Here is a 116,931-nt window from a genome sequence, read left to right as displayed (position 1 = left end):
GCCTTACCTCCATAACTTGCTACATTTGCACACACTGTATATATATTTTCTGTTGTATTTCTGACTTTATGTTTTTTTTTACCCCATATGTAACTCTGTGTTGTTTTTGTTGCACTACTTTGCTTTATCTTGGCCAGGTCGCAGTTGTAAATGAGAACCTGTTCTCAACTGGCTTACCTGGTTAAATAAAGGTGAAATAAAAAAAATAAAAAATAAACAGTAGGCATGGTGTTCTTTGGATGCAACTCAGCATTCTTTGTCCTCCAAACACGAAAGTGTTCTATTTTGGTTTCATCTGACCATATGACATTCTCACAATCCTCTTCTGGATCATCCAAATGCACTCTAGCAATCTTCAGACGGGCCTGGACATGTACTGGCTTAAGCAGGGGGACACGTCTGGCACTGCAGGATTTGAGTCCCTGGCGGCGTAGTGTGTTACTGATGGTAGGCGTTGTTACTTTGGTCCCAGCTCTCTGCAGGTCATTCACTAGGTCCCCCCTTGTGGTTCTGGTATTTTTGCTCACCGTTCTTGTGATCATTTTGACCCCACGGGGTGAGATCTTGCGTGGAGCCCCAGATCGAGGGAGATTATCAGTGGTCTTGTATGTCTTCCATTTCCTAATAATTGCTCCCACAGTTGATTTCTTCAAACCAAGCTGCTTACCTATTGCAGATTCAGTCTTCCCAGCCTTGTGCAGGTCTACAATTTTGTTTCTGGTGTCCTTTGACAGCTCTTTGGTCTTGGCCATAGTGGAGTTTGGAGTGTGACTGTTTGAGGTTGTGGACAGGTGTCTTTTATACTGATAACAAGTTCAAACAGGTGCCATTAATACAGATAACGAGTGGAGGACAGAGGAGCCTCTTAAAGAAGAAGTTACAGGTCTGTGAGAGCCAGAAATCTTGCTTGTTTGTAGGTGACCAAATACTTATTTTCCACCATAATTTGCAAATAAATTCATAAAAAATCCTACATTGTGATTTTCTGGAATTTTTTTTCTCAATTTGTCTGTCATAGTTGACGTGTACCTATGATGAAAATTACAGGCCTCTCTCATCTTTTTAAGTGGGAGAACTTGCACAATTGGTGGCTAACTAAATACTTTTTCCCCCCACTGTATCTCACTGACATCCATCTGGTATAGCACAAATATTGTAGTCTAAACAAATGCACTAAAATAAATGGAATGTATGCTATAGTCTGTGTGTAAATCTCGCTTTTAAAAAACATACATTATAACAAAGATGTTAACATAAATGATGCAACTAACAATGCAAATAGTTGGTATGGAAATCTTGTTCTAAGAGCAGCCCAGGGTTGAGTGAGTAGACAGGTGCAAGGGCCATGTTCCAGCAGCAAAGCCCACTGGAACAGAAGATTACAATTAAACGGGAGTGGACTCCATGAACTATCTAACAGTGTGTCTAGTAGAGGATGTGTGAAGGCTACAGTATGTTAGTAGAGGGTGTGTGAAGGCTACAGTATGTTAGTAGATGATGTGTAAAGGCTACAGTATGTTAGTAGAGGATGTGTGAAGGCTACAATATGTCTAGTAGAGGATGTGTGAAGGCTACAGAATGTTAGTAGATGATGTGTGAAGGCTACAGTATGTTAGTAGAGGATGTGTGAAGGCTACAGTATGTTAGTAGAGGATGTGTGAAGGCTACAGTATGTTAGTAGAGGATGTGTGAAGGCTACAGTATGTTAGAGGATGTGTGAAGGCTACAGTATGTTAGTAGTGGATGTGTGAAGGCTACAGTATGTCTAGTAGAGGATGTGTGAAGGCTACAGTATGTTAGAGGATGTGTGAAGGCTACAGTATGTCTAGTAGAGGATGTGTGAAGGCTACAGTATGTTAGTAGAGGATGTGTGAAGGCTACAGTATGTTAGTAGAGGATGTGTGAAGGCTACAGTATGTTAGTAGAGGATGTGTGAAGTCTACAGTATGTCTAGTAGAGGATGTGTGAAGGCTACAGTATGTTAGAGGATGTGTGAAGGCTACAGTATGTCTAGTAGAGGATGTGTGAAGGCTACAGTATGTTAGTAGAGGATGTGTGAAGGCTACAGTATGTTAGTAGAGGATGTGTGAAGGCTACAGTATGTCTAGTACAGGATGTGTGAAGGCTACAGTATGTCTAGTAGAGGATGTGTGAAGGCTACAGTATGTTAGTAGATGATGTGTGAAGGCTACAGTATGTCTAGTAGAGGATGTGTGAAGGCTACAGTATGTTAGTAGAGGATGTGTGAAGGCTACAGTATGTTAGTAGATGATGTGTAAAGGCTATAGTATGTTAGTAGAGGATGTGTGAAGGCTACAATATGTCTAGTGGAGGATGTGTGAAGGCTACAGTATGTTAGTAGATGATGTGTAAAGGCTATAGTATGTTAGTAGAGGATGTGTGAAGGCTACAATATGTCTAGTGGAGGATGTGTGAAGGCTACAGTATGCTAGTAGAGGATGTGTGAAGGCTACAGTATGTTAGTAGAGGATGTGTGAAGGCTACAGTATGTTAGTAGAGGATATGTGAAGGCTACAGTATGTTAGTAGAGGATGTGTGAAGGCTACAGTATGTTAGTAGATGATGTGTGAAGGCTACAGTATGTTAGTAGAGGATGTGTGAAGGCTACATTATGTTAGTAGAGGATGTTTGAAGGCTACAGTATGTCTAGTAGAGGATGTGTGAAGGCTACAGTATGTTAGCGGATGTGTGAAGGCTACAGTATGTCTAGTAGAGGATGTGTGAAGGCTACAGTATGTTAGAGGATGTGTGAAGGCTACAGTATGTCTAGTAGAGGATGTGTGAAGGCTACAGTATGTTAGTAGAGGATGTGTGAAGGCTACAGTATGTCAGTAGAGGATGTGTGAAGGCTACAGTATGTTAGTAGAGGATGTGTGAAGGCTACAGTATGTCTAGTAGAGGATGTGTGAAGGCTACAGTATGTTAGAGGATGTGTGAAGGCTACAGTATGTCTAGTAGAGGATGTGTGAAGGCTACAGTATGTTAGTAGAGGATGTGTGAAGGCTACAGTATGTTAGTAGAGGATGTGTGAAGGCTACAGTATGTTAGAGGATGTGTGAAGGCTACAGTATGTCTAGTAGAGGATGTGTGAAGGCTACAGTATGTTAGTAGAGGATGTGTGAAGGCTACAGTATGTCTAGTAGAGGATGTGTGAAGGCTACAGTATGTTAGTAGAGGATGTGTGAAGGCTACAGTATGTTAGTAGAGGATGTGTGAAGGCTACAGTATGTCTAGTAGATGATGTGTGAAGGCTACAGTATGTTAGTAGAGGATGTGTGAAGGCTACAATATGTCTAGTAGAGGATGTGTGAATGCTACAGTATGTTAGTAGATGATGTGTGAAGGCTACAGTATGTTAGTAGAGGATGTGTGAAGGCTACAGTATGTTAGTAGAGGATGTGTGAAGGCTACAGTATGTTAGTAGAGGATGTGTGAAGGCTACAGTATGTTAGTAGAGGATGTATGAAGGCTACAGTATGTTAGTAGAGGATGTGTGAAGGCTACAGTATGTTAGTAGAGGATGTGTAAAGGCTACAGTATGTTAGTAGAGGATGTGTGAAGGCTACAGTATGTTAGTAGAGGATGTGTGAAGGCTACAGTATGTTAGTAGAGGATGTGTAAAGGCTACAGTATGTCTAGTGGAGGATGTGTGAAGGCTACAGTATGCTAGTAGAGGATGTGTGAAGGCTACAGTATGTTAGTAGAGGATGTGTGAAGGCTACAGTATGTTAGTAGAGGATGTGTGAAGGCTACAGTATGTTAGTATAGGATGTATGAAGGCTACAGTATGTTAGTAGATGATGTGTGAAGGCTACAGTATGTCTAGTAGAGGATGTGTGAAGGCTACAGTATGTTAGCGGATATGTGAAGGCTACAGTATGTCTAGTAGAGGATGTGTGAAGGCTACAGTATGTTAGAGGATGTGTGAAGGCTACAGTATGTCTAGTAGAGGATGTGTGAAGGCTACAGTATGTTAGTAGAGGATGTGTGAAGGCTACAGTATGTCTAGTAGAGGATGTGTGAAGGCTACAGTATGTTAGAGGATGTGTGAAGGCTACAGTATGTCTAGTAGAGGATGTGTGAAGGCTACAGTATGTTAGTAGAGGATGTGTGAAGGCTACAGTATGTTAGTAGAGGATGTGTGAAGGCTACAGTATGTCTAGTAGAGGATGTGTGAAGGCTACAGTATGTCTAGTAGAGGATGTGTGAAGGCTACAGTATGTTAGTAGATGATGTGTGAAGGCTACAGTATGTCTAGTAGAGGATGTGTGAAGGCTACAGTATGTTAGTAGAGGATGTGTGAAGGCTACAGTATGTTAGTAGAGGATGTGTGAAGGCTACAATATGTCTAGTAGAGGATGTGTGAAGGCTACAGTATGTTAGTAGATGATGTGTGAAGGCTACAGTATGTTAGTAGAGGATGTGTGAAGGCTACAGTATGTTAGTAGAGGATGTGTGAAGGCTACAGTATGTTAGTAGAGGATGTGTGAAGGCTACAGTATGTTAGTAGAGGATGTGTGAAGGGTACAGTATGTTAGTAGAGGATGTGTGAAGGCTACAGTATGTTAGTAGAGGATGTGTGAAGGCTACAGTATGTTAGTAGAGGATGTGTGAAGGCTACAGTATGTTAGTAGAGGATGTGTGAAGGCTACAGTATGTTAGTAGAGGATGTGTGAAGGCTACAGGATGTCTAGTAGAGGATGTGTAAAGGCTACAGTATGTTAGTAGAGGATGTGTGAAGGCTACAATGTGCCCAGTGTTTTTGAATAATAATATTCACTGGATGTACTTTTTATTCTCACCGTTAACTCAGTTCCTAGGTCTTATCTTAGAATAACCATCAGTCTTTATTTGACACCTGAAAACCTGAAGATGAATGATTCCATCTTCACTTATTTACTTAAGCTCCTTCAACAACAACAAAAAACACGATAGCCCAAAGACGAATCCCGTGATAACAACTTTATTTACATGAACAACTGACGACCAGACAGACCACCGGGACAAAGATGTGAATACAGAGGGGTACAAAAGAATCCCTGAAAAACAAGCAGCCAGACTCTAGTCATGTGTTAACAAATGACCCCATATCCATCTCTGGTGACCAGAGGCCATTCGGTTTCCTCTCCTCCACAATGCAACACAATTCTGCCAAAACAGGCTCACGTGGCGCACTATAAGGAGTATTAATTTCAGAACACCCAGCTGACATGAGCGATACCAACCACCATATAATCTGACTGAATACTAATCTGATTTAATACTGAATGAATGCATCATCGTCTCATGTATTTAAGATCTGTTGTTGTGTCCATAAATGTTAACTACCAGCAGTTTTTAAAGGAGTCTTTTGAGGACTTTTGAAGATTTAAAAACATCCCCAATATGGTGTTGTTATAATTCAGTAGCAGTAACATTGAAAAAAACACATCATTTGCAGTGGTAGCATAAAGGACTGTAACATAAAACTATAAAAACAATACATTCAATAGCTCCCTTTTTTAGAAAAAAATTATTCATTTTCAGAATAATATTTTTCATCATCCCTTATTAATGGACATGTCACTGTTCCTGTGTATGAGTTACAGTAAACGCAGGCAGCAGTATTCTTCTTCCATAGCTACCTCACTTCCTGTAGCTGTCAAAGCCCATTTCCTGAATGCCTGCAGCATTGCCATGGTGACACCCCTTCCTTTAAAATTGTGTAAAAGCCCTTACCCATGTGGTAAGCAGTCCTCTAAAACAAATCTCTTAGAAAGTGAGAAGATCATTCAGCTATAGAAAGTATGGTTAGAAAATTACAATTAGAAAAGTACAGGTTGTTCAAGAGTTCTCTTACATAAATATTTGCTCTGAGGGTAGGCTATAAAAAGGCTTATGTTTACAACCAAGGTCAGAATAATACAGTAAAATATGTCAGAATTTATGTAATGATGTAAATTCAGATTGTTTAAATTAAATGCACTTTATATAAGTGTCTCCATCTTAACCTCAGGTATTTGTTGCGCATCAATCACATTCTAGTAAAAGGTGACATCCCATCTACCTGACAGTCAAAGGTGTTGTACTTGGCACTAGAGTGCAGTAAGCCCTTACAGATAAAGTAGCAGTACATGTCATACTGTGAGTTCCAGTGAAGGTAACTGTAACAGAAAACCATCTGGACCTTTCATTTAACTCTAGTGTTAAATGTTGTGTTCAAACGGACTGTAGGTTGCCCCTTGACGACAGGTCTCACAAATCACTCTGGCATCAATACATATTTACATTTACATTTGAGTAATTTAGCAGACACATATGACAGGGTTGCATTCAAGTACCACAAAATAGGGGCAGTTATGAAACTGTTGCAAAGCCATTGGCTTGGGGTAGTGAACTTCTTTAGTGACATTACATTCAACGATGAATAAATAAAAGGTGTGTCTGTACAAACTGAAAGTTTTTCATTTTCTGTACAACAAAAGTGCTGCACGTCCAAGCATACCTGCAGGGTGACATTTAGACTAGTTAACCTTTGAACTTCCATGGCAATTCAGCCCATAGTTCCTGGTCGTCCGCTGTTATCCCCTCCTTCGCCTTTCCACTCAAAATGTCCGCTCTTTGGCTTCCCACGATATGTGCCTCACCTCACCCGTTCATCCTCGCATCATACCTAGAGAAAACAAAGCACTTTTAATATGGGAATAGTGTATCCTACAACATAAAAGTAAAATTGTAATAACTTCTAGGCTATATAGCTCTCGAGAACCTAGTCACTCACTCTCGGATGCTGTCGGGAATCTGCAGGCGTTCCATGGGGATGTACTCGGACAGCTCCTGCAGGTTGTGAATGAAGCGGATTTTCCGGCTGAACTTCTCACTGTGGTGGGCACAGAGGTTAGAGTGAACATCAGCACGGTCAAGGCACAGGCATATGCTGTAGCTAGATCTTCACAACAGATGGAGTGGGACTCGTTGAATCAGTGGTACTCGTTGAATCAGTGGGACTCGTTGAATCAGTGTGACTCGTTGAATCATCTTCTGAGGACTGACGTGCTTAAAATGAAATATGACTTGAATGGTTCTGCTCACCTGATGAAAGGCTTGACGACAGTGATGAGTGCTTTGATGTACCAGGCAGGGTGGACTACAAAGAGTCCCTTCAGATCCTTCCTCAACCTGCGAGGAGAACCATCACCATGACTCCACAGACATTACATTTACATGACTCATTTAGTCCGCATTATTCAGAGTGAGTTACAACGTGTCAAATCCGTAGGCTGAAACAACCACATGATATGAGTAACACCGTTGCTGAGGCAGATTCTCTGGATGGGACACAGTGAATGTCTGTGATTTCGTAAACAAACCCCTAGGGATGGGCAGAAACCTGACGTCAATGTCTATTTCTCTGAGTCACATGAACAAAATCATTCACTTAGACTCCTCAGTAAACACCAACCTTATTTTAGTTCAATACAAGAAGAATGTTCATCCTATCTGTAGTTCTCCTCTTAATGCCTTGGGAAGAGTGCCATGATATACAGCTTTGAGACCTGACTCTTGTGATATGATTCAAAAGCTCACGGTTGCATAGCAACAGCATTTTCCTTCCTCCAAATTGAGCACGTGAGGTAATGTCTGAGGGCTGGTTTTCTCAAAGACACCAGTGTCTGGAAATAGGTCTGGTTTTATCCAAGTTCTTAAAGAAGACATGCTACAGATGGAGGATCTAAATTGGATCACCCTGTTGCAGTATAACATTCCTGCAATGCAGGACATTTTTAACGTAGTGTATTTGAGGTATAAAAAGGCTTCTAAAGTTTGGAATTTCCACTTTAAAATACCGACTTGATTTTCCCTTACGAAAAATGTATCAACCCCTACACAAATGTCCATTAATTATAATCCACATAATAATTCAAATTTCCTGTTGCTTCAAGATTATTTTTCAATGTAGCAAACTGGCTCAAATTAAGATCCTACATCTGTACCTTTGGCACTATAATTCCCTAAAGCAGGGTTTCCCAAACTCAGTCCTGGAACCCCCCCGGGTGCAAGTTTAGTTTTTTGCCCTAGCACTACACAGCTGATTCAAATAATCAAAGCTTGATGATGAGTTGGTTATTTGAATCAGCTGTGTAGTGCTAGGGCAAAAAACAAAATGTGCACCCAAGTTTGGGAAACCCCGCCCTAACGTATACCAAGAACAAGATGATGGTCAACCTGAAGTTTTTCATGAATATTGTCTTCCATTGGGAGGCCACTGTGGTGTGCACAGTGGCTGTGGTGCTTTATGTATGGGAATGTTATGTTGTGGAGTGTGGCCACTGGCCAGGCATGCAGAGACTGAACACTGAGGTGCCTTTATATGGACTATGGAAACGTCTCAGTGATAAGGAGGACTACATCACAGTAGAACCAACAGAACAGATACAGTATGTGACAACTGGCAGAAACACCGACACTCTCTGATATACTTTTGTAAACGCACACATGTATTTGTATTATTGATATTGATTATTGTACTGCAATGTTGAGGGAGCCAGCAAACAAGCATTTCACTGCACCTTTTATACCTGCTGGAAACTGTGTACGTGAAGAATACAATTTGATTTTGATTTGGCACATGCACAACTGGCAGGGGTCAGAGGTTATCTGAGGAATGTCCGGAGGGGGCACTTCCCTGTGGTAGAGCTCCTCACAGCCCTGAATCATTACACTACCCTGTGGTAGAGCTCCTCACAGCCCTGAATCATTACACTACCCTGTGGTAGAGCTCCTCACAGCCCTGAATCATTACACTACCCTGTGGTAGAGCTCCTCACAGCCCTGAATCATTACACTACCCTGTGGTAGAGCTCCTCACAGCCCTGAATCATTACACTACCCTGTGGTAGAGCTCCTCACAGCCCTGAATCATTACACTACCCTGTGGTAGAGCTCCTCACAGCCCTGAATCATTACACTACCCTGTTGGAGAGCTCCTCACAGCCCTGAATCATTACACTACCCTGTGGTAGAGCTCCTCACAGCCCTGAATCATTACACTACCCTGTGGTAGAGCTCCTCACAGCCCTGAATCATTACACTACCCTGTTGGAGAGATCCTCACAGCCCTGAATCATTACACTACCCTGTTGGAGAGATCCTCACAGCCCTGAATCATTACACTACCCTGTTGGAGAGATCCTCACAGCCCTGAATCATTACACTACCCTGTTGGAGAGATCCTCACAGCCCTGAATCATTACACTACCCTGTTGGAGAGATCCTCACAGCCCTGAATCATTACACTACCCTGTTGGAGAGATCCTCACAGCCCTGAATCATTACACTACCCTGTTGGAGAGATCCTCACAGCCCTGAATCATTACACTACCCTGTTGGAGAGATCCTCACAGCCCTGAATCATTACACTACCCTGTTGGAGAGATCCTCACAGCCCTGAATCATTACACTACCCTGTTGGAGAGATCCTCACAGCCCTGAATCATTACACTACCCTGTTGTTTAATTAACCTTGTGGGGGGGACACAATTTATAACCATTCAAAATCCTATTTTCCTTAACCTCCTAACCCTAATTCTAACACTAATTCTACATTAACCCTAAACCCCCTAGAAATAGCATTTGGCCTTGTGGGGACTAACAGAATATCCCCAGTTGGTCAAATTTTTATTTGTTTACTATTCTTGTGGGGACTTCTGGTCCTCGAGTACGTATTGCGGTTTTGGGGTCACTGTTCGGTTTCGGTACAGCGGGAAAATTACATGCCATTCACAATGTTCCTGGCATTGTCTGTTGTGACAGGATTGTTATGTTAGGCCTCTCAAGTTTCCACTGATGCTGCGTTTGTAACCAGGTGGGAGATGGGAATTTACCATTAAAAGTTGGATGCATTGTGATTTGAACTCGTTGAGAAACGCTCATTGGCAAATGGCCAACAAGCTGTATCAACCATAAACTAAAAGTGCAGCTATCGTGCTTGTAAACAAATTAGTGTTCAAAAACATTAAACTGCTGAAAAATGCTGTTTATAGAGGCCATTTCCTTAGTAGGTGAGGTCAGAGGTCAGCATGTCGGAGAAGTGGGTGCTCAGGATGATAGACTAGTTTCCCTCTAGTAATTACCAGTTGGAGGGGCGGTGAAGTGGATTTATTCCAGTCGTATGTGGAAAATTCCCACTTCCCACTTGGTTGACTAGTGGTCCTCTGTAGCTCAGCTGGTAGAGCACGGCGCTTGTAACGCCAAGGTAGTGGGTTCGATCCCCGGGACCACCCATACACAAAAAAAATGTATGCACGCATGACTGTAAGTCGCTTTGGATAAAAGCGTCTGCTAAATGGCATATTATTATTATTATTATTTATTAGATCCTCACAGCCCTGAATCATTACACTACCCTGTTGGAGAGCTCCTCACAGCCCTGAATCATTACACTACCCTGTTGGAGAGATCCTCACAGCCCTGAATCATTACACTACCCTGTTGGAGAGATCCTCACAGCCTTGAGTCACTACAGCATTCCTGTGATATTTCATACGAGGGGCGGAGAAGCAGAGCTAGGACAGGAATAAGAGCCCTCCCATTCTGTCCAATAACTGGAACACAGCAGTGCTATACAGAGAACCATAGGGACACTTGGCCCCTCCTCTGGACTCTTTCAGTACAACAAGAGAGGGAACCTTGTGAGAGAAAGAGCAAGAGGAACGTACTGTACCTTCTGTCAATGGAGGTGTAACACTGTCGCAGCCATTTGATGGCGGGCATCTTATTCCTGGGTGCCATGCTGCACAGGTACACCATGACATAGCCTTCTGACACCATCAGGTCCAGCGTCCCCACTATGTACCTGCACCGTACACACACACACCCAAATAATAAACAATAAAGTACTTTGATTGTCATCTTTAATTGAGACCTCAACACCACGTGATGTTTGTCTGTCTACACTGACCTGAAGAGATTGTCCATGACGTACTCATAGTTCTCCACCGTGTTCTCTGGTAGGTAACAGGAGGAGAACATGATGATGGCATTCATAGCCTGCCCGTAGTAACCTAGGAAACACAGAGGCATACCTAATGAGATACAGCATATAGAATTACATAGTGAAGAATGACAAGTTCCAACTGTGGAAGTATAGACAGAGTACATGTTGAACATCCTTCCTAGTATAGTGTTAAGTACTGCTTTAGCAGTAGCTAATGGGGATCCTAATAAAATACTGAAATACGTAAGGCAAATGGATTTCTGTTTGAACTCTCTGTTGTTGCTTGACAGCATGATGAGGTAACTTGATTGGGCCCAGTAAAGCTATTCATAAAAGAGATACAATCTCATAGTCAAAGGAAGTCATCCTCATCAACCTAACATACAATTATTTTAGGGGTATATACAGTAATATATAGATGGATTCACACTGAGTATACCAAATGCGTTCCACAGGGATGCTGGCCCATGTTGACTCCAATGCTTCCCACAGTGGTATCAAGTTGGCTGGATGTCCTTTGTGTGGTGGACCATTCTTGATACACACAGGAAACTGTTGAGCATGAAAAACCCAACAGCGTTGCAGTTGTTGACACAAACCGGTGCGCCTGGCACTTAAATATTTTGTCTTGCCCATTCACCCTCTGAATGGCACACATACACAATCCATGTCTCAATTGTTCCAAGACTTCTTAAACCTGTCTCCTCTCCTTCATCTACACTGAGTTGAAGTGGATTTAACAAGTGACATCAATAAGGGATCATAGCTTTCACCTGGATTCACCTGGTCAGTCTATGTCATGGAAAGAGCAGGTCTTAATGTTTTCTATATCAGATAGAATTACATAGTGCAACTGAAAATCATTCCCTTTCACTGAGGCCTGTCATTTTCAGCAAATGCATATAGTGGGAGCTACACGACAGATGCTGTGCCATATGGACTCAGCTGGATTCAGTTATGGAAGCGTTGATTTTAAAGGCTGATCAAAGTAGCTACTTGACAGTCAGCTTCAGCTGTGTCTCACCTCCGTGGGACAGCACCTGGAGGTATGGCTCCAGGACACTCATGTTGACGTGGTACTCCTGTCCTGCGACGCAGAACCTTCTCCAGCGGCGCCCCCTGTTGTCCACCTGGTCTAGCTCCATGGAGCCCATCTCTGCCTGCTCCATCACCGTTGTGCCTAAAACACCATCCTCCCCCCGGCCCAGCCGCGGCAGGTCATCTGGGGGGGGTCATCAGAGGTCAGATGAAGGTCAAGAATAGCGGGATTAGATTGTGCAAGCATCATACCATTCCATTTCAGAATGGAATTCAGAATTATAAAATGGAATGGAAGAATACTATGTTCCAAATTGGAATTTCTCTCTCTTGCTCTCTCGCTCTCTCACACTCACTCTTTTTCTCTCTCTCTCTCTGTTTTCTGACCTCCCACTCCAGTTCATGCGACCCCCACACCGCTTCTGTCTCTCTCCCCACCCCCATACCGCCCCCTCTCGCTTTCACCCTCCCACTCCAGTTTGTGCATGCAGTCTCTCTCCCACACCTCTCTCCCCACTGTCCCCATCCCCTCTTCTCTCACCCTCCCACTTCAGTTTGTGTCCCCTCTTCTCTCACCCTCCCACTTCAGTTTGTGTCCCCTCTTCTCTCACCCTCCCACTTCAGTTTGTGTCCCCTCTTCTCTCACCCTCCCACTTCAGTTTGTGTCCCCTCTTCTCTCACCCTCCCACTTCAGTTTGTGTCCCCTCTTCTCTCACCCTCCCACTCCAGTTTGTGTCCCCTCTCTCACCCTCCCACTCCAGTTCGTGCATGCTGTCAGGGAAGTTGCAGGACTCGCTGTCCGAGGGCGTCTCCAGGGCCTCCAGGTTGATGTCCAGGTCCGTGTCGTCTTCGTCGGGTGAGAGAGCGGCGGCGGAGTACCCGGTGTCCCCTGACTTCACACTGCGGTCTGCTGAGTCGGTGCGGGACAGGGTCAGGCTGAGGGTGGGCGCCACCAGACGCTTCTTCCTTATGGGGTTTCCTGAAAGGGCCAGGCTGGTGGGTGGAGCTTGGGGAGTGGCACACACATAGGTATTGTGGGATATGGTACAGTACTTTAGGAATAAGGCCTTTGCAGACATATGGGTATTAGGGATTTACCTGGTCTCTCTGCATTTTCTCCTGGGGTCTCAGGACTATGGGCATCTTCAGGAAGCGGTCTAGGGGGAAAGTACAAAATACCTGAAAAAGCTTAGAACTGCTTTCTTACCCGGTCATAACCAAAAATCATTCTTTGCAGGGACCTAAAATATTGTTTAAGATTTTCATGGTGAACAGGCTGGGGTTTACAGGTCATGTGGTCAGGGGGGTAAGGTTAAAGGTCAGGGTTAGGTTTGTCTCTGACCTGGGGAACTCCTCATCCTGCCATTCCTCCCTCAGCTCCATGTCCTGGATGTAGGGAGCAGCCTTCGCCCCCTCTGGACTCCTAAACAACAGACAGCATATCACAGTACATTCAATAGTCTTCAAATGCTTTGCTGTACACTAAAATGTAAAATGTAAATGTATGTAATAATCAAAAGGTTCAACAACAGTCTATAGTCCTAAAGAGCTCAAATAAGACAAAGTCTGACACTGATGAAGGCCACTGCCCAAACGCCTGTAACGTGATGATGCCAAATTAATAAAGTCTTATTTGTAAAGTGTCTGTCAAACATTACGCACGAATCGCAAGGTCGAATCATTGAAATATGTTCATTGGTCACCAGGGGAGAACGACTGCCCCCTCTCATTGAAGCCACAGAAGTTCAAGGCGGACTGTGGTACTGCAGGCATTGTTAGCAGAAAACAGGATTATAGGAATGGGCATTTGACATTTTTTGACTGTTCTAGTACTCGCACAATTTTTTTTCAAGTACTTCAATGGAGAAATATATATATATTTTTAGAGCACAAGGCTCTCAGTGGAAAAAAATATGTGTGCATTTATCTATATGCCAACAGTGCGCAACAATACCTAATTTATCAAAACCATTAGTGCTATTTAAGATTAATTTATTGAAACCGTAATATCAACTGGTTATATAATATCGTGGAACACAATCTTCAAATAGGCAGTAACCTCAGCAGTGGTGCTTGCATAGAATGGCATAGCCTTGTTTAGTTAATTTAGCAGACAAGACACTCTTACTTCCCAAGACCTTATCATGGTCAAGACACACCTATTTTATAGTTTTTTTTAAAAACATGATGTAATATAACAGAATAAAATATAACAGAATATTTTTCCAAATGAAAAAAGCAGCCAATGCGAAGTGATGCGCATCTCGCGTCAGGTACAGTTATTCTCAAAGAGTGATCATTTGAAACGGGGCTCAATTTGGCGAGTTGAACTACTATTTTTTTCAGGGTTACAAACTAAAATCAGTCTTCTTTTCGATATACAGATGTTCGTTTTAGTTTATTCTGACTGTTCTTTGGAATTTTCCAAATGGATTAACAATTCCACATTGAACACTAAATGGTGATGATATTTTTGGTGAGTAGGCCTATGTTTAATGATTCTAATGAAAATACGCTCTTTGTCTTTATCAAACTAATGTTTTTGTATATTTTCAGTGTGGAACCTGTCTATGTTTAGGGGGGTTATGGCCTAGGCTAACCAATTCTAAATGGCACTAGCAGTTCACAAAGTAGCCTAAGCCGAAAATAGACGGAAGGCAATCATTCAAAAACTGCAGCTCATTGTTGGAACACATATTTTCGTACCTCAATCAACCAGTCCATTTTGAATTTGTGATAAAACTGTCGTCATTTGGCAAGGAATGTAGATTGTGTATAACATCAGTTAGATACGTTTTTATATGCATTTCTGTAGGTTTAACGGGAGCTTGTGTGGGCACTCAGCACGTGTGTGGAGGGAATGTTCGGAATGCAATTGAGTGAATGAGACACAGAGGGGAAAGGGAATTTAGGGAGAATAACTGTGTGATGCTTGGCTTGGTTTCTTTTTTGTCAAAGCACATTTTTCACTTGCCATTTCAGCTTCCACAAAGCACATTCCATATATTTTTTTAAATCTCTGGTTAAAGATCGAGTTTTGACATCCATTCGAGTACTTGAGTACTCAATTACTCATGCCCAAGCCCTACCCTATTATAGTGAATAGAACAATTGCAATCTTTGTGGTCAATCTTTGTGTAAAAAAGTATAATAATTGCTTCTAATAGGCTACACCAGATGTATGTCCTTAAACAGATGATTTTAAAATCACACACAGAAGAAGTTATCAGGATTATTATTATTATTATATTATCAGGATGATGTAGTTGCTAATGGCAGCCTGCAGTACCCCGGTCGGCCTTCAGCTTGAGTGACTCAATGAGAGGTGGCAGCACAGACATCAATGAGCTATCGAGTCTTCACATAGGAATGAATGGTGTCACGTAATCGATGGCTTTATCCATTCATATATACTGAAACTAAAGCCAATAGACAGACCCAGGGGATTTCTGCTGCGTGTGCAAACATGACCTAAATCTATTTGACACTAGACCCCATTCTCATACAGCTACATTGGTCCTCTAAGAGAAACAAGGGAGACATGCCAAGTTGACACAAAGACATATCCCAATCATGTTCAGCTTCAAAGAGCAGCTTCTTCAGCTGTTGGGACAGTGCACCTGTTGCATTGCTCTATGTCAGAGTCGCTGCCGCATACACTCCTGCAAGCTAGCAAGCTCTGCTGACCACTTCCCTATATTGCTTTTACGTTTCATTAGTGCTCACTTGTCATATGAATTATACTTTACAGACAGTAAAGGAACTTGGGCTTTAACGTAATGATGTTCATATAGAATCACACTGTAAAGACATACAGATAAAGAATAGAGACTCATTTGCAAACTGTCATAAAGGGGGATAGTCTTTGTTTAGAAGAACACCAGCTGTCACTTTAAAATTAAAACAGAGTGATAAGCAAATGCTGTAAGTCACTCTGGGTAAGAGCGTCTGCTAACTGACCAATTTATTTATTTATTTAATTTATCTAAATGCACCAATAAGTTGACAAAGATAAAATATTATAATATTTCCAATTGTAGGCCCAACATAGAAAGAAATTAAGAATCGTGAAACTACAGTAAGTTTATCCATATATCTTAAGTACTTTTAGTGTCATTACACAGTATTAACATGTAGTAAACTAACTTTGTGCACCTGTATTCAAGCCGTCAACTGGATTATACAGTGCTTTCACATCAGCTTCCCCGTCTCCAACAACCTAGTTCTACTGTAGTTACACAATGCCTTTGTAAATAAAGATAAATACACACAGATACACAAAGCCTCGGAGCATAGCCTACCTTTCGCCCTTTCCTTTGTATAAACGCGCACTCATGCACACATCATTATTAAAAGATGAGTAAAAAAAAACGCTCAAAAAATGTTGATAAAAAAGATAAGTAATTTAAAAGTCGTCAATTGTAAACACTCCGTCGTTCGCACAAGTGCGGTGTTCTGACGACCCACCCACACAGGAAACAATATATTAGCTTAGCCAATCAGAGGGCTTTGTACGTGCTCGGCTGGTGACACGGTCACCACACCTGAGTGAGTGAGGACTTTCTGATCTATAACTCAATACAACTTGTAAACATATCAAAATGAGCAGATCCATATGAGAGAAATATTACACGTAAATTGAGTATCTCAATGCAGCAAAGTGTCTCAAACTCTTACCACACTGAAAGGAGACACATTTGGGCAGCAATAACAGTTCCTGTTACTCAACTATCATCAAAAAATTGTATTGCCTTCTCGTGATTTTATTTTTTTTTTTAAGAGAATGACACATTACATTTTACATTTTAGTCATTTAGCAGACGCTCTTATCCAGAGCGACTTACAGGAGCAATTAGGGTTAAGTGCCTTGCTCAAGGGCACATCGACAGATTTTTCACCTAGTCGGCTCGGGGATTAGAACCAGTGACCTTTCGGTTACTGGCACTACGCTCTTAACCACTAAGCTACCTGCCGACATACAGGTTCTCTCAAGAACCTGTATGTCTATCAACCCAGCTGAACTCATGACAGTAAGGTTTAGCTGCGTTGGTTGGTGAGATGTGCTCTGAGTATAAACTCATTATCTATTTAATCCTTTAGAATATGGGCGTCCCATTATGACGTGCTCATTGTGGCACTGAAAACCTGAAAATCTTGTTTGGGTTCTAATAATAATAATAATAATAATATGCCATTTAGCAGACGCTTTTATCCAAAGCGACTTACAGTCATGCGTGCATACATTTTTTCTAATCTTCAAGGAGTATGTTGGCTACTGTCCTATATATTGAGCATGTGTGATGCATTTATAATCTATTGTAATACTTTCAAAGAAAATGTACTTTAATGCAAAATGATTCAAATGTATGATAAGAGGGGCTCGAATTAGACCACAGAGTTGAGTGATACATTTCATCACTTTGAAAATCCCTGACTTGGTTACACCCTGCATCCAATTCGACATCATGTTGTCCATGACATCTCAAAACCTTGGCCTATACCACAAGCATTACCATGTTAAGATCACATGCGGGCTATCTGAAAACGCAACAATAACATAACATTGACTTAACATATTACTTAGCATTTAAGCTTCTTTACCTTCTTTATGAGTTTGTCATCATAGACATTGACTGATGTGATTGGAGCATAGGGGGTTTAAAGGGTGTGTGTCTGTGTTGTAACCAACCAGTGAACAGATCTCAACCCATTTGAACACGAGGGAGATTGTGAGCGGCGCCTGAGACAGCTTTTTCCACCACCATCTACAAAACACCAACTTATGGAATTTGTCGTGGAAGAATGGTGTCGCATCCCTCCAATAGCGTTCCAGACACTTGTACAACTATGCTAAGGCGCGTTGAAGCTGTTCTGGCTGCTCGTGGTGGCCCAACGCACTATTAAGACACTTTTGGTGTTTCCTTTATTTTTGGCAGTTACCTGTAGATGCGTGTAACAAAGCTGAAAAGGGTGGGAAGGGAAGACACAACCTCTGTGTTTTTGCATTGTTCTCGTTGAAGCATGCCTAGGGTGTATACTCTATCTTCCATTGTCCTCTATGTTAAGGAAACCTGATCTTGTAATGGCCACGGCCTGTTGAGGCAGTTGTTGTTGCCTCTGCCTATAAGAAGACAGGAGTAGATAGTGGGGATTAACCTAACGCCAAGAAAGCTCTTATTCAAACTCCCATTCACCAGCTCTGCCAGCATTATAGTGTCAAAATATGTTCCTTGATCAGCAAATATGGAGTTTCGCTGAGCAACTATCTTTATTTACTCCCGTTACGGCCTGTATGTAGCCTACTTCCAAAAAAGGTATATAACTTTTTTTACAAGCAACGGAAGAAAATGCCTCTTCACCCCTGCCGGATAGACTGATGACAATATTCAGAAGAAGGGATACGGAAGGAATTCGGAAGGTGACATGTTGGAGGCGACTAATGATGACATCAGAGATACAGTGCCTGTATTTCTGTACTGCGCAGTACAAGTGTAAGACAGAGACTAAGATCAATATGTTTCATTCAAATTACCGGTATATTAATTATAGGCCTAAACCAAGGACTATCTAGTGGCATTATTACATCACCCCAGACACTGTTCGTGAATCTTGTCAACAGCTCACAAAATCCAGTGGTAGAGGTTTCCCTTTAGTCCATGTAAACCTTAGCTATAAGACAAACATAGGCAATTACTAAACCCATGCATGAATCAAGCTTTTGTCAGCTTTGCAACGCCAGTGATTCAGCACTGAGGAAGTCCCACTACTGGCCTGGTTAGTTACAGTCAGAGTGGATTGTGATTTCACATTTCTCCTTTTGGTAACCCCTGTCCATTGTCCAGAGAACAGGTCATATGACATGGAGTTTAGAGGGGGTTAAAGGAGATAGATACAACACTCACACTTCAATACTCCATCTTTCCCTCTAGCAATTGAAATTCAATACTACATCTTTCCACTTCCACTTCCTTTTTGTTTTAGGAAACCCACACCGCTATGAGCGCCACATCACATTTGATACACACACTGGTTGTGAAACCATGGTTTTCCACAGAATAAACTAGCAAAGTGGTAGATAAATACAGTTTAATCACTTTGTTTAATCACTTACCCATTTAGCATGTACTGGTCCCCCTGGTCTGTATAGGTCCCCATATCGTCCACCCTGTGAGTGAGATCAGATGACTATTACAGCACTGAATGGGCACCTCCAGGAACTAGTGTTTCTTGCAAAACAAGACAGCTGGCTCATCTGCCTTTCTCATGAGGAAGTCTGTTAATGTGGGTGGGTGTGTTTGTGTGTGTGTGTCTAGATATGTCAGTGAATTCACCCTCTTCATGTCCCTACAGGTTTTTCTGCATTTCACCAGGACCTGTTGTGGTTGCTTCCCTATTGCCTAAGGCTAAGCTCACCTGGGCAGCTATGGGACTTAGTCAGCAGATTGAAACATGTTCAGCAAGAGCCTCGCAGATAGAAATGCACTGCATAGAATAAACAGATACATTTCTACTCTGCATAATGGAGGCTTGTCCATTCTATTCATTACATTTCTATCTGCAGTGTTCTCAACATTGCATCCCATTGAATGTGCCTCAGTTCTCCCACAGTCAGGGAGGAGTTAAGGATAGGAGGGAGGTAGGCTTGGGCGATATTCCGTTTATACCGGGGTATTTCAAAAAATACCAACGGTATGAATTTCAATACCATTTTTGGGGTTGGGGGCACCCCTGCCTCGCAGGGGCTGCGGGGGTGCAACTATAAGTTAAGTATAACTATAAGAAATCAATTATATCCAGCTCAGGGCTCCAGCAATGCATTTGGTTTGCTAACTTGCTAGCCAAGTGGCTAGATGTCAAGATCAAGCTTCTTGGTTACAGTAGAGACATTCAAAGTCCTCCTGGATCAAGATCCCTGTTGCCTAATTTGTTTTGTGCACTTCCGGTAATACGTATACCCCGGTATGATATAGAAACAGTATGAACATCTGGATACGGCCTAACCCTAGAGGAAGGTAGACAGTAGATACCACACTGGAAGGAGCCTCCATGGTCCTAATATCCTCCACATCACAAATACAGAGTTGAAAATAACAGAGACGTAACAGGATGATAAGAAACTGTAGTCACAAGAAAATGTAAAAGTGTCTTCCAAAATACTTTAATACTATTTAACCCTTTTCAACATTTCAGGTGAAAACATTACATTTCTAACTGTAAAACTTTAGTCAGTTGGTTTCCAAATTATTAAAAAATATCAAACTGTGGTTTCCAAATGATTTAAAAGGTAAAACTGTGAAATGTTTCACTTGATTGTCTTCATAACATAACAGCTGCTAATGGTCTAAACTCAACTGAAATCTTTTCTACCTTTTGGTGTAGATTATAGCTGTATCTCAAAGAACACTGTTCTCATCAGTTTGGAGCATTTTATGAAATAAACAGTAATTTAATTAGACTACGTCAGGCCTGGATGTACCGTGAGTGGTTCTAGGGAGTCCTAGTTTCAGATAAAAGAGATCAAAGTATTATATTCAAATTAACATGGCATCAGCAATATCATTGGTACCAAGTGCTTTAACACAATCAAATGGAAGTTCCTTTATCTTCTTGCAATACAATTGCATATAAATCAGATAATATTCTCAGATTATATCTATTTTTTAAAAATGTTTACATACATTTGCAGTATATGTCATCTTTCATTTGGAGAAGATACAGTATTATAATGGTGTTTCGAATCAGAAAAACATTCAAAACTGATTTCTTATCATCAATAAAACAGTCAGTCAAGGAATTATGTCTAGCTATCTCTAGCAATAACTAATTCAACACAAACACTTCACTTCAACGTCAAACTGCTTATCAATTATGTAAAATCAACACTGCATATCATACAGGGTAACACTTAATTTGGACAGTCCATCTTTACATGCTCTACAGACTATCAGTTACATTTCAACTAACGCGAACCTTAACCTAAACTTAACTCTTACCCTAACCCAAACCCAAACTCTAACTATTAACCCTTACCCTAAGCTTAGTAAGCAGTTGCTTATCAACAGATAGTCATACTATTAACTGACTATCTGTAGACTATCCAAATAAAGTAGGACCATATTTTTTTAGACATCTATCACAAAAATGTTCCTATACACATTAGTATAGGGCACAGTGGCTAGATGTCAATATCAAGCTTCTTGGTTACAGCAGAGACATTCAACGCCCTCTTGGATGAAGATCCCTGTTGCCTTAGTAAGCAGACCACATATTGTTTAGGCATCCATCACAAAAACGTTCCTATACACACTCTTTGGGAGAAGAGAGAGAGTGGATCTATTTTCTCAAATCTACTGCAAAATGGCTTTCCCGGAAACATACCAACCGAGAGTATTCTTCCCTTAACAGAGTTCCCACTTAAATATCTTATTCCCATTCAAGGATGAAAGCATGGGTGTCACTCATATTTTCAATACATTTCCATAATCTCCAATAGGATTGCCAGTGGATTCTTTACTCCTCTGGATTGGGGACAGTGTGCCTCCCAGTCCTTGTCCCAGCTGATCAATGTTGTGCGTACCTTATCACCCTGCACATTCACAAACAATCTGTACTGACTGGTCTAAATCCTGTTGCGAGAACTCTCTGGCCATCCAGCTGTTATACAGGTTAGTGAGCTTGGGTGCTCAGGAGTGTGAGTGACATCAGTGTCCCCCTGCGTTCTCCTCTTGGCTGGCCATGTTGCTGAACTTCTCCGTCAGAGCTTCAGCGCTGATCTTGGGCAGCCCGTTGTCAAGGGGACAGCCCTCAACCAGACTGTTCATAGGGGTGGGGGGGAAGTGAGAGTCCTCCTCTATCCCAGCGTCCTCAGTGCATGCCCGTTGCCGTGGTGCCTCGTAGCTCTCCTCCAGGTTCCCACAATGCACCGCGCTACCCTCCCTGTCCCTCAGGAAGTCCTTGATGATGGGCAGCACCTTCTTCCTGGAGGCCAACGTGTTGCCTTGGAGATAAGCCTTGATGTCTGAGTAAGGGCTGCTCATTGGTCTCAGGCTCAGACTGGGGTTCCGGGCTTGCTCCAAGGCTTGGCTCATCTGCAGGACAAAAAATACCATTCAGTTGATCATATAAAATAGACATTGTAAAAATAAAAAAAACTGACAATCCAAAGCTTACTATCAACACTTCATAATTACTTACTTTAACTCTAGATAGTCACCTCTATGGGATCATGTCTGATTGGGATGGTGTAGTTCCTACCTCTTCCCTGTAGAGGGTGCTGGAACTGTAGACTGCCAGCTGCCTGAAGGGTTCCTTGTTATCCTTGAATGAGATCGTCATGGCCACCACCAGGTTGTAGCTGTGTTTGTGGCAGAACTCACAGAGCTCTTGCTGTAAGCTTTGTCTCTGTAGAAAAGCCTGAGGGACAACATTTATAGATAATACAGTTTGTTTGTGAATCTCAGTATAAACTCAAGTGCATAAACTCAAGTGCACCTGTTGAGTCCCTTTATAAGTTCACATGATCAGACAGACACAAACCCTGTGCCTTTTTACTTGTGGGTGGTTCCACCTGATTGGACATGTGGTATGAGTGATCTTCATGAACTAGGTGCAACATCCCACCTTCACGTTTTGAGTGTCTGAAGTGGCGTGGCAGTAACACAGGGAAGAGTCTGAAGGGTGTGTCTGGCAGTAACACAGGGAAGAGTCTGAAGGGTGTGTCTGGCAGTAACACAGGGAAGAGTCTGAAGGGTGTGTCTGGCAGTAACAAAGGGAAGAGTCTGAAGGGTGTGTCTGGCAGTAACAAAGGGAAGTGTCTGAAGGGTGTGTCTGGCAGTAACAAAGGGAAGTGTCTGAAGGGTGTGTCTGGCAGTAACACAGGGAAGAGTCTAAAGGTGTGTCTGGCAGTAACACAGGGAAGAGTCTAAAGGTGTGTCTGGCAGTAACACAGGGAAGAGTCTAAAGGTGTGTCTGGCAGTAACACAGGGAAGAGTCTAAAGGTGTGTCTGGCAGTAACACAGGGAAGAGTCTAAAGGGGGTGTCTGGTAGTAACACAGGGAAGAGTCTAAAGGTGTGTCTGGCAGTAACACAGGGAAGAGTCTGAAGGGGGTGTCTGGCAGTAACACAGGGAAGAGTCTGAAGGGGGTGTCTGGCAGTAACACGGGGAAGAGTCTGAAGGGGGTGTCTGGCAGTAACACGGGGAAGAGTCTGAAGGGGGTGTCTGGCAGTAACACAGGGAAGAGTCTAAAGGTGTGTCTGGCAGTAACACAGGGAAGAGTCTAAAGGTGTGTCTGGCAGTAACACAGGGAAGAGTCTGAAGGGTGTGTCTGGCAGTAACACAGGGAAAGGCTCTGATAACTTGAGGCCTGTGTTCAGTTTAGATCAGAAGTGAGATTCTGCAAAGAATTCATAGGTGAAATATGTGCATTGTGAGATGGCATACTGCAGCAGAACTGGGCTTTGTACAAGATAACAAGTATTTGAACCATGTTATTATCCACCAGTAGTAGATATAACCTTCTGTTGTATCACATATTCAATAGTTAAGACACACACCTCCAGTGTCATATATATCACACTGACTGCCAGTTTCAAATCTCTCTCTGATGCCACCTTCATGTCTTTCAGTAGCATCTGTTCTGTGGTGAGACCTGGGGACAAGGGAATACGAGCATTGCATTGATATCATGGGATGATTATCATTCCAATCTGCTAGGCAAAAATCACATTTACAAGGCTGAGCTTTAGGTATTAATCCTGGGGCGTTTACCTGACACGTCAAATTTAGCATTCTGCAAGGACTGGAAGAGGACGCCCCTTGGTGGCAGGTTGGGGAAGCGCGTCTCCAGGAGGACTGCGTACTGGCTGTCTTTAGGGGTGACTTTCCCTGCCTCTGGGGCCATGTTCACACAGTCTAACACTATGGTGCCTGCGATCACAAAGAACAGGATGTCTCAGTCTCTTCACACAGTGAGACAGTACAATACTAACAGACGTGATTTCCCACATACATCAGTTATAATTCTGGTTACCATATAAGAGCTGGGCCACCTGTTGGTCGAGGACTTCAGGGGCTTTCTGGATGATCCGTTCTGTCACCAGGGTGGTGCAGGAGCCCACCGTCTCCATGGTAACGGGACAGGAGGGAGAGGGCTTCCTCTCCAGGAGGTGATGGTCGATCACCTCCACCACTGCCTCCTCTAGATCACGGTCAGAGCTGCAACAGACAGGCACACAGTCAGTCAGGGACTTTAGTCAAGCTATTTCAATGAGTCTCTAGGTCAGTGTAGCTTTTGTAGAGATACAGGTGATGATCACATGGGGAAGTGTTTACGTCCTGGATGACTGTCAGTGGACAGGGGTTAAGGTGTCATGGTTGACACTGACCTGGGCAGCACGTTGTGGTCCACCAGTGTGAGGTCCAGCCGGCCGGCCCGGTGTAGACTCCCCAGGTCCACCTCATCCCGGAACACCAGGTCATCCTGGGAGAGGCCACTCTCTCTCAGCAGGAAGGCATTGTCCGTGCGCAACGGGAACTCTTGCCGGGGAATGTTCAGAACGGGAAGAGGAATTTTCCCAGAATCAAGTGTCTGGGAGGGGAGAGAGGTGTAATAACACCTGATGCTTGCTCTGTTGAACCATTTTCAACACATGGGTCGGGGCCCAAATGATGGGGTGGGTTACTCTCACCTTGGACAGGAAGTATGCGTAGGCCAGAGCCGACACCATGGAGTCCAGGTCGCAGGCCTCGTTCCCCAGGACCACATGGAACTCTGGGCTGCCCTCTGCATTCCCCTGAGGAGTGTAGAGTGGGATGGATACAGTCAGAAGAGTATCCAACTCCTATGAGGGGATTTACTATGAGAAAATACAGGGCAGTCTATCCATTACTCTTGTATTGGGCCTTCAAAGGCAATCAGATGTGTCTTACTGAGTGGACAGTGCTATGTGGACAGGGATCCTGGCTGTGTGTGTGTGTTGTAATGTCAATGCACGTCACAATGATGCTGATCACTGGAGATGAGGTACTCCTGGTTCTGCACAATGTCCCCCATCCTAGAGTAAAACCCTGGACCCTGTTTGAATAGCCTTCTTCTGAAGGGTCAATGGCAGATCCCAGCGTAGCCTAAAGTGGATGAGCTAAGGGCTGACTTCATTCCCCTGCCTGAAGGCTCTGGCTAGCTCCTTGTCAAATAGCCTTAGGCTAATTCCGTCAATGACCTCAGTAGAGCAGACTGTGATGTAATGGCTAAGCTACATGACGGCCTGCTAACTCCACTACATGTTTTTGTTGAATGTTTTACAAATGTGGAGCTGAAAAAACAAGTAGGGTGTTTCATTTTCCCAGAGCATGGCCATCTGTGACCATCTGTGACAGCGGCACAAGTCATGGGTGCCACAGCTAGGGGCTAACAGAGACAGCTTGTTGCCATAACAAAAGCCGGTCATGTGACAATTAGCTGGTCTACAGCCTGGAGCCTAGCAGCAGATAGCCTAGCGGTTAAGACCGTTGGGCCAGTAACCGAAAGGTCGCTGGTTCAAATCCCTGTGCAAGGCACTGAACCCTAATTGGTCCTATAAGTCGCTCTGGATAAGAGCGTCTGCTAAAATGTAAAATGTTCCCAGTCAGTGAGGGGATTATTAACATGCTGCTTCCTGTCCCCTCCGAGCACACAGTATGAAGGGATAGCGAAGGGATAATAGTTGGATGTCAGCCAACTGTTGCAGATCAAGAGTAAACAGAGCACTGCACGGAAGTAACTAGACAGGTGAAAGAACATTCTCAGGGAGCATCCATGACATAACCCAGTCTCATCTATCCACGATATAACCCAGTCTCATCTATCCACGATACATCTCATCTATCCATGACATAACCCAGTCTCATCTATCCACGATATATCTCATCTATCCACGATATATCTCATCTATCCACGATATATCTCATCTATCCATGACATAACCCAGTCTCATCTATCCACGATATATCTCATCTATCCATGACATAACCCAGTCTCATCTATCCACGATACATCTCATCTATCCATGACATAACCCAGTCTCATCTATCCACGATATATCTCATCTATCCACGATATATCTCATCTATCCACGATATATCTCATCTATCCATGATATAACCCAGTCTCATCTATCCATGATGTTTTCAGATTGATGCAGAAGGAGAGGAAGCCACTGTTAACTATTGAGATGCACCGTACCCGTCTTTCCCATCCCATCAGTCTTAGCTCTCAACCCACCCTACCCCATCCCCATGTAGACACACTGGATGGTACATCTGCACTAAAAGCCCTCTGTGTGTGCTGGTGCTGACAGCGTGTTTGTGTATTTCCACTCCAGACTTCTCTTCCCCCCTCACTGAACACTGAGTAAATAAGGTGTGATGCTCTGAGGCGCTATAAACACCACCTGATCTCACTAATCTTGATAGCACTGTTTGGGTTCAAAACAAGCCCTATTTTCCTTAAGGTTAAGAGCATGGTATCAAGACCCTGAACATTTTAGAAAATTGAGCCGTAATGTAAGTGAGTCAGACCTGCAGGACACGTAAAGCAAAAAATGCACGTGGGCATATTGACACCTGACAGGCACCTGACCCTACAGCCGCTACAACAAACGTACTTTCATGGTCCATTGCAATTGAACAATTCTATTTGTTTGAATATCACTGAAATATATTAATGCAATTTAATTTATAATCATGCAACAAAATGAAGCAGTGGATGAGTTACATCAGCCAATTATGTGATTACGTGACAACGCTAATTAGCTTGGCTAGCCAACTAGCTAGCTGTAATGACAGTTTATGTTCTGTACAGTTCAAATGTAGCTAGTGTACGGTGACAACTGTCTCAGTCTGAACTCATTTGAAACCAACAGCTAGTTACGCAGTACTAGCTAGCTATATCACTGACTGATCGTCACAATAACTGGCTGAGAATAACTTTTATGCTCATGCACGAGCCCACAACCAACACCGTGACCGTGCTGTCACATTGCCCTCGTCTAGCTAGTCGGAATTTCATGTCTTGCTGGCTTTCTCTGAAAACCCCACTAATTGAATTTGTCCATCAAATGTACACGTCGAAGGTGTTAACTACATAACTAGCTAGCTGTTAAGACAAACAAAACATTGAAAATGGATGAAGCGACCACCAGAAACAGTCGATGTTCCTACCTTCAGCACATTGCGACAGCTTTTTAAAAACATTTCCATGGTTGTCGGATGCACTACGTAAACGACAGTCTGAAATGACAGTTTGCTAGTTGTTGTTTTTGTTGCATATAGCTAGCTGTTTCTGCACGTCGCACTGTAAATGTTAAATGGTAATGTCCAAGGGTTAAGTGACTCGTCTTGGGCTGACGTGACTTTAAAAGACGTAACGTGGTATTATGGGTAGTGTAGTATCAAATATGGTTTAGAAACCGTGGTAGTAAAGAGAACAGTAGTAGCAAATATTTTTATAACTAAACCAAGATAGACCACAGGCTGTTGTTTCCAATGGGAACAAATGAGCCATAGTGGGCAGAACAAGCAAGAAGGGGGGCAGAGCCAAGCACAAGCTAGCGAGATCCTATTGGCGTGTTCTAGCATCATCTGCATATTTCCGTTAGGGAACGCCTACTCTGTGAAGTGTGCGTGTGCAATAACTTAATTTGCCTTTGCACTTCTTCTGAACAACGCGATTTTTGAAAACTTTTGCAAAGGGTAAAGTCTACAAACCTTAGTCCACTCTGTTCATAACAGATTCTAGTTTTGGGAACATAAAACTGTATTGAGATCAAATGTTTCATCGATGAGAAATTTGCAGAATGTCGGCCAAAATCCATCTCGTTCCATCTTCAGCCACTGCCCTCCAGTGGGCTTCCTCTCACTACCATATTTGATACTATTTGGTAGTGAGTGGAAACGCCAAGCTGATGCTTCACATTTAAACATCCAGTGAAATATCTGTCTCGTTGTTATATCTATGGTAGTAGGGTTAGTTATAAAAATATATGGTAATAGGGTCAAGAGTTTTGACTAGATGGAATGCCGCTAATGTCAGAAGTGACTTTTAGTACCAGGTTAGGAAAACTTACGCAGCAGGTTAGTAGAATTAACGTAGCAGTTTAGGATAATTAGGTTAAGGTTATGAAAAAGGTTAGGGTTAGCTATAATTCTCCTGATGCATCTCAATATACACATTTTGACATCACTTTGACATCAGTGGCATCCCTTCTAGACATGACCAGTGTCCATAGACTGTAAAAAGAGTGTCAGGAAAAACAACCCCTCAATATATGATGGTTTACATTCTTTAAAAATCTTTATTTCTTGTTCATTATGACTTTACACCTCAACTGTTGACAAACAATCAACTGTCTTTTTTGTTGTTGTTTTTTTGACAACTCTAGTCTATCTCTGGGTAATAACATGTACTGTAATAATAATAATAATAATAATAATAATATAATAATATGCCATTTAGCAGATGCTTTTAACCAAAGTGACTTACAGTCATGCGTGCATACATTTTTACGTATGGGTGGTCCTGGGGATCGAACCCACTACCCTGGCGTTACAAGCGCCATGCTCTACCAATTGAGCTACAGAGGACCACTGTAGCCTATTATAAAAAATGGGAAATGGTAGGCTCTGTTGAAGTCTGATTTGGTTCTCATCATCTTAGGTAGATATTTCACAATCCTATATCAGTGAAGATCGGTAAGGCTGGGTTTACACAGGCAGCCCAATTCTGATTATTCTTCCATTAATTGGTTTTTTGACCAATCAGATCAGCTCTTTTGCAAATAATTGGGCAAAAGATCAGAATTGGGCTGACTGTGTAAACCCAGCCTTACAAATTTTCACTGATATAGGATTGTGAAATATCTACCTAAGACGTTGTGAACCACATAAAATACACCAATAATATATATTTTACAATATATATCTTGTCTATAATCTTTTGGCCAATTACCCATTCTATCCCAACTCCACCTGAACTGAGATTATTATGGCCATTTGGTCCTATATATTAAACAAATGTGAAAGAGCAAATAAAACTAAGATTTATTTAAACACTCAAGAGGTAAATGTCTATAAAAAGATGCCGGATAAAACAATTAGTTCAGCCTTAAAAAAAGATATCCCCTTCTAAAACAATAGATAAAATCCATTGATAAAAGTTTGTAGTATTTGCACTTGAAACCATCTTTGGCAAAAATCATCACGTTCCCTTGTCTCTGATTCCAAAGAGAGATGGTATGGAGAAATGCTTTGATTATGTTTTTTTGTTTTGTCTCTGTAGTAATGCACTTGGTATGGCTGTAATTCAACTGTTGCCACCTGACACCTCGCTCTCCTTGGACATGTCCCTCATCGCTCCAGCCTAGATCTTCTTTACATAATTCCCAGGAAACATGCCTTCTCTCCCGCGAAGACGACCGAACCACCAGCCTGATGGATCTGGAGGGAGGACAGGTGAGAAAAACGGTCAATCTAGATTATACAGCCCTTTTCTATCCTTAGAGGGAATTACAGGTGAAGCACAGGAAGACGGCTTTCAACTGAAGTAGAAAATGTGGTTATAGTATGCCTTTAATAATACTATAATACTAGCAGTATATAATACTAGCAGTATATCATACGTAGCAGTACTTATAGTGTATGACTAATAGCAGTTTTATACTACTGTAATGAATATACTCAGTTTATTTAAATATTATATAAATTCAGAGATGATCTACTGTAAGGGTTTAGTACCTTCAGTGAGGATTTCAATGACATCCTCCGCGTTGAAGCTCAGCTCATCAGTGTCCTGGGCATCGTAAGCATACAGCGCTCGGCATTCTGGGGAGCGAGGCTTGGGCTTGGGGGCAGGCTTGGGGCGGCCCGCTCCTGGGGAAGGCTTGACCTCCTTCGAGAGTCTACGATGAAGACTGAGCGAAATTGGCATGAGAGAAAGAGAGTAGAAGAGAGATCTAGTAAAAGTGCCAGTCTTGATTTACAGTATCTAATACCATTTGAGTATTTGAAAAAAACACCAGCAACATGAGGAAGAATATACATTTTAACAACCTAACAAGTATTCAAACAGGGCCTGAGAACTCACCCAGCCACTCCCTGGTCAGGCACGTTCATGAAGGTGGTGTCTGCCTGGCTCTGGTTGTTGGAGCGGTTGTTGGTCTGCCGGGTCCCCTGTTGTCGAGGTAGTGTGGGCTGCTCCATACTGGACTGCCGGCGGAGCAGAGAGACTCTGGACGCCCTGGACGAGGGCGGCCCACCCCGCTGACCACCACCCCCACCTCGGCCTCTGCCCCTGGGGGCGCCTGAGACACATGGACATGAAGGAGATGTTGAGTCAGGTCAAAAGTCAAATGAGTGCCATCATTGGGGATGTTCAGCTATCTAGTTCTCTCACCTTGTGACTGCTGTCGCGAGCCTGGAGGCTGGTTGCCCATGTAGCGACTTTTCCTGTTGTCTCTGCGGGTCGGTCCTGGGGAACACATGAGAAAAAGGTGTGATGTGTCAAATGCTATGGGACGGTTGCACAGACCCAGATTAAGCCTACTAATAGAAGTCTCCATTCAAAGTGCATGGACTCACTGGAGTTCTTAGGGAGCCCGGGTCCGATGGTGACTATGAGGACCTTGCTGCTGGGCTTCACAACCACCTCGTCTCCTTGGCCCGGCTGGAACTGGATCTGCCTGGAGCCAGCCGCTGAGAACGGCCCCCAACCTCCCTTTTTCACCTTAAACTCCAGTCTAAACGAGGAACAGAGAGGGAGGGAGAGAGAGAGAAGAGCATTGGGTTAAAATATGGCTTAAAAGACTCAAACTTGATTACTTTTTTGCATTATGTATCTTTGAGATTATTAATGATCGTTTACGTAAAGCATGACACTGGTATGTTTTAAGGGGCAATCAGCAGTTGCTACATCAATTTCTGGACTTATAAATTAATTATATATACCCATTGATTCTTGAAGAATATAACAATTTAGAAATGCCTCATGAGTTTAGTTGAACTTTCACACCAAGTCCAGTGTTTCCCCTAGGATTTTTTCAGAAGCGGTGGCAAAGTTAGCGTGGGGGGGGGGGGGTTCTCCCACCGAAAATGTCAAAGGCCTTACTCTTGGCCGCAGGTTTTGCTGTTTTAAAGCCAATTTCCTGCCATTCTACACATTTCAACATGGGGCGGGAGAAATCTATAGTTTTAAAGCTAATTTCCTGCCATTCTACACATTTTGCCAGGGCTTATGCTGTGTTCTTATGCTTCCCAGTGACTCAAACATTAGAACTAAATCAATGGGGGCCCCATGCCATGACAGTTTTGGAATTTTAGATTCTCCCTGACTGTCTAGTTTTCATTTTGGTGGTTAGTTCTCAAAGATGATCTTATAAATATATACCTCCATTATGTTTTCTACATACTTTATATGTGGTTTTAGTCATTTAAGTTGCTGCTAAATGAATACACCGCAGTCAGATCCCCAAATATACGCTTGTTTTACTCCAATGTTTGTATACAAAGTAAATGTAAACAAACACTGCATAGCTTCAAAACATGGTTACAACTATCATTTTGATATCATGGATGGTCAGTCCTTGCATCCATAGCTCTGTCTATGAATTTGAGAGTGGTTTTATTTCTCCAGGCCCATCTCTCAGCTTTTTATAGAAACCACTTTGTTATGGTTTCAACTGCGGATTGGCCCTTTTAGTTTAACAGTAAAACCCCACTGATTGGTCTAAGACTAAGCTCAGAGTAAAGACTTTGACTGACAGGTTGTTGAACTTGAGCGGTAGCTTCCTCTGGGTCTTCTCATCATAACGTTTGTAGAGCAGGCTGAGGAACTCTGTCTTGAAGATGCACTGAAGGACACTGTCGTAATGCTCCTCATGGATGATGAAGAAGTCATCCTGCAGGGTGCTGAGGGAGGAGAGGATACATCCTTTCAACTAAAATCTCATTTCTACTACTGTGCATCATGATCATCAACTGGTAGAACATTTCCAGAATATCTTAACCTGCACCTGAGAGAGACTGACTGAATCTTCTCCACTTCTATCTGTCTCTTCAGAACCTCGTGGATCTGCCCCTTATCTGGTCCCTGCTTCACCTTCTCCCGACCAATCAGATACAAGAACTTAGGGGTCAGGATGAGGTCACGCTTCACAGTCTGCAACATGGAGAGAGGGATATTATATAACTTGTTGCTATTATAGACTTACTGACCAGTAGCCATCAGATATATGGGGTTCAATGAGCAGACAAGCATTGGCAAGGGATGCCTTTAGCAGTATCCACCAAACCACTGATGGAGTAGAAACACTGTCTCTTCTATCTAACATGAATAACAATAGCATTATACGTTCTGTGACAATGTCAATGTTGGTTTGTTCCTGTGGTCATACTTGACTCTTACCCTAAACCTGCGGTCATATTTGGCAACCACATCTGCAAAATCGATCTTCTCCCGGCGGCCCACGAACTGTCGGATCTCGGGGTGGTTGTCGGTGCCGATGTAGTCGCCCACAAAGTTCCTGTTGAGGCTGTTTCTCCTCCTCTCCTTCTTATTCAGTAAGATGTCTGAGGCTACAGGACACACCACACTGTGACGCAGTACTGAACTGACAGGACACACCACACTGTGACGCAGTACTGAACTGACAGGACACACCACACTGTGACGCAGTACTGAACTGACAGGACACACCACACTGTGATGCAGTACTGAACTGACAGGACACACCACACTGTGATGCAGTACTGAACTGACAGGACACAACGCACTGTGATGCAGTACTGAACTGACAGGACACACCACACTGTGATGCAGTACTGAACTGACAGGACACACCACACTGTGATGCAGTACTGAACTGACAGGACACAACGCACTGTGATGCAGTACTGAACTGACAGGACACAACGCACTGTGATGCAGGGCTTAACATATACAGTAGATAGAACCCTCTATTATGCAGTACTGAACGTACATGGCAAAAAGCTAATTCCCACAGAGAGAAACCAATGACTTACCTTCCTCTCTCATCTTGACGTACTTGCGGACGGCGATGTGTTTGCGCCAGGCCTTCTGGATGGCCCGAGCATATCCATTATACTTCCTTTCCCTCATCTCCTCCAGCAAGAACAACTACAGAAACACATTTCAAAATAGTTATTTCAATTATTGCCTTTATAGTAAGAAGAACCAGACAGTTCTGTGTCAGTATAGAGGTTTTCTAGGTAACAAGAGAAAGACGTACTGATTCTGGGGCCTTGATGAAGATCTTGGTCTTTCCCAGCTGGTACTGGTCCTGGTCCATGTTGACAGAGTGGAGGAGGTGGAGAACCCCCTTCCTCTCCTCCCCTGTCCACTGGGGCCACGTCTCCCTGGTCAGGATGGCGTACCTGGAGGACCACACACACACACAACCATTTTACTGGACTGGCAGAATGTCCTGAAGTCCCCATAATTTTTTTAATGAATAGAAACAAAACAGGAACAAAATACATTTATACTGATGTTTGAAATCTGTGAAGCCAGCATGGAAATCCATCTCTTGACTCCTGACCACCGTATGACCCCTGACCCATATGACCTTAGGGCTCACCTCTGCAGGAACTTGGCGAAGGCTCGGCGGAAGGCGTACCCGGCGCGGCGCACACGAATGTTCTCCCGCAGGCCCAGGTACTCCACCTGGTGTTTGGCCCGAGAGTCCTCCCAGTCCCGAGGCTTCTTGGTCTCGTTGGGTTTGATGCAGCGGATGTAGTGGGGGGTGCACTTCATCAGAGTCTGGACCAGGTTGTTGGCTTGTTTCTGAAGGACATGGAGGTTCAATCATCCATCTTTGTAGAACAGACCAGGTGCTCAGAGCAATAAAAACAACTGATAGAAGAAAATGTATCCCTGTACAATAACACATTCAGTGACCTGTGGATATTATGGAAGACAGCGGGGTGGAGGAGTCATTCATCTGAGTTTGGACTGGCATGTCTGTTTCCATAGCAACAATAATCTCTTGTGGACAGATCTACGTAAACATAACTGGTACCGTAGAATCTGTCGGGTAGGAATGGGATAAGGAGCAGCAGTAGTTACGGTGTTTGGGTTTTTCGTCACTGGTAATTTGGACAAATCACGATTTCGCAGGTGTTAGCATCTTTCGAATTTCGGGAGGGAGGGGACATTCGGCCCGTAGAGAGAGGGGGTGGAGCATCTGGTTCCACTCCTCGTTCTAGCATCTCGTCATCTCTTAACACGTATGGACCCAGAACTTAATCAAGCAGCTGACCAATTACGTGAGACTTTGTCCTGGGTTTACCGAGATTATAGTAGCACACAACCGTGTCAGATCCTTACCTTGATCTTGCTACTGGCGGTGGTAGGACGGCCCTTTTTCTCTGCCTCTAGGTTTTCTGGGAAAAGGGTTTTTATGAAGGCACTGCCCAAACACACAGACAGACAGACAGACAGACAGACAGACAGACAGACACAGACAGAGACAGACAGAGAGAGAGACAGAGAGAGACAGAGAGACAGAGAGACAGAGAGACAGAGAGAGACAGAGAGAGAGACAGAGAGAGAGAGAGAGAGAGACTGGTCAGTGGCGGTCTATGGAATTATCATATAGTATACCTATTATAACACTTCTAACTACACTTACAATTCACTGCTCTGCATCAGCTCAATGATGTCATTGAAGAGCACATCTCTGTTCCTCTCACAGAAGCCACTGACGTCATAGGACACCTGAGAGAGAGAGGACAAGCTCTGAGTCTTTAATTTCAGCATTTTCCCCTAACACATTCTGATATTTAGGAGATGTGGTCTCCATGTACTCCAAACCCCCACCAGGGGGCAATGTACCAAATTAAATCAAAGAGCTGTAATCTTTGGAATGTTGGACTGTTGGTCAATGTTGGTTCAGTGTGTAATGAGGATGTATTCTAAATGGATTCTAAAAGGCCCATAGTGTTTGTGCTATATGGTGTCCTTGCCTTGCCAGCGTAGTGGTGCACTATGAAGCCTTTATTCCAGCTGTTGAAGTGCTCATGGGAGCTGATTCCCCCTTGTAACTTCTGGATCAGAGTCTGGTCAGCGCCCTCCCCCTTAGCATGCATGGTGGCACACACATCGTCCAAGATACTCATGATGCCTGGGGGGTTCTGGGTAATAAGAACAAGGCATATCAATAACTGTACCACACACAACATCTACTGGTACTGTAGTTCACCTGAATTACACACAAAATGGCCGCCCCCAACTTCAGCACTACAGGAAATGGCCGAATATGATCCCTCACCAGTTTGGACTCAATGAGGTCACACACGATTTTGTTGTTAAAGTACTCGATTGGCGTCCACTTGATCCCTTCCTGCACATACTCCTCCTACAAGAAACAATGTAAGTATCTGGGAAAACAAGCCAAAGTAATGTAGACGTATCACAAGACGAAAGAGTGAAACAAGTAATGTAGAGTTATCACTTACCTGCTCAGCTTTTAACGTGAGCTCAATGAAAATCTGCTGCAGTTTCTCATTCACAAAGTTGATGCAGAACTGCTCAAAGCCGTTTTTCTATTAGTGTTAAATAGAGATGTGAAGGAAAATGTTATGTTTGTGCTTTTCTAATAACCAATTCGACTGGGTTCATGCAAGTGACTGATTGATCATGCCTGGGAGGAATCCTCACTATCAGTATAAGCAATTTGGCTGTACGCCCAGAACCTTGTTTAGAAAAAAGAAAGGGATATCTCAGTTTCAAGGTGGTCTCAGCTTGGAGAGAAGAAGCCTCGTGAGGTATTGGTAGGTCACATGAATGAACCAAAAGTTAATGATGAATGTATTATGAATTATGAATAAGCTAAATCATGCAAATATAACTTGTCTGTGTAAGCAGTATATAAGAGAACTAACGGGACTGTCCCGGCGAAACTCCTGACAGACGTGTTCTACTTGGTGCATTAAGTTTGTTGTAAACTCTCCAGCTTGCTGATAATAAAGAATGACTCATTTAAGATGAACTTCAGGTGTCCCTGGTGGTAATTTCCACAACAGAGAGAATACATAGTATTAATGATTTTGTATGAATAAAAAGCAGTAAACTTTCAACACATATACTTAACAGTAGGTAACTGGAGGTGGCAATTAGGTGTGCAGGCCATATGTGTGCAATCTTAAACAAAATGACATGTGGTCTAACAGTAGGCCTATAGGTGGAAATGATTATGTATGGTGATGTATGCAGTTTTTAAATAAATGAGGTCCAACAGTAGAAGTGGGACAACTCCTGTATGAGGCAGCACAGAAATATCCACCTGGAAGATTTCAAAGCCATAGATGTCCAGCACCCCAATGTTGAATTCCTCATGGTCTTTCTGTATGGCTTTGTTGATAGACTGGGGGAGAGGAGAGAGGAAAGAAAGACAGACAGATAGACAGAGACAGAGACAGAGAGAGACAGAGAGAGACAGAGACAGAGAGAGACAGGAATGAAGAAGTTTAAACGCTAAAGAGCAATGATACAGTACTATGATACAGTACTACAATAAAATGAAGTGTCATGGTTGTAGCAACAGTACTGCAGTAAACCTCTTGTGAGACAACAGGACAGAACATGTGTAAGCTGCACTGCCTCCCTACTGCTCCCATCTCTAGACACGTTCCATCATGACTGTAAGTCGCTTTGGATAAAAGCATCTGCTAAATGGCATATTATTATTATCTTGTGTGGCTCCCACACCAGCAGTCAAAAGACAAACAACTGCACAAGGATCCGGACAGCAAGTCCAATACATGTTCCGATAAGAGCTATGACTCTGTAGTAAGTGTGAACATGTTTGGCCATGCTTTGCTGTTAAATGTTCCTTCTACTAGTTAACTGGTCAACATATAGGTGAGCAAATTGATATGTGGATAAAAGGAACCTCACTGACAGGTTCCTTCTGAAATTAAATGGAGACTTACATCCACAAGAAAGTCAAACAGGCGTGAGTAGAGAGCTTTGGAGAGGGCGTCCCGTGTGAAGGAGGCCTGCTCTGTGTTCAGGGTGACAGCGATGCTCTCTGTCTTACCCCCCCACTTGCTGTCCATGATCCGGCTGGTCAGCTTGTTCTTCAGACCCTCCTGGGAGATTCCCAACAGGTAGGCCGGGAACGCCAGGACTGCCAGAACATGGAGGACAGGAAGTGAGATAGGACAAAGAGGGGGATCACAAGTGCAAAGAGGGTATAGGATAGGGGTTGATTTGGGATTGTGTGTGTGTGTGTGTGTGTGTGTGTGTGTGTGTGTGTGTGTGCGCGCGTGCGTGTGTGTGTAAGCGTAACTCACAGTCCTCACTCTCCACCACAGCATAGTTTCCCTCCTCTCTGAAGGCGATGTTGCCCAGATGCAGGATGCCTGCTACGATCTGCAGCACCATGTCCTGCTCGTCTACAGACAGGCCCACCACTGACATGGCCTCCTAAAACACATACACACAATGAAGACAAACTGCCTCTCTAGACATGTGAAAAAAAAGAGAGAGAGAGAGAGAGAGAGAGCTCACCATGGTGTCAGAGAATTCCTTCTTATCGTTGACATCCTCCACGGTGTAGGTGCCAGACTGGTTCAGGTAGAGGTAGTAGTCAGGTGTGGTGACACCAAGGTTCTCCCTCATCTCTTTAGTGGCACCCATCAGGAGCTAAGGGTCAAGGGTCAGAGGTTGTTTGGTCAAAGGTTAAATAAGTGATGTAATTCTCTCCGTAATTAGTTATTCTGTCCCACCTGGTAGTAGATGTGGAAGTTCCTCTCTCCCTGGTTCTGTGACACCACCCTGGACTTCTCCAACAGGAAGTTGGAGATCTTCCCTCCGTCTGGCTCTCCTCCACGGCTGAACTGGATCTCAAAGTACTTCCCCTGTGGTAACACAGAACACAGTGATTAAGGTTCCTTGTCCAGATAAGGCCTAAACCAGGAATGCAACAATAAAAGCTCCACCTAGATTTCTCCCTATTACTTTCACCTTTCTGGTCCCATCAGATCTGTCAATGGGAGTGAAGGGCAGAAGGCCACAACATTTTTGGAATGAAATGCACCCCTAATTCCTTATCCATTCTATCGGTATTCCCAGATTCCCTGTTCTACTCACAAAGCGACTGGAGTTATTGTTGCGCACGGTCTTGGCATTCCCAAAGGCCTCCAGGAGAGGGTTGGATTGGAGGATGATGTCTTTTACGTGCTGTGAAGAAGAAGAATAAAGGAGAACAGATGAACGCACTAATACGTGTCTGAGAAGATGAAATGAGAGAATGGAAGGGAGAATTAGATGAATGGATCCCCTATACCTGGACTTTGGAACCTCCGCCCGACACCTTGGAGATGTAGCCCATTATGTATTTTGCTGCTACAGTCTTTCCTGCTCCACTCTCCCCACTGCAAAGACAATGGAAAAGCTTTGTGAAACAGAGCAACACCCTAACTCATTGTGATGACATCCCATTGACAGAATGCATGGTTTATGTGAAAGTTCAGGTTACTACAAAGTATAAAGCTTGATCTCTGGGAGTGAGATGATTGGTCAGACCTGATGATGACACACTGGTTCTCACAGTCGATCATCATGTTGCGGTACATGTTGTCAGCCAGGGCGTAGATGTGAGGGGGGTTCTCATACTGGGCCTGACAAAGGAGGAGCAAGCATCATTCCAATGTCCACGGCAGGTAGCCTAGCGGTTAAGAGCGTTGGGCAGGTAACTGAAAGGTTGCTGGTTTGAATCACTAAGTCGGCTAGGTGAAAAATCTGTTGATGTGCCCTTCCTGGATAAGAGCGTCTGCTAAATGACTAAAATGTACAAACACATACATACATACATACATACATTCAGTTGAAGTCGGAAGTTTACATACACTTAGGTTGGAGTTATTAAAACTAGTTTTTCAACCACTCCACAAATTTCTTGTTTACAAACTATAGTTTTGGCAAGTCGGATAGGACATCTACTTTGTGCATGATACAAGTAATTTTTCCAACAATTGTTTACAGACAGATTATTTCACTTATAATTCACTGTATCACAATTCCAGTGGGTCAGAAGTTTACATACACTAAGTTGACTGTGCCTTTAAACAGCTTGGAAAATTCCAGAAAATGATGTCATGGCTTTAGAAGCTTCTGATAGGCTAATTGGCATCATTTGAGTCAATTGGAGGTGTACCTGTGGATGTATTTCAAGGCCTACCTTCAAACTCATTGCCTCTTTGCTTGACATCATGGGAAAATCAAACGAAATCAGCCAAGACCTCAGAAAAATAATTGTAGACCTCCACAAGTCTGGTTCATCCTTGGGAGCAATTTCCAAACGCCTGAAGGTACCACGTTCATCTGTACAAACAATAGTATGCAATAAAAAAAACTGACTACGGTTTGCAACTGCACATGGGGACAAAGATAGTACTTTTTGGAGAAATGTCCTCTGGTCTGATGAAATAAAAATAGAACTGTTTGGCCATAATGACCATCGTTAAGTTTGGAGGAAAAAGGGGGTCGCTTGCAAGCCGAAGAACACCATCCCAACCGTGAAGCACGGGGGTGGCAGCATCATGCTGTGGGGGTGCTTTGCTTCAGGAGGGACTGGTGCACTTCACAAAATAGATGGCATCATGAGGAAGGAAAATTATGTGGATATATTGAAGCAATATCTCAAGACATCAGTCAGGAAGTTAAAGCTTGGTCGCAAATGGGTCTTCCAAATGGACAATGACCCCAAGCATACTTCCAAAGTTGTGGCAAAATGGCTGAAGGACAACAAAGTCAAGGTATTGGAGTGGCCATCACAAAGCCCTGACCTCAATCCTATAGATTTTTTTTTGGCCAGAACTGAAAAAGCGTGTGCAAGCAAGGAAGCCTACAAACCTGACTCAGTTACACCAGCACTGTCAGGAGGAATGGGCCAAAATTCACCCAACTTATTGTGGGAAGCTTGTGGAAGGCTACCCGAAACGTTTGACCCAAGTTAAACATTTTAAAGGCAATGCTACCAAATTCTCATTGAGTGTATGTAAACGTCTGACCCACCGGGAATGTGATGAAATAAATAAAAGCTGAAATAAATCATTCTCTCTACTATTATTCTGACATTTCACATTCTTAAAATAAAGTGGTGATCCTAACTGACCTAAGACAGGGAATTGTTACTAGGATTAAATGTCAGGAATTGTGAAAAACTGAGTTTAAATGTATTTGGTGAAGGTGTATGTAAACTTCCGACTTCAACTGTACATACAGTACCAGTCAAAAGTCACACCTACTCATTCAAGGGCTTTTCTTTATTTTTTACTATTTTCTACATTGTAGAATAATAGTGAAGACATCAAAACTATGAAATAACACATATGGAATCATGTACAGTTGAAGTCAGAAATTTACATACACCTTAGCCAAATACATTTAAACTCAGTTTTTCACAATTCCTGACATTTAATCCTAGTAAAAATGCCCTGTCTTAGGTCAGTTAGGATCTCTACTTTTTTTAAGAATGTAAAATGTCAGAATAATAGTAGAGAGAATGATTTCTTTCAGCTTTTATTTCTTTCATCACATTCCCAGTGGGTCAGACGTTTACACTCAATTAGTATTTGGTAGCATTGCCTTTAAATTGTTTAACATCGGTAAGACGTTTCGGGTAGCCTTCCACAAGCTTTCCACAACAAGTTGGGTGAATTTTGGCCCATTCCTCCTGACAGAGCTGGTGTAACTGAGTCAGGTTTGTAGGCCTCCTTGCTCGCACACGCCTTTTCAGTTCTGCCCACAATTTTCTATAGGATTGAGGTCAGGGCTTTGTGATGTCCACAACTTTGGAAGTATGCTTGGGGTCGTTGTCCATTTGGAAGACCCATTTGCGACCAAGCTTTAACTTCCTGACTGATGTCTTGAGATGTTGCTTCAATATATCCACATAATTTTCCTTCCTCATGATGCCATCTATTTTGTGAAATGCACCAGTCCCTCCTACAGCAAAGCACCCCCACAGCATGACGCTACCACCCCGTGCTTCACGGTTGGGATGGTGTTCTTCGGCTTGCAAGCTCCCCCTTATTCATCCAAACATAACGATGGTCATTATGAACAAACAGTTCTATTTTTGTTTCATCAGACCAGAGGACATTTCTCCAAATAGTACGATCTTTGTCCCCATGTGCAGTTGCAAAACGTAGTCTGGCTTTTTTATGGCAGTTTTGGAGCAGTGGCTTCTTCCTTGCTGAGCGGCCTTTCAGGTTATGTCGATATAGGACTTGGTTTATTGTGGATATAAATACTTTTGTACCTGTTTCCTCCAGCATCTTCACAAGGTCCTTTGCTGTTGTTCTGGGATTGATTTGCACTTTTCGGAACCAAAGTACGTTCATCTCTAGGAGACAGAACGCGTCTCCTTCCTGAGCGGTATGACGGCTGCGTGGTCCCATGGTGTTTATACTTGCATACAATTGTTTTTACAGATTAACATGGTACCTTCAGGCGTTTGGAAATTGCTCCCAAGGATGAACCAGACTTGTGGAGGTCTACAGTTTTTTTTCTGAGGTCTTGGCTGATTTCTTTAGATTTTCTAAGCTTCTAATGCCATGACATCATTTTCTGGAATTTTCCAAGTTGTTTAAAAGGCACAGTCAACTTAGTGTATGTAAACTTCTGACCCACTGGAATTGTGATACAGTGAATTATAAGTGAAATAATCTGTCTGTAAACAATTGTTGGAAAAATTACTTGTGTCATGACAAAGTAGATGTCCTAACCGACTTGCCAAAACTATAGTTTGTTAACAAGAAATTTGTGGAGTGGTTGAAAAATGAGTTTTAATGACTCCAACCTAAGCGTATGTAAACTTCCGACTTCAACTGTAGTAACCCAAAAAGTGTTAAACAAATCAAAATATATTTTATATTTGAGATTCTTCAAAGTAGCCACCCTTTGTCTTGATAACAGCTTTGCACACTCTTGGCATTCTCTCAACCAGCTTCATGAGGAATGTTTTTCCAACAGTCTTGAAGGAGTTCCCACATATGCTGAGCACTTGTTGGCTGCTTTTCCTTCACCCTGTGGTCCAACTCATCCCAAACCATCTCAATTGGGTTGAGGTCGGGTGATTGTGGAGGCCAGATCATCTGATGCAGCACTCCATCACTCTCCTTGGTCAAATAGCTCTTACACAGCCTGGAGGTGTGTTGGGTCATTGTCCTGTTGAAAAACAAATGATAGTCCCACTAAGCCCAAACCAGATGGGATGGCGTATCGCTGCAGAATCCTGTGGTAGCCATGCTGGTTAAGTGTGCCTTGAATTCTAAATAAATCACTGCCAGTGTCACCAGAAAAGCACCCCCACACCATCACACCTCCTCCTCCATGCTGCACGGTGGGAACCACACATGCGGAGATCATCCGTTTACCTACTCTGCGTCTCACAAAGACACGGCGGTTGGAACCAAAAATCTAATTTGGACTCATCAGACCAAAGGACAGATTTACACTAGTCTAATGTCCATTGCTCGTGTTTCTTGGCCAAGCAAGTCTCTTCTTCTTATTGGTGTCCTTTAGTAGAGGTTTCTTTGCATCAATTCGACCATGAAGGCCTGATTCACGCAGTCTCCTCTGAACAGTTGATGTTGAGATGTGTCTGTTACTTTAACTCTGTGAAGCATTATTTGGGCTGCAATCTGAGGCGCAGTTAAGTCTAATGAACTTATCCTCTGCAGCAGAGGTAACTCTGGGTGTTCCTTTCCTTTGGCGGTCCTCATGAGAGACAGTTTCATCATAGCGCTTGATGGTTTTTGCGACTACACTTTCTTGAAATGTTACGAATTGACTGACCTTCATGTCTTAAAGTAATGATGGACTGTCGTTTCTCTTTGCTTATTTGCACTGTTCTTGCCATAATATGGACTTGGTCTTTCACCAAATAGGGCTATCTTCTGTATACCACCCCTACCTTGTCACAACACAACTGATTGGCTCAAACGCATTAAGAAGGAAAGAAATTCCACAAATTAACTTTTAACAAGGCACACTTGTTAATTGAAATGCATTCCAGGTGACTACCTCATGAAGCTGGTTGAGAGAATGCCAAGAGTGTGCAAAGCTGTCATCAAGGCAAAGGGTGGCTACTTTGAAGAATCTCAAAAACAAATCAAAATATATTTTATATAACACTTTTTCCATATGAAAATATGTGTTATTTCATAGTTTTGATGTCTTCACTATTATTCTACAATGTAGAAAATAGTAAAAATAAAGAAAAACCCTGGAATGAGTAGGTGTGTCCAAACATTTGACTGGTACTATATATATATATATATATATATATATATATATATATATATATATATATATATACACAATGAGGGAAAAAAGTATTTGATGCCCTGCTGATTTTGTACGTTTGCCCACTGACAAAGAAATGATCAGTCTATAATTTTAATGGTAGGTTTATTTGAACAGTGAGAGACAGAATAACAACAAAAAAATCCAGAAAAACGCATGTCAAAATGTTATAAATTGATTTGCATTTTAATGAGGGAAATAAGTATTTGCCAGTTCTTGCTGTGAGATGTTACCCCACTCTTCCGCCAAGGCACCTGCAAGTTCCCAGACATTTCTGGGGGGAATGGCCCTAGCCCTCACCCTCCGATCCAACAGGTCCCAGACGTGCTCAATGGGATTGAGATCCGGGCTCTTCGCTGGCCATGGCAGAACACTGACATTCTGTCTTGCAGGAAATCACGCACAGAACAAGCAGTATGGCTGGTGGCATTGTCATGCTGGAGGGTCAGGTCAGGATGAGCCTGCAGGAAGGGTACCACATGAGGGAGGAGGATATCTTCCCTGTAACGCACAGTGTTGAGATTGCCTGCGATGACAACAAGCTCAGTCCGATGATGCTGTGACACACCGCCCCAGACTATGACGGACCCTCCACCTCCAAATCGATCCCGCTCCAGAGTACAGGCCTCTGTCCTTCTACGATAAACGTGAATCCGACAATCACCCCTGGTGAGACAAAACCGTGACTCGTCAGTGAAGAGCACCTTTTGCCAGTCCTGTCTGGTCCAGCGATGGTGGGTTTGTGCCCATAGGCAACGTTGTTGCCGGTGATGTCTGGTGAGGACCTGCCTTACAACAGGCCTACAAGCCCTCAGTCCAGCCTCTCTCAGCCTATTGCGGACAGTCTGAGCACTGATGGAGGTATTGTGCATTCCTGGTGTAACTTGGGCAGTTGTTGTTGCCATCCTGTACCTGTCCCGCAGGTGTTATGTTCGGATGTACCGATCCTGTGCAGGTGTTGTTACACGTGGTCTGCCACTGCGAGGACGATCAGCTGTCCGTCCTGTCTCCCTGTAGCGCTGTCTTAGGCGTCTCACAGTACGGACGTTGCAATTTATTGCCCTGGCCACATCTGCAGTCCTCATGCCTCCTTGCAGCATGCCTAAGGCACGTTCACGCAGATGAGCAGGGACCCTGGGCATCTTTCTTTTGGTGTTCAGTAGAAAGGCCTCTTTAGTGTCCTAAGTTTTCATAACTGTGACCTTAATTGCCTGCCGTCTGTAAGCTGTTAGTGTCTTAAAGATCGTTCCACAGGTGCATGTTCATTAATTGTTTATGGTTCATTGAACAAGCATGGGAAACAGTGTTTAAACCCTTTACAATGAAGATCTGTGAAGTTATTTGGATTTTTACGAATTATCTTTGAAAGACAGGGTCCTGAAAAAGGGACGTTTCTTTTTTTGCTGAGTTTATATATGTTTTCTACAAGCCCTAGGTGGCTTGCTATCAATTATCCAGCACTTTATTTTCAACATATACTGTCTTGTTATTAGATGTGTTTTTGTCCAGCTTGGTAAACAGCATTCACAATAGATTAAGCTTCTTACTTACAGCACTTTAGATAAATAGTGATACAAAAAAATAATTTACAAAAACTTCAGCAGCAGCAGACATTCTCACATATTTGTAATAGAACTGGTTAATCGAGTGTCTACTGGTCCCTCAGACCAGAGTGAAACTAAGGACATTAACTGAGAGACAGGAAGCGTTGGGGTTATTCATTAACTCTGTCATTATGAGGTGAGGTAAACAATGGACAACATAATGGCATTGAACATATCATTTACATGATAGTGGGAATGTGGAAGGGCCTACTTTGCATCACATATTGATAAGCAGGACTATACAATCAGCCTTTTGTACACTACAGTTTCTCCGTCTAGATCGAGTGATGCAAACAAATCTTGAAACTGGTAGGTAGGTGCAGCCAGCCAGCCAGCCAGCCAGCCAGCCAGCCAGCCAGACAGCCAGACAGCAGAAAGCCCAGTGGGTTTAGTAGTGTATATTACTCACAGCTCCCTGGTAGAGCTCCACCTCTCTGTCAGTGAAGTAGGGCAGCTGTTTAAAGGGGTTGACAGAGATCAGCACCGACCCTATGTAGGTCTGAGGAAGACCTGTTAAGGAAAATTTGAATAACCATCTAGAATACAGCACCGGCAGGGGCCACAACGGCATTGATGTGTATAGTTGTAGCTGTGATCGCAGTGCTAGTCCCTAACGCTACATGTGGTGTACTGTAAATATGGTGGTTGAGACACAAACATATTACCCTTCCATGTTGTTCTACACTTTTTTTAAAGTATGTTATTAAGGCTAATCTCATAACAAGCTAATGTGGCTGAAGTGATCACAGGGTGTGTGTGTGTGTGTGTGTGTGTATGACAGAGAGACTACGGTGTATGTACATCTACAAAGCAGAGCAAAGCCTCAGTGTATTTGCCACATATAGCAGTGTGTGCCCTGGTTCTACTACAAGCTGAAAGATACAAAGATGTAGTCGTCCATGTATCTCTTCTTGAGGTTGTCAGTGATGGCATCCTCGTTGATCTTGGAGAGCAGGACCATGTCGTCCACCCCGCTGATCTTAACATTCTGGGTCTGCCAGTGGTAGCGCTCCTTACTCCCCTGAGACAGAGAAACAGAGACAGAGACAGAGAAAGACAGAGCGAAAGAGGGAGACAGAGAAAGAGGGAGGCAGAGAGAGAGGGAGGCAGAGAGAGAGGGAGACAGAGAAAGAAAGAGGGAGATAGACTGGTTGCAATAAGATTATCTGTGCAAATTCAACTCCTCTCCTTGCCCATTAATGAACACTCATATGTCCTCATTAACTCAGAACACTGACTGAGGAGTGGGATCAGTGATGTGCTGGTAGCAGGGGAAACTGAATATGCAGGAATCTGACATAACAACTACTTTACACAAAAGGCTGTGAGCTCTTCAAAATCGCATTGTGGAATTCTGTAATGTACAACGGTTTGTGTGGTGCAAATTGTAACGGCCGCACAATGTACACTGGTGGTCACCAACCTTGTACACAATACATGATATCAAAGTAGCAATCCAATACACTGTTTAGACTGTGCCTAACATGCATGACACAAATAAGCTTAATTGAAGTGTTATGACCAGAAAGTAAAGAAACACAGTCTTCATACTCACCGCACCACACAACCATAAAGATTTTCCCACCACATGTATTACACAATCACAGCAGCCTCTATTTCCAGAAGAGGATGAGAGCTATGGTCATACTCTAACAGCTAAAGAAGAAATGTCTCAACCGTTGACGTGAATCTACACACTCTTCCCGAAATAACCTTGAATATTGCCATATTGACCACAAGTTAGCGCTGTAGTAATATAATAATATAGCGGTGTGCCTGCCAGGATGAAACAGAACAGTATAATTTTATTTATTTAATCTTTATTTAACTAGGCAAGTCAATTTAGAACAAATTCTTAATTACAATAACGGCCTACCATGAGTCAATAAATGTTTATGATCGAAATACCCTGGACAATTCAGTGATGTAAAGTAATTGTCAAACACACATCACATTATACAAGGTGCTGAATGAAAAACTCTGCATATGAAAGAAACAGAAAGGTTAAGGAGCAATATAGTGTGCAGGCTGTGTAGTTTCTTGATACATTCAGTGATGGTCAGATGGGCATGCAGAGGCAATGCCACGAGGTAAAGACCTTGTGATTTATCAGTCATGAATCACCATGACAGACAGACGGTTTGGGTATTGCAACAGACAGTCCAGTTCTCGTGGAACAATCATGTGTCTGTAGAATTTATAACAAGGAACCAAACAGGTCACAGGGTGAATATCAACAGTGGTTTGTTCTCCTTTTCTCTTTAACTTGATCAGTATTGATCAAAATGAGGAGATCGGGAAAGTATGAATATTCTGTCACGTTGTCCTCCTGAATGTGTCCAACCAATACACAGACTCCCGATGTTGAGTCCCAAAGCTATGACCAGGCATAATTTTGTATGCATGACGTCACAGAGAGGGGTCTGTCCCCCGTGGACCTCAAATCTTCCTATCCTGAATTGTCTACATTCCATTTCCCTCCTAGGGCCTGTTCAGTGGGGATAATACTGCCCAGACACGTTGTTCCAGGTTGATTCATTTGAATCAGCTTCACATGCTGTTTGGCAGGGAAGACAGCAAAACAAACCATTTTGCTACCTGAGTGCAGTAACGTTTAGAGGCAAAACATTTACTATAGTAGCATAGCCACGGGAAGTAGTTTTTGATTTTTTTGTAGGCAGCAGAGAAAACAATGTTTTGCATGTTCTTATTGGTGCACTAATACAGTACTATTAAAGGCCCAGTGCACTACTTTGTGAGAAAAATAAACAAATAAACAATTAATATATTTTTTTATTCCGATTTTTCAGGGGGTGCTCCAGCACCCCAACTCTCCGTGGCTAAGTGTAGTAGACTGCAGGTATGCATAGGCTGTGATTTAGGTGTACATGCAATGGGACCACTGGAAAAAGTGGATGCCCAGGCTAGTAGTGAGTTTCCATCGGTGGTTAGGCCTAAGCTATGTGCCTATTCCAATGTTATTAGATACGATAGCTCCCTTTCCCTGTCACCTTTCCTATAGCCTAGCACCACTGATCATGACTTGACAGGTGGAAGCAACACTAAGGTGAAAACCTGTCCATACTTTTCAGTTATTGGAAAGGAGATCAAGAAGTACTGGGACATTTGAGGCAATAGCCTACTGATTGAATCAAATGTTCACAACAAGGAAGTCTGTGCAAAATAAATCTGCGCAGACTTACTGATATTTGCATCGTGTGGTTCCAACAGTGCCAGTTGTTTAAAGTTAGTGATTTTTGTATCAAAGAATGGACAGCGCCTTTTCGAGCTCCGATCATGCAGCCAAGGATATTTGTCTACAATCCTTGTCAGCCACCAGGTTTTTGTATCACAAGCACTAAGCAATCTGACTTGTGCTGGCTCAAATAATATTCTCCAGTCGGGAGAGAAGCACAAACTTCACATGAGTAGGCTACACTTTGATTTATGATGTTTAAATGAATTTCGGTGTGTAGTTGTGAATGAGAAAAACGCAGAGAAATTAAAGTATAGGTTACTTACCATTTTAACTTGATATTACTTCCTGATTCACTTCCCAGCCGTAAATTTTGAGAAATCCACTTACACGGAAAGCTTGAGGCGCTAAGCAAGGAATGTCCCGAGCTCAGGTGAAACTCAAACGTAATATCATACTTATAAATCTAAAGATGGTTAATTTAATTTTCGGTATTATATGCTGTTTTCTATAATTGTAAAAACTTTCACCCGGTGCTTCAAAGTTGATGGAGTAGCCTAGCCTGACTTCTTCTAAGGAGGTGTGGTCAGGTTGTAAGTAATTTAAACATTTGGTTAATAGCGGCAAGTGTGGACAGGTAAGGGAATACCTCTGCAGATGGCTCCCCATGATAGGTGAAGCAGTATTTTATTTAACTCCAGAATGTTTAAATAAATAAAAAATTCTAAGCCTATCACCCAAGTACTGAGGTGGCAAGTAGTAGTTGTAGTAGATAGTAAGGTATTGAATATTCGGGCAGGTAAAAATGTCATTTTCAACAGCCTGACTGAGACAACTTAATTTTATTATAAAGAAACATTTGCAAGTTAAGGGAGGTCACATGATCATAACAACTGGTCCATTAAATAACAGGTCATAAAGAAATAAAAGGATTGACAAAAACACTAAGGTAGTAGAAAAACGGTTGGGAGAAATAAAGTTAATTAGGATTCTAGCTTGTAATTAGTTTGCCCTTTCATATTCAGACTTCTGGAACAGGGGTGAAAATCCAGCTTCTATTGAGATGAATGTGGAGTAGTGGATGGAAATAAAACTGTCATGATGAAACAGAGAACAGGATAAGGTTTTGTATCTCTATCCCGCCCTAAAACACAGAAAATCAGCCATAGTCCATAGACCCTATCCTTATCAACCTCGATCCCAAAAGTATTCTGAATATGAAACGTTGAACACTTTTAAGCCAACCATTCGTGAATTGACTATTTTCCTTAATATTCAAAGCCTTTGCGAAATACTGGGTTCTTTTGAGGTACTTCAGCCACACTGGTGTCCTTGGTATGAAAATGTATGCACTCACTAAGTCGCTCTGGATAAGAGCGTCTGCTAAATGTCAATGTAAATGTGTATTCAGACCATTCCGAGTACCAGTCACTCAATACATAGACAGCAGTAGACTCTCATTCTTCTTCTTCCTCCAAAATGATACCAGGCATAAATACACGTCTTCACAGTTGAATGCGTCATGTCCCTTCATACAAAGTGATGAACAAAAGCTTCCAGAAGAAATTAGGTTGATAGAAGATACATTGGTAGCGTGGAGCTACCTCATTCCAACCCACTACTGTAGGATCATATTTTGAGGGAACTATGTGCATCTAGCAAACAATGTCACTCCTCAACAACCAAGAACAGTCGTGAGTATGGCGTTCCAATGACAGGGGAACAGAGCTGGTTCCTAAGCATTTCGGTAAGAGTGTTCATTCCATGACTGAGAAAGTGTAGAGAAAGCCACTATAATAGAGTTGGGAATGAGATGGTAAATATGGAGACTGAACAGCCTCACACACTGGGGTGAGACAGATTGAGTTAAAGGGCTTGTGAGTGTCATGAATATCTGGAGGCACAGGTCATTACTGTACCATTACATACTGAAGAGAGGGGGAGAAACAGAACAGATTCCTCTTTGAGAAAACAAAGCAAACTGAAAGATATAAAAAAAAGGATAAAACAGACAACACAAACAAAAAGGAAATATCAAAAGAGGAAAATCTTCACAGCTGAAACCTCTCCTGTCTTCAGTCTGAATCCTGTGAGCAAAGACATCAGTCCAAGGTTGAGGTTGTGTTAGAAAGAGAACTATAACCGAACGTATTCTGTCCGTAGAGGTATGGGGGTGAGTGGTCTTTGCCAGTGGTGTGGCCTCTCCAGTCCAGTCCATGTATGTCCACTGCACATTTAGAAACATACACACTCATGTATCCTTTCCACACACACACACACACGTCCTGTACACACACGTTCACATGATGCCGTTGGTGAGGTACTGGAAGCCGTCGTAGAGCTTGGTGGTGATGGAGCGCATGGATCCGTCCACCATCTGCTCCACCAGGACCTGCAGCTGCTCCTCCGTCAGGCTCATGTGGAAACGCTCCTTCAGGGTCCGGATGGTGCTGGAGCCGTGGAAGCAGGGCAGCTGGGAGCCTGGGAGGGAGAATAGAGGGGCACTGAGGATGTACAGTGTAGTACGGTTTGGTACTTATAATGACCAATTGTACTTATCGATAAAGAACTTTCCTCAAAGTTAAAGCTGCTTTTCATGACTAACTAAAGCTAAAGATAACATGACTAATATACAGATTAGGACAAGAGAGAAATGTCATGACTGACACATAGTTGTGTGTTAGGACAAGGTAAGAATTAAGAGTAATTACCTTGCTGCATGATCTCCACTATCTGGATGACTTTGTCCATGTGTTTACGTGCTGCTATCAGGCCCTGCAGCATGAGCATCTTATAGTAATTAAACATGTCTCCATCCAGACCTCCCATCACCTAGAGAGACAGAGCATCTTATAGTAATTAAACATGTCTCCATCCAGACCTCCCATCACCTAGAGAGACAGAGCATCTTATAGTAATTAAACATGTCTCCATCCAGACCTCCCATCACCTAGAGAGACAGAGCATCTTATAGTAATTAAACATGTCTCCATCCAGACCTCCCATCACCTAGAGAGACAGAGCATCTTATAGTAATTAAACATGTCTCCATCCAGACCTCCCATCACCTAGAGAGACAGAGCATCTTATAGTAATTAAACATGTCTCCATCCAGACCTCCCATCACCTAGAGAGACAGAGCATCTTATAGTAATTAAACATGTCTCCATCCAGACCTCCCATCACCTAGAGAGACAGAGCATCTTATAGTAATTAAACATGTCTCCATCCAGACCTCCCATCACCTAGAGAGACAGAGCATCTTATAGTAATTAAACATGTCTCCATCCAGACCTCCCATCACCTAGAGAGACAGAGCATCTTATAGTAATTAAACATGTCTCCATCCAGACCTCCCATCACCTAGAGAGACAGAGCATCTTATAGTAATTAAACATGTCTCCATCCAGACCTCCCATCACCTAGAGAGACAGAGCATCTTATAGTAATTAAACATGTCTCCATCCAGACCTCCCATCACCTAGAGAGACAGAGCATCTTATAGTAATTAAACATGTCTCCATCCAGACCTCCCATCACCTAGAGAGACAGAGCATCTTATAGTAATTAAACATGTCTCCATCCAGACCTCCCATCACCTAGAGAGACAGAGCATCTTATAGTAATTAAACATGTCTCCATCCAGACCTCCCATCACCTAGAGAGACAGAGCATCTTATAGTAATTAAACATGTCTCCATCCAGACCTCCCATCACCTAGAGAGACAGAGCATCTTATAGTAATTAAACATGTCTCCATCCAGACCTCCCATCACCTAGAGAGACAGAGCATCTTATAGTAATTAAACATGTCTCCATCCAGACCTCCCATCACCTAGAGAGACAGAGCATCTTATAGTAATTAAACATGTCTCCATCCAGACCTCCCATCACCTAGAGAGACAGAGCATCTTATAGTAATTAAACATGTCTCCATCCAGACCTCCCATCACCTAGAGAGACAGAGCATCTTATAGTAATTAAACATGTCTCCATCCAGACCTCCCATCACCTAGAGAGAGGCAGTCACAAGAACAACTGTTGTAATAATCCATTTGCTTTGTTCAAGATGGCAAAGTGTTTCAAACCTCTGCTTTACTCCTGGTTCAACAGAGTGCAAATCTGAATCAGAATGTCCAATTAGTGTTCCTGTCATTTAACTCACGTCTACAAACTCGCTGGTGAGCTTGAAAGCAGAGGTCTCGAAGCCCAGGTTGCGGGGCGAGCTGGACAGAATGAAGCCAAAGTCTATGTGGATGATGTGGCCCTCGGCGTCCAACAGGATGTTGCCATTGTGTCTGGAGAGAAATGACAGGAGGAGAGATGAGAGAACAGAAATGGTCAGAAAGAAAGAGGGGAACGAGATGAGAGAACAGAAATGGTCAGAAAGAAAGAGGGGAACGAGATGAGAGAACAGAAATGGTCAGAAAGAAAGAGGGGAACGAGATGAGAGAACAGAAATGGTCAGAAAGAAAGAGGGGAACGAGATGAGAGAACAGAAATGGTCAGAAAGAAAGAGGGGAACGAGATGAGAGAACAGAAATGGTCAGAAAGAAAGAGGGGAACGAGATGAGAGAACAGAAATGGTCAGAAAGAAAGAGGGGAACGAGATGAGAGAACAGAAATGGTCAGAAAGAAAGAGGGGAACGAGATGAGAGAACAGAAATGGTCAGAAAGAAAGAGGGGAACGAGATGAGAGAACAGAAATGGTCAGAAAGAAAGAGGGGAACGAGATGAGAGAACAGAAATGGTCAGAAAGAAAGAGGGGAACGAGATGAGAGAACAGAAATGGTCAGAAAGAAAGAGGGGAACGAGATGAGAGTGATCAGGATGTAAGCGATGAAAGAGGATAAAGGAGTGAATGAGAGGGCGTAGTGGGAGTGTCTGACCTGTCTTTGACCTGCAGAAGGTAGCAGATGAGACAGTAGCCTGCACAGCTCTGAACAAAGTTGCGCTGGGCCGTGAGGAAGGCCTCAGTGGTGTGGGTACCGTGTTCCTGCAGGAAGTAGTCCAGCAGAGGCATCTGGCTCTGTTTCTTCACCTGGCGGAGGGATAACAGATAACTTTAACATTTAAAGTCCCATTCCAGTCACCTTTTCACCTCCTTTAACCGCTGATTTACTTAACAATAGGCACATTTTAATAGGTGGTCCAGTCATGACATAGCACGGGGGGGCGGGGCGATGACATCACGGATTCCCATCAGACCAACTCCTTGAAGTTTACAGGACATATTTAATAATAATTTGGTGGGTGCTTATATATATATATATTTTTTTTTTTTGCATATCCCAACTCCCCCTCAGACACTCTCGGAGAGTGGGGTCACGGCCAGGGCATTATCAACAGTGATCCTGGAGAAATTAGGGTAAAGTGCCTTGCTCAAGGGCGCATCAACATATTTTTCACCTTGTCAGCTTGGGGATTCGAACTAGCGACCTTTCGGTTACTGGGCCAACGCTAACGCCCTAACCGCTAGGCTACCTGCCGCTAGAAGCCTAATATCTGGAAGAAAAGGTATTGATCTAGCTGGCTGAGGAGGGAAAGGTTTTGCGAGAGTAATGTTCTCAAATAGTAATGTTAAATACTACTAATAGCTAAGTTTGTTTTTGTGTGTGATTTTGTTGGAGCCTTTCTGAGCCCGCTCACCTGGTGGATGGACACTGCATTGACTATGGGTTCAATCATGCCGCTGTCAGAGGAGATCACCAGGATCTTGTAGGGTTTGATCCAGATAGGCACACGTTCCTGTTCCCAGATGATCTGGGAGAGGGAGAGAGGTACATGATTAGTACAGATAAAGTATATACATGCATACAGAAATGTATGCACGCATGACTGTAAGTTGCTTTGGATAAAAGCGTCTGCTAAATGGCATATTATTATATTATTACTGTAGTGTAAATACTGGGTGTGGATATGTGGAAAGAGAAGCTCATCTTTGCTGTGTATGTGGAGTTGGAGCTAGAGTGTCCATAATTACCTGGAGCTGCTGCAGCACTTGAGAGGCCAGGAGCTCTTGCCGAAGGTCGTCGCCACACTTGACGATGACTGACAATAACCGCCAGGTAGGGATGTGACCATAGGGGGAACCCTCCCTTATCCGCCTGTTCAAAAGAACACAAAAAGTACAGGAACATACAATTAGCAAAGCTCAAACCTTTCCTCTAGCCTTGAGGTTACAATCGAGGCATGCAACACCTCCATGGTCCACTGCAGGGATTGTGTACGCACTGAACCTTCTCCTGCCACGGCTCCTTGAGAGCCACTGCTGAAGGGTCCTCTGGGTCTCGCTTGAATGTGGTCGGTGTGTGAGCTAGCTGCTCTGAGAGCCGGCGCCTGTGTAGAGGGGGGAAGAAACACACTCTCACTGTTATACAAGAGGAACACTACTGAAGAAGCATCATATACATAACAGTTTGAAAGACTACAATATACCACCCAAAGCTATTCCTCTGTACCTGATGTCTCCAGCAGCGATGAAGATGGGCTCCTTGCTGTCTAGGCTGGTGATGCTGTCCACTGAGAACTGGGAGATGTTGTCACAGCTGTTGGTGTGGAACTCTGCGAGCTGGGAAAACAGAGAAGAGGGAAAGAACAGGGGAGAGAGTGAGTCTACAGCCCACAAGAGAGGTGTGAAAACACAAGGGTTTACAACACTCCTTCACTAACTGATAAGGGTGGGTACCACCTAAAATGTTTGGCTCCTGACCCCTACCTCCACCTGCAGATCCCCGATGTCGTCCACAGACCAGGCTTCGTTATCCTCATCGTAGTTGTGAACTGTTGAGAAGCCCCCGGCGCGCTGATCCGCCGTGATGCCGCAGTCTGGAAGGTTCTCCACTGAGCGCGTACTGCGGATCCTCGTCTCGGAGATCCGCAACGGAACGTTGGAGGTCTCAAAGTCCTCACACTCCAGAACCTCTACATAGATGAGGTATGGCGCCTGATGAGGTAGAGGTGATTGTTTACATGTTTGAATTGGTGCATCGTCTCATTCTACACTGTGTGTGTGTCTCCCCCCACCTTGTCTTTGGAGTTGAGCACCACAGCCTGTGTGTGAGGGACGCGCACTACGTGGTGGTCGAAGGCGGCGGTGGGCAGCCAGACGCGGGCGGGCAGCTTGTGGTTGAGCAGCGACAGCTCCGAGATGAGCCGGGACGTCTTCTGCTCCTTGGTGGGCAGCGTGGCCAGCCGCTTCCCAATGCCCATCAGGGACTTGATGAACTCTCTCTGGGGTGCCAGACGTACTGGCTACAGAGGAGGAGGAAGCACGGCAAGAGTAAATAAGATGTATGAACATAATGACCTTTTGGAGGAATAGTGTTTTGTAATAATAGTTCAGTGTTGTGTTGGAACCAAATACTCTCAACACAACACACCTTCTCATGTTGACCCCCAGAGAGTTGGGAAATCAGAGCACCACTCCCTTGTGAAATTACAATAGCAACTTAGATATACAGCCATGAGCCGCTGGTCCATTTGTGTCAAGTTTGTTAGAAATGATTCAGGAGTCAGGGCCCATTATTACAGCTGATTCAAGTGAGCAAATGTGTATAATCGCCTGTAGTCTCAAAATAGCCTTTTAAAAGCTGACACACTTCAGCAACCAACTTGACACAAATGTCAGAAGATAAGACTAGTTGAAACAAGAAAGACCAGAACTTGAAACCATTAGCAAATCATTCATTTGAGGCTAAATTATTTCAGCAGTGGTTTAGCAAAGTCAAAGTTTACACAAGCCCCAAAACGTCATACACACATATTTTATCCTAAAACAGGAAAAATAGAAAATTAAACCATTAGAGTGGAGGTTTATAAGCATGTATCACAATCTGCACCCATAACAATGATAGATACACAACTGACCAAAAAAGCGATGACGAACGGATCCCACTGCTGCCATCAATGACCCCTGAGGGCTTTTTAGCTCTGGAGCCCAAAGTTGCATATTGAGATACATGCTTACTTACGACTCCTCACTTCACATACAGAGAGTAGTCTACACCCCAGCTGCCAATGGAGACAGGCAGCCATCATCCCAGAATGCACCACATAAGTATGTGGTGATGGAGGCCGTTAACTTACTGCACCAGTCTTAGTCTAACAATCAAGACTTTCTGAGCTGGAGCTAAGATCCTGGGAAAGGTGACAGGTTAAAGTACAAAGTAAGGAAAGGAAAGGGGGTGGAGGGTAAAATAAGAACATTAACAATGTTTTATTTTTCTTAAAATCAGCAACAACAATCATAATTAGGTACTCTCCTTGATTAGTACTAACAGACTGTACGCCCCAGTGAATGGGAAGAGGCTGCATTGTGTGCCTGTGCATTCCAGGGTCTTGTCGTGAGGAGTGACAACACATAACTGCAGATCTTCCATGATCACTGTTGTCTGGGTGAACTACTACTAACACCGTCACATGACACTAAAGGTCACAGAGCAGGGGAACAGAAAATAGGAAAGTGAGAGAGAGATGAAAGCTCTCTATAGAGCTTGGAGAAGCAAGGACAAGGAAGACATTAAGAGAAAGAAAAGAGCAGTGAAAGTAAAAAAAGGAATAAAGAGAAAATCTTCCTTCATGAAAGTCTAGTGACGTCCGGTGTTTCTGAATGGTTACTCACAACAGACAATGTCTCACTACACATTAACCAGGGGGAGGAGGAGTGATGTTGGGAAGAGTCCAAACTCTTCTAGATACAGTGCCTGCAGAAAGTATTCACACCCCTTGACTTTATCCACATTTTGTTGTGTTACAGCCTGAATTTAAAATGGATTCAATTGAGATTTTGGGTCACTAGCTTACACACAATACCCCATAATGTCCAAGTGGAATTATATTTTTTGAAATGGGTACAAATGAATAAAAAATGAAGAGCTGAAATGACTTGAGTCAATAGGCCTAAGTCTTCAATCCCTTTGTTATGGCAAGCCTAAATCAATTCAGGAGTCAAAATGTGCTTAACAAGTCACATAATACATTGCATGGACTCACTCTGTGTGTAATAATAGTGTTTAACAAGATTTCTGAATGACTACCTCATCTCTGTACCCCACACATACAATTATCTGTAAGGTCACTCCGTCGAGCAGTGCATTTCAAACACAGATTCAACCACAAAGACCAGGGAGGTTTTCCAATGCCTCAAAATGAAAGATACCTATTGGTAGATAAAACAATTTTTAAAGCAGACATTGAATATTCCTTTGAGCATGGTGAAGTTATTAATTACACTTTGGATCAATACACCCAGTCACTACAAAGTTCCAGGCGTCTTTCCTAACTCAGTTTCCGGATAGGAAGGAAACCGCTCAGGGATTTCACCATGAGGCCAATGGTGACTTTAAAACAGTTACAGAGTTTAATGGCTATGATAGGAGAAAACTGAGAATGGATCAATAACATTATAGTTATTCCACAATACTAACCTAAATAACAGAGTGAAAAGAAGGACGCCTGTAAAGAATAAAACATATTCCAAAACATGCATCCTGTTTGCAATAAGGCACTAAAGTAAAACTACAAAAAAATGTGGCTAAGAAATTAACTTTAAGTCATGAATACAAAGCATTATGTTTGGGGCAAATCCAACACAACACATCACTGAGTACCACTCTATATATTTTCAAGCATGGTGGTGGCTGCACCATGTTATGGGTATGTTTGTCATCGGCAAGGACTAGGGAGTTTTTTAGGATAAAAAGAAATGGCTTAAAGCTAACACAGGCAAAATCATAGAGGAAATCCTGGTTCAGTATGCTATCCAACAGACACTGGGAGACAAATTCACCTTTCAGCAGGACAATAACCTAAAACACAAGGCCAAATATACACTGGAGTTGCTTACCAAGATGACATTGAATGTTCCTGAGTGGCCTAGCTACAGTTTTGACTTAAATCAGCTGGAAAATCTATGGCAAGACTTGAAAATGGCTGTCTAGCAATGATCAACAACCAACTTGACAGAACTTGAAGAATTTTAAAAGAATAATGTTCAAATGTTGTACAATCCAGGTGTGCAAAGCTCTTAGAGACTTACCCAGAAAGACTGACAGCTGTAATAGCTGTCAAAGGTGATTCTAACATGTATTGACTCAGGGGGTTGAATACTTATGTAATCAAGATATATTAGTGTTTTATTTTTCAGAATTTGTTTTACAAACTGGGGGAAAAGTCAAGGGGTGTGAATATTTTCTGAAGGCACTGTAAATAGATTCCACACTAGACACCTTGAACTTTACACCCAGCTTAACAACAGTGATGCGCGATAGCAGTCTTCCTTCACACTTTATTGTTCACCACCCTTTGCAGAAGGTCACATGTGAGACTGAGAAAGCATTTTCTGCTGCCCGATGACATGAAGTTGGCCCATCACTTAACAGAATATTTCAATTCCCTTCCTGAATTGATTCTGACCTGGCGCCATCGTATTATCCACTCCATGATGGGCCAACTGTAGCTTGGCCCATCATGGCCCAACTGTCCCCTGTAGCTCAGTTGGTAGAGCATGGCGCTTGCAACGCCAGGGTTGTGGGTTCGTTTCCCAACGGGGGGGGGGCAGTATGAAAATGTATGCACTCACTAACTGTAAGTGGCTCTGGATAAGAGCGTCTGCTAAATGACTAAGATGTAAAGGTAAATGATGGGGCAGTATGTCTCTATAGTAGTCTTAATAAGAGAGTGGGAAGATTGTGTTTTGGGTACCTCTATAAGAACAGGAAGGAAGTTGTGTCAATGACTCATTGATGACTAAAGGAACCGAACTGGTGTATCAGTGACTCATGAAGTGATTTGTACCCCAATGTTTAATTGTGTATCCAACAACTAACTAAACAACAACTTAAAGTGTTCAAATGTTATATAACAGACCCTTCTCATGCATGAGAAGACTGCATAGTCCTAGGTAATATCCCATATCAGAGCATATCTGGCTGAGGTCAGGAGAGGTTACTTCCTTTTACATAATGACAGCTCTGCAGTTTCAGGGACAGTCCTTGAGTGCCCAATACCCTGTAGTGGTGATGACTGAATCACTGAGTACGTTTATATGCACACTAATAATTAGATACTAAACTGATTCTGGCAGTAGGCTGAGTAAGGCATTAGTCATATAAACACCTCACTCTGCTTATTTTAAATCGACGTAAGGTCATAATCGAAGCAAGCATACGCCGATTAAAATACCTGGTTTTCTGAGCAATCTTTCAAATGATTTGTTATAGCAGTGTATTTGATCTGTGCATGTGCTAGCACGAGCAGCGCAAGCTTCCTTCTTTTGCGATTTTCGGCTTTATCAAAGTCCCATCAGGTAGCCTGATTTCAGATGTGTCCATGGAAACAGGATTATTAGGGAAATCATTATTTTTGCAAAGCATGTAAACGTTTTTAATTTATTATATTAATCTGATTATTCACAATAATCGTATTATTGTGTGCATGTAACCGTTAGCTACCCATCTTCCTTAAACGACGATGACAAGAAATACCGGTCTTATCATCATAGCTAAATTAACCATTACGACAAATTCTTTACGCTGGTGTTTTTGTATCCAATAGCTACCAGGTTAATAGCCGAGTACTGATGATGTCACCACATGGTCAGTCACCATAGTGAACTAGTATCATCAAGATAATACCAGACCTCAATAGAGAGCTTTGGGCATGGTGTTTATAGAGGCACTGTGACCCTACAGTAACAGTGTCTCCATGTTTGTATAACATTGTAAGGGTGTCATGATGCCAACGTAAACCGAAGAGGGAGCTAAGAGAGAAAGGAGGACGTGACTACAGGGAAATCACTGAGCTTGAAACTGAACTGCTGATTAAGTTTGGTGTGGTAGTCACGAACACGCATGCATGCACGGACACAGACACATATAGATAGAGCTTCATTGGTCAAAGGTCCTCTCTTCAACATTTTTGTCATTTTAGTCATTTAGCAGACGCTCTTATCCAGAGCAACTTACAGTAGTGAGTGCATATATTTTCATACTGGTCCCCCATGGGAATCGAACCCACAACCCTGGCCATGCTCTACCAACTGAGCTACACAGGACCACGTGTGAGTCTCTGTGGATATGTAGCCATGACACTTTCTATACAGAGACAGAAGAGGAAGTATTATTCTGTGCTCTGTCTGGAATATGTGCATTCCATTGACCCCTCACCTCAATATCATGTCATCTTTGGGCCTATTTGGTGATAACCGCTACAGCGTAAGGGTGCTGGACTGTGTGTCGCCCCCCCGCCCCGTTGGACCCCAAGCAGTTGCTTCCAAAGTTAGCTATCCCACTTTGAGAGATACCGGCCAAGATACAGAGAAACAAACTGACTTGGTGGAAAACAAAAACTTGTATATACTCCCAGTACACACCTCGTCCTGGTTGCTCTCCACCTTGGGGTTGCTCGCGGTCCTCTTCAGGTTGCTGCTCAGGCTGATGCTGACCGTGGCATCCGACTTGGAGCGCTGATGCGTGCGCTTGGTAGGCGACAGACCGTGCTCCCCACCCAAGCCGTGCCCATGCAGGGATTGCGCAACGGTCGGAAGTGGGCAGAAGGGGGTCAACGTCAGTGGCTGGCGGGCACGGACCGCGGCTGGTTTGAGTTCGTCGGAGAAGATGAGTTTGCGTAGCTTGGTACCGCGTGAGTGTCGCTGTGTGGAGATGTGCATGTCGGAGGAGTAGGCGCCCAGCAGCCAGGCACACTGCAGCGAGAAGGAGATACTCTGACGGCAGCGGTGCACCTATGGGGAAAATAAATCATTTGATGTGAAAGGGGCTTTAGAAAGGATACATTTCTAACTCTTATGACTAGCTAGCCACGGAGATGATTCAGGGCAGTAACATACGCACCACGTAGGGCTTGATGGCGTCTCCCACGTCCTCGTCCATGTGGATGTACATGTTGAGCAGCTGCGGCAGGTAGAAGTCCACCTCCTCGTGGCGGAAGCTGAACAGGCGGTTGCCAATGTAGGCCTGCACACCCGGCTCCTTGGAGTTGTGTAGGTAGGAGATGGCCATTGACACGTCGAAGAGTTTGGACTCAAACAGCCGCAGCAACCACGACTGCTTGGAGGGGTTGTGTCGCTGGCGCCGCCGCGCACTTTTCACCGAGCCTGGAGGCAGTGCCTCAGAGTCCTCCTCCCCAGGGATTTTTGGGGGCTTGATAGGCTCTGTATATACAGTCCCGTTGACCAGTGTGTGGTCCGTGCTATTGCCACCGTCAGACCCAGACCCTGACCCCTCACTTTTGCCTTTGAGGAACTTCACCTTCTGCAGCACCTCCTGGCAGGCCATCTTGGCCACCTCGGGGTCGATGACCAGGGTCAGCTCGCCCACGCCCTCTGAGATGACGTCCAGGGGTGGGCTGGAGGTGGCTGGACCATCGCTGTGAGTGGGGCTGGGACTGGGGGTCTGCTGGTGGTGGTAGTGTCCAGAGGAAGGGGAGGAGGGCAGAGAGCGGGAGGGAGAGGAGGAGATGGACAGAGAGGAGGAGGCTGTGGAGGAGCTCTGCGGTTCTAGTTCCTCTGGCTGTGCAGCAGACAGCCCCAGCTCCGTGTCACCCATCACGGCCGCTCACCGCACTCCCACTGGGGAGGATTATGAAGGGGGGGGGGGGTATAGTGAGTGAGAGAGAGGTTGGAAAGAGAGGATTGTGAAGGGGAGGGGGGGTAGGGTGAGTGAGAGAGAGGTTGGGAAGAGAGGATTATGAAGGGGGGGGCAGAGTGAGAGAGAAGTGGGGAGGAGAGGATTATGAAGGGGGGAGGGGGTAGAGTGAGAGAGAGAGGTGGGGAGGAGAGGATTATGAAGGGGAGGGGGTAGAGTGAGAGAGAGAGGTGGGGAGGAGAGGATTATGAAGGGGAGGGGGTAGAGTGAGAGAGAGGTGGGAAGGAGAGGATTATGAAGGGGAGGGGTTAGAGTGAGAGAGGTGGGGAGGAGAGGATTGTGAAGGGGGGAGGGGGTAGAGTGAGAGAGAGAGGTGGGGAGGAGAGGATTATGAAGGGGAGGGGGTAGAGTGAGAGAGGTGGGAAGGAGAGGATTATGAAGGGGAGGGGTTAGAGTGAGAGAGGTGGGGAGGAGAGGATTATGAAGGGGGGAGGGGGTAGAGTGAGAGAGGTGGGGAGGAGAGGATTATGAAGGGGGGAGGGGGTAGTGAGAGAGAGAGGTGGGGAGGAGAGGATTATGAAGGGGAGGGGGTTGAGTGAGAGAGAGGTGGGGAGGAGAGGATTATGAAGGGGAGGGTGTAGAGTGAGAGAGAGGTGGGGAGGAGAGGATTATGAAGGGGAGGGGGTAGAGTGAGAGAGAGAGGTGGAGAGGAGAGGATTATGAAGGGGGGAGGGGGTAGTGAGAGAGAGAGGTGGGGAGGAGAGGATTATGAAGGGGAGGGGGTAGTGTGAGAGAGAGGTGGGGAGGAGAGGATTATGAAGGGGAGGGGGTAGAGTGAGAGAGAGAGGTGGGGAGGAGAGGATTATGAAGGGGAGGGGGTAGAGTGAGAGAGAGAGGTGGAGAGGAGAGGATTATGAAGGGGGGAGGGGGTAGTGAGAGAGAGAGGTGGGGAGGAGAGGATTATGAAGGGGAGGGGGTAGAGTGAGAGAGAGGTGGGGAGGAGAGGATTATGAAGGGGAGGGGGTAGAGTGAGAGAGAGGTGGGGAGGAGAGGATTATGAAGGGGAGGGGGTAGAGTGAGAGAGAGAGGTGGGAAAGAGAGGATTGTGAAGGGGAGGGGGGGTAGGGTGAGTGAGAGAGAGGTTGGGAAGAGAGGATTATGAAGGGGGGGGCAGAGTGAGAGAGAAGTGGGGAGGAGAGGATTATGAAGGGGGGAGGGGGTAGAGTGAGAGAGAGAGGTGGGGAGGAGAGGATTATGAAGGGGAGGGGGTAGAGTGAGAGAGAGAGGTGGGGAGGAGAGGATTATGAAGGGGAGGGGGTAGAGTGAGAGAGAGGTGGGAAGGAGAGGATTATGAAGGGGAGGGGTTAGAGTGAGAGAGGTGGGGAGGAGAGGATTGTGAAGGGGGGAGGGGGTAGAGTGAGAGAGAGAGGTGGGGAGGAGAGGATTATGAAGGGGAGGGGGTAGAGTGAGAGAGAGAGGTGGGGAGGAGAGGATTATGAAGGGGAGGGGGTAGAGTGAGAGAGGTGGGAAGGAGAGGATTATGAAGGGGAGGGGTTAGAGTGAGAGAGGTGGGGAGGAGAGGATTATGAAGGGGGGAGGGGGTAGAGTGAGAGAGGTGGGGAGGAGAGGATTATGAAGGGGGGAGGGGGTAGTGAGAGAGAGAGGTGGGGAGGAGAGGATTATGAAGGGGAGGGGGTTGAGTGAGAGAGAGGTGGGGAGGAGAGGATTATGAAGGGGAGGGTGTAGAGTGAGAGAGAGGTGGGGAGGAGAGGATTATGAAGGGGAGGGGGTAGAGTGAGAGAGAGAGGTGGAGAGGAGAGGATTATGAAGGGGGGAGGGGGTAGTGAGAGAGAGAGGTGGGGAGGAGAGGATTATGTAGGGGAGGGGGTAGAGTGAGAGAGAGGTGGGGAGGAGAGGATTATGAAGGGGAGGGGGTAGAGTGAGAGAGAGGTGGGGAGGAGAGGATTATGAAGGGGAGGGGGTAGAGTGAGAGAGAGAGGTGGGGAGGAGAGGATTATGAAGGGGAGGGGGTAGAGTGAGAGAGAGAATAGGAAACAGAGTGGTTTCATCATTATTATTATTATTTTTGCACTCAACGTGTGACAGGCCTAAGGCTGTGGCGGTCATGACATTTTGTCAGCAGGTTATCTTCATGCAAAAGACTGCCGGTCTCACGGTAATTGACCGTTAATTAACAAACACGTTTCGCATATCCAGACCTCCATGCATACAAGCCGCATAAAAGCCCCTAATGCGCGCCTTTGGAATGTCTACATTTTTACAAAGTCTAATAGATCTATTTAATATACACAATCAAAATAAATCCATTATATATTTTAGGCAGGTCTTAAGAAACATGATATGAAGAAAATGTATTTCAGAAGAACAGAACACTATGTTATCTGGCGCCATGCCATAGGCTGTAGGCTTGTTCATTTAGCAGAAAATATATGCTTATAAATCCTGTGCCATTATTTTATATTATATGATTGGTTCGAGCCCTGAATGCTGATTGGCTGACAGCCGTGGTATATCAGACCGTATACCATGGGTATGACAAAACATGTATTTTTACTGCTCTAATTACATTGGTAACCAGTTTATAATAGCAATAAGGCACCTCAGGGGTTTGTGGTATATGGCCAATATACCACGGCTAAGGGTTGTGTCCAGGCACACCGCGATACGTCGTGGCTAAGAACAGCCCTTAGCCGTGGTATATTGGCCATATAACACACCCCCTTGTGCCTTATTGCTTAATTATAGTATGAAGAATATAATTGAATAAAATATAAATTATATTTTTCCCATTCCGGAGTGAGTGCGCATATGAAGTGGCTATGTTGAGCGTAAAAGTGATAATTTGAAACAGGTCCTATACGCTAGATTTAGAGTTATTTGGAAACTTTAGCTGTGAATGGTACAAACCTTAGAATGTCTTAGAAATCAAAACATATATGGGCTGCATGATGAGATTATAGGCTATTGATGATTTGAGAAAGTCGCAAAAAAAAAGCTACTTGGAGGCCGCTTTCCTGACAGTAAATTCTTCAATCATGCCGGGTAGGCTACTCCAGTTATTTCACTCCACACATCAACCACTATTTGAGGAGCATGTAGCTCATGGTAATCTGTCAGCCTATTCATTATTAAAATATATGTTTTAATGCCCTATTACTAGGCTATTTCAAAATCAAATAAAAATTCACTATAATTGTAGGCTAACTATGTAAGCCTCCCTGCACAATCAAGGAACCAACAGCATCGCCTAGGCCTATACGTTCTCTCCCAGACTCATGGATAGAAATATTGGAGCCTAGCATAAGGTAACCAGTCCATCCAGTATGCATAATAATTCAGCCCACACCAAAAGGCGATTACTAGAATTTGTTTGATTTTGGAGTATAGGCTAGACCAATTATGTACCAAAGACACCATAAATCAGTTTGTTTTACGTTTTTCTGCCATGTGTAATATGCGGTAGGTTATGTATTGTACAACGGCACAATCATTATTTTAATTCTGTTTTTGTTTTGGGATTGGGCTCATAATAGAAGCCTATGGATAAGCTCTAATATGCGTATGGTTGTTTTGAATTAACCATCACCTTAGAAAGCGCTGTCCATTTTGTTGTGTTAGGCTTTGAAACAACATCCACAACGACCATGTTTTCCACTCAGTTTCAACCTGTTGTTGAACTTCTTTCTTCAAATTGATCAATCACCAGTGAAGTCAGTTTTAAAAGCACTATACTGTTTTGATACTTTTTTTATGCGATTTTCGATTGCATTTGCATCGATGTCGTAGTGGTTAGAGGGACAGTAGTGCCCTGAATACCAGGCCATTAGCAACCTGATGGTCATTAGCGAGTTGGGTACTATCAACGCATGTCCAGAGAACATAAACAGAGATTACCATGACTCAACGGTCACATGGAATTTTACTGCAGTCATGACACGACTGCCAGTGTGGCGGTAATATGGTCACCGCAACAGCCCTTGACAGGCCACAAGTCTGCAAAACACAGCCCTTCGCTCCTTCATATAGCATTTACATTGAACAGGAATCAGGTTTGGACTAAGTGGAACAAAGTGCTCAGTGTGTAAAACGGATCTGACAATCTGTGTGGGTGTCCGTCCGCCCATCAGTCAGCTAGCATATAGCCTACTGTCTGTGAATGTAGGCCAATGGTCTTGTCTGTGTGTCACTGTTCATCTGTCTGTCCCATCTATGAACGTGTTCGTTTGACTGAGTGAGGTCACAGTGTCCCGGCAGGCCCTGCCATGTAACACACACGGCCAGACACATCTGCTAATTTTACTGAGCAGATTAGCACCACTACCTAGTGCCATGCACTACAGGCCCAAAGCAGGGAGAGAGAGGGTTGTCTCTCTGAGACCTGAAGGATAACAGAGGTTTTCTTCAACATGGTTAATAGCACCCCATCACAAGCCATCCATCATGGAACACAGAAAGTGAACATGGATCTACCAGAAACTTCACGACTACTAAAATGAAACCAATACATTTTTCACATTGTTGCATCAACAATGTGGGCTAAAGGCCTCGATCATTGAGATGAATGGGTGCAGTGTAACACTGGTCCTGCTGTATAATACTTGTGTGGGTGGCGGAGCAAAGTACTTCCTCACTGGGCTAGTATCCATCAGTCTTTTTCTTTGTTCAATATGCTGAAAAATGATATAGGACTAGCATCGCACAATGGAGAAAAAACCCTGAAAGGGCTGGTGGGTGTAGAACAGAAGTGTCAGGTATGTTTACAGTGTTCAGCAGATGGAATTTGAATGAACCATTTGCTAGCTGGCTGCAGCAAGTTGTTGTTGAATTAGCCGTTTCAAGAAGCATGGACAAGTACCGTTATCCTAGCAGTTCCTAACAGTCCCAACAGATTCATACAGGTGTCTAGCCAGCCAACACCGCCCAAGCAAGGGGTGTGTCATGGAGGTAGGTATACAAACATTTGGCACGTGTGGTTAACGTTATAAATATGCTGCAGATGCCAACTGTTGAAAGTAACTTTGCTAGCTAGTAGCTAACGTTGGCAAAACATTTACTAGAATGCTAACGTTAGATAGAGAGATGGCTAACTCGCTTCAGATGAGTAACGATAGCTAGTTAGTGTTTGATTTTCTACCTAACTAGCTAGCTTATTTGCTAGGTAGCTAACATTAGTAAACGTTCTTTTAGCTAGCTAGCTACAGCCGCCTCCCTTTCATTCTTGGTGGTCAGATGTAGCTAGCTAAACTAGCTAACGTTAGCCTCATATCTTCTTTAAACGATGATGACAATAAATAACGGTCTTATCATCGTAGCTAAATTAACCATTATGACAAATTCTTTACTCGGGTGTTTTTCTATCTAATAGCTAGCTACCAAGTTAATAGCTGACTAGCTAGCTAGTCACTGGCTGCTAACGTTAGTAGAGTAACCTAAACCTGAGGGATTAGCTAGTTTGCTTGCTATCACATAAGTAGCTACACTAGCTAGCTTAGTGGCTAACTTGCGTATCAAACTCCTCGTTGCCTTGAAACCTATGCCACTCATCGAGTGCTATAAACACGCAGAAACATAACTCATACCTTAAAATTGTGTTGGCTGGTTAGCTATTAAAGTTTATTTTTATCTCCAATGTTTCTGGTCCATTTAGAATGCGTTCAGTCCGGAGTTCTCTGATCAACTTCTTGGAGAAGTGACAGACAGGCTGCCTGTTATTCTTCTTCTTCTTCAATGGGGTTTATTGGCGGTTGGCATCCAACGTTATGGTGTATTACCGCCACCTTCTGAACTGGAGTGTGGGCCAGAGACAGGGAGAAACTAAATCCTACCTGCCAGCCCCGTTGCTCTTAAAAAAGATAACAAAATATTTGAGACTATATCTAATGACGTTCTACTCAATATACTATTTAAACTAATTTCCTGTATCCTCTTCTCCCTCATACTAGATCTCATCCTCTCCATTTTCCTCTGATACTGCCCACACTGTCTCAATACATGCTCCATGATCTCTGTTTCCTGACAATAATCACACTTTCTAGGGCTGCCTGTTTAGTGCCTGTATAAAATATATTTGTGCATTATGACAAACTACTCTACAATAACTGTTATTCATATTGTTGTAAAACATGGAAAATTGCTAAATGAAGAACAATTTTAGCTACATCCAAAATGAAGAACTTGTACAATTTTAGCTACATCCAAAAGTGAGTAATTGATGAAAAGAGTAGGGTCCACTCTACTGTATGCTACCAGTGTATTATACATATGCCACAGGAGGTTGGTGGCACCTTAATTGGGGAGGACGGGCACGGAGTAATGGCTGGAGCAGAATAAGTGGAAAGGTATCAACAACATCAGACACATGGTTTCCATGGTTTCCATGTGTTTGATACCATTCCATTCGCTCCATTCCAGGCATTATTATGAGCGTCCTCCCCTCAACAGCCTCCACTGACATAGGCCTATCCTTTACCAGAGTATTGATAATATACCTTTCATTATTATACACTTGTTTAATGTGTCATAGCGGATGGCTAAGTGCATTGCTGGAAGCTTCCAGAGATGTAGAAATGTGTCATAGCGGATGGCTAAGGTTTTGCTCACCTGAGGTAGAGTATCTTATGATAAGCTGTAGACCACACTATTTACCAAGAGAGTTTTCATATATATTTTTCATAGCTGTCTATTTACCACCACAAACCAATGCTGGCATTAAGATTGCACTGAATGAGCTGTATAAGGCCATAAATCAACAGGAAAACGCTCATCCAGATGCAGCGCTCCTAGTGGCCGGTGACTTTAATGCAGGGAAACCTAATTTCTACCAGCATGTTAAATGTGCAACCAGAGGAAAAAAAACTCTAGACCACCTTTACTCCACACACAGAGACGCATACAAAGCTCTCCCTCGCCCTCAATTTGGCAAATCTGACTATAACTCTATCCTCCTGATTCCTGCTTATAAGCAAAAACTACAGCAGGAAGCACCAGTGACTCGGTTAATAAAAAAGTGGTCAGATGACGCAGATGCTAAGCTACAGGACTGTTTTGCTAGCACAGACTGGAACATGTTCCGGGATTCTTCAGATAGCATTGAGGAGTACATCACATCAGTCACTGGCTTCATCAATAAGTGCATCGATGATGTTGTCCCCACAGTGACCGTACGTACATACCCCAACCAGAAGCCATGGATTACAGGAAACATCCGCACTGAGCTAAAGGGTAGAGCTGCCGCTTTCAAGGAGCGGGACTCTAACCCGGACGCTTATAAGAAATCCCGCTATGCCCTCCGACGAACCATCAAACAGGCAAAGAGTCAATACAGGACTAAGATTGAATCGTACTACACTGGCTCTGACGCTCGTCGGATGTGGCAGGGCTTGAAAACTATTACAGACTACAAAGGGAAGCACAGCCGCGAGCTGCCCAGTGACACAAGACTTCCAGACGAGCTAAACCACTTCTATGCTCGCTTCGAGGCAAGCAACACTGAAGCATGCATGAGAGCACCAGCTGTTCCGGATGACTATGTGATCACGCTCTCCATAGCCGATGTGAGTAAGACTTCTAAGCAGGTCCACATTCACAAGGCTGCAGGGCCAGACGGATTACCAGGACGTGTACTCCGAGCATGTGCTGACCAACTGGCAAGTGTCTTCACTGACATTTTCAACATGTCCCTGACTGAGTCTGTAATACCAACATGTTTCAAGCAGACCACCATAGTCCCCGTGCCCAAGGACTCTAAGATAACCTGCCTAAATGACTACCGACCCGTAGCACTGACGTCTGTAGCCATGAAGTGCTTTGAAAGGCTGGTCATGGCTCACATCAACAGCATTATCCCAGAAACCCTAGACCCACTACAATTTGCATACCGCCCCAACAGATCCACAGATGATGCAATCTCTATTGCACTCCACACTGCCCTTTCCCACCTGGACAAGAGGAACACCTACGTGAGAATGCTATTCATTGACTACAGCTCAGCATTCAACACCATAGTGCCCTCAAAGCTCATCACTAAGCTAAGGATCCTGGGACTAAACACCTCCCTCTGCAAATCCTGGACTTCCTGACGGGCCGCCCCCAGGTGGTAAGGGTAGGTAACAACACATCTGCCACACTGATCCTCAACACGGGGGCCCCTCAGGGGTGCGTGCTCAGTCCCCTCATATACTCCCTGTTCACCCATGACTGCATGGCCAGGCACGACTCCAACACCATCATTAAGTTTGCCGACGACACAACAGTGGTAGGCCTGATCACCGACAACGATGAGACAGCCTATAGGGAGGAGGTCAGAGACCTGGCCGTGTGGTGCCAGGATAACAACCTCTCCCTCAAGTGACCAAGACAAAGGAGATGATTGTGGACTACAGGAAAAAAAAGAGGACTGAGCACGCCCCCATTCTCATCGATGGGGCTGTAGTGGAACAGGTTGAGAGCTTCAAGTTCCTTGGTGTCCACATCACCAACGAACTATCATGGTCCAAACACACCAAGACAGTCGTGAAGAGGGCACGACAAAGCCTATTCCCCCTCAGGAGACTGAAAAGATTTGGCATGGGTCCTCAGATCCTCAAAATGTTCTACAGCTGCACCATCGAGAGCATCCTGACTGGTTGCATCACCGCCTGGTATGGCAACTGCTTGGCCTCCGACCGCAAGGCACTACAGAGGGTAGTGCGTACGGCCCAGTACATCACTGGGGCCAAGCTTCCTGCCATCCAGGACCTCTATACCAGGCGGTGTCAGAGGAAGGCCCTCAAAATTGTCAAAGACTCCAGCCACCCTAGTCATAGACTGTTCTCTCTGCTACCGCACGGCAAGCGGTACCGGAGTGCCAAGTCTAGGTCCAAAAGACTTCTCAACAGCTTCTACCCCCAAGCCATAAGACTCCTGAACAGCTAATCATGGCTACCCAGACTATTTGCACTGCCCCCCCACCCCATCCTTTCACGCTGCTGCTACTCTGTTAATTATTTATGCATAGTCACTTTAACTCTACCCACATGTACATATTACTTCAACTACCTCAACTAGCCGGTGCCCCCACACATTGACTCTGCACCGGTACCCCCCTGTATATATAGCCTCCCTACTGTTATTTTATTTTACTTCTGCTCTTTTTTTCTCAACACTTTTTTTGTTGTTGTTTTATTTTTACCTTTTTGTTAAAAATAAATGCACTGTTGGTTAAGGGCTGTAAGTAAGCATTTCACTGTAATGTCTGCACCTGTTGTATTCAGCGCATGTGGCCAATAAAATTTGATTTGATTTGATTTAAGTGAATCGCTGGAAGCTTCCAGAGATGTAGAAGCACTGTTGCCCCAGATACAGAAATGCCTTTTATGGGTCAATAGTATGCTTCTTCAGTATGTTGTGAGGGGTTTCCCACTTTGTCACAGTGCTTTGACTTGGATCACACAGTCGTGCTCTGCCTGGCTGCTGCGGTTGCAGGAGAAGAAGGAGGATGTCGAAGGGAAGCGGATGTAGCGGTGCATCATTACTGCTCTCCTGAGACCTAGAAGTACTGTTGCCCCAGACCTAGTAGTACTGTTGCCCCAGACCTAGTAGTACTGTTGCCCCAGACCTAGAAGTACTGTTGCCCCAGACCTAGAAGTACTGTTGCCCCAGACCTAGTAGTACTGTTGCCCCAGACCTAGAAGTACTGTTGCCCCAGACCTAGAAGTACTGTTGCCCCAGACCTAGTAGTACTGTTGCCCCAGACCTAGAAGTACTGTTGCCCCAGACCTAGAAGTACTGTTGCCCCAGACCTAGTAGTACTGTTGCCCCAGACCTAGAAGTACTGTTGCCCCAGACCTAGAAGTACTGTTGCCCCAGACCTAGTAGTACTGTTGCCCCAGACCTAGAAGTACTGTTGCCCCAGACCTAGAAGTACTGTTGCCCCAGACCTAGAAGTACTGTTGCCCCAGACCTAGTAGTACTGTTGCCCCAGACCTAGAAGTACTGTTGCCCCAGACCTAGAAGTACTGTTGCCTCAGACCATGGTGCTTCTTGGGTGTGTTCGTGTGGAGTGGAGGGTTGAGAGTTTGTCCACTCTGGAATTTCCACCGTCACACACATGTATGACCAAGCCTGGCATGAAAATAGTATTGCCGTGCTGATAGCAATTATATTTTTGCATTATCTGACAATATTATTTTCTTACTTCTGATGTTGATTAACCATGTCATTGGATCTGAAAGAAGTCTGGATTTATTATGTTTAGGATGTAGGAATGTAGCTGCCCAAATCATGCCTGGAGGTACATTGAGAAACGTTTTTATGATCTGTGCAGTAGCAGGCGCTGTTGAGCAAGTATAAATTATAAGGCTCACTAACCACTAACTCCTGCCAGCCAAGTATAAATTATAAGGCTCACTAACCACTAACTCCTGCCAGCCAAGTATAAATTATAAGGCTCACTAACCACTAACTCCTGCCAGCCAAGTATAAATTATAAGGCTCACTAACCACTAACTCCTGCCAGCCAAGTATAAATTATAAGGCTCACTAACCACTAACTCCTGCCAGCCAAGTATAAATTATAAGGCTCACTAACCACTAACTCCTGCCAGCCAAGTATAAATTATAAGGCTCACTAACCACTAACTCCTGCCAGCCAAGTATAAATTATAAGGCTCACTAACCACTAACTCCTGCCAGCCAAGTATAAATTATAAGGCTCACTAACCACTAACTCCTGCCAGCCAAGTATAAATTATAAGGCTCACTAACCACTAACTCCTGCCAGCCAAAATATTTTTGCTCCAGTTCACACAACTTGGCCACCATCAAAAGTTCATCTGAGTTATTTTCCAATGCAAACCAGTAATGCCAAAATGTTCAGTCCTTCAAAAATTCAAGGGTTTTTCTTTATTTTTTACTATTTTCTACATTGTAGAATAATAGTGAAGACATCAAAACTATGAAATAACACATATGGAATCATGTAGTAACCAAAAAAGTGCTAAACAAATCAAAATATATTTTATATTTGAGATTCTTCAAATAGCCACCCTTTGCCTTGATGACAGCTTTGCACACTCTTGGCATTCTCTGAAACAGCTTCACCTGGAATGCTTTTCCAACAGTCTTGAAGAAGTTTCCACATATGCTGAGCACTTGTTGGCTGCTTTTCCTTCACTCTGGGGTCCGACTCATCCTAAACCATCTCAATTTGGTTGAGGTCGGGGGATTGTGGAGGCCAGGTCATCTGATGCAGCACTCCATCACTCTCCTTCTTGGTAAAATAGCCCTTACACAGCCTGGAGATGAGTTGGGTCATTGTCCTGTTGAAAAACAAACAATAGTCCTACTAAGCCCAAACCAGATGGATGGCGTATCACTGCAGAATGCTGTGGTAGCCATGCTGGTTAAGTGTGCCTTGAATTCTAAATAAATCACAGACAGTGTCACCAGCTAAGCACCCCCACACCAAAACACCTCCTCCATGCTTTATGGTGGGAAATACACATGCGGAGATCATCCATTCACCCACACCGCGTCTCACAAAGACACGGCAGTTGGAACCAAGAATCTCCCAATTTGGACTCCAGACCAAAGGACACATTTCCACTGGTCTAATGTCCATTGCTTGTGTTTCTTGGCCCAAGCAAGTCTCTTCTTATTGGTGTCCTCTAGTAGTGGTTTATTTGCAGCAATTCGACCATGAAGGCCTGATATACAGTCTCCTCTGAACTGTTGATGTTGAGATGTGTCTGTTACTTGAACTCTGTGAAGCATTTATTTGGGCTGCAATTTTTGAGGCTGGTAACTCTAATGAACTTATCCTCTGCAGTAGAGGTAACTCTGGGTCTTCCATTCCTGTGGCGGTCCTCATGAGAGATAGTTTCATCATTGCACTTGATGGTTTTTGCGACTGCACTTAAAGAAACTTTAAAAGTTCTTGAAATGTTCCGTATTGACTGACCTTCATGTCTTAAAGTAATGACGGACTGTAATTTCTCTTTGCTTATTTGAGCTGTTCTTGCCATAATATGGACTCGGTCTTTACCAAATAGGGCTATCTTCTGTATACCACCCCTACCTTGTCACAACACAACTGATTGGCTCAAACGCATTAAGAAGGAAATCAATTCCACAAATTAACATTTAACAAGGCACACCTGTTAATTGAAATGCATTCCAGGTGGCTACCTCATGAAGCTGGTTGAGAGAATGCCAAGAGTGTGCAAAGCTGTCATCAAAGCAAAGGGTAGCTATTTGAAGAATCTGAAATCTAAAATATATTTTGATTTGTTTAACACTTTTTTGGTTACTACATGATTCCATATGTGTTATTTCATAGTTTTGATGTCTTCACTATTATTCTACAATGTAGAAAATAGTAAAAGTAAAGAAAAACCCTGGAATGAGTAGGTGTTCTAAAACTATTGACCGGTACTGTAGCTATGAGACTCAATGGTCAATTATTATCATTCAATGGCTATAAATCAGTATGAATATGCAGTATATTTATTAAACGCTGACATGTATTATTTAAAACCATCCATATCTTGCAAATGAACATCAATGTAGTGCAATTAGTATTTTCAATTAAATGAACTACATAATAATTATGCAAAGCATTATTAATGTAGGAAAATTGGTAGCCTAGTGGTTAGCGGTAGTTAGCCTAGCGGTTAGAGCGTTGGGCTGGTAACTGAAAGGTTGCTGGTTCCAATACCTGAGCTGATAAGGTGAAACATCTGTTGATGCGCATTTGAGCATGTCACTTAACCCTAATTTACTACAGGGACACTGTACTACTATGGCTAACCCTGTAAAACAACATGTTTCACTACACCTATCTGGTGTATGTGACAATAAAACATCTATTTTACTATTACATTAAGAGTAAAACAATAGTCCAGAAATAGTATATCAAAAAAGGTTTGGTATACCTCGACTCATTCAACCCTGCTGAACACACACACACACACACACACACACACACACACACTCGGGCCATTAAGGAATGTTGACACATTTGAATGTCTTCATATTCTTAAAAAAGTAGGCTATAAATCGCCATCAGATGTTCGTCTATGAATTCCATATGTTAACTTTTTTTAAACCTCAGTTTCACCATTGGCATTGAGAACAGAGAACAATAGATGACATTTGGTCCATATATGAGATAATGACAAAAGGCACAATAATGCATTTAATGCAAAGCAGCATGGAATGAATAGGCAGCATTATCGGCCATGAGAGTTTGCCTCCTTTCCCACCTGTTCCCAGCTAATATGAGTTGCATGAAGTTTATGTAAAGTATGTTGGGAATGAGAAGGGGAGAACTGTGGCCTCCTGCGTAACTCTACAGCCAGATGTCGGAGGTGCAGTCTCCCCCAGGGTATCGTAGCTCGTGGGCCAAGGCCGGGCCGTCGGGCTCTTTCCCAAAGTCGACCAGGAAGTTCTCGTTCACCTTGAGGCCACCATTGGCTGTGTCCACGTCAATCTGCATCATCACAGAACCCTCCCTAGGGCAAATTAGAAACAGAGTCAAGTATTCCATATGATCATGTTTCTAGCTATGGGTGTTCAAAAGTCAATCAAAATATCTTATTGAAGCAGCCCGTGATATTGAGTGAAAGCGTACAAATAACCGTTTTGATGCAACTGAAACCTGTTACTGACATTTTGTGTGTGCATTGACCACAAGTATGTGCGCTAAAAAAATCTAAGACTAAATAAAAACAGGTCCTCACTTGATCATTTCCGGGTAGAACTGCTTGTCCCAGCCACTGTAGAGAGAGGTGGTGACGTACAGTCTCTTTCCATCCAGACTGAGCTGCAACATCTGGGGGCTCCCTGGGATCCTCTTCCCCTGGTGTGGATCATATGTACACACAAGTCGGTGTCTGCACCTTACAAACGCAACCTAAACACCTACGTTTGTCCTAATGCAGACATTCTGCCAGTGTGTGTGTGAAGCTTGAGTTTGGGTATAGATTGTTATTCTTACACACCTTGATTGTGCGTGGGGGTGGTTGGCTCTGATTCTCTGGGTCCTCCAGTACTTTGACAGGGCCATCGTTTAGGATGCTCCCTCCCAAAAAGAGCTGAATACACAGTGAGACATAAACACAGTCAGTGCACAACTTCAATCATTTCAGGAGACTGTTTTACCTAGCTACCTTAAGTGGAATTAACTGCATGTAAGTCGTTCTGGATAAGAGCGTCTGCTAGATCAGTGGTTCCCAAACTGTGGGGCACACCCCCTAGAGGGGCGCAAGGGATCGGCAGGGGGGGAGCGGGGTATAATGCACAAGGTGCAATTGCGAAATTGGGTAATGCATCAGTTTTCCATTTGTCATGTTAGTCATTGCATACCTTAGAGAGCTATTTATACCTTGTCAGAAATGTCCAGATCAACTAGCCCATGTCAGCTAGCAGTTTTTTATTTAGGTTTTTTTAGCCCCTAGATAGTTGTAATTTTTTGTCACTCAAATATCACATAAATACACATTAGACATGGCAAAATGTTTAAAATGGCAAAATTGTCTTTGCACCCCATGACATAATGTGTAGAATTGCAGGAAATGCGCTTTAAACCTGCTAAATTCTCTCCACCAACAAGAGAGCTGTGAACAGTTTGTGTCATGAACCGTGCTTGTGCCCATAGAAATAGACGTGGTGCATGCACGCGTGGTGCAGGATGTTCCCGAATGCTGGAAGGGGGGCCCCGAGTGAAAACGTTTGGGAAGCCCTGGGCTAGATGACCAAAATGTAAATGTTAGAGGCCACTTGCTTGACCCTAACACAGGTATGCATCACATTGGCAGACTGATGAAGATGATTCATTTAAGTAAGTGTAACAGGGTTGGTTATGTTTCCACTTGCCTCTAAAGAAATGTGTATTTAATGTTCAAGCATTCTTATTGGTTGGTTCAACTCTGATGACAATAAGGCGTGTTGTGATTGGCCCCGCTTGCAGCTAGGGGGAGATCGTGAACGTCAGGTCTTCCCAGTATGAAAATGTGATGCAAGGGATTTTGCCATCGACAGCCATCAATATCGTTAAGCTCTGCACAACTAACGTGCTGTTTCCCATTTAACAACATAAATAAATGATGCTCAACTGGGACCACTGGCTGATGTGATTTATTAAGAAAAAACACAACGCAAGGAGAGTACGATATACATCTGTTACATAAGTACCTACATGAAAAATGTTTTGTGGGTTTAAGATAATAAAATCAGCCATGTTGTAAACTTGTGATCTCACCTGGCCAGCCAGACGTGGGTTCCTCCTGTCTGTGATGTCATACTGTCGTATGTCTCCGTGCAGCCAGTTACTGAAGTATAGGAAGCGGTCATCCAGGGAGATCAGAATATCTGTGATCAAACCTGAAATGAACAGATCACACAGCATCCGTCAAATTCAGGTATACATTTTACTATGGAATGGGTAGCTACACCCAAATATGCACTGGAAGTGTTAAATGTATCCCTAATCTGCGGTATTCTCCCATCAACATTTTCCACACCCACTCACTTGGCATCACTGGCAAAGCCCATCCCTCCACTTTCTTACTGGGGACCTGAATAACCTTCTCAGCAGCCCAGTCTCCTTTCTGCACAGAGAAAAATAACGTTTCAATGTTGAGACAGTACCTTTTTATAAGACACAATGCCAAACACAACAGCGAGGAAGCAAGAGAGTTCATAAATGTTATTCTATTCTCTCTACTTTTTCCTCACCGGTGTCCTGTAGAAACGGAAGACAGTTCCTTGGAGTGCACAGCCGACGTAGCCCTCCGTGGCGGCAGGATCATGGAGGAAGCGGATCTCCAGAGGAATGGCGCCCTCCTCCCCCAGGTCCAGGGACTGCAGCCGCTTGTGAGTGGTCCAGTCCCACACGTGGATCTTCGATCCATAGTGACCTGCAGACACAACAGCAGCATTGAAACCTTGTTCTGTCTACTGAACAAGTGTAACACAAACACACATGCATGCAAACACACGCATGCACACAAACACATGCACACACACATATCACCTCTATTTACACACCTTCTTTGACATGTTCCAGGTTGAAGCCGTCGGCGAGGGCTTTGGGCGCTCCCCATTCGGTGCTCATCATGACGTTGTGTCGGGGCTGGTACCAGAAGTCATAACCAAAGGGTGCCGCCTCACCAGGCAGCTCCCAGTTACCAACTACCTCAAACGTTGCACCATCCAGCAAGATAAAGCCACCTGAGAGAAACATATCCTGCATCAGTCATCTAATCCAAATCAATATTAACTTGTCTAAATGACACACTCCCTTGCCCCGCCCAGTATTCTTTATCATGGTGGATTGTAGAGCCTTCTTAGTCCCTTATTATAAACTGGGTGGTTCCAGCCCTGATTGGCTGAAAGCCGTGGTATATCAGACCATATACCACGGGTATGACAAAACGTTTATTTGTACTGTTCTAATTACGTTTGTAAGCAGTTTATAATAGCAATTTGGCACCTCGGGGGTTTGTGGTATATGGCCAATATACCACGGCTAAGGGCTGTATCCAGGCACTGTATCCAGGCACACATCCTTTTCTGTATGATACAAAGGAAAGTGTTTCTAGGTCGCCCACATTGTATGAGGCTTTTTCCCAGAACAAAGTCTGTCGCCCTACTGCAGCATGTTGTCTCCTCCTACCCTTGCCATTGCCAGATGGATCTCCCATGCTGCTGATCATAATCTGTCCGCTGCCCAGGCAATGTGTGGTGTGGGGGTTGGCAAGGCCCGTCTTCCAGAAGATATCTGTGGGCTCCACAATCTGTGAGGAAGCAATCATTTGGTTTAGATCAGATTACACTCTGCATGGGTAGGATACTTTCCTTTAAAAACAATGATGCATATTTGAGAAGATGGCTACGGGCTGTTGGTGAGAGATGGGTGAGAGGCTTGACCAAATCTGTATATTCAATTGTCTTTTTCTTGTTTTTGATTCATCATGTGCTGGAGATCCTTGTATGACATTGTGGTGTTGACTGTGTTAGCCGTGTCTGTTTTCGTTTTTTTTTTTGTGTGTGATAAAAATGATTGTATGGCAAAAAAAGAAAATCAATGACTCATGTCAAATAATGTATGAAATGTTATCGGACAGGGGGTAGAGAAATATTCAACATTCTCCAAGTTTTACAGTTATGCACAATAAGAAGAGTTGGGGGGCTTCCAATTTGGAGAAAAGTAATGTGATCAATGTTGTTATATGAACTGGGTGGTTTGAGCCCTGAATGCTGATTGGCTGACAGCCGTGGTATATGAGACGTTTACCACGGGTATTACAAAACATTTATTTTTACTGCTCTAATTAAGTTGGTAACCCGTTTATAAATAGCAATAAGGCACCTCGGGGTTTGTGGTATATGGCCAATATACCACGGCTAAGGGCTGTGTCCAGGCACACCACATTGCGTCGTGCATAAGAACAACCCTTAGCCATGGTATATTGGCCATATACCACACCCCCTCGTGCCTTATTGCTTAAATATAAGATAGTGAAATATTAAAAAGAAGTTGCATAACCTTAGCTGTGCAACATGGTCACCAAGTACTGTAGTATCACTGTAACCCATCACCCGCTGTAGAAGGGTGACCCTTTACCTTGTGCATCTGTGGTGCACGGGGGTCTGTTCCAGTGTCCACTACATAGACCCGGGAGGAGATGAGCGAGGGCAGGATAAGTCGGTTGCGCTTCTTGGATGAGTCACCAAAACAGCTGCTGCAGGCGTTCCAACCAGAGTGGTGTAGCTCGTCATTCATGTTGGGCATGGGCAGCCTGTGGATGACCTGTAGGCACAGACATTACCAGGTCACTCTTTAATCCACAACCTATGGTCAAAGGTCATCATGGATAATACCGTTGTCTCTTCAGTGTTTCAACTACCGACCACTCTGTCTAATGAAGACAGGTGTGAAAATCAAAAACAAGGCAGTGGTTGATTGATATAAATCAGAAGTACCTGAGAATAAGTGGGAGACTTGGGGTCCACATCGACAGTGGCAAGGTAGTCTGGTTTCTGGATGTCGGTGTTGCGATAAATGCAGGGCAGATACACAATCTCCTCACGTGGACCTTCAAAAACAAGATCCCCGTTTCAGGAGGCACTACTGTCATTCACTCCTCCCTGACCACAAGGGCAAGAACCATGACATCCGCAAACCCCAAAGAGGGATTGATATTAAGGGTTGCACTATTTCCCAGTCAACTGACCAGTCGGGTAAGTTGAGCCTGCTCTGTGGTTTCCCCATTAGGGGAGGTGATTTTTTTATACTGAATACAACCAAAACACAAAGCGCAGTGAATCAAACCACAAATAATTCCAGTAGCCTAAAACGGGTATGTCTGGTTCCTCCCAATGTTGAAGTAAAAGACAGACAAATTATGGAATTTGTGCGTGTAAACAACATTTTCATGCAACTGACAAACTCTCAGGCAACCAAAAAATTATCCCGACTTGTCCGATGGGCAAGTGCCATTTAGATCTTAATGTCAATCCCCCCTAAAACACATGGGTTGAGCTAAGCTTGTGTTTTCCAGAAAATGACACTCACCTTTCATGGCATCCAGAGGGCTTTTGTAGCCAGGTCCACAGCCTGTGCATTTAGTTGCTGGAAAAACACAAACAAACAGCAAGTGCCCTTTTCATAGAGCGCTCAAAATAACTTTACTGCCACACACAGCAATCTCTGTGTTTACTATTACTGCTGGACATCTATGGCAGGTAATAACCACAGAAACTTTTCACACCTATAAGTCATACATGCATTCGTCATACAGATGTTAGGCATATGTTTAAAATGACCTAGAAGTTTCACCACAGGTAAGTCGTGTAGAGAGCCATTTTTCATACTTTTTTTAGTTGTAAAACTGTTGCAGAATGAGTGTGTGAAAGGGGACATTCACTTGTCCACTTTGTCTTCCTTTTCCAAGGTTGCTGTTACTGGCAGCCATCAGAATCATAGGTAAATGCGCACAACACACAAAATGTTTACTGTACTTATCTGTGATGTTATATATCTGTGATGTTATGTATAGTTCATTCAGAAAGTTCTCAGACCCCTTGACTTTTTCCACAGTTTGTTACGTTACAGCCTTATTCTAAAATGGATCATAAATACCCCATAATGACAAAGTGAAAACAGATGAGAACTTTCTGCAAATTAATTCAAATCAAAAGGTATTTCTGTTTTATTTACATAAGTATTCAGACCCTTTGCTATGAGACTCGAAATTGAGCTCAGGTGCATCCTGTTTCCATTGATCATCCTTGAGATGTTTCTACAACTTGATTGAAGTCCACCTGTGGTAAATTCAATTGATTGGACATGATTTGGAAAGGCACACACCGGTCTATATAAAGGTCCCACAGTTGACAGTGCATGTCAGAGCAAAAACCAAGCCATGAGGTCGAAGGAATTGTCCGTAGAGCTCCGAGACAGGATTGTGTCGAGGCACAGATCTGGGGAAGGGTACCAAAACAATTCTGCAGCATTGAAGGTCCCCAAGAACACAGTGGCCTCCATCATTCTTAAAATGGAAGAAGTTTGGAACCACCAAGACTCTTCCTAGAGCTGGCCGCCCGGCCAAACTGAGCAATCGGGGGAGAAGGACCTTGGTCAAGGAGGTGACCAAGAACCCGATGGTCACTCTCACTGAGCTCCAGAGTTCCTCTGTGGAGATGGGAGAACCTTCCAGAAGGACAACGATCTCTGCAGCACTCCACCAATCAGGCCTTTATGGTAAAGTGACCAGACGGAAGCCACTCCTCAGTAAAAGGCACATGACAGCCCGCTTGGAGTTTGCCAAAAGGCACCTAAAGACTCTCAGACCATGAGAAACAAGATTCTCTGGTCTGATTAAACCAAGATTGAACTCTTTGGCCTGAATGCCAAGCGTCACGTCTGGAGGAAACCTGGCACCATCCCTACGGTGAATCATGGTGGTGGCAGCATCTTGCTGTGGGGATGTTCTTCAGCAGCAGGGACTGGGAGACTAGTCAGGATGGAGGGAAAGATGAACGGAGCAAAGTACAGAGAGATCCTTGATGAAAACCTGCTCCAGAGCACTCAGGACCTTAGACTGGAACGATGGTTCACCTTCCAACAGGACAACGACCCTAAGCACACAGCCAAGACAACGCAGGAGTGGCTTCGGGACAAGTCTCTGAATGTCCTTGAGTGGCCCAACCAGAGCCCGGACTTGAACCCGATCGAACATCTTTGGAGACCTGAAAATAGCTGTGCAGCAACACTCCCCATCCAACCTGACAGAGCTTGACAGGATCTGCAGAGAAGAACGGGAGAAACTCCCCAAATACATGTGTGCCAAGCTTGTAGTGTCATACCCAAGAAGACTCAAGGCTGTAATTGCTGCCAAAGGTGCTTCATCAAAGTACTGAGTAAAGGGTCTGAATACTTATGTAAATGTAATATTTCAGTATTTTATTCTAAAAAACTGTTTTTGCTTTGTTATTATGGGGTATTGTGTGTAGATTGAGGGGGAAAAAACATTTAATCAATTTTAGAATAAGGCTGTAACCTAACAAAATGTGGAAAAAGTCAAGGGGTCTGAATACTTTCCGAAGGCACTGTATATCTGTGGACCTTAGTGAGAAGGACTCTGCTGATCCAGAGTGCTGGTTGTCTTTGGCATTGTACCAAATCCTCCCATAATTTAGTGCTGCCTTTACTTGGAATAAATGATTGATTTGGTCAAGGTCGAAGCTGTGCCTTTTTCCTTACACATGGCAAACAATGGTTTTGGCCTAAACCATTGTTGCAGCTCAAACAATAGTGAAAACATGTGGAAACCACAATAGATGTCAGATATCTAGCAATCTTCCAGGAAACTAGTCTCCAGTCCAACATTTCACAACACGATTCTTTCTAAGATATACAAGCCCTTCCACGAGTTCAGCTTCAGTTCATTTAATGGGTTTGACTGTTGCAGGTCCAAAGAAATGTGGATGAGTATCTTGCATCATTGTTGGATCTACCAAATTCTCTGTTATGAAAATAGGCTAGTCTAACTGTCAAAATGACTTTTCCATTTAATTGTATACATTTAAATTGAATAATGCATAGCAAATTGTTTGTCACTGGTTCTGCTGAGTCATCATGATAAAGTGGTGCATTTAAGATGAACAAGGCAACAAGCACTAGAACAATATAACTTGTACTAGAGCAAAATGTACTTGGTACAGTAACCGAAAAAGGTTGGGAACCACTGATTTAGACCACCAAACCTATGCAATTGTGTGACCAGGTGTGAACACCGTTTTTACTCAGGGTTATTCATTAATTCAAAATCTCAGGGTTATTCATTAATTCAAAATGGTGTGTGAAAGGCGAAGTATCCTATGGTAAAAACATAGCAAGCAGCTCAATCAGGGAAACATTACATGATTAAATCTCATTGAAATGTCGCTGTTACTTCTATTTCATCTATTCCTTCTGCATTTTGAAGCAATGCACGAGTGCCAATATAGCCTACACTAGCACAAATATACAGGTGTATACGTAATTGTTGGCAAAAAAATAATCACCATTCGCACGTACGTACGTGCACAATTACGCACACTTATTTTCGTTTTGGACATTCATTTTCATTGGTTGACTTACTCAAATATGCATGTATATAATTTAATATAACACATTCAGCTCTAGTTTGAATACGTTAATGAAAAGTTCACACTATGGGAGAGTGGTTTACATGATGTTCTAGTCCACGCCCAATCATTAACTTTGTAATTACCCATTTCAACGTTTTTTGACAGATTTCCTAAAAGTTATGAAAATGAGTGAAAAAGCAAGAAGATTGCACAAACCCATCTTGCAGACTTTATTCGTCCAAGGTGTCCACAGGGATCCGAGCTTTCTATGGGTTATTTCAGCTGGTATGAGAGTGAAGGAATGCCTGCCTGGGAAGGTTTTGTAGGGTAAATGGCCAGAGGGACGAAAGGGGAGTTTTTTTTGGCAAAATAACGTTGCACGTAGAAATAAGTATTGAGTGCGGTTGGTTTTGCATGACCCGGTGCCCAGGCGGAGGAGATTTCATTTTGCGACCAATGGATTGATCTAAAATATGTAAACCTCGCCCAACCGGGGCACAGGGCGATGCAAAACACACCTTTTCCATTAATATATGAACGAAGAGATACCCCAGTTCTATAGTCCTACCCTCTGTTATGGTTTAATAAGACCTTCTACCACCGGTTTCCTCAAGTGCGTGAAGTTAAATGTTGTTTCCTTCAAACATTATCGGACACGGTTCTGGCGCAAAGCAAGGTAACATGTTCTGCATTCAATACACTATAAAATAAAAACATTTAAAACGTAAGGAATATGCATTTTAGTTTAATTTATTTGACAGTTTATTTACTATGGTCCATACTGATTAGATATACGGTCTATTTAACTCGTTCTATTGATCCTACTTAAACTGTGTCAAAGGGTCATCTCTTGCGCAACTCAATATGGGGGAATGTGAGTTTAGATTAAAGCCACAATCTGGAGTTTTAACAATATCGTGTTTCAGTCCGCACGAAAAACAACATCTTTCAAATGAGACGCAGCTATGGATTTAAGGACGTAATCCATAAAATTGATTTAGCTTTTTTAATCATATTTTGAAGATATACATTAAAGACTCAAATGACAATAAAAACATAAACAATAGAGTATTACAACCATATATTTTGAATTAGGCCTATTGTACTAAGCCCATAAAACAGTAAATATCCCAGATTGTGCCTCTAACGCCTACACACTTGATTAGGAAATGTTTTTCTTCCAAGAGATTCAAAAACTTCAGGGCTGAAGTTGTCACCATTTCAATATCCCCCATGTGTCTGGAAGTTTTGAGAAGACCAAAGGCAAATCAGAAAAGGAAAGGATTAAATTAATGTAATATTTGTGTGTCTGCGACTGTGACAAATGAGGTACAGTTCAGATAATTGTTAAAGAACATATTGGACATCTGCAAAATGCATTAGATATTATGTAACTCCCTAAGGAACTCAACATTTCCGCCATTTCTCAAGCTTGCCAATCCTTCCTCAGTACTACAATCTATTGACTGAGACACAGATAAGAGAACGTGGTATTTGTCTTAATAAGTCCTTATTAAGAGAAATAGAATACTCTGTATAGCTGTGGGCCTAGTCATCACTAGCCTTCTAGCAATATGGCGGAGTCTCTCTCGCCCATAGATTAGGCTACTTTCAAGGTAAGCAAAGAACATATTTAAAGTCATTTGAGTGCAATAAGGGATAAGGAAGCAAAAGTTGGGGGAAAATGTGTAAACCAACACCAATCTGTCAAAGGCATTGAATTAAAAAAAAATACTAAACATGGCATAGTAAATATCATCAAACTGAATGAAAGAACAGTATAGCACCTTAAAATGTTTTGTGTTCAGTTGATGATCAGTTTAGACCTTGATTTCTACCACTACAACAACTTCCACCGCAAGAACATGCCTTATGGTTCATGGAGTTTGTTGTGCGTCTTATAGTGTTCATTAAAGCAAAACATAGAACCTGTCAAGTCTAACAAGGGATCCCCACTCAGTTTCCCCACACTGATTACATAAAAAAGGTTAAAAGGTTGACCGATTGTACTGTAACAGTATGCACTGTAATCTTCTGTGGCCATTTGCAGGGAAGACCCACAGGCTGTGTGGCCTAAGGCAACACGGCAGATGTTCTTGTGTAGGACCGAAGAGCAGTATTCTACTCAGAGTTTGTGAAAGGGAAGGACTAAGAGGGGGAGACCTCCTCATGGGACCCTCCAGTCTCCTGGCTCTCTGGCAGCGGCTCCATCTCTTCCTCTCCCTTTTCCAAGATGTTATCCTTTGTTGTGTCCATTTCTATAGCTGCCTTGTGATTCTCATCTACCTTTTCTTCTCCACTTTCCTGCTCTTCATCTACCTTCCCTTCTTTAACCTCTTGCTCCTCATCTACCCTCTCTTCTCCAGCCTCTTGCTCCTCATCTACCTTCCCTTCTTTAACCTCTTGCTCCTCATCTACCCTCTCTTCTCCAGCATCTTGCTCGTCATCTACCCTCTCTTCTCCAGCCTTTTGATCCTCATCTACCCTCTCTTCTCCAGCCTCCATGTCCTCTGTGCCCCTGCTGTCTTCCTGCTCAAGCTCTGCTGGTGACTCCGGCTCCAGAACCTCAGGACCTAGCAGGGCCTCTCTGAGAGTACTCATCAGCTCTGACTGGGTCTCTGCCAGAGTCTTGGTCATTTCCTGGTCCCGCTGCCCAGGGACCAAGTCAGTAAGGTGGAAGGACTGTCGCAGCAGATCAGGCTGTTCCTCTAAGTAGGACAAGGCCTCCACTAGCCAGGCAACTAGCAGTTGCACTAGGTCTTTGTGTGTGGCCCCTGCTGCCCCGCCCTCTGCAGCCAGCCGGGCCCAGCGGGCCAGCAGGAAACTCTGCAGCACGGGCCGCAGGCACATCTCCAGGGGCTGGAGGCGACAGGTGCAGCCGGCGGGGACCACGGCCGGAAGGGTGCCAGTGGCTCCAAGGGTGGTCAGGAAGTCCTTAGACAGGTGTCCGCGGTGACCGTCCAGGATCAGCATGCCTTTGGTACTCCTGCTCTGGTCCAGCATGTGTTGACGCCACACCAGAGACTCCCACAGCGCCAATTCCTCGTCCCTGGTAAATCCCTCCACCTTGGCCTCCAGCAGGACAGAGTTGGGCAGGCCTGTGCCCTGCATCTCGGGGAGCTGCCCCTTGATTAGGACCAGGGTGCGTAGCATGGTGCCATCGGCCAGCGCTGACAGATAGATGGTGACCAGAGGTTCCCTGGTTCCCACCAGCTGGAGAGCCCCTTCTTTGTCCACTTTGGCTGGATCCGCAAGCGCCTCAATGTCTACAAAGACAGACAGCTCGTCCATGGCAGCTATCCCTGTGTGGGGCAGATCGTGGGCCTGGATGTGCTTGCGGGTGAACTTGGTGAAGGAGTTAGCGTTGTCCTCCATGGAGCGTGGCAAGCGCCGGCTGACCGTGGCGGTCCGCCCAACAGCCTGCCAGCCAAGGCTATGCTGCAGCATGAAGCTCACAGCCCAGTCGTAAGAGATGCGGAAGGCGCTGCTGTGGCCGTCCTGGCTGTGGATCTCAGAAGCCCTCTGAAAAAGGTTCTTCTCATTGAGCGGCAGCTGCTGCTCTCGCTGGGCCATGACCCACTCCACCATGCGCTCCACCGCCTCTCCCTTGCCGGGTCCCCGGCCATCACGCTCCAGCTGCTTCTCCTTATCCTTCAGCCAGGCCCGGATGAGATTGGACTGGGTGGATAGCTGCTTGGCAGCTTGGCGTTCCCCGCAGCAGAGGGCGAACAGCACTATCCTCAGCAGACGCACAGAGAGGGTGTCCTCTCGTTCTTTTACCACCGGGCGTTCTGTCGGAGGGGTGACGGGAGGATCAGATGCGGCAGGCTGCTCTTTAGACTCCCCTTCATGAAAAACTTCATCAACGTCCTTGTCAAGACCTTCAACCTCCATTTCTTCATCGTCTGTGTCTGAGCCCATGTCCTCCACTGGGGCCATTGCCTCGTCCAGGTCACTCTCCGGCCCTAAGGGACCCCACTCGCTGCTGTCGTCAAAGCGGTCTGCTCCCGTGGTGTTTCTGCAGAAAGACAAAGCAGGAAAGAAAGATGAGTGGTATTTGAGGCATGACAGATAAAACATCTAAATTAAATCACAATATATTTTGTGGGAGTAAATCGTGTGAAACCAGGGTGAAACGGCTGGAGTGCGTCTCGTAAAGTACCTCATGTCCTCCATGATGAATCCAACATTAGGTGAGCCTGTAAAAAAAGAGGATAAGAGTTTAGATTTGAAGAGAAAGAGCATGCAGCTAAATGTGTTACAACATAAACATTTCTGTTTCAGGTTGAACTATGTTGACTTTGTTTTCCCTATCGTAATGTATTAGTAATATCATCCATCACCTTTACACTTTCACTGTCAAGCAGTCACGGACAATGTTTTTGACCCGTGTATACTCATGGAGATTAAGCTAGTCTTGGGATTGATTATATATGTGTTTTGGTATCATATTCTTGTGTGTGCATCTACAAAGCATCAAATAAATGATTGACCTAAGTGGTGGGGTGAGAAGCCATGATACTCCCAGAAGCAGCTGGGCTGCTTGCACAGGTTGGCTTTGCAAACGATGCATCCAAACACGCTCTCATGGCGCAGGTTCTTCAGATTGCAGTTCTTGCATCTCTTGGTCTTGGCGGTGAGTTTAACCAATCTGTGCCTTAGTTTATTTGGATTGCCTTGCAGTGCAACCTCTCGGACGCCCGCTGGTCCCTCCTTAGTCTCAGAGTGGATGCGTGCTTGTCTTTCTGCGCACTTGGCCAGCTGGTGCCCTAAGCGCTTGCGAAAGTTTGCCTGGGTAAAGAGCCCGCCCTGCACCCACGATGGAGGGTTCTCTTTGCGGCTCTCCCGCAGCACTATGAAGGCATTGACTATGCTCAGGTTGACCAGGAACCAGAAGAGACTGCGCCAGTGCTTGTCTAGTGGCAGCCCTCCTAGCGGGTTGCAGGCCAGCAGCTGTTTGCAGATGTCGACGCCTCGCATGTTCTCCTGCAGAAGTCGGAAGGCTAAGGGACGCTCGATGGGGCTGAGTTCTCCCACTTTAGTTTGAGACTTCCTCCACACTGTGTCTGGCTGCCCCGGCTCTGCATTGGTGGACAGGCAGCCCATCTCCTTGGTGTCTTTCCAGCGGGTGGCCAGAAGGGGGCCCAACTGCCTCTGCAGGAAGTCCCCAGGCTTCTCCAGCTGACCCTGCTCCCACAGCTCCCTGGGGAGGATGGGGCTTGGTGGAGGAAAGGAGCTGGAGGCGTAAATGCCCTGGTCCAAGAGCTTCTGCATGAGGGGGGCAGAGGCCAGTGAGCTACCCAGGAAGAGCTGGTGGTGTTTCTCCTGGAGTCCCTCCACTAAGGGGAGCACTACACTGAACCCCAGCTCCTTCTCCTTCTCCCTCCCCATGTGGATGAGCAGTCGGTGGCAGTAGCCCGACTTGGAGTCACACAGCAGCCACACCACTGGTTGGGCCTTGGGGTTCCCTTTGGCTTGGCCGGCCTCCGTTTCCAGGCTGGGCAGCAGGGCCCGGTCGATGGCCAGGCACCGGTTGGGTTTGTAGGCTTCCCACATGGAGTCGCCAAGGATGTTCAGCATAGGTCTGAAGAGACGCAGCCTGTCGCTGCCACTGCCCTCTCCCTCCTCCTCCATGGAGGTGAGTAGACTACCCATCCGGATGTTGGTGGAGATCTGCTGGAAGCGCTTGATGGACATGGCCCTGAAGAAGGTGTGGCAGTTGTCGTAGTGCTGCCAGGACCAGTAGTTGGCAGGCTCTGGGAGGCTCTGAAGGCCCATGAGTATACTGAGACCTATGAAGCCCTTGATCTCGTGAGCGGTGACAGGGACCCAGTCCGGGTCGCTCTGCCCAAGAAACTGGCAGGTCTTGGCCTTAGCGTTGGTCTCGCTGGCGATGAGCTCCATGAGCGAGTACGGGAAGAGCAGGTTGAAGTAGTCGACAGCGTCGCTGTTTTTGTTTAAGGACTGGCGAGGACCGCAGCTCTCTGTGAAGTCGAGGATGGTTGCGATGGGGCAGTCGGTGCCTCTCAGCAGAGGTTCTCTCCAGTTCTCCATTAATGCCCATTCAGACCTCACCACTTCTACATCCCCTCCTGATTTGTCCTCCTCTTGGCAGAACTCAATGTCAGACTCCAGAGACTCTGTGAGGGAGGGAGGGGAATCACAGGAACAACAGTTAGTCTTCTGCTCCACAGAGCCAAGTTGACACAACTTTTCTTTTATAACACCATGGGCCATTTCTTATGTCAGCGCTAGTCCACTTTTACGACACCATGTGGATAGAAAGAGAACAGGGGAAAATATAACCCCTTCTCAACTGGCCAGTAGTCTGAAGACAACATAAATGGCAGATGAAAACAGATTGGTATGCAGACTGGCTCCTTGGTAAGACATTCCTCCTCTGCACTTGGGTAATTTTTGGACTCCACACATTTTCCTATTTACTTTGGCACAAAACATGCTTTGGAGTGTGTCTTGATGTACAAAAATCTGTTTGCCAGTTCCTGTAGTACAGGGTTCCCCAACTGGCGACCCGCAGGCCGAATTTGGCCTGTATTCCCACACATTATAAAGAGATATGTGATCGTATAAAAATGCAAGCAAGGTTTGAAATGATTATGTTTTAGTCAAATATTATATCAGTTTGGGCTTCTTGAGGTCAATTTGCATTCTACAATTATTTGTAATTATGTTTCGGACCCCTGACCATCCCCTCAAGAAAAAATAAAATAGAATCGTCACGTGGTTGAATCTAGTTGATGATCCCTGCTATGTGTGAACTAGCAACATGGGATGCGGCCATGTAGCGTTATTTTATCTGGTGTGCACCAAAACATTTGGCATCGGGCCAAGTTAAACAACGAAGCAAACGGAAAAAGATAAGGACACCAACCCACCACAACTAGATATATTTTTAAAGATAAGGACACCAACCCACCACAACTAGATATATTTTTAAAGATAAGGACACCAACCCACCACAACTAGATATCTGTTTAAAGATAAGGACACCAACCCACCACAACTAGATATCTTTTTAACGATACCGACACCAACTCACCACAACTAGATATATTTTTAAAGATAAGGACACCAACCCACCACAACTAGATATATTTTTAAAGGACACCAACCCACCACAACTAGATATATTTTTTAAGATACCGACACCAACCCACCATAACTAGACATATTTTTAAAGATAAGGACACCAACCCACCACAACTAGATATATTTTTAAAGCTACCGACACCAACCCACCACAGCTAGATATTTTTTTTAAAGATAAGGACACCAACCCACCACAACTAGATATATTTTTAAAGGACACCAACCCACCACAACTAGATATATTTTTAATGATACAGACACCAACCCACCACAACTAGATATATTTTTTAAGATAACGACACCAACCCACCACAACTACATTTATTTTTAAAGACAAGGACACCAACCCACCACAACTAGATATATTTTTAAAGACAAGGACACCAACCCACCACAACTAGATATCTTTTTCAAATCATGGTGCTCTTTTGCTGGCACATTTTGCACAAATGTCACCATTAATAGATTTGTATTTTTTTTAGTGTAGCCATCCTGGTTACACGTTATAGTATGTTTAATGAATAAGATTAATGCTGTATAAATTATAAATGTTAATGTCTAAATGCTTATGCATTGTAGTTCTTATAAATACACTTTTGTAAATAGTATATACTTTATACAATTTTAATTAATATAGCAGTTTCAAAACGTTTTCTAGACTGCAAATATAAAGCATCTCCCCTCTTCCATGGTAAAACTGACATATTCATGCCAAGGCTATCTGTTTGGAGTTCTGTGGGGAGCTTGAAGACACCCACCGTTTGGTGTACAGGTGCTAGAGCCGTGACTTGGGTACTGGGCCAGGTGCTTGGCCATAAGGTCACCCGTCTGAGAGCTGAAGTCACAGACCTCACACAGCAGCTTCAAATAGCTGTGTGGGACAGAGGGAGAGAAGGTTGGCAAGTGTCCGTAGTAACTGGCAAGCAAAAAATATAAAAAACACAACACAGCGGGAAACAGTGTCCATTACCAAGGGGGTGGCCGCTTGTGCAGGGGTACGTGGTTGGTTTTCATACGTGGTGCATGATTTCTGCAACAAGAGAAATTAACCGCTATCAAACTTTCCAAGTCATCTATGATCAATGAATGAACTATTGTTTCTTTGGCTAATAAAACATGATCTATATCGATAATGAAGCTTGACTTACGTGATCATGTGGTCTGCGTAGGAGCGCGAGCAGCAGGTGCTGTAGGGGCACACGGCACAGTGGACGAAGGTGGGGTAGTGGTCGGGGAAGCTGGGTACGTCTGAGCTGCACTCCATGCACCGCTGCTTGACTAGCGACACACTGTAGAGGAGGTCACACAGAGGTCAGACACTTCAGCCACAATATATGCGTTTATATAATCACCCTGGCAGTGACCCCACTCTCCGAGGGTGTCTCAGAGAGAGTTGGGATATGCAAAAAAACGTATTTCCAATTCACACACGCGTATTAGTACACACTTGTACATGTGTGAAAAAGAACAAATATAAAACACCCACCAAATGATGATTATGTTTATACATGCTATCAGAGGGCAAGGTAGCCCTACTGTCATATAGCTCAATCAAAAACTAAGTCTGAGATTAAAGATAGAAGACAGAATGTCCTCCTGGGATTTGTGTAGCTCCATGGAGAAGAAATGCACAACAATATGACTATTATTCACCTCCGTTTCTGAAACTTGGTGAGCAGGTCCAACTGCTTGATGGATTTCCTCATGGTGGTTTTGGTTGTTTGTGGAGGTGGTTTGGACTGATGAGGTTTGTGTTGTATGTTGCTGTTAGTGTAGGTCTGGCCCGCCTGAGGAGTGGGGCCTGTCGTCTTATAGTCCACAGGTACATTCTTGGGCAACTGTCCCTTGTGGTGGACATATGCCCTGATGGTCACCTAAGTACACAGACAAGAATACAACACTGTGTTTAACCCCATTCTACCTATGAATATTATACCTACACTAATATAACCCCTTCTTGATCTAGGACATGCATTGCTTTTTGGTTAACCGTTGTTCTGTCCAACAAGTGAATTGCCTGAATCTCTACATTCTTAGAAAAAAGGGGTCCAAAAGGGTTCTTCGGCTGTCCCTATAGGAGAACCCTTCTTTTGGGTTCCATGTAGAACCCTCTGTAAGGGTTCTACATGGAACCCAAAAGGGTTCTACCCCAGAACCAAAAAGGGTTCTTCAAAGGGTTCTCCTATGGGAACAGCAGAATAACCCTTTTAGGTTCTAGATAGCACCTTTTCTACTAAGAGTGTGGCACAACTAAGAGAATGACTAATCAGTTAAATTAAGCTGTTCATCAACTCACTTTAGTCCCAGGTTGGAGCCCCTCCAGCTGCTTGGGCTTGCAGAAGGTCCTGTGGCTGTGGGTTTTGTGCTCCATCCTGTCCGTGGCGGAGAGGAACTGCAAACGGCACTTGTTGCAGTGACTCGCTCTACTGGCCTGAAAAATCAAGAGTTGGGTTCAGTGTTTCAGCGTTAAACATAAAATGCAGAAGAAACTGCTGATCTATTTTTTCCTTTGTACAAGAGTTTACAAAACAATTTTTCTTGCAACGCCTACTTTGCAGTACAACTGCCTTTATAAAACATACGGGACCGTTTCCCAGACCCAGATTTAACCTAGTCCTGGACTAAAAACACACTTACAATGAAGATTCTCTATTGAGATTGGTGTTTAATCCAAGAATAGGTTTAATATGAGCGCGGGAAACCAGGCCATAAATACTTTTTTGCACTTTAAGAAAATACCTTCCTTTAAGTAAATTATTTACAACAGTTTTAAATGGGAACAATACTAGTTTTTTTTGTGGTACTGTGTGGCTCAGTTGGTAGAGCATGGTGCTTGCAACGCCAGGGTTGTGGGTTCGATTCCCACGTGGGACCATTACGAGAAAATTTATGTACTCACTACTGTAAGTCGCTCTGGATAAGAGCGTCTGCTAAATGACGTAAATGTAAAATCTAATGCTCCTGGGTTGTTTCTCTACCTGGTGTCGTATGTAGTGCTGCTGGTAGGAGTTGGGGCTCTTGAACACCTTCAGGCAGTAAACACACAGCTGGTTGCATGTCTTTGCATGACTGGTACAGAAGTGGTTGTACACATCCGAAAAGAAAGAAGATCGGTACTGACACACCTTGAAAAGAAGGGATGGGATTTCAGGAAGGTGTGGTTCTGAGAGTAAATGGGAAGGTGGGCAGCATGTATTCTATCATGTTCAACTGGAGGTGAAAGGTCACCAACCTGGCAAATATAGGGCATCTCTCCTGGTTTGTGGGTGTTCTTCATGTGATGCAGGAACACAGGCTCACTCTCAAACGCCCACTCACAGATCTTGCAACAAGCTGCACGGTCAATAGAGAAAACATGATTTTCAAAAATGTCACAGGATGCATATTTAACAACAGATGAATATGTAAGTATTGTCATATGTGAGGGCGTACTGGAAGACTGAGTGGGCCCGTGGGCATTCTCCACATGGTGTTGGAGCTGGGCGCTGGTAGAGAACTGGCGGAAGCAGTGCTGGCAGGAGGTCAGTTGGTCCACCCATTTAGTCATCTCTGGGTGCTGCTTCATGTGGTCCATCAGCCTGCCGAGCACGCACACACACACACACACACACGCAAACACAGTTAACATCCTTCCATCAATTGAGATTTGCATTTGCATAGTTCTAACACTTGAATAAGTGGTCCAGATACCTTTGTGGCAATGTATCACATGCAAACATCTGATTGATACTTCTGCCCCCTAATGTTGTCATTTCAGGTCAGGCTGTATGTGTACATACTGTGTGTGTGTGTGTGTGTGTGTGTGTGTGTGTGTGTGTGTGTGTGTGTGTGTGTGTGTGGAGCAGCTGACCTCATTCTCACCTAATGTTGCTATTGGACCTCTTAGGGCAGATGACACATTTGAAGGAGTAGTTCAGCTTGGTGGGCTGGCTGTCGACCAGAGACTGTTGGCCCGCGAAGCGGCCATAGTAGAAATCATCCACTAGCATAACCACCTTAGGCGGAGGGTCTGGATTGGAGCTGGGGGCCCGTTCTGGCAGGGGGTTCTGAGTGCCACTGCTGCTGGAAGGCCCTGCAGTATTGACCAGGTCTGGACAGCAGAACTGTGAGGGAGGAATTCAATGCAGTTTAAATTGCCATCATGCTCATCATACCTGTGGTTCATGGTTTAATATCTGGGATGTTCTAAGGTGCATATGATAAAGCTTCTTACACACATATGTCCTTGAAGTGCTTCTTGCATTTTGAATTGGGCTCCACAACGGGGGCATATTTTCAGCGCCTGATCAACTGTAAAACAAACAGAACAGAGAAACATTTTATACTTAGAACCAGCGAGTGCATATGATAATGAGCAATAGTTCTGATATGGGTGTATTTACTGTACCTTTGGTGATGCCCTGTGTCAGGGGCGTGGCCACGGGTACATTGGCCTGGCTGTTGCTCTTGACGATCTGCAGTAGCTGCGATTGGAGAGCGACTGGGACTTGGTTCCATTTCACTATAGCACAAAGAAAAGCAGGGGAACATAAGTTGGTCATGATAAGTTCAACAGATTTAACAATATATACAAAAGCAGTACTTTATTGAATTTAGACTATTGAGATCCACCCATAAAATAAGAACTTACAAATCTGAGGCTGTGAGGAAGGGTTGAGTAGGGTGGGCCGGTTGCCCATGGTGCTAGCTGTGGTTGTGAGGGGGGCATGACTGGCCCCGCGGATGGTGAGGGTGGCAGGGATTTGCATAGTGGCAAAGGTGCCGGGCGCTGCCTGCCGTAAAACACCACTAGGGCCAGCAGTGGGCCTAATCTGTGCAGGCTGGCTCACAACCTGAGGCATCCCCATAGACGGAGCAAAGAACTGCCCTCCAGGTCCTACCATAGGAGAGAGGGGGCTGTTAACAAAATGGTGTTACTATACACTATGTTGTCCAAAATGGCTGCTGTCAATAACTTGCTTCCTGGAGACTTTTCAAAAATGAGTGTTTGGGACCCCAGTATGTTGCGGGACCTGTCTGTTGTAGATCTGTGAAAACAGCATTGACTAAAGAAGTAAGAGATACAATTACCAGAGAGTAGAGTGATGGGTCGAATCATCTGCCCTTGTTGTAAATTCAGAACTATCCCCATAGGGTTCTGCCCAGGCCTCACATTTCGGACCGGGAAACCCTGTGAGATGTAATAATGAGTTGAAGTTAAATACATTCTTAAATGCATTCCCCCTTGCTGAACTGAACCGAAGCAGGCCGGAGAAGATCCGTGACCACTGATGCAGTCCGTACCTGGGTGAAGTAGATCTGCTGGGCATTGGCAGGGCCGGCACCAGGGTTAACAGCTGTGGGCAGTAGCATGGTGCTCAGACCTGTAGGGGTTTGGATCTGGATCAGCTGTTGTCCCTGGACCATGCCCGATGGCACCAGAGAGGGCATACCAGGGACCCCCGTGGGGACCATAAATTGAGGTAACACCGATGACGACACAGGAGCTGAGGGACACAGAGGAAGGGGGACAACCTAGTGGTTAGTGTCACGGGTGGGATCTGAACCCTGTGTCTACCAAGGGAGAAACCAATGTCTTGACCGTTAGACCAAGAGGACATTCCCCCTTTGGTGAGGGTGACACTGATTTTGAAGTCGCAGGCAGGGGCTACCTCATCACGAGACCATGAGCCGGACTCATGTCTTCTACAACTGCTTTGAAGTGTAGGCCAACTGCATATTATAATCAGTGTTGCATTCTCTTTAGTTTCTGACTCCGAAGTGTATAACGCATTTATAAATACTCCTGTACAATCAAATAATCAAAATCCATTACTGAGCATTTCCTGTGTTTCTGAAAGTAACGACAGCTGTTTTAGCCTTTCGGCAGTGTGTGTTTGAGACGCCATCCTTCCCCCAAAACATAAACTCACGTGCTATAGTGGTGCGCTGCAAGACAGAGGAGGAGGACTGGCCTGTGTTGGAAACCGTTGCCGGGACACGCTGTGCAGCTGAGTGAGTGAGGGAGGGTATGCTGGGAACTGGAGTCTCTCGGGATGTCGTGGAGGAAAAGGAGGTTTCACAGACTGCAGGAAACACACAACGGCATAAACAGCAAGGTACAGTTGAACTACATGAGAATTAGCGTACATTCTCCTGTGTTTTTATTTTATCTGACCTGGTATTGATTCTGGCTCTTTTTTTCCATTTCTATTCTGGATTTTTTACTTCTTTACCTTTGATATTGAATATTCCATTGTTGAGGAAGAGCTTGCAAGTAAGCATTTCACTGTACTATTTAGGCCTGTTGTATCCTGTGCACAGAACAAATAAACTTTGATTTTATTTCACAGCATAGTCTTATGCCAGGGGTGTCAAACTCATTCCATGCAGGGCCTTGTGTCTGCTTGTTTTTGGTTTTTCCTTTCAGTGAAGACCTAGACAACCGGATGAGGGGAGTTCCTTACTAATTACTGACCTTAATTCATCAATCAAGTACAAGGGAGGAGAGAACCTGCAGACACTTGGCCCTCCGTGGAATGAGTTTGACACGTCTTATGCTAACAGCCTATATGACTGGGTCATTGACCATTCATACATGTTCAGACCATGACAAGGGCCGCAGTGGTCAGTCAGTCACCAAGATGACAGTCAAGAGGGTGTGCCAGTCTGTCTCCGTGGCAATAGTTGGCCAATGGGCATGCTCACCGTTGTCAATGTCGCCCTCTATGAATTCCAATTCCTCCTCCACGTCGTCATACATCTGTTGCCATGGCCCCAGCTCCTCCTCCTCACACTCCATGAATAAATCGCCGTCCATATTGCTGAACGGATCAAATATGTCTAATGAACAGCTAAGACACACTGAATAATTAAAATGTCTAGTAAGTGTACACTCATAAGTGTAGGTCTATCACTTGAGCACTATGAACAGTGTCAGAACACCATACAGTACATTAAAAAAGGCCATTGTCGCTTGAGTAAATATCTATGTGTTATAACTGTCACGTGTTTGTGTAACTTGTATGAAACTATAAAGTTAATTTATTTCACACATTTATTATATTGTAATCTACAGTATAAAAAATTTTTGCCTATTGATTGAATGATGACAATGTGACTCAGAGACTTGGGTTCAGCATTGTAGAAAATCTGTCCAGGCTTTAAATAATCTTATGAAATTTAATTTCTAAAGATATAAACAAAATATTAAAGTAAAGTATTGAATGAAAACATTGCTTCTCTGATAATTTATTTCTAAAACTAGCCGCCGAAATTGTCGCAACCCCTATTACTAGCCTGTTCAACCTCTCTTTCGTAACGTCTGAGATCCCCAGAGATTGGAAAGTTGCCGCGGTCATCCCCCTCTTCAAAGGGGGTGACACTCTAGATCCAAACTGTTACAGACCCATATCCATCCTGCCCTGCCTTTCAAAAGTTTTTGAAAGCCAAGTCAACAAACAGATCACCAACCATTTCGAATCCCACCGTACCTTCTCCGCTATGCAATCCGGTTTCCGAGCTGGTCATGGGTGCACTTCAGCCACGCTCAAGGTCCTAAATGATATTATAACCGCGATCGATAATAGACAGTACTGTGCAGCCGTTTTCATTGACCTGGCCAAGGCTTTCGACTCTGTCAACCACCGCATTCTTATTGGCAGACTAAATAGCCTTGGTTTCTCAAATGACTGCCTCGCCTGGTTCACCAACTACTTCTCAGATAGAGTTCAATGTGTCAAATCGGAGGGCCTGTTGTCTGGACCTATGGCAGTCTCTATGGGGGTGCCACAGGGTTCAATTCTTGGGCCAACTCTTTTCTCTGTGTATATCAATGACGTCGCTCTTGCTGCTGGTGACTCTCAGATCCACCTCTACGCAGACGACACCATTTTGTATACATCTGGCCCTTCATTGGACACTGTGTTAACAAACCTCCAAACGAGCTTCAATTCCATACAACACTCCTTCAGTAGCCTCCAACTGCTCTTAAACACTAGTAAAACAAAATGCATGCTCTTCAACCGAACGCTGCTTGCACCCGCCCACCCGACAAGAATCACTACTCTAGACGGGTCTGACCTAGAGTACGTGGACAACTACAAATATCTAGGTGTCTGGTTAGACTGTAAACTCTCCTTCCAGACTCACATTAAGAATCTCCAATCCAAAGTTAAATCTAGAATCGGTTTCCTATTTCGCAACAAAGCCTCCTTCACTCATGCTGCCAAACATGCCCTCGTAAAACTGACTATCCTACCGATCCTTGACTTCGGCGATGTCATTTACAAAATAGCCTCCAACACTCTACTCAGCAAATTGGATGTTGTCTATCACAGTGCCATCTGTTTTGTCTCCAAAGCCCCATATAATACCCACCACTGTGACCTGTACGCTCTTGTTGGCTGGTCCTCACTACATATTCGTCGCCAAACCCACTGGCTCCAGGCCATCTATAAATCACTGCTAGGCAAATCCCCGCCTTATCTTAGCTCATTGGTCACCATAGCAACACCCACCCGTAGTCTGCGCTCCAGCGGGTATATCTCACTGGTCATCCCCAAAGCCAACACCTCCTTTGGCCGCAATTCCTTCCAGTTCTCTGCTGCCAATGACTGGAACAAATTGCAAAAATCTCTGAAGCTGGAGACACTTATCTCCCTCACTAACTTTAAGCATCAGTTGTCAGAGCACCTTACCGATCACTGCACCTGTACACAGCCCATCTGAAATTAGCCCGCCCAACTACCTCATCCCTATATTGTTATTTATTTTGCTCATCTGTACCCCAGTATCTCTATTTGCACATCATCTCTTGCACATCATTCCAGTGTTAATACTAAATTGTAATTATTTTGCACTATAGCCTATTTTATTGCCTTACCTCCATAACTTGCTAAATTTGCACACTGTATATTAATTGTATTTCTGTTGTATTTTTTTTTGTTTTTTTTTTTATTTTTGTTTTGTTTTACCCCATATGTAACTCTGTGTTGTTGTTTTTATCGCACTGCTTTGCTTTATCTTGGCCAGGTCGCAGTTGTAAATGAGAACTTGTTCTCAACTGGTTTACCTGGTTAAATAAAGGTGAAATAAAAAAAATAAAAAAATAAAAATTAGGCAAAATAAATAATATATATATATATATATATATATATATATATATATATATATATATATATATATATATATATATTGAGTTCATCTATTATTCTTCTCTGGTTCATTGTGATAGAAATTCTCGCAAAATGTCCCTGGCAACCACTAGGAAATTTACGAAAGGGGCGGGGGAAAATAGTTCTCTGCATGCATGACAGATTTGAGGTGCATGTCTGCAATAAACAGCCATTCGTTCCTTGAGTCAAACAAGTTATACACATGTATTGAAGAAGACATGATCTCGTAATGGAATAGTCGCATTCCAAACAGATAAGAACCCCCCCCACACACACACACACACACACACACACACACACACACACACACACACACACACACACACATTTTGGGGGAAAGACATGTTACTACTGAGACTCGCTACGCTATTGATGCCTTTCCACTGCGACGTTTAGTGTGCATATTAGATATATTTACGGCAAAAAAAAAGGATTATTTGTGACACACTTAAACTAAAAGTAGACCATCAACTATTACAGGTAAATACTTACCCTTTCCAATACGAAGACAGAACGCTAATAAACAAGAATACACAAAAATTATTCGCGGGCTACATGTTCCCAATTGGAGGCATATTAATCCGCATGAAGGAGACAGACGTTTACCTCTTTCAGCAAATTACATTGGTCGAAACAAAGTTTTGCGTCATTTCCGCTTTAAAATCTGCACTGTGATTGGCTTCCATCAATGTACAGAAGAGAGGCGGAGCTAAGCGTTTCAGGAAATAGATTTGTCCTAAAACTGCGTTGTTTTCAGAAATTACATAAAAAACGTCAATAATTAAATTAAATTACCTTCTAACACGGTCATTAATACTCAAATACATCAAATAGTATTAATTTCAACCAAATGTGTGTCAATACTAATATCCATACACTCAATAAAGGCAAATTAATTGGAGCTGCAAGCAGCCATTTTGTTCTATCATGATGCAATTGATTATCCCTTATTCATGACTCCAATTACATTGCATTACATTGAGCCATTGGACATCCTCTTTAGCCTTGTGAGAAAAATGCCCAGACGCTCCGAAGCTGCCAAAATGCTCTGTCTAAACGCAAATACACCTCGCAAGCGATACTGTTTTTGAATCATTTGGAACTCAACTTTCATATTAGCAAGAAATAATTGCTCATATACAAAATATACATTTACTGTAAGCAGTTTAGGAAAGAACGCTGCCTCAAACCGAGACTACACTTCCTCCCCTCCAATTTCCAATAGAGCATGACTGGGGAGGAAGTTTCGTACCTAGGCTGGGGGCTGTGTTTTTTAAAAAATTCTGCAGGGTGCAACAAGGATGCAACTTTGCTAAACTGCATACAGTACGTGTATATTTTGTATTTGAAAGATTATTTCACCCTGATGTGAAAGTTAAGTTACAAAGGTTTCCAAAACCGTAGGCCTATCGCAAGTGAGGATTATTAACGTTTCTAAACTTTAAAACAGAGTGATAGCATTGTAGTTCATTGATCCAGCTGTGGTCCATACGTTCAATTGAGAACTGAAGGTCTGGGTTCTCGAGAACTAACTATTGATATGCTGATTAATGTTACATTCTCACACTGCAATTTTATGTTCTCACATTACAATTTTACAGAGTGAACTGTGTGTGTGTGTGTGTGTGTGTGTGAAAGAGAAAGGATAATCATCCAGGATAATTTATTCGCTTTTGGATTCATGTACATGACATAGGCCTACATGTAGCCCACTTAACAAAACAATGTTACACAAAGACTGCTTATAGGCTATAGGCCTAGACTGTCTTGGACAGGGTTGAGTAACAAATTACTCAGATTACAAAAAAACAAATGTCCAGGGTACTTCAATGTGTAGCCTAGTCAAATAACTGTTAACAGGCAAGTTCAGACTCCAATTCTTCATCAAAGATTTTGTTTACAGACCATCATGTCTTCTCTTTGACATTATTTACAACTGGGAAATGAAATATATGAGTAGCGTAGACTGGAAATGAACACAAAAAAAAACACATATAACAGAGACAAAAAGTGACCTTTACTTTAATATAGTGTCCATATCCTTCATCACAGGTTGAGGTTCTGAGGGTACATTAATAACTTTCTGTTTGATTGCCTGCTTAGTGTGTGGCCCATATTCAACATAATCTTATGCCTATATATTTCGAAATGTGTATTAAAAAAATACATATTTAATTCTCTTAGGTTATAGGTTTAGGCTATTGTAATGCTGACCAGTAATATTAATGTGGGGTAGCATCAGTGTAGCACAGTAGGCATGCCATCTCCCTCTGGTCCCTATACATTTGATAAAGGATATGTGTTATGCAATAGGTCTTACCTCTAATAGCCTAACCAAACAACTATCACAGCAGCCTATAAACATAAGGATATTAGCCTGTCATTGTGATGTCAACGTTTATCGTTGTAGGCAGCAGATTAGCCTAAATGGCATGACATGGATATAGCCTTTATGTCAGATCATGATCTAGGAATTGTATTCTAATAAAATGCACTGTTATACAATTCTATTCATTTGCATTGGTATGTAAACATTTGTTTGCAGCGTTTTCATTCGCTGGACGGGGCTCACTCAGTTCACACCTAGAGATGTAACATAACACTTTGTATTTCGACACCACTGCTGCTCTCGTATTGCCAATGATACAATAGAGAATACGAGTGTAATCGCTTCGTAATCTGAAGACAGACGCTAAATCCCTCTATTTAAATAGCTTTAAACCTATTAATAGCCTCGCTCTCAGATGAGAGCATCATAGCCGACAAACATCGTAATATTCCTGGATTAGAACGAAGTGACTCCCAAGGAGGACGGTATTCGGTCCGTCCACCTATGGTCTGGCAGGTCTTTGCCTAGGCTACGGATAAAATGTGGGATGAAGTTGATCCGTCTGCGCCGGTTAAGTATGGCGCTGTCATAGCGGTGACAGTGATCTGTAAGTCTTGGCCTTTGTTGTTCTTTGTACTATTTGAAGCGTGTTTGTTGCAATGAAATAACCAAGTCAAAAATATAGAATAGACTTTGAATGAAATGTGAATGCGGGGCAAGGAAATTACTCAGAATATCAAATCGATTTAACAGTTTTTAAAAAAGGCTCTAAAGATAATTTTCATTTTCTATTATAATTCAACTTGGTTTGTCTTTTTGTCTCTCTAGAGAGAGAGATAACTTTGCTGTTATTTTGAATATTAAACAGACAATAACAAAATTGGTGGTGTTAATTCTAATTTGTGAAGAACACTTTACTAAATTTGCCAGCATATATTTATGCTCTCTCTGCAGACATCTGTTATTAAGATGTTATCTTTATGTTATTCAATGTTTTTGAACAGTTCTTTACCACAACAATATCCCAGCTCTTAATATCAAATGCACAGTTCACTCGTGCTCATACATTCCAGGAGCATCTTAAAATACTCAGAGTTTCTGTCAGAAAACACAGAAACATTTGATTTTAAGAGTCCTACATTGCCTCCACCAAAACATCATCAGCTCAGACACCAGAGCTTCACAGTCAGAGTTCTAGTCCATATTCCTGGTCACCATAATATTTTGCACTCAAATCTACTCACTACACTCTTAGAAAAAAAGGTTCCAAAAGGGTTCTTCGGCTGTCCCCATAGGATAACTATTTTGGTTCCATGTAGAACCCTTTTATGTTTCAGGTAGAACACTTTTGGGTTCCATGTAGAACCCTCTGTGGAAAGGGTTCTAAATGGAACCCAAAGGGTTCTACCCGGAAGAAGAACCGAAGAACCCTTTTAGGTTCTAGATAGCACCTTTTTTTCTAAGAGAGTACAGCTTTCAAGTGATAATGTGGGAGGGAATTAATTGTTTTCATGTTGTTTGTTGCACCGCCAGGCATTGTTCTGCTGAGAAAATGGATTGCTGGGGGTGTGTGTCGATCTTCAGTCCAATTACGTGGCAAGACGGTGTTGGTCACCGGTGCCAACACCGGCATTGGCAAGGAAACGTGCCGTGACATGGCACGTAGAGGTATGGCACAATCACAAATGTAGTTATGTACACAATGTCACAAAGTGTGTGTGTATGTGGTATGTGTGTATCAGATATGGCCACATTTTGACCTACTTTAAGGCTGGGTGTTATACTGCTGCTTCGACCATTCCATCCCAGGAAATGGTTGGAATACTGGGAGCAGGGTACCCTCCTCTTTGGACAGAATGTACTCTGTGGGGGATGGTTTGTGTTGTGTGTTTGTGCCTTCTCTAACTGACTTTGGGGAGCTGCAGGGGCGCGGGTGGTGATGGCGTGCCGGGACCTGACACGGGCTGCGAGGGCGGCGGACGAGATTCGTCAGGCCACGGGGAACAACAACATCGTAGTGCGTCACCTGGACCTGGCCTCTATGTACTCTGTCAGAGAGTTGGCCAAAGAGTTCATTGCCAGTGAGGATCGCCTAGATATACTCATCAACAATGCCGGTGAGCATCAGCAACCACTGGGACAGCCATGTCTGGACGGGAAGCTGGCTCTATGGCATCAGCAACCACTGGAACAGCCATGTCTGGGCACAGATTCACAAAATGTCTCAGAGGGAAAAGTGCTGATCTAGGATAGTTTTTTTTCTCCTTTTAGATCATAACGAATAAGATTACATGGACCGGGGAGACCTGATCCTAGATCAGCACTCCTACACTGAGATGCTTTGTTAATACGGGCCCTGAATGGGAAGCTGGCTCTATGGCATTATGACTGATAAGGATGGTTGATTCCAGTTATATAGCGCTTCATCATGATGATTGTCTCCATCAGGTGTGATGATGTGCCCTAAGTGGCTAACAGAGGACGGCTTCGAGACACAACTGGCTGTCAATCACCTCGGACACTTCCTGCTGACCAATCTCCTTCTGGGGAAGCTCAAGAGCTCCGCCCCTAGCCGTGTGGTCAATGTGTCTAGCATTGCACACAAAGGGGGTAAACCGGACTATTGGACTTTTTTCTGCCTTTCCATAATATAGGTGCCATGCAATGTAAAAAAAACTATGTTTATTTTCCTACATCTAGGTAAGATCCAGTTTGATGATCTTTTCTTTGCCAAGAGGCCATACAACTCTCTGGTCAGTTACAGACAGAGCAAGCTGGCCAACGTGCTATTCTCCAGAGAGCTGGCCAGAAGGTTGAAAGGTAAACGGAAATACCCTTGGTTGTCTTTGGCTTTGTGCACATTTATTACAACCATTACAACAACGATATTGTCACCAATAACAGTTTTAATTCACTGGCAGATAGGACTTTTCCCAGACACTGTGTAGAGGTGTAACACACTGGGATCTGATCCCCTGGTAGGTACGGGGGTGACGTCTTACAGCCTGCATCCCGGGGTGATCAGGACAGAGCTGACCCGCCACGTGGAGACCTGGTTCCCCATGCTGAGGGCCATCCTGTCAGCCCCCTCCGTGCTCCTCATGAAGACCTCCACCCAGGGCGCACAGACCTCCATCTACTGTGCTGTCACCCCAGGATTGGAGCACAAGTCTGGCTGCTACTTCAGGTAAGCTCTGTTGTGAAAGTAGTGGTGGATAGGACATGGACATTAAGTCAAAGTTACTGTATTCTATTGTTTTTGAATTGTTGTCAAGGTTGTTTAGCTCTGGTTTGTAAAGTGTTATTGTGTGTGTGTGTCTCAGTGACTGTGTCGTGATGGAGACCGCCCCAGAGGGGAGGGATGATGCGGTGGCCAAGAGGCTTTGGAAGGAAAGTGCCCGTCTGGTGGGTTACATAGAGAAAGACTGAACAACCCCCTCCATCTGAAAACTATAGAGAAATACTGAACAACCCCCCCCCCCCCCCCCCCCCCCCCCCCCCCACCTTCAAACCATAGAGAAAGATTGAACAACCCCCTCCACCTTCAAACCATAGAGAAAGACTGAACAACCCCCTCCATCTGAAAACCGGGAACTCATGAACTTAGGACAGCCCTAACCCTCTCTGACAAACAGCTTCAACAGATTGGACGACTCGTACCAAGGAATCCTCAAGCCTTCTCAGGCCTCTCAATATAAAAAAAAACTGTAAGGAGTCTTCAAAAAGACATGCATGGGTGATGTATAGTTAACAGGTTGGGGCGTCCATGCTTACCTTGGAGATTGCAGACTGAAAGACTAACAGACCTGTAGGAACTCAACTCAGGACATAAAGTCCTTTCATCTCACTATGCTGGAGATCAGATATCTGAGAAATCATTTGGAGCATCCATCGCTAGTCATTCTTGTAAAATTCTGGCCCCTGTTAACAGGGGCGTCTTGTACCCCAAAAATCTAAGGGGGCACAAAGTACGTGAGGATGTCTGGGGAGTTGGTGAATTTAGCATTTTTCAAACACCTGAAACAGCTTTTTCCTGCAATCTAGAGCCATGATTATTATGGCTAATTCTGTGTGAAAAATATGTATATTTTTCTGTATATCTAAACATACTTTTTGAGATGTCTGTATCCTCCTGACTGGTGGTTCATTTTTTAAAGAAACAAAATATTATTCTCTGCTAAAATATGGGTAAAAGATTGAAAGGAATGTGAGTCTTATTCAGTACATTTAGGAATTGTTTGCTTTTCTAAAGTCTACCAACCTTGCCAGCAGGCATGCTAGCTAAGATAGTTAGACAAGCTAGCTACTCTAACTTGTTTGATAGCCTGAAATGGTTTCTTTATAGCTAGTTATGAGGTTGGGAGATTGGGAACCTATCTGGGCTAGCTAAAGCCAACTTCATAAAATTGTTAGGAGGCTTTTTATTTTTTATTTTTTTAAACAGGACAAATCTGATGGGGCACGTGCCCCTGTGCCCCCTATGGGCATGATGCCTCTGCCTGATAATATGAATGTCAGTTGAGAGTGTTGTACTTGATAGCTTAGTACATTGGGATTAATATTACACTGGTGATCATGCATTTACTGCAGTTGAACACTTTAGAGTGTCGTGTTTATGAAATAAGCAGGTAAATAGTATATTTGTACTAAAATGACAATTTGATCATTAGAGATTGCAGGTAATTATTGCCAAGTATTCACCTGTTTATTTCCTGAGGGCACTGTAAAAGCATGTTTATCCTAAATGTTTTGGTGATACACTATAAAGAGTAGTTGTCTTTTGGAATTCACTCCTGAAATGGGAAACTACTGATGGTCATTCTGTTTTTCAAGGAAGGATCCTCTTCAAGGTAATTTTGCAACATAGCAACAAGGACTATCTCAAATGAAATTGTAGCTTTGTTTCTGTTGTTTACATTCATTTGAATAAAAAAACGTGTTTTGCATCAAACTGTATCAATTTGATTATCTTATTCCATCTGTGAAGATTTTCTAACATGCAGTGAGCAGGAGTAACCAGCAGAGGGAAATGTGTCCATTATCATTGAGCCACTAGAGAGCAGCGTAGTCCACTTACAACGCAGTAAGCACCCTGCAGCCTCTTTCCAGGATTGCTGGTACTGAGTCGTAACTGAATTGTTTTAAACATACTACTCAGGTGTCCTTTCATGTTCCCAATTAATCATATTTTTTACATTTAGTCTTATTCCTGTCGACTTGCAGCAAGTGCTTTGAAATAAAGAAGCTGAGACAAACACAATATCACCATATGTATAGTAACCTTCATAGGGCCTAATAGACTACACTACAAGGGTTTAGAATAATGTTAGGAGTCAGTGGTTGTAGGCCTAATGGTTCAGTAGACATGCTGTGGTTGTAGGCCTAATGGTTCAGTAGACATGCTGTCCTTATAGGCCTAATGGTTCAGTAGACATGCTGTCCTTATAGGCCTAATGGTTCAGTAGACATGCTGTCCTTATAGGCCTAATGGTTCAGTAGACATGCTGTCCTTATAGGCCTAATTGTTCAGTAGACATGCTGTGGTTGTAGACCTAATGGTTCAGTAGACATGCTGTCCTTATAGGCCTAACGGTTCAGTAGACATGCTGTGGTTGTAGGCCTAATGGTTCAGTAGACATGCTGTCCTTATAGGCCTAATGGTTCAGTAGACATGCTGTGGTTGTAGGCCTAATGGTTCAGTAGACATGATGACTCTAATCTGGTGGTCCCTGCGCGCACGACCCACGTGGAGTTCCAGGTCTCCGGCAGCCTCTGGAACTGCCGTTCTGCGGCCAACAAGGCAGAGTTCATCTCAGCCTATGCTGCCCTCCAGTCCCTTGACTTCTTGGCGCTGACGGAAACATGGATTACTGCTACTCCTACTGCTCTTTCCTCGTCTGATCATGTGTTCTCGCATACCCCGAGAGCATCTGGTCAGCGCGGCGGTGGCACAGGAATCCTCATCTCTCCCAAGTGGACATTCTCTCTTTTCCCCCTGACCCATCTGTCTATCTCCTCATTTGAATTCCATGCTGTCACAGTCACTAGCCCATTCAAGCTTAACATCCTTATCATTTATCGCCCTCCAGGTTCCCTTGGAGAGTTCATCAATGAGCTTGATGCCTTGATAAGTTCCTTTCCTGAGGATGGCTCACCCCTCACAGTTCTGGGTGACTTTAACCTCCCTACGTCTGCCTTTGACTCATTTCTCTCTGCCTCCTTCTTTCCACTCCTTTCCTCTTTTGACCTCACCCTCTCACCGTCCCCACCTACTCACAAGGCAGGCAATACGCTTGACCTCATCTTTACTAGATGCTGTTCTTCTACTAATCTTACTGCAACTCCCCTCCAAGTCTCCGACCACTACTTCGTATCCTTTTCTCTCTCACTCTCCTCCAACACTACCCACTCTGCCCCTACTCAGATGGTAATGTGCCGTCGCAACCTTCACTCTCTCTCTCCCACTACTCTCTCCTCTTCCATCCTATCATCTCTTCCCTCTGCTAAATCCTTCTCCCTCCGATCTCCTGATTCTGCCTCCTCAACCCTCCTCTCCTCCCTTTCTGCATCTTTTGACTCTCTATGTCCCCTATCCTCCCGGCCGGCTCGGTTCTCCCCTCCTGCTCCGTGGCTTGACGACTCATTGCGAGCTCACAGAACAGGGCTCCGGCAGCCGAGCGGAAATGGAGGAAAACTAGACTCCCTGCAGACCTGTCATCTTTTCACTCCCTCCTCTCTACATTTTCTTCCTCTGTTTCTGCTGCTAAAGACACTTTCTACCACTCTACATTTCAAGCCTCTGCCTCTAACCCTAAGAAGCTCTTTGCCACCTTCTCCTCTCTGCTGAAAGAAGGTTGACGACATCCGATCCTCATTTATTAAGTCAAATGACACCGCTGGTCCTGCTCACACTGCCCTACCCTATGCTTTGACTTCTTTCTCCCCTCTCTCTCCAGATGAAATCTTGCGACTTGTGACGGCCGGCCGCCCAACAACCTGCCTGCTTGACCCTATCCCTTCCTCTCTTCTCCAGACCATTTCCGTAGACCTACTCCCTTACCTCACCTCGCTCATCATCTCATCCTTCACCGCTGGCTATGTCCCTTCCGTCTTCAAGAGAGCGAGAGTTGCACACCTCCTCAAAAAACCTACACTCGATCCCTCCGATGTCAACAACTACAGACCAGCATCCCTTCTTTATTTTCTCTCCAAAACTCTTGAACGTGCCGTCTCTAGCCAACTCTCCTGCTATCTCTCTCAGAATGACCTTCTTGATCAAAACCAGTCAGGTTTCAAGACTGGTCATTCAACTGAGACTGCTCTTCTCTGTATCACGGAGGCTTTCCACACTGCTAAAGCTAACTCTCTCTCCTCTGCTCTTATCCTTCTAGACCTATCTGCTGCCTTTGATACTGTGAACCATCAGATCCTCCTCTCCACCCTCTCCGAGTTGGGCATCTCCGGCGCTGCTCACTCTTGGATTGCATCCTACCTGACAGGTCACTCCTACCAGGTGGTGTGGCGAGAATCTGTCTCCGCACCACGTGCTCTCACCACTGGTGTCCCCCAGGGCACAGTTCTAGGCCCTTTCCTATTCTCTCTATACACCAAATCACTTGGCTCTGTCATATCCTCACATGGTCTCTCCTATCATTGCTACGCAGACGACACACAATTAATTTTCTCCATTCCCCCTTCTGATAACCAGGTGGCGAATCGCATCTCTGCATGTCTGGCAGACATATCAGTGTGGATGTCGGATCACCACCTCAAGCTGAACCTCGGCAAGACGGAGCTGCTCTTCCTCCCGGGGAAGGACTGCCCGCTCCATGATCTCGCCATCACAGTTGACAACTCCATTGTGTCCTCCTCCCAGAGTGCAAAGAACCTTTGCGTGACCCTAGACAACATCCTGTCGTTCTCCACTAACATCAAAGCAGTGACCCGATCCTGCAGGTTCATGCTCTACAACATTCGCAGAGTACGACCCTACCTTACACAGAAAGCGGCACAGGTCCTAATCCAGGCACTTGTCATCTCCCGTCTGGGTTACTGCAACTCGCTGTTGGCTGGGCTCCCTGCCTGTGCCATTAAATCCCTACAACTTATCAAGAACGCTGCAGCCCGTCTGGTGTTCAACCTTCCCAGGTTCTCTCATGTCACCCCGCTCCTCTGCACACTCCACTGGCTTCCAGTTGAAGCTCGCATCTACTAGAAAACCATGGTGCTTGCCTACGGAGCTGTGAGGGGAACGGCACCTCCTTACCTTCAGGCTCTGATCAGACCCTACACCCAAACGAGGGCACTACGTTCATCCACCTCTGGCCTGCTAGCCCCCCAACCTCTACGGAAGCACAGTTCCCACTCAGCCCAGTCAAAGCTATTCGCTGCTCTGGCACCCCAATGGTGGAACAAGCTCCCCACGACGCCAGGACAGTCACTGACCACCTTCCGGAGACACTTGAAACCCTACCTCTTTAAGGAATACCTGGAATAGTATAACAGTAATCCTTCTACACCCACATGCTGTGGTTGTAGGCCTAATGGTTCAGTAGACATGCTGTGATTGTAGGCCTAATGGTTCAGTAGACATGCTGTGGTTGTAGGCCTAATGGTTCAGTAGACATGCTGTGGTTGTAGGCCTAATGGTTCAGTAGACATGCTGTGGTTGTAGGCCTAATGGTTCAGTAGACATGCTGTGGTTGTAGGCCTAATGGTTCAGTAGACATGCTGTGGTTGTAGGCCTAATGGTTCAGTAGACATGCTGTGGTTGTAGGCCTTATGGTTCAGTGGACATGCTGTGGTTGTAGGCCTAATGGTTCAGTAGACATGCTGTGGTTGTAGGCCTAATGGTTCAGTAGACATGCTGTCCTTATAGTTCTAATGGTGAAGTCCCTTGAACTGAGAGTCAGTAAGCAGATGACAGCTCTTCTTCCACTAAAGAGCTGATCTTATTAAGCTATTGCAGAGACTTTTGACAGCAACATGTGACCTGTCACGGGTGGTAAGTAAAAAGCAACTTAGAGAGGTCACATGTTACAGGATGTCACAGGTCAGTGGTAGGACAAACATCTCTATGATTACCATATAGACTGATCTTTTTACTAAAATGGATAAACATATTTTCTGTATGTATATACAAGTTCCCCTAAATGTTAGCTCAGAAAACACTAGCTATCTCTTTGACAATCTCTGTCCTGTAGAGTCTGCGAGCTATGCTCAGTTGAATATCGGCTCATCTGGACTGCCACTGGAGACACTGTAAAAGCTACCTACTTTTATATCCATTGGACATTACATTCCCAATGCCACTACACTCAGACATATCGAACAACCTCATTCAGGACCCTGACAGAAAGACCCACATACAGTAATGGCCTGGATCAATGACTGAGTGCCAGGGTGGAGTCTCTCAACACACACACACACACACACACACACACACACACACACACACACACACACACACACACACACACACACACACACACACACACACACACACACACACACACACGCACGCACTATACACACACACACACACACACACACACACACACACATACACGCACACACACACACACACAAACACTAAGGCCTGAAAAGCCTGGAATGTGATAATGCATCCTGTTGGTGTGGGAAGATTGATCAGGCCAGGCAGTCTGGGCATTAATGGGGGTAATGGGTACGGCACCAGCCTTCCTCTTTACTGGTTCACTTACCGGTCATTTTTATAAATGCCTGTCTCCCCCTATCTTACCCCTGTCTCCCCCCTATCTTACCCCTGTCTCCCCCCAAAGGAGATATAGGCTTGTTTCCCTATTGTCCTTTAAAGAAAATATAGTTGAGCACGTTCCACCCTCATCTACAATCACCTTTCCCTCAGGCTGTCTGTCTGTCTGTCTGTCTGTCCGTCAGTCTGTCTGACTATCTTCAGGCATCCCCTCAACAGTTCCATCTCTCCAGGGAGAGAAGCCAACAACATCAGGAGGACCCCAGAGCCCGGCTATAAAAGGCTTGTTAGTCTAATTAGCAGCACTAGCACAGCTGTGTTGAAGATGACAAAGGTTGACAGCATAGGGTGCCTCCTTTGGTAAAACCTGTGCCTATATTTTTGGTTTAATGGTTTAAATGGTTCTAATGGTTTAAAAGCATGTTATTCCCTTCATAACATTATAGCTACATCCACATGGAAATTACACATTATGTAATCAATTTGGCAAAAATAAAGCAATGTTTATGTACTTCACTGTTAATGCCTTTTTACACCAGTATGGGATACAAACGGCGAGAACTGTTGTCAAACATACTCTGTGGTTATGTTCCATGATCTGTGTGAAACATTTCAGGATACTTTTCAACTCTATTGTTGAGTGAATGGATGATAACCACAGGCATCAGTGTGGTACACTTTGTCAAGAGAGAAGACGAGGGGGCAAGGGTGACTACTAAACACAGTGACTGAGTGTTTCTCCAGAAAGGGTATGGACAGAGGAATGTGTGATTATGACTGAACAGGATGCTAATGATGGCTAGTGACGCACTTTACCCGGCACGGTGAAAGGAGCACTGGGCAACTCAGACAGGGGCTAGTGAATAGGACACGTCATTATGGCCAACCCCAGCCCTTGTTATGCTGACCCTGGGGTCCCTGTTGTTCCCCTCACACACACACACACACACACACACACACACACACACACACACACACACACACACACACACACACACGCACGCACGCACACATGCACACACGCACACACGCACGCACGCACACACATAAACAAACAAACACACACACACATTGATCCACACACATCAACAACCCCTTGGTAGGTTATAAGGCTCCTCCCAGGGAAGGGGTGTGTGTAGCACTTTGGGTAGGGCTAGTCTTCACTGGCCCTCAATGTTGGCCTGGCTGTGGGAGTCTTATTCAACCCCAGTCTTCACTGGCCCTCACTGTTGGCCTGGCTGTGGGAGTCTTATTCAACCCCAGTCTTCACTGGCCCTCACTGTTGGCATGGCTGTGGGAGTCTTATTCAACCCCAGTCTTCACTGGCCCTCAATGTTGGCATGGCAGTGGGAGTCTTATTCAACCCCAGTCTTCACTGGCCCTCACTGTTGGCCTGGCTGTGGGAGTCTTATTCAACCCCAGTCTTCATTGGCCCTCACTGTTGGCATGGCAGTGGGAGTCTTATTCAACCCCAGTCTTCACTGGCCCTCACTGTTGGCCTGGCTGTGGGAGTCTTATTCAACCCCAGTCTTCATTGGCCCTCACTGTTGGCATGGCTGTGGGAGTCTTATTCAACCCCAGTCTTCACTGGCCGTCACTGTTGGCCTGGCTGTGGGAGTCTTATTCAACCCCAGTCTTCACTGGCCCTCACTGTTGGCCTGGCTGTGGGAGTCTTATTCAACCCCAGTCTTCACTGGCCCTCACTGTTGGCCTGGCTGTGGGAGTCTTATTCAACCCCAGTCTTCACTGGCCCTCACTGTTGGCCTGGCTGTGGGAGTCTTATTCAACCCCAGTCTTCACTGGCCCTCACTGTTGGCCTGGCTGTGGGAGTCTTATTCAACCCCAGTCTTCACTGACCCTCACTGTTGGCCTGGCTGTGGGAGTCTTATTCAACCCCAGTCTTCACTGGCCCTCACTGTTGGCCTGGCTGTGGGAGTCTTATTCAACCCCAGTCTTCACTGACCCTCAGACGGTCCTGGGCTGTGTTAAATAGCCTGGCTATATGGACAACACTGACTCATGGCTGGAATGCTGGTATGTTCAACAATAGTGCTACATGGCGAAGGCTTTCATGTCTCTGATATAGCATGGCCTGGAAGCACCATGGTCTACATTATAGCTCACCCCCCAGGACAGGGGCTGGCTGATTTGCAGTCTCTACCCACTGAAGTGGTCATCTTTATGGTTAAGTAATTTACAAGCTCCCCTCTCATCCACCCCCTCTAACCTCCAAGTCATGCAAGAACAGAGGGGTTCCGGACTTAAAGAAGGTTTGTAAAACTAGCCAGGGGACAGAGAGACGGTAAGAGGAACAGTGTGTCTATGTATGTTTGGCTGCTTTGACAACACAAGTGCCCTTTTCATGCAAATAAAACAGTTTGAATTTGAAGCAGAGGGAAGGAGAAAGGAAGGGAGAGGAGGAAAGAAAGGAAGAAAGAAAGAACGAAAGAAATCAAAACAGGAGAGAGGGAGAGAAAAAGGAGTGGGGACTCCTGGGTAGAGGGGGAAATCCTTTCATCTCTGTGGAGAGAATCAGGACAGCCATGGGAGAGAACAACAGGGTCTGTGTTTGAAATGGTGTCCAGGGAGGTGTGATTTAGGTGACTGATCGATGTCGCAGCACTGCTATTCACTCCAGAGAGACTAGAGCAGGTCACCAGGTCAACCTCTTAAGGCGTCAGCATGCTTCAGTTCGGCTGGCGCCTAGCCGAAAGGAACGAGTGTGGTCGCATACTCCCTTAAAATACCTTTGCTTGAAAATCAAGAAATAAGCGGCAATAGTACTGTTTGCCCATTTTGAAACGCTGTAGCCAATATACACTTCCTCAAAATAGTCAGAATTAATCTAAGATAACTCAAGAAATCTGTCATTAATTTTAACGTTTTTGCAGAGGAGATCTTAGTCGCACAATTTTACATCTAACTAAGATGTTTGGTGCAGTATTGAAAACGAGTCGTCTCTCGTTGAATGACAACAAATATTTTATCGAAGAATCCCTACTGTTGACCAATCACCGACGAAGGGACATTTTTATGTGTGCCCGAACTGCCGAAAAACCCCAAAGTCCAAAAATAACAAAAACATCGCAAAATGTCATCATAATATATGCACAAACTCTTCCGAACTGTTTTGGCTGGGAAGCATGCGGATGCCTTTACTCTCTCACAGACCGTGGTGGAGTCTCTTATTTTTCCACTTTCCCCACTGTCTCCTTCTCCCTTTCTATTCCCCTGACCCACATAGACCTCTCTGGTTCCCCCACTGGCTCCTTCTCCCTTTCTATTCCCCCTGACCCACAGAGACCTCTGGTTCCCCCACTCCTCCTTCTCCCTTTCTATTCCCCTGACCCACGGAGACCTCTCTGGTTCCCCCACTGTCTCCTTCTCCCTTTCTATTCCCCTGACCCACAGAGACCTCTCTGGTTCCCCTACTGTCTCCTTCTCCCTTTCTATTCCCCCTGACCAACAGAAACCTCTCTGGTTCCCTCACTCTCTACTTCTCCCTTTCTATTCCCCTTGTCCCACAAAAATCTCTCTGGTTCCCCCACTGCCTCCTTCTCCCTTTCTATTCCCCCTGAGCCACAGAGACCTCTCTGGTTCCCCACTGTCTCCTTCTCCCTTTCTATTCCCCTGACCCACAGAGACCTCTCTGGTTCCCCCACTGCCTCCTTCTCCCTTTCTATTCCCCCTGACCCACAGAAACCTCTCTGGTTCCCCCACTGTCTCCTTCTCCCTTTCCATTCCCCCTGACCCACAGAGACCTCTCTGGTTCCCTCACTGTCTCCTTCTCCCTTTCTATTCCCCCTGACCCACAGAAACCTCTCTGGTTCCCCCCACTTTCTCCTTCTCCCTTTCTATTCCCCTGACCCACAGAGACCTCTCTGGTTCCCCCACTGGCTCCTTCTCCCATGCTATTCCCCTGACCCACAGAAACCTCTCTGGTTCCCCCATTCATCCCCTTCTCTCCTTCTTTCTCTTCCCCATCTGTCTGTCTCACTCACTTCACACTTCTCTCTCACACTCTCCCTTTTCTGTTCCTCAGATCAGTTCATTTAGACATCAGCCTGCTTCTCTTTCTCTAACTACTGCCTAACCCCTCCACTCCCCTCCATTCCCTATGTCTATCCCTCCTCTTCCCTCATCTCTCTATCCCTCCTCTTCCCTCATCTCTCTTTCCCTCCTCTTCCCTCATCTCTCTTTCCCTCCTCTTCCCTCATCTCTCTATCCCTCCTCTTCCCTCATCTCTCTATCCCTCCTCTTCCCTCATCTCTCTTTCCCTCATCTCTCTATCCCTCTCCATGGCTCTTAAATCCTTCTTTGCCCAGTAGTTGGACTTGGCAGCGTGATGGGCATCCCTCTTGGCAGTGCCAGTGGGCCTGATAGAAAGAGAGAAGGAGAGAGAGGGTGACAGATAGAATGTGAAAGATAAAGAGAGTGACAGAGAGAGAGTGACAGATATAATGTGAAAGATAAAGAAAGTGACAGAGAGAGAGAGTGACGGATAGAATGTAAAAGATAAAGAGAGTGACAGAGAGAGTGACAGATAGAATGTGAAAGATAAAGAGAGTGACAGAGAGAGAGAGAGTGACAGATAGAATGTGAAAGATAAAGAGAGTGACAGAGAGAGAGAGAGAGTGACGGATAGAATGTGAAAGATAAAGAGAGTGACAGAGAGAGGTTATGAGGGACAGCTGCAAGGACCCTCCATTCTGACCCTACTCTGACACTAGCTAGGACACTTACTGGGACACAGCTGTTCTCTCACACAGGCCTGCATGAAGGAACACACACTCAGGAATGCAGGAACACATATGTGTGTGCATGTAAACACACGCACACACTGTGACAAGCACACACACACACATACACACACACACATACACACACACACATACACACATGCACAAGCACATACACAGACACACACAGGCAGGGCTATAGGGAAAGTGAAAGTGTAGACCAGGTCACAGGGGCCACAGAGAAAAGAGAGTCTGACCTGCTGCTGGGATCTCTATATGTACTGCATTATCTCCCTTTCTGTTATTGGGTCAGATGCCAATCTCTGGCAGACTGGCACTCAGCACCCTGTTAATCTGGCTTGACACTGAGTATTGCTATATGGGTAGGAGGAGGAGGAGGAGGAGGAGGGATGGAGGGATGGATAGA

General features: G+C 44.2%; 6 protein-coding genes across 9 annotated transcripts; 1 reads left to right on the top strand and 5 right to left on the bottom strand.

Moving 5' to 3' along the window:
• Window positions 1-4,962: 4,962 nt before the first annotated feature.
• LOC311140464 (BCL2/adenovirus E1B 19 kDa protein-interacting protein 2-like) lies at window positions 4,963-19,345 on the bottom strand. 3 transcript variants are annotated; one of them, XM_084175533.1, is made up of 11 exons: window positions 19,146-19,256; window positions 17,975-18,155; window positions 13,377-13,457; window positions 13,133-13,191; window positions 12,783-13,040; window positions 12,021-12,218; window positions 10,961-11,063; window positions 10,724-10,855; window positions 7,093-7,179; window positions 6,782-6,880; window positions 4,963-6,673 (listed from the first exon to the last, which is right to left on the bottom strand). In XM_084175533.1, exons 2-11 carry the CDS (start codon window positions 18,082-18,084, stop codon window positions 6,649-6,651), a joined length of 1,152 nt encoding a protein of 383 aa, XP_084031659.1. In that variant the 5' UTR covers window positions 18,085-18,155; window positions 19,146-19,256; the 3' UTR covers window positions 4,963-6,648. The 3 variants fall into 3 exon arrangements, with proteins under 3 accessions (XP_084031659.1, XP_084031660.1, XP_084031661.1); XM_084175534.1 differs by lacking the exon at window positions 17,975-18,155 and having other exon boundaries at window positions 19,146-19,345; XM_084175535.1 differs by lacking the exons at window positions 17,975-18,155; window positions 19,146-19,256 and adding an exon at window positions 16,336-16,488.
• Window positions 19,346-20,170: 825 nt separating this feature from the next.
• On the bottom strand, window positions 20,171-27,381 carry LOC311139635 (exopolyphosphatase PRUNE1-like). Its single transcript, XM_084174546.1, has 8 exons — window positions 27,231-27,381; window positions 24,722-24,826; window positions 24,419-24,621; window positions 24,064-24,248; window positions 23,802-23,960; window positions 23,588-23,682; window positions 22,289-22,447; window positions 20,171-22,122 (listed from the first exon to the last, which is right to left on the bottom strand). The coding sequence occupies exons 1-8, from the start codon at window positions 27,267-27,269 to the stop codon at window positions 21,736-21,738; spliced, it is 1,332 nt and encodes a 443-aa protein (XP_084030672.1). The 5' UTR covers window positions 27,270-27,381; the 3' UTR covers window positions 20,171-21,735.
• Window positions 27,382-28,341: 960 nt separating this feature from the next.
• Window positions 28,342-48,782, bottom strand: LOC311139591 (unconventional myosin-Ie-like). Its single transcript, XM_084174499.1, has 27 exons — window positions 48,525-48,782; window positions 45,886-46,023; window positions 45,412-45,501; window positions 38,611-38,705; window positions 38,372-38,459; window positions 38,176-38,265; window positions 37,812-37,943; window positions 37,594-37,728; window positions 37,377-37,509; window positions 37,014-37,210; window positions 36,365-36,445; window positions 35,538-35,624; window positions 35,351-35,437; window positions 35,046-35,213; window positions 34,712-34,797; window positions 34,408-34,489; window positions 33,659-33,864; window positions 33,311-33,455; window positions 33,084-33,198; window positions 32,467-32,636; window positions 32,075-32,220; window positions 31,824-31,970; window positions 30,645-30,802; window positions 30,460-30,534; window positions 30,151-30,367; window positions 29,802-29,977; window positions 28,342-29,504 (listed from the first exon to the last, which is right to left on the bottom strand). Exons 1-27 carry the CDS (start codon window positions 48,525-48,527, stop codon window positions 29,428-29,430), a joined length of 3,324 nt encoding a protein of 1,107 aa, XP_084030625.1. The 5' UTR covers window positions 48,528-48,782; the 3' UTR covers window positions 28,342-29,427.
• A 243-nt stretch (window positions 48,783-49,025) lies between these two features.
• LOC311139537 (phosphatidylinositol 4-kinase beta-like) lies at window positions 49,026-67,552 on the bottom strand. Of its 2 annotated transcripts, XM_084174421.1 has the most exons (13): window positions 67,403-67,552; window positions 61,050-61,786; window positions 60,572-60,940; window positions 55,225-55,452; window positions 54,917-55,144; window positions 54,660-54,769; window positions 54,433-54,537; window positions 54,182-54,305; window positions 53,848-53,961; window positions 53,088-53,239; window positions 52,364-52,496; window positions 50,910-51,030; window positions 49,026-50,679 (listed from the first exon to the last, which is right to left on the bottom strand). In XM_084174421.1, the coding sequence occupies exons 2-13, from the start codon at window positions 61,761-61,763 to the stop codon at window positions 50,498-50,500; spliced, it is 2,580 nt and encodes an 859-aa protein (XP_084030547.1). In that variant the 5' UTR covers window positions 61,764-61,786; window positions 67,403-67,552; the 3' UTR covers window positions 49,026-50,497. The 2 variants fall into 2 exon arrangements, with proteins under 2 accessions (XP_084030547.1, XP_084030548.1); XM_084174422.1 differs by lacking the exons at window positions 49,026-50,679; window positions 50,910-51,030 and adding an exon at window positions 51,050-52,210 and having other exon boundaries at window positions 67,403-67,501.
• Window positions 67,553-74,290: 6,738 nt separating this feature from the next.
• LOC311139545 (methanethiol oxidase) lies at window positions 74,291-85,575 on the bottom strand. Its single transcript, XM_084174432.1, has 12 exons — window positions 83,655-85,575; window positions 80,380-80,436; window positions 79,788-79,900; window positions 79,429-79,614; window positions 78,478-78,598; window positions 77,850-78,032; window positions 77,538-77,719; window positions 77,332-77,410; window positions 77,062-77,183; window positions 75,803-75,895; window positions 75,542-75,660; window positions 74,291-75,313 (listed from the first exon to the last, which is right to left on the bottom strand). The coding sequence occupies exons 1-12, from the start codon at window positions 83,656-83,658 to the stop codon at window positions 75,151-75,153; spliced, it is 1,422 nt and encodes a 473-aa protein (XP_084030558.1). The 5' UTR covers window positions 83,659-85,575; the 3' UTR covers window positions 74,291-75,150.
• A 16,997-nt stretch (window positions 85,576-102,572) lies between these two features.
• On the top strand, window positions 102,573-105,461 carry LOC311139547 (retinol dehydrogenase 12-like; the record flags this gene model as incomplete). Its single annotated transcript, XM_084174434.1, has 7 exons — window positions 102,573-102,639; window positions 103,566-103,700; window positions 103,958-104,149; window positions 104,481-104,642; window positions 104,733-104,852; window positions 105,015-105,219; window positions 105,356-105,461. 7 exons carry the CDS (start codon window positions 102,573-102,575, stop codon window positions 105,459-105,461), a joined length of 987 nt encoding a protein of 328 aa, XP_084030560.1.
• Between the last annotated feature and the right edge of the window lie 11,470 nt (window positions 105,462-116,931).

The sequence above is a fragment of the Coregonus lavaretus genome (assembly GCF_964263955.1).
Source record: "Coregonus lavaretus genome assembly, chromosome: 13".
In the NCBI taxonomy this organism is placed as follows: domain Eukaryota; kingdom Metazoa; phylum Chordata; class Actinopteri; order Salmoniformes; family Salmonidae; genus Coregonus; species Coregonus lavaretus.
The sequence above is the reverse complement of the archived record's forward strand: the minus strand, read 5'-3'. Positions and strand labels throughout refer to the sequence as shown.

Bases quoted from the DNA above. Each gene is read 5' to 3' on its own strand.
- LOC311139635 (XM_084174546.1), bottom strand. From the start codon at position 27,269: ATGGAAATGTTTTTAAAAAGCTGTCGCAATGTGCTGAAG. The intron at 24,827-27,230 runs GTAGGAACATCG...TACACTCCTCAG, and splicing joins GCTGTCGCAATGTGCTGAAG to GGGAATGCAGAGGGCAGCCC. The intron at 23,961-24,063 runs GTAACCAGAATT...TTGTGATCGCAG, and splicing joins GGTGGCCCAGCTCTTATATG to GCACCATAGTGTTAGACTGT.
- LOC311139545 (XM_084174432.1), bottom strand. The intron at 77,411-77,537 runs GTGAGGAAAAAG...TTCTCTGTGCAG, and splicing joins TCCGTTTCTACAGGACACCG to AAAGGAGACTGGGCTGCTGA. The intron at 75,661-75,802 runs GTGTGTAAGAAT...GATCCACACCAG, and splicing joins CACCCCCACGCACAATCAAG to GGGAAGAGGATCCCAGGGAG.
- LOC311139537 (XM_084174421.1), bottom strand. From the start codon at position 61,763: ATGGGTGACACGGAGCTGGGGCTGTCTGCTGCACAGCCAGAGGAACTA. The intron at 53,240-53,847 runs GTGAGCGGGCTC...TCCCTCCGCCAG, and splicing joins ATGCAGTGTCCATCCACCAG to GTGAAGAAACAGAGCCAGAT. The intron at 52,497-53,087 runs GTCAGACACTCC...ATTTCTCTCCAG, and splicing joins CTTCTGCAGGTCAAAGACAG to ACACAATGGCAACATCCTGT.
- LOC311140464 (XM_084175533.1), bottom strand. From the start codon at position 18,084: ATGGAAGATAGAGTATACACCCTAGGCATGCTTCAACGAGAACAATGC. The intron at 13,192-13,376 runs GTCAGAGACAAA...CTTTCCCCCTAG, and splicing joins CAGGATGAGGAGTTCCCCAG to ACCGCTTCCTGAAGATGCCC. The intron at 13,041-13,132 runs GTAAATCCCTAA...CCACTCCCCAAG, and splicing joins AGAAAATGCAGAGAGACCAG to CTCCACCCACCAGCCTGGCC.
- LOC311139591 (XM_084174499.1), bottom strand. The intron at 34,490-34,711 runs GTAAGTGTAGTT...GTGTTTGGGCAG, and splicing joins CTGATGCAGAGCAGTGAATT to TGCCTTCATAAAAACCCTTT. The intron at 29,978-30,150 runs GTGAGTTCTCAG...AATTTCGCTCAG, and splicing joins CCTGACCAGGGAGTGGCTGG to TCTTCATCGTAGACTCTCGA.